General features: G+C 41.1%; 1 long non-coding RNA gene across 1 annotated transcript; it reads left to right on the top strand.

Annotated features, from left to right (window-relative positions):
* The first annotated feature begins 30,793 nt into the window (after positions 1-30,793).
* LOC117197610 (uncharacterized) lies at positions 30,794-73,311 on the top strand. The gene is made up of 6 exons (XR_007473238.1): positions 30,794-31,085; positions 31,295-31,363; positions 34,332-34,427; positions 64,373-65,707; positions 70,505-71,387; positions 72,965-73,311. It is a non-coding gene; the product is annotated as an uncharacterized LOC117197610 (long non-coding RNA).
* Positions 73,312-144,179: the final 70,868 nt, after the last annotated feature.

Here is a 144,179-nt window from a genome sequence, read left to right on the forward strand (position 1 = left end):
GTGCCTGGCCCATAGTGACTTGAAAGCCTGTCTTTTATACTACTGTTGAATGAATGAAGGACAAGGAATTAAGCCACCATCAGCTGTTGATATTTCAGCAGATATGTGTGGCCACTGTTGCATTAGAAATTCAAAGGCAGTGCTGGCAGAAGGGGATTCCAAGGAAAGCATCTGGTTGAGGGGAGAGGTTTGGTCTGAACTATGAGGTGCTCTCTGGGGAAAATGGGTTCCAAAGGGGAGCCCTGGGCTTTGGGCAAAAGGGGAAGCCAGGAGGGTACTGGACTTTCAGGAAGAAACTGAAAGGCTGGAGCCTGAACTGAAAATGGAGGTCAGGGAGCCCGAAAGGTGATGTTGGCCCAAATTGTCAGGGAAGCAGTTGTGCATAATAGTCCTGCTATGGTGAGGGTCTGGACAGCTTTCAAATCCGGGGTTGAATCTTGTCTTCCACAATTAGCTGTGTTACCGGAGTGTATTATTCAGTCTTCCTAAAGCTCAGATTCCTTTTATATAAAGTGGGAATAGTTACAGTAGCTAACAATAGGAGCTAACATTTATTGAGCATTTCCACAGGTTATTTCTTTTACTCGTCACGATCACTCTATGAAGTCGGTGCTCAGGTCTCCTGTTTCACAGCACAGAGACTCACCGGCTTGCCTAGAGTCAAGCGGGGAGGTGGAAGGCGGGGGTATGGACTTGAGCCTACCTGTCTGGCCCTGGTACCAGAGTTACTGCCGTGATGTTATACCACCTCTTTAGGGGTCTGTGAGATCATATATGGAAAGCACCCAGCAAAGGGACACAATAGTTTGAGGACCAAGCTGGTTTCAGGATGTGAGACAGAAATAATCCCAGAATGTGGGGAAGAATTTGGGGATAAACAGCAAATCCCTCCGTGTTTCTGTCTCAGTCCCTTGGCTCTGGCAAGTCTGTTCTCCTAAACTCTGCTATGTTTGCCCATTAACCTTTTCTCACCTGATATTAACCCTATCCTTATTTCCAAAAAGAAAACTGCTGTTTCAGAGTCCGTGGCCTTAATCCTTAATTATGAAAGGTGATGTTTCAAACAACACAGTATTAGCTTCTGGTGAAAAGCATGGGAACTTCCCTCTCTGAACACCTTAGAGAAAGCAAATGAGTGGAAAGGCATGGTGTCCAGGTCTTTTCTGTTTCTGAGAGTGGGATCTTCACCCTGTGGCTTCGATTCACAAGAATACCACCTGTCTAAAGAGTTTCTAGCAGTCTCCTGACATAAAGACGATGCAAAATCTCTGTGCTACCCCTAAATAACAGCCTCTATTTGGCGAGCAAGGGCAGGCACATCTCACCTGGAATGTTTTCTCTGAGCTGCACAGAATGAGTGATTCACAGGGCTGAGGAGGCTTTGCCCGATCTAGAGGTCTTGGAGAACACTACTGAATGGAAAGCCAGGGTACGTCTGTCTGCTGATTGCAGAAAGGGCAGCCCCTCCCAGCTGACTTTATTGGTGAGCTCCTTGCCCTACACCTTCTCCCCTGGAGCCTCAGGAAAGGAGACAGGAGCACCCATAGAAGCTGTTGTCAGGCTCAGTATCATCAGGTGACCTTGACATCCAAGGCCACAGGGTTGCCCTTCATTTCTTCAGGGTTGCCCTTCATTTCTTCACCTCTACTTTGGTTGACTTTCCACCTGGTGTTCAGTGAGTTTGTCAGGCAGCAGGGTTTGGCCTGTCCTGCCGTGGGCCTGGGAAAGTCATGTGTGTACCCGTCTTTGTACAGAGTGAGGAATGGGCCTGTTATTGATTGAATCGTGTTCCTCAAAAAAATACGTTGAAATACTCACCCCCAGTACTTGTAAATGTACGCTTAATTGGAAATAACGCCTTTGAAGATGTAATCAGCTTAAGATCAATTTAATATGACTGGTGTCCTTATAAGAAGAGGGAAATTTAGACACAGACAGACACAGAGAGGAGAACATCATGTAAAGACACAGAGACACACAGAGGGAAGGCAGCCATGTGAAGACGGAGGCTACTGCAAACCAAGGAACACCTGGGGCTCTGAGCTTTGGGAAGAGGCAAGAAAGATCCCCTAGAGGTTTTGAAGGAAGCATGGCCCTGCCAACACCTTAATCTTGGACTTTTAGGCTCCAGAACTGTGAGAGAGTAGATTTCTATTGTTTAAGACCACACAGTTTGTGGTCCTTTGTTATAAGGTGTGAGGGAACTAACTCAGGTCCCATTCTAGAAGGCACAGGAAACCGGGGCCTGAGCGCTCGGGGAGCGAAGGGTCCCCTTCATGAGCTTCAGCGCCTCTTTCTGATGTCAGGGTGATGACAGGGCAGGAGGCGCTCTTCTGGAGCTCTGGGCAGTGGTGACACCAAGGACAGTCTTTCCCCTTGTACAGGGGATGTAGGGGTTGTTCCTGCCGCCCTCCCCCCCCACACACCCCCATGATGCAGCGCAGCAGCTACAGCCCAGCCTGCGATCACCTTTCCAAGCCTGGGCTGCTAGCTGTTGTGCTTCAGGCTGCAGGCCACCCCTCTGCTCCTCACCTGGTTGGGAGAACCTGTCATCACCAACCACAGGATTCCAGAGAGGCAGCCTGGCCAGTTACCTTGACAACCTCATGATGTAATGCTCTAAACCACTTCCTGGCTTCAGGTCTAACGAGATTCTAGGCGCTGCTGGCTCCTCCCAGCCCAGGCGGCAGGCAGCTAGAGTGAGAGCAGGAAGTTCATTTTCAGTGATCCCTTTTGTGATACCAATAGGATGCATTTGCATGAGCAATCAGAGGGGAATCGAACTGTCTCCTAGCTGCATGGAGAGCCTTGCCCAGGGGACCTGAGATGATTGCCGGCAGGTCGGTTTTTGCTGTGGGCGCCCCCAGTCTGCTCTGCTGCTGTGAGGCTTTCCTCTTTCTCCTTGGATGCTTTAGTTCGAATCCCCTGCATCAGTTCAGCAGTAAAGAATGAACATGATCCTCAGTAAAATGGATTGCTGAGAACTTCCCTACCAGAACTAAATCCTGAGTATATCGGAGAATATACCAAGGGATTTCATAACAAAGCCGTTTCTCTTGGTCTCCAGCCATTCCCCCACCCACCCACCCACCCCAAAATGTTTAGTGTTTTGAAAGCATGTTTTTAAACAGCGAAGGTCCTGGAGCAAAGTCGACATCAGCACTTCGCATGCATGCTTTACAGCCCTTTCTAGTCCTTCTGAAAAGTAGCCCCCAAACCACATCCCGATTAGCCAGAAAGTGGGAGCGGGGGTGGGGTCCTTTCTCCTTCTGCAGCTGCGCTTTGACAGAGGCTTAAAGAGGGTGCGTGCCTGGCTCTGTGTGTGAGAGATTTTATTCGTTTGTCTCTTTCAATGAGTAAGTGGCCATTCACCTCCTAACGGCACGCAAGAGAGGTGGTGAGCAGGCGGACCCATGAGCTCTCTCTCTCCACGGCTGGTGTTGACGTCAGCTGCAACGAACCAGCAGGTGGCGCTGGGGAGCGAGTGTCAGAGATGCTTCTCCTGGTTCCTGTGGGGTGAGGGCCAAGGGGTCCTGACACACTCTTAGAACATAACAGGTTGTGGCTGATGATCCCGATGTCTGAGGTCAGAGGCTCCATCTAATCCTTGAAAGCCACACGCTCAGTGTCAATGCTAGGAAATCCTTTGTTAAGAAGCTTTTAGGCCCAGAGTGTATTTCCTGGATGGTCGAAGGCAGTGAAGTGCCAAGTGGTTCAGAATCTCCTCAAACATATGGATACTGTTTTCTGATACCGAGCCAACTTTACTGTGGCAACATGGTCATTGTGCCCCTTTAGTTATGCCTTTGAAACAATGACTTGTCATCTGGCTGGACCTGGGGGGCGGCAGGGGGGTGTCTCACAGTCTAGGCAGAATATGAGAAAGAGGGTGTCAGAACAGAAGCCCCTGGGTCTCAGCATGACCCCCATGCCTGCAGGACTAATGGAGACGTGCTGCTGATTGAGACACAGCTGTGATCTCTGGTGACACCTTTTAGCTCCTCTCTCTTGGGGTAACATCCTGGTATGTCTATAAATGAACACTGACACTGTTTCATTCGATTGGGCTTCTCAGCATAAACCAAAACCTCAGGAAACTGTTACATGCTGAGAAAACATTTGTATTAGTAGGTCACAAGTTGTGGTCACTTTTCAATTTCCGTGACTAGAATTAATTAATGTAAGCATGTTGTGTACCATCTAGAGATTCGCCTTCAAATTGAGCATTGCCACGCGACTTCAGTGACTGCTTTGCACTTTCACTTATGATCTTTTTTATGCCAAGTGAAGGCAAATGATATCATAGCATTCTGAAAAGGAAGATTTTACGGTGATTTAGATCAGAAATGGGATGGGGAAATGAATCATTTGGGGACCTACAGAATATAGGCATGCTGGAATCCAAAGAATTTGTGCTGTGGCAGTCAGTATCATATTTATGTTGGGAGCAAATGTATTATGCAGATTCCATTTTTGCACAGGCAAACTTGCAGCCATTCATCAGCGAAAAATGTAGCAGTAAGAAAGCAATGCAGAATTTTCTGTTGATTCTAGCATAAGTGGATTAGATATCTAATGCAGGTTTCAATAACACTGCAATGTGAAACTGATCTTCCAGTGAACAAACTAGATGGTTGTAGAGTTATCAAGGGATACCTTATTAAAATGTGTATCCCAGGATTGACAAAATTTTGGATTTTTATGAGGCCTGATTATTCTGAATGAGCAAACACAGCTTTAAAAAATAGTAGTGTATTTTTGTATTTTTGTACAACTTATTTATGCCATTTAGTTTCATGTTTTTGTAAGTTCAAGCACTTACTTTGCAAGTTCAAGTCACAGATAATTTATTGGAGGTGTGTTGAATTTGTTGTTCCTTTACAAGGACTCGTAGTAGGCAGCCTCCAAGATTCCCTCAGTAATCCCAGCCCCTGGTACTCAAGCCCTGTGTAATCACCTCCCACATTGTATTACTGTTGGTCTGTAGGACTGATAAAATACTGCAGAAATGATGGGACGTCATTTCTGAGGTTAAGTCATCAAACAGTGTGACTTCTGCCTCTTTCTCTCCGATCACTTTCTGGGGAGGCCAGCTGCCACATCACGAAGACTCTCTGGCTGTTCTGTGGAGACGCTCACGTGATGAGGAGCTAAGGCCTCCTGCCAACAGCCATGTGAGTGAGCGTCTTACAGGCAGAACCTCCAGCCCAACCTTTAGGTGACGGCAGACTGCACACCGACAGCTTAACTGGGAGGCCCTGAATCAGAGCCACCCAACTACCTCTGGGATCCCTGACCCTCAGAAACCGTAAGATAATAAGTGTTTTGTTATTTTAAGCTAGCAGTTTTGGATTGGTTAATCTGCAACAGATATCTGATGTAGGTGCCTGCACATAAATAATGACTGAGAAGCACTGTGAAATGTCACTTCCTGAATTCAGGCAGTAGATGTATTTGCTTAGTTGCTGACCATGACTTCAACACGAGCAGTATTTTTTAAGTGGTATCAGCCTCGCCTCTTAGGGTGAGCTCATTAATCACATTCATTCCACGTTCACATATTCTTTCAAAATATGCACGTAAGAACACTGTCAACCTCTAGCGCTGTCACTCCTCCCTACTGCCATGGATCACCCCATTCCCGGGTTCACCTTGATGAGGTACAAATTCCTGGTACATCTACGGCTTCATATCCTTTCCCACTTCTCATTTGGTTTGGCTATGGAGTAGGACGCAAATTTCACTCACGCTTTGGCTAGGATATGCAGAGAATGTGTGGCTCTTTTTTTTTTTTTTTTCCTGTAACTAATCTGGTTTTCTTGCCACTAGTTACCTGGGGACAAACAAACCAAAACAATTGACAACTATAATATCTTGGATTCTGATTTGCAATCTTAAAGCACTTTCAACTCAGTCTTTTAGGAAGAGAAACCCGACACTATTTATCTCTTAAGATTTGTGTCATCTGCTTAGCACCCAGTTTCATTTCAAGAAGTCGTCTGGGTACGTGGTAGGAATGGTGAGACTCACAAGATCTCATGGTAGAAGCAAAATCAAGGTCTTTAGCCACGGTGTCCTTTGGCTCCCTGGCTTCTGGAAGGAGTTCTCACATCCTGTGAACCTCTGTAGCTGCGTTCTGGCTGTTGTTTCTTCCTCTTTGTCTTGGTCAATGTCTGTCACACTCTGCAGGACACTTAGCCTCCAACTCCTCTCCCAGGGGTGCTAGGAAGCCTTCTGAGTTCTGAGGGTGACTCTAAATTGGCTCCTGTCTAGGCCGCATCCTCCAAAGCCCTCAGTGCAGGGCCACCTGGTCCCAGGGAAGGTGCTGCTCTTTGCCAAGGCCCCCAGCCAGACTCTCTGGTATCCCTGGGTCCTGTCTATGTTGTTTGGAACCAAGAGCGTTCCAGGGAAGCTAAATCTTAGGCGTGTCTCTGCCTAACTTTGCCGAACAACCAAGTTGATTTTGGTGTGGCTGTGTACAGGCTGGTATAGGACCTTTCTGCACTCCCAGGAGCTCCCAGCTGCCCTGGGCCTAAAGGTCCGTGGTCTGGTATCTGATATCCACACCCAGGCGAGGCTGAAGCTCAGAGAAGACAGACAGTGTTTGTTGTACAATGTACCGGTCACACAATGCAGTGGCCTTCCCCTCCTCCCTTTCTTTTTCTCTAGTCTCTCACCCCGTCTCCTGTGTAAGGTCTACATAGAACCATAGGCCTTATTGCCTTGCTCCCCTCGTCACAACATAGCCAGCAGGGTTATTTTCTTTATACTATGGAAGAAGAAATGTAAGAATAAAGGGATTTAGAGCGTTAGTAAAGTTCTACACTGCTAAACATTCCTGTGGTGTCAGAAGCCAGGTGTAACCTCAATCTTTCCCTGGTCATTCTGGAACAAATCTCAATTTCCCATGCAGGTGGTTGTCTCGGGCCGAGTTGGGTAAAGACCATGAACTCAGAGAGGCAAAGAAAAATTCACACTCATAAGTTTCAAAATCTAACCCCATTATGTCTGTCTCTATTATTATTTTTTGTTATTGGTTACCCTTCATGGATTGCAATCTGCAAAATGGAGGGAGTGACACTTGCTTTTCATTCGACACTATTCCATTTGCCTTCTAAGTGCCTTGGAAAAGGCCTTGTCAGTCTCCTCCTTGTGTCCCCCTCCAGACACACAGGCCATCCCATTTTCCATAGGTTGTAGGGTGTCAGTTTCTTATGTTCAGTTGAGCTGATGAGCAGTGAGGCTGGCTTTGTGTTCTTGGGCAGCTGCACAATGCATGCAGCGCCCTCAGGAGAACAGGATGGTGGATCCTGCCTCGGGACACTCAGCAAGTCTGTGAGGCCTGCTCTGGGCCTCTTCCACATTCCTGCTCACACCTCCCTACTCAATGGCAGGAGATGAAGTGGGTCCAGCCAAGCCAGTCAGTTCTACCTCGGAGGGTCCTTGCAGTGTCAGTAAATCGCTTTCCCTTCAGCCCCCCAGGAGCACAGAGCCACCCACCATTCAAGAGTTCCCCTTGTGTTTAACATGACTTTCGTATGCTTCTTAACTTAAACTTAGACCTGATTATACCTTCCAGATATAACCAGACCTCTTCCTATTGCTCTCACATTAAGTCAACTACATAAGATGGCATGGAACCAAACCTTTATCACATTCTTTAATGCCTTCCATATCAGCGACTCTAGCTGCAGTCCTGGCCCGGCTCCTGCAGGCTTCTATCAGAACCCTCAGCCCTCGGGAGACTCGCTGCCATGCCTGCAGCATCCATCTTTCCTCTTCGTAGGTGACAGTGCTTAGTGTCTGCTCCTACTTTCATTTAAAGATGACTTTTAGAGAACATGTTCTCAGAAGGAGACATTAACATTTGCATTAGTCAGTTCCAGGCTTGTCTGTGTTTAAGTCTATGGTGCTGGTAAATGGTCACCAACAGTTACTGACTGCCTACTGTACCTAAGGCAAACCATTCATAAGCATTATTCCATTTAGTCTTCACGGACAACTCTAGTTATTATTTTCTCTCCATTTTATAGATGAGAAAACTGAGGCTTGGATAGGATAGTTAAGCAAATTGCCCAAGGCCACAGTTACTAAATGGCAGTGCCAGGGTTCACACGCAAGACTGTCTGTCTCCAGAGCTTCTGCTCCTCCGTGGTCTGCTTAGTTCACATCAGGATCTCAAGGTTTTGTCAGATATGTGTCTTATAAAAATGACAAATAAAAAGGAGCAAGCTTCCCGGAGACCTCCAGTTAGATGTCTTCCAGGCACCATGGAATCAGGTGATTGCAGGTGAACCCATCCAGGTCTACCCTAAGCCTACTCAGAGCCTTGAAAATGAGCAGCAGTGCTGGCCTCTGGCTCTTTGAAAGCTGTTATCCCTGGGGCAAGAGTCATAGAAGCATCTGCCAGCAGCTGACTGGTGCACGCCTTGTCACAGTGGGTGCCTTGCCTTTCTGAGACTCATCCCAACAGGAATCAACTTTTTGAGGGCAATTTCTTCATACGACATCACAGCATAAACAGCAATGTAGAGACTGGGTGTGGCAGGCTGGGGGCCCTTCATCCCTTCTCCTGGATTGCCATTCCCATGCATGGCAGCTTTTCCCGGCTTGCTCATTTTGGCTGAAAGAGGTACTTGAGGATGGCAGTGAGGAGCGAGGGAGAGCTGGGTGTTGAACAGAAAGAGATGATGAGTGAGGAGATGAGGGCCGAGTGTTTCCATTCCTCAGATGGCCCAAGAGATGCGCTCTGACGCCTGAGAAGCTACAGGGACCATTTGACGAGAGGCATGCGATTGCTCATGGCATCTGCAGTGCTGCATGAAGGCCCAGGTGACACGATATTGCACAGAATTCAGGAGAAGAACATTCTCTGTTTCTGTGCCGAACACAGTGGCTGCAATCACAGGGCTCTGGAAGGTTTTCAGAGGGAGAGGTGCTGGCCATGCCCTCTGGAATTCACTTCTATAGGATAGAGCAGCAGTGGTGGAGGGGAGGTGACTACCTCACAAAATCTGTGGGCAGCAACTTAAATGATGAGGCCAGCAAGTAAGAGAGTGAGTGTCCTGGGTAAGTCCTAAAAACAGCTGAGGACACCATGAGGGACTGGGATGATATCACATTATGCTGATGGGGAATCTGAACTGGCTACATTGTAGTACAGTTGCTGCTGAAGCTGTAATCTGACCAGCAAACCAGAGTGGCAGGTGGACGTTCAAGTTTATACATCTTCACAACAATTACAAATACCACGTGGGTATGACAGCCATGCTAGCAGCCTCTTCTCAGTTGGATATTGATAGAACCCTGTGTTTCCAACAGCTTGACTAGCGTTTCCCACCGGATCCCTTTGTCCTTTTTTTTTTTCTGTTTTTTTGCGGTACGCGGGCCTCTCACTGTTGTGGCCTCTCACTCTTGTGGCCTCTCCCGTTGCGGAGCAGGCTCCAGACGCGCAGGCTCAGCGGCCATGGCTCACGGGCCCAGCCGCTCCGCGGCATGTGGGATCTTCCCAGACCGGGGCACGAACCCGTGTCCCGTGCATCGGCAGGCAGACTCTCAACCACTGCGCCACCAGGGAAGCCCCCCTTTGTCCTTTTGTAGCCCCAGGTTCTGCTGGATCATTTTTGCTTGCACGTTAATCCACATGCCATGATGAGCCATTCCATGTTGACTAATGTCAAAGCTTGGAGTTCACATACTCATGCAAAGAATTTTTTTCTGTGATGGCTAAACGTATTTCTTCCATATAAGAACTTTTTGTCTTGCAATAGATCATGCGCATCTCATCAACTACATTTTATTTGCACTGCTCCTGTTTCTAATGGCTAATTTCCAAGATTGACTACATGGTGGGAAAACGGGAGTGGCTCCCCTTCAACAGCTGGGCTGGTGCTTTCAGCACAAATACCTGTGAGTTGTTTTTACGGGATGTTGGGGAAAGATGGTCTTGCGTTCCCTACCTTTGACTGGGAAAAGATGAGCAGCCTGGTTATGAGTGAGCTGGAAATATCTGTTTTTCAGAAGCTGTATCATCTGTGGTTGGTTCTGTATCTCATAAACACCCTTTCCCCTCCTCCACACTCCCACGTTATATGAAATGTATATATTCCATTGAAAGGAAGAAGTACAACTTAATTATTTCATCCTACTTATATATAGTTTATGTTACAAGTGTTGATGGAAAACCAAGTACCAACTGCAGGTGGTAGTTAGTTTTACAACTGTCGTCTAAGGTGAGTTTCTCTAGTGCAGTTGCCTTGAAACAGAAACGGGCATCATTTATTTGCTAACTTGGTTTGCACGCGCTCTAGGTAAATCTGATAGAAAAGGAGTTTGGATTAAACAAGAACAGTAACAAATATTTCCCTACTTACCTTAATCATAGACATTTTGATTATAGAAATGGTTTATCAGCAAATGCAATTTGGTTATCATTTATTTTCCTGTCTTCAAAACTGGATCCCGTGAACCATGAAGGTCTCAGATTGCTTTTGCAGCTATTGGATTATTTTAAACAGAAAGGGAAACAGCCACCGAATAATTGAATCAGTCTTGTTATATAGACGTAGCTCCAAGCCAAAACCCTAGGCATTTATTTTATTCTATATTCTTGTTCTAGAAAGACTCCATGCCTTTTCTGAGCACTATTTCAGTTTTTTTCCCCTGTTTCCAAATTTGTTGTATATTCAAGATAGTCTACTTTATCTTTACGTTCTACATTCTGAGAATTCATGTTTAAGCAACATGCTGCCTTTAGAAAAAATCAGAATGCATTAAGCTTCACTATTTCCCTTTTACACAGATTCCTTTAAGCTTTGAGATTTTTAGGGAAGTCAAGTGGTAAATCTGTTCTCATCTGTGGTGTGTTCAGACTACTGGCAGGAACGCTTTAGGCTGACATGATTAAAAAGGAGCTCCAATCCCAGTCTATTTAGCTTTACTTTCCTTTGTTTTCAGTGACGTATGAAATTTCTTTTAGGATATTACAAATTTTCTTCCAAATTTTTCTTCCCTTTTCAGCTGAAGAAAGCTCCCTTATGTCACACTCTTGCTGCTGGGGCCAGATCATGACGTGAATCTTTAATTAACAAATACCCCAAAACATGGGTCTGACATCTGCCCTGGAAACCTGATGCAGCCAGCTTGAAACTTTCTCTCTGACAGAAGCAGGGCAGAAATAGAGCACGTTTTCTGTCACATTAATCTTAAATAATGTGGCTTTGTTAGAAAGAAAAAAAATCCTTCTAAAAATCTTGTGTGGAATTTATGTCACAACGATGAAGTTATCTATAACTCTGTAATTGCATTTTGAAAAGTAGTTCCATCAAAACACACTTGAGAAGGGCAATCCTTTACTTATAACTTCATTTTATGGGATTTGGGGGCCATTTTTCAAGAAAGACAGAACAAATTTAATTCTTCTTTTACTTTTGACATTTTATTAATGAAATACTCATTAATTAAGAGGCATTTGTGTAATTTGAAAAAGACACTGATCAAGATGCCCAAGAGTACTAAAAAGGACAATTATTCCGTTTCCACCAGGTTTTCTACATTTTATTTTTCTAAATCATTCACATAGAGTTTCACGGTTGGGAAATTCTGAAAGTACTTCTTGCTTCTTCTTTTTTGAAAAGGGAAAATGTTCTCACTTTTGTGAGAATGTCTTGATCTTGCTTTTGGAGAGAGGGCCATGACCAGAATAACAGAGTGTCTTTTAAGACCTAAAGCAGAGATCCTAATGCCAAATTGTCAAAACTAAAGCAGCCTACTTCCACATTTAGTAACTGCTTTCTGGCTGGTACTGAATTCACATTATGCTATTTATGTTTCCATTTGTTACTGTGACTTTTTTTGAGGTAAAGACTCTTAAGTTGTGGCTGTCAGAGAAAGCAGTCAGTGGACTACAGCACCAGGACTGGGGAGGTACCTTGGCCCTCATCCCAGGCTCCTGATCCAAATCCTGTCTAAGGCACTTGAACAGCTACAGATTTTGTACAAGAGAACTTGAAATCTCAGCTACTCACTTTCCATCCCAGCAACAATCAGACCACAGGCCTGGGCAGAAACTCTGGAAGAATGCATTAAATGTGGGGCTTCAATATAGACTAAAATTATGCAGGAAGAAAACAGTATTTAAGAAGTTTAGAAGTTCTAAGAATATTGTGGTTCGAAAAGAAAAGAGCCTGTGTTTTCAGTTACTGTATAGCAGGCAGAGATAACTCATTATATTGAGATTGTAGAAAGTGTGGTGGGAGAAATGAGGCAATTCTCTGAATAATACACATAAAAACAAAACTACTTATAATTCACTATGTGGTTGTTTCTAGGGGTAAGTTTTTGTAGAATATCTAGGTAGAATTATTCAGAATGGTGGCTTCAGTTCTTTACTTGACACCTTTAAAGTAAGTTTACTTGCATAACAAATGTACTTGCATAAAATGCATGTAAAAAAGAACTCACGTTCTGTGTCCACAACTAGATTAATTATCATAAAATGCACACACTTATGTGACCACCCCCTAGGTCAGAATGTAGAATATTCTAAGCACTCAAATGCCCTATTCATTCAGATCCCCTCCTAAAGCACCTGTTATAAGCCGTGGAGTTACTGGAGAGCCTCTAGCTGCTGCATCTTCCGGATCCACCATAGGGCTGACGCCAAGGCAACTGTCTCCCTGGGCTGCTCTCAGCCAAGGACCACACACGGCCAAAGCCTTGAACCAGACCCTTCCTGCCCAATGCAGGACTCCTCTAACAGCCTGTCTCTGCTCTCGGGCCCCTACAGGATTGGCCATGATCTTTTCAGAGCTACACTGCAGTCGACCAAATTCTCATTCTGTGTCGCTCTGTCTTTGTGGAAGCCAGGCTGGTATTGTGGTTTGAGGCTCGTGCACCTATGCCCGCTCCCTTTCCCCTTCACCCTCCACAGGCATTTCCCTAATAAATCTCTTACACTTCTTATTCTGAATGTCATGGTGTCTTCTTCCCAGAGGACGCTAACTGACACACTTGGTACTAGGAAAGCAGAAGGTAAGAAGGATTTGGGGGACCAGACCACTCCCCATTTGGCTTGTTAGAAAGAAGTTCAGTGGAAGTCCCACTGTAAGTTACATGTGGAGCACAGAGAGTTCCTGGCACACGGTGGTGGCCTAACTGCTAAACCTTTCACTAAGCCTGGGGAGACATCCTGGTGGAAGGGAACACCCTTACTCCTTCAATGATTCCCACATTTGAAAAACACTAGGGGGACAGTGCATAATGACAGCGGAGTTGGCTGGCTATGACTAAGTTGTACTGATGGCCTACAGAGGGATAATGAGGAGATGAAGGCGGTGACATGAACGCCAGGCTACTGGTTGAAAAAACTTGAGACCCTGAAGTATGGTTGAGGACATCTGGACAGATGTCCCTGAAGACTGTGTCTCTGTAGACTCCTCTGGACCTGCCACAGTTACAGAGATGGCCCTCATCCCTTCTAGGAGCTGGCACTGTGGAGGCTTCTCCACAAGGCAACAGATGCCTGCCCCCCCCCCCAGCCTCAAGAATTGTGCCACCACCTTTCTTGGATGCCAAGCCAATGAAGTAGGGCTAAATCCCAGTGTAACCTGCTGGACATGGGAGGGGCAGAAGGATATTACACCCTGAAGGAGTTGCAGGGATCAGCTAGCATGTACTGGCAGGATCTAGGGAATACCCTTGGGCCTAGATTTTAAGGATCTTGATCAAGAGGACTGGAGAGTAAAACTGTCAAAGCAAGAATTCATTGACCTGAAGGCATTCTTTAGAGATATAGGATTTAACACTCAGGCAGGGAGCCCAAAGGCTAGGAAAGACTCAATGCTAGGGTAGGTCTAGGAAGCCTGGAGAGACTGGTGACCTTTGCTGATAAAGATGAAATGCCTGAGTGCCATGGCAGATGACAGATAAGGGGATTAAAAAGCTCAGGGATCTTGGCACACTAGAATATATATACATTCAGGGGATGTTGTGAGGCTGAAAGACTTCCCAGAGGATTGTTTCTGTGAAAAGACCCAGAGGAGATAGCATTCACCAAGGTCATGAGGAACGTATGGACGAGAGGATTACCATGGGTCAGGGAGTGACCAGGACCTGTACCCTGTACGTGCATTACCTTGTGAATTAGGTACTAGGTTATCCCCATTTGGCAGAGTCTTTAGAAGCTAAATAGTAACTACTTAGTCAATAGGAACCGAAATTGTAGTCGATCTCATTTTTACTGTTATTATTTTAGATTTAACTATATGCCTCTCGCTTATGTATCTAATATTACTCAAGCTAAAAAAGACACAGAACTATTTCTATCTAAAATTGTGTTGCTTGCTGTTTCTTTCAAGCTTCCATCCCAAACACTAAATCAATTTAAGATACATTTTGAGACTATCTAATACTGCAACAAATTGGTTTATATTAAATAGCTCCTTCAAAAATAATTCTAGGAGAGAGATACTTGGAAAAATCAAATGCTTAAGCTGAAACCTGGGAGATCCTTTGCATGGTCAACAAGATGGTTTCAAATTTGTTGTAAAATATTCAAACTGTGTGGTCTATCATTTCACATGCCAAAAGCAAGACAATATTATATAACAAATGAATCGAAAGTGGAGAAAACACATTCTGATAGTTCAGGTCACTTGTAGCAATTTGGGTTATTGGGTAGTTGATTTGAAAATGTGATTATCATTTAAGATGTCAAAACACCTGTTAATCTGATGTCAAATATGGATGTAATAATAATTATTATTTGAAATCTAAAGTACAACACTAAGTTATTCCAGTTGAATTCAATTAACCTTTGAAGAGCTAAGTGCTGTGTGAGGACCAATTATCATTTTGTTTTAGCAGTTTGAATTTGGCTACATGTCTGGATACCAAAGCAAAGTAATTGTTTGTATTGAGTTTATAAATTAATAGCCTGAAATATATATTTTCAAAAAATATAGTAATTATACATTCAGTATGTGCCAGATACTCAGCCAAATTCTGGAGGTAGAAGAATAAGATAGGGCTTCCCTGGTGGCACAGTGGTTGAGAGTCCGCCTGCCGATGCAGGGGACGCGGGTTCGTACCCCAGTCCGGGAGGATCCCACGTGCCGCGGAGCGGCTGGGCCCGTGAGCCATGGCCGCTGAGCCTGCGCGTCCGGAGCCTGTGCTCCGCAATGGGAGAGGCCACAACAGTGAGAGGCCCGCGTACCGCAAAAAAAAAAAAGTAGAAGATATATCCCTTGCTCTCAAAGATCTCAGTCTAGTGAGATTTAATTTCAGACATGTAAGCGTAGATCTTAGTGATTAGTTACATTCCTTCTCAAAAAGTACTGACAGCCTAACTTATAAAAATAATGCTTGATTCTCGTGATAGTTAATTTTATGTGCCAACTTGACTGGATTTCGGGTCTGTCTGTGAGGGAGTTTCTGGAAGAGATCAGTATTTGAATGGGTAGACTGAGTAAAGTGGATTGCCCTCCCAGATGTGGACAGTCATCATGTGATTCATTGTGGGCATGAATAGAACCAAAGGGTGGTGGAAGGGAGGATTTGCTCTTTCTGCCTGACTACTGGAGATGCATCTCAATCTTCTGCCCTCAGTGCCCTTGTTTAAGGCCTTCAATCTTTGACTGGAAATTACACCCTTTACTCTCTGGTTCTTGGGCCTTTGAACTTACACCACTGGCTTTCTTGGGTCTTCATCTTATAGAGGGCAAATCATGGGACTTCTTAGCCTCCATAACCATGCGAGTCAAGACCTTACAATCAATCTCTCTCAACCAATATATCATATTGGTTCTGTTTCTCTGGCAAACCCTGACTAATACAATTCTTAAGCCCAATCTGAGACAATCAAGATTTCAATTGAAGATGAGCCTGATACTGGTTAGCATAGGATTTTAACTCATAAGAACTTAAAACCCAAAAAAAAAAAAAAAAAAATTTCATTAAACTACAAATTTTTCTTTTGAGTATTTATGGTCCCTGGTATAGAAATGAGATGAAGCAGGATTTGTCTACATATAGTGGACAAAAAAGTTAAAGAGGATGTAGACATATTGATATTTTTAATGTTTCATACTTAAAGTACATTAGGAAAAACATATTACCACATTGTGGCATCACAATAAAATATATATATGTAATATATATTTACAATAACATAAAATATACAAATACTATATATATCTGTGCGTACATATGTATGCATATTTGTGTATATATATGTGTGTGTGTGTATATATTGTATGTATGTATGTATGTATGTATGTGTGTATATATATATATATATTTTTTTTTTCTTTGTTTCTGGTTCCTGGCATAGAGTTTCAAAACCCCTTGAAATTTCCAAAGTCATAGGGGTGTTTTATTATTCATAAGGAACTCCTTTCAACCACACCTGAGTTTATGCTAATGAGAGGAGGCTCTAGGTAGCTTGAGGATGAAGACTGAGAAAAACTAACCATGGGATTAGAGGGTTGGAATTTTCAGCCTCATCCTCTGCCCCTCCCCCCAAATTCTGGTTTAATCTTAATGTTTGCATTATTAGCAGATGGTTCTTTCAGTACCACTTTATATGTAATGTTTGCTTTAATATAAAAATAAAATTTGTCCCAAATCTTCAAGTAATATGGACCCTGTGGGTTGATATTCCGTTTTATTCTATGGCTTTTGTCCCCTTGCCCCATACCACCACTTAACCCCCTGGGTATCTTCTCTGTACACCCCCCTGACCAATCTCTAAGCTACATGGGAGACACAGCTGGAGGAGGAAAACCCAATTCCAGAAAGTGGTTCTGAAACATCAATGTGGATAAGATTCATCCTAGGGAAGTTTTGTACAAACGCAGATTTCTGGATGCTAGCCTAGAAATTCTTATTAATAGGTATGGCAGTGGGTCTCAGGAATCTACATCTTATCCAGCACTCAAAGCATGCCTAATATTAATAATCATTGCACTAGACTTTGAGCAAAACCGTCTTAGGCTTTGCTCTCAGCTAAGTGTGTGACCTGAGTCAAGCAGTTGACCCCCCGGTCCTCTCTTCCTTATCATAAAACAAGAGGGCTGGTTAGATGTACTTGACCATTTCTTCCAGCTCCATAAAGTTCTAGCATTCTTTGATCTGTCATACTTGACTGCAAATAAATCATGAGAAAAGTTATAAGATAAAAAATAAAATCCTCCCTGATTATGGGATACAGATATTGAAATATAACCCTGCTTTATTCATAAATAATGCTCAGACTTCCTCAATAAAGTCATTTCCACCTTAAAAAACTGTACTTTGCCCACCAGTGCATTAAGTTTTCTACTTTGGTGTCTGTGAGTCACTTAAATTAAATCTAAGATACTGCAGGAGTGTAACAGTATAATTGGTCTCAGGTATTTCATTATTGTGACTGTCAGTACTGTATCCTATAATTTTCATCAGCATATTAATAAATGCCTTAAGGAAATATAACTTATATATTCATTGGCAGAGAAACCTATGAAAATATTTTTACAGTAATTATGTTTTGAAAATTCTCATTACAGCATTTATATGATTCTCAATGAATTATTTTATTCCTACCCCCCCCCAAAAAAAGAACCCCTAGACACTGCTATATCTAGGGTAATCACAAAGACACAGACTTTTACATTAAAACTTTGGCTGGGGAAGGGGGAGCATATGACAAATAGGGAGGGTCTGGTGCATAGTAGCCAGAGGATGAGGCATTGAAGTTCCAGATATGTACCTATTATTTTTTACTTTTAAATATGGGCATTAACAATAATATACAAAGCATGGAGAAAAAAGAAAACAGAAAATCTAGATCTAAATAATAGCTGACAGTAATAGTTTGTGTAGGAAAAAGAGTTGTATTATGCAAATGCATCAGTATCCCTGGTCTCCCCTATTTCTAGCACATTCAAATCTGGAACACAAGGATCAACCCTCCTTTTACCCCAAGAGACTGTTAAAGGATGTGAAAAAGAAAGAAACCAAAATGTGGAGGCAGACCCATTAGCAGACCCAGAACAGAATAGAGACCCCAGACAAAACCCCACACGTATCTGATCAAGTAATTTAGGGGTCAACTAATTTGCAGAGAAGAGTAAAAAGGAGTGTCATAAAGACTTCAGGAAATTTTGAAAAGCATGGGCTTCCAAAGGAATACTGTATAACTCCTGAGGAGTTGGGAGGAAAGTCCTTCCCTCTAGGTACACACATTCTAGAAGTTTATTTGCTCCCAAGGAACGGGGGCTTCAGGCGTGATGTCCTTCAACCAGTGTGTCCAGCTGCACCTTGTGATGACCCACATTGTGCTAAATCTCTCGTTTCCTTCTTCTCCTATGCACAAGCCCATCTGACAAGTTTGGGTTGGTTCATAAGAAAATTTGATAGTTAATGTCTTAAACTGAAGACAAATTACTGGGAGGATGCGTTTTCCGCGCATTCAGCGGCTGTGAAGAATTTGGTGGGAGGAAAGGGAACTTCAAAAGGCATTGTTTTCAGTTCACGGCCTTGCTTGCGCCATGCTCCTGAACATGGGGGCCGCGTGCTGTTCCCGCTTCCACGCCCATGTTCAGCCAGAGTTTTTGTCTCATTCTGTATGGGGTGTGTTGTTATCATTAGTAATATGATGTTAGAGTACTGATTACTGTATTGAGCAGGAAACAGATGGCTGGCTCAAAAGGGGTGATTGAAGAGGTTGAGTAAAGCGGCTGTTTACAAAGGTGCAGCACTGGTTAGGGAAACAGACACGTGATGCTCCTCACTCCAGAGCCGCAAACAGGGGTGGGTCAGGGGGCGCCATCAGCATCCCATGGCCTGAGAGGCAAGGGGAGAGAGCAGTTATCAAAACCAAAAGAGAGCTCAGCTGGAGGACAGGGCTGTCCGGCAGAAACTGGAGCAGAGAAAAGCAGTGGTGTTCCCCCAGGTCTGGCATAGAGGGGACCCAGGCAGACCTCTCTGTCTTGCTGCTCTCAGGAATCCTGCTGGTTCCCCTCTCCATACCCCTGCAAACCTTCCTGGTCAGACTCCCAGGGCAGAGAGCAGGGTGAGAAGGGCAGAGAGTTGTTTTAGAGGGCAAGCAGAGAATATCCTGCACAGCTGAAAGATATGTAAAACCAGACCTTTGCAAAAGAAAATCAAACAGACCTTCTTTCAGTGCAAACCTGGCATCTGCCCCATCACTTCCTCATCTGTGTGTAGAGATTGGCTGACCTCACCTTCTCCTTTGCTGCTTATGTGTGGCTCCTTTTTAGCTGTGAGGGAGAAGGGATACAATAAGTTCTGCGGGGGGGGGGGGGGGGGGGGAACATCAGCAGAAGGAAACTGCGAAAGCTCTGGGAAAGCGTTTGCTTTCCTGATAAAAGTTGCAGAGAAAGTAGTGATGTCTTTCCCTCTTATTCCTGCTTTTAACGGGTGTATAATGCCTGGAGTAGAAGTAGCCATTTTTTTAGCAATGAGGTAACAAGAATGAAGGATGCTGGTCCTGATGTTGTTAAGCCATTGATCCAATGCCAACAGCGCCTACCGCCAGATATTTTAAGTGAGAAAAATAACCTCTGATTGTTCTCTAAGTCTTCATAAATTGGGAACTTAGTGCTTGATCAGATGTAGGCTGAGTGGAGTGGGTGTGACAGCTAGACTGCTGCAGGAGCATTTGCAAGAAACTGTGTAACTGAAGCATTTTGGGGACAAAAACTCAAAAATTTTGATCCACCTAGGTTAGATTAGGGTATCTGTGAGATATCTATGAGGAAACCTAGAATGAGAAGTTGCATTTATGTGTCTAAATGAAAGGCTAACTTAGAAATAAAAATTTAGTAATATATGTTATAAATGACAATTCAAGTCTTAGAAGTAAAATGAGATCCTCTTCCTCTATTTTATATAAAGAGAAGTGTCAGGACCAAGTTCAGAAACTCCAACATTTAGAGCTTAGACAAAGATGGGATGCTCCCAATGGTAGATTTAGCAAAGAACCAGGTAGAGGTCAAGAGAAAAATGCATTTTAAGAAACAGACAGACAACAACTTTTGGTGAAATGGAGAAGTTAAGTAAATTAAGGAAGATGTTGGTCACTGATGATATTTAGAAGGAAAAACTCGTTCTTGGTGGCTGATCTGATGTTTCAAGAAACAGCATGCCTGTTATAAAGGGTTGCCATACCCAGCATAGCTTTCCTCTATGAGAACAGTGCTCAAACCTATTTGTTACTGGCACAATTTAAATATTAACTGCGAATAAAGATAAGGAATAATTCTCTTTTGCTCCTTGTTTCATCTGTAAATGTTGTTTTAAGGTCTGTTGGAACATCTGTTAACGAAAAAATTACAAGAAAGAGAGAGAGAGGAGGGGGGAAAGAGAAAGAAAGAACGAAAGGAAGAGAAAAAGGAAGGAAGGAAGGAAGGAAGAAAAGAAAGATATGTGAAGAAAAGAGAAAGAAATTAGGGAATAAAGGTCAATTTCTTATTACCAGATGTTATAACTGGATTAAAATAATGGTACTGAATATTAAGTTAGAAATGGAAAATTTTAATCAAATATGCAGATGCTGTCTCTATTCTTTGTCATTAGAATAACAGGCCCCAAACTGGAAAACACGCTGAAAGTAGGTGAGGAACACAACCTCTAATAGGATGTCACTAAGATGACTGAACCACATAGACAATGATTTGAAGGTTTATCTGCATCTTATTAAATAATTGCTTGGGGCAAGTTACTTAATCTCTCCGAGACTTGAATTTCTCATTCATAAGACAGGGACAAGAATGAGCACCTTGAAGATTACTTGTGAATATCAACCACAAAATGGGAGTGTTGAACTGATTTCTAAGACCCTCCCCAAACTGCTTTACCTGAGCTCATGGCCTTCAGTGCCGTTTCTCCTGTTACCCAGGAAGCACCTCGTGATTTGCTCCCCATTGTTCTGAACTGGCTGTGTTTCTTTTCACTTTCATGGCAAGTAAGACCTTGATTATCCTTGAATGGCCTTGCCTGGGTGAACTGAGATTTGGAACGGCTGAAGAAAATGTTTCCTCTAAAAGTATACACTTCCGGCATATATCCATCTTACCTGTGATGTCTTAGGGCTTAAAAGTTCAGCATCTGCTGACATCAATTCTAATATTCACTGTCAGCTGCTGCCTTTGTCAGTCTTACATGAGTCAGCAGTGATATTATTCTATTGTTGATTTAGTGCTATTTCTGCGTGGGCATTGCCAGACCACACTTCGGTATAGTTATCATTATATTTAAACTTATTCTTTTCCGTAAACCTTTTAGGGCATTACAAAAAAGAATCCTTTCCCTCAGTGAGATAGATTTTGATAACTGCTTGAAACTTCAGACTTTTTTTTCAGGGTTCAGTAAGAAGATGGTATGCTGGATAACTGTAACCCTGTGTCAGCATTTTCAAGACGTGACTCTCATTCCTCTTTGGGCTTTGCCTGCAGTGCCAAATTGAATCAAAATAAGTTGAAACTTTCTTATTTTCTTTAGAAGAAACATTTGAGGTCACGTGTATTTTAGGGGAATTATCAAGACACTGTCTCTATAATCCAGAACTAAGAAACACTATCCACTTGACATACTTAATTTTTGACTGTCTACTGTATTTATAGCATTGTGCTAAATACAATGAAGACACAGTAAACAGTCAACAGATTTTGCCCTTTATATGCTCATATTCTTTGGAATAGATAAGACCAGCAATGACATCACACCAACATAGCAAGTAACACGTAATCTGCAAGGGGATTTAGAAAGAGAAAGATTATTTCTAGTGGAAAAGATTGCATCTACAAGATAAGATTTAGATTCCTTGTCTTTTCTTCATACTCCTCACCTCCTTATTTCCCTGTGTACTTGTATATAAGTATTCCCCTGATATAGTCTCTATTCCCAAATAGCCATATGCTTTTGCATCTGTAAGTCCTTGCCCACACTATTCCCTCTCCTGAAATGCTCTTTTCCATCTGTTAGAAGCCATTCATTCTTTAAAAGCTGATTATTTTGTTGCTGCCCATGTGATGGTTTCATTGACATCTCTGTTAATCATTCTGACCTATGGGGCCCCAAAGCACCTTATCAATAACTGTTAACTAATATTTCACGATGAATCATTTTCCATGATGAATGATAAAGTTATCATTTTAATATGTGTATCTCTCCCCTCAAAAATGAGAGCTCTTATAAGGAAAGGACCTTGAAATATTTACCATTGTATTCCTAGCAACTAGCAACATTCCTTACAACTTAATAAACACACATAGTAAATAGTTGTGGAATAAGATAGCATTTATGTTAAGACAGCATAAGGGCCAGACCAAGCAGAGGGATTTCCAGTTACCCTACCCTCTCTGGAAAAATGCTTTTATACCTCATTCATACAAATCACCATGTGGTCTTTCTACCCTGGCCGTGGCTTACTGGATCAGGCAGAGAGTGAGCCCAAAGCCTTCATTTACCAAAGGATTATAGGTTGTTAAGTGTAGAGATCTGCCCTTTACTGGTTGGGTGAACCAATCAGATGCTCTCAAGAAGTTTGAGATCAAAACAGGAAGGGACAATGTCAGCACACTTTTCAGTAGAGGCAGAGACAGAGTTGCTGATTCATCATGTGATGAAGCAGAAATGTTGAAGCCACAAATTCCTGCTGTTGAGTAAGCAGTCAGTTACCCTGGTTGCTGGAAGTTCATGTGTCCAGAACCAAATTCAAGAATACATAGTTCTGAATAAACTGGTTGAGATAACACTGAACTGTTTTCTATATAAAGCCTAAACAGATAGAGAAGAGAAAGTATGTTATAATAGAATTTATTTTTATTGCTGTTATAGACTTAATGTTTGTGTCCACCCTACCCCCCAATTTATATACTGAAGCCCTTATCCCCAGTGTAACTATATTCGGAGATGGGGGCCCATAGGGAAGTAACTAAGGTTAAATGAGGTCAGAAGGGTCGGGCCCTGATCCAATAAAATTGCTGACCTTATAAGAATAGACACCAGAGAGCTCTGACCGCCCACACACACCCCTTTCCTTGGTACATGCACCAAGGAAAGACCATGTGGAGACATTAGGGAGAAGGCAGCCATCTGCAAGCCTGGAAGAGCTCTCACCAGAAACTGAACTCTGCCAGACCTTGATCTGGGAATTCCAGCCTCCAGTACTATAGGAAAATAAGTTTCTGTTAAGCTACCTTGTCTTTGGTATTTTGTTATAGCAGCCTGAACTGACTAAGAAAATTGCCTATAAAATAATACATATTGATTAAGGAAAATTTGAAAACTCTAGAAACACACAAAGAAGAAAAAAATTAACCATCTAAATAACCACAGGAAATAACACTATTTACATTTTTCATATATATCTCATAAATACTTAAAGGATAAATTCAAGTTTGGACTCTTTATTGTTTAGCTAGTGGGAAACGATTGAAGGTGACAGTCAAAATCGTGCTTCAAAAAGATAGGTCTTGCTGTTCTCTAGGTAGGATTGGAAAGTTTGGAGATACTGGGACAAGTTAGAAGTTACTTTATCAAACTAGGCTATGCCAAAAAGACCTCTAATAGGATATCGGAATATGAAAATATGTGACATATATGTAAAACATTTGAGAAATACAAATGCTATTGCTTAACGACATCTGGGTGTGAGAATAGGGATACTGAGAGAAGTCAAATATGATGAAGATTTGGGTAAAAAATATATATAAATACTAAAAAACACATGTAAATGAGAAAATATGGGACTTGCTAAAAAAATTAATGCTTTTTGGCTGTAACTGCATGATAACATATACATGTCACAAACTGGTATTGGAATACTACATGGTCTTCATTGTCTAATGGTTACTGTTTCCAAGCAATTTTGAAATCTAATAGAGAAAATTCCATTAGGTTTTCAAGGAATAATTTCCTGTGGCTTGAGGCTATTCTCTGGTCTACAGTTCTGTCCTCTGCACCCACAGCTCAGGCTCCACCTTTGCTTCTGCAGATCTAGCCTCTGTGCCCACAGCTCTGGCCTCTGCCTCTGCACCTGTGCCTCTGTTTTGAGTCATTTTCCCTTCTTCTTGAAGGGTAGCATATGTTTGTTGATGAATAGTTTTTTTCATTCTGTAGAATTTTTAGGAATTACCCACCCTTCTAACATTTTATTCTGTTTCTTTCCCTTTCTACTTCAAGATGGCAGTGTTTCTTCTGGTATATTCTCAAAAACCTTGTGGGTCTCCTGTGTATGTCACCTGGATTCACATTTTTAAACTGTGGTCTTCTGCAGATCTTTCCTGGGTAATCTTATCTCTATTTCTGGCTTCTGCTGTCTTCAGCACTAGCAAAAGGTTGTCCAGCAAAAGCCTGTCATATTACCTTCCTTTTATATGTGTTAAATCTTCCTCTGCTTCTCTCTCACAAGGACACTTACGACTTGATTTAAGGCTCACTCAGATAATCCAGGGTAATCTCCCCATCACAAGATACTTAATCACAGCTGTAAAGACCCTTTTTCCAAATAAGGTAATATTCACAGGTTCTGGAGATAAGGATGAGGATATATCTTTCGGAGCCGTTATCAGCTACACATCATTTATATTTATTGGAAATAATTTAGTCCCATTTTATAGCTAGAAGAAAGGAAGGCTGTGAAGTACAGTCTACCAGGGAGCCATGTGCCCAGCTAACACTCTACGGTTCCATTACTGAGGAAGGGTAGAACAGATATCATGGGGACAATTAGCTGTCTCTTCCCATCCATCTCCTATGTATATGAAGAGGAGTGTTCTTGATTCTCTGAGACATTAAAAAAATAAATCAATTCTTCCTCTGGGCAAGTTACCATCTTGGTACAAAGACAAGTATCTGCCAAGTTAAGTCAGTCTATTAGGCAGTATTGAATTAGGCTCCAAATGGTGACCCAAATGGTATGTAACACATTTTCAGAAAATGATATGGTCTCTGTGGGTTGAAGTGTTTTTACTGAAGTCTTTTTGGAATAAATGAGGCTTGAAATGAGTCTTAGAGGACAAGCAGAGTTTTAACCAGGTAGAAAGGGCATACTGACGGGGATGGTCAGGAGGTTTCCACTGGAAAATATAATCTTCTGTAGAAGCTCCTCTAAAACTGGGAATATCTAGACTTCACCTACTCTTCATCAGTCAGGAAGTGTTTCTTCTGGTTATATCAGAATATCGATGAAATACGAAAAATAGGTGCCAAAATGGGTGGAGAGTGTTTAGTGACTAGGAAAAGTTAATACTGCACTTGAATCAAGAGAATAGGAGCAATTACTGAAGACCATCAGGAGTTTCATGAGAAAATATCATCATCAGTTTTTTTTAATTAGTTATCTATTTTATACATATTAGTGTATATATGTCGATCCCAATCTCCCAGTTCATCCCACCACCACCGCCCCCGCCCCCGCCCCCGCTTTCCCCTCTTGGTGTCCATACATTTGTTCTCTACATCTGTGTCGCTATTTCTGCCTTGCAAACCAGTTCATCTGTACCGTTTTTCTAGATTCTACATATATGTGTTAATATATTTGTTTTTCTCTTTCATGATCAGTTTTTGAAAATAGGAAAGATGAGTTTTATATTTGATATTGATGAAAAAGCATTGACTGGTCCTCAGTAGCAGAATGTATTCCAAGTACATACTCACTTCTTCCTCACTTTACCAAACAATTGGGGTTGACATAGTTCAGAGAGACAGGAAACTTTCCCAGCATAAGATCTTGGACTGAAACTTAGAAAACTTATTTATCCCTTCTGGCTCAATTTTTTATTACTTGCAGATATAAGTGACTGAGCTGGGGGTGGAGAGGGACCCCAGAGCATTTTTCTTAATCTCCAGAAAGGCACCATTGCTGACTTGCTTCTGTATGTGCTCAAGCCTGTATCCTTATGTGTGATGGGGTTTGCTGTGCAGACAGGAATGAGCGGGGTCAAGCGTGGGGATACAAATTGCATGGAGGTTTGTATTCTTGACTTTCTCTTCCCCACACCTCAAAAAATCACACAGTAGCCAGCTGTCAACTTGCATAGTGATCAAAGTAATAAAGTAGTAACAGCTGCCAACTTATATTATTTGTAGTAAAGTAACATTCAGGATGCAAAATGAGGGCTGTATCTCTGCTGATGACATTTATTAATATTTTCAAACTCTACATTTAAAAAGTCATAATGCCTTTGTTGAGTTTGTTGTCAGAAGACTGAGAAATCTTTTAGTTTTGCATATTTTCAAGAAGAAGTAAGTCCTGAGTGTTTCTTTCCCCTCCCCTCCCCCAAGATGTGGAAGAAATCTTTAACTGTTCTTTACAGGACACTCAGAAGCCCTGAGATGGGCTGTGGGAGATTGGAGCTGGTAGAATTGTTCTACAGTCATTCAGGTGACATAGGACAAGCCCTAGCCTTTTGGAACAAGAATAGGATCACTATAAAGGAAACAGACACCTAGAAATCTACAGCCTCGGCTTGTAAAGCCAGCTTCCTATTTACCTTTAAGAGATGTGTGTTTCTGTGACATCCGTTGGGAAGAAAGAGCGTGTTTGTTAGCGTATGCAAGAAGCACAAACCAGCATTGTGTGTGAGCCCGAGCTTGTCACTAGAGGTGGATTCCCCTCTGAAGGACCATTAATAAAGGCTGTGGCAGGGCCTAGGATTTGTAAAAGGACAGAGAAAAGAACAGAGGTGCTGAAAGACTTCTGTGCATTCCTAATAGGAAGAAGACAATGTCCAGTTGATAAAAAGGGAATCCAAAGAAACTGCATCCACAATTTATTCACTATAAAAAAGTAGAATATATCAAAGATTAAGATAGGTAGACATATAGATGAGATAGGTAGACATATAGATGATAGATGGATATTTTATAGTTTCAGAATTAAAAACTTCAAATACCATAGTATTTATACAATATAAGATTTAATTATATTCATTCTCATTTTTAATAGAATGAAAACACTTCATCTGATTTTTAATGAAATGCCGGAGGAAAATTTAAGCATAGAACTACTTAAGTGGTATCTGCTGTCATACCATGGTTACTCCCAAACATATAAGGAAGTGGTGAAAAATGATACAAAAATGCTATTCTTGAGGTAATGTTAACACCTTCCAGCAGAAAACTCTAAGACTGGGTAAATAAAAGAACACAATGAATGAATAAATTATCTGGGAACAGGGTAAAAAAAGTAGCCCAATCCTTTAACATCCTGTGCTTCTGCTTTACCCAGCCCAGGTTCTTATTGCTTCTGTGGACTCAGTAAACAGGGTCCTAAGACCTGCAGTCTCTCCCACCACCAAGTGACCCTAATCACCACACCCTATTTCATTCTGAGCTCATGCTCACAGGAGCCCTGGGATGAAGGCGGGGCAGGGATTATCCCATTTTGAAGCTTAGAGTGATTGAAGCCCGGGTCATAAGAGTGTTAAGACCGAGGCCAGGACTCAAATATTCTAAATCATATTTTGGTCTTTGCTACTCCCTGCGCTTAAGTTATACTCCCACAGACATTCTTATTATGTTACTGTTCTTTTTAAAGACCTTCAATGATTCCCTACTTCATTTTGAGTCAAGTCAGTCCTTCTCAGCCTTCTGTATAAGGCTGTTTATACAGCGGCTTAATCTATCTATATCATCATTTCCCCCATGCCCTGCTGTCACTGAGGAGTCCAGACCCACCCTGGGCATCCCTGTTTCCATGTCCTTGTTCACATTCTTTCCTGTTCCCCAAACCTCTCTCTCGTCCACACATGCTTCTCATGTCCTCAAACAAGAGTCTTAGTATTCTGATTGCTTCCACTGCATTCAGCAATCGTTTTTTATTCTAGCACTCACCAGAGTCTCTCTTGAATTAGAAGTATTCATATACTGTGATTTTACCCTTCAGCAGACTGAGTTCTTGGCCACAGATTCTTCTATTTGAATTCTCTGTATTGGGTCCCAGAGTTCCTATAATGTATGCCTTGCAGATAGATGTTCACTAAATATTTCTTTGAATCTAACATCTGTTGGACTGTTGTTTTATTATTTAGCTTGTCACTCATCCATGCTTTTCCTACCCAACTAAATTACATGCCCTTTGAATACTGCTCTCCTACTTTGTAGGAACTTAAAAATACGATGACTGAAGGAATTCCCTGGTGGTCCAGTGGTTAGGACTTGGCGTTTTCACTGCAGGGGGCTTGGGTTCAATCCCTGGTCTGGGAACTAAGATCCCGCAAGCCATGCGGGAAGGCCAAAAAAAAATGATGATTGAAATGTGGTTGGTATAGTGAGAAATGATACATGCAAGGATGACTATTTTAAAGCCAATGTGTGTACCCAAACTCTGTGTATGTGGCTTATATAATCATAATTATGTTGCCCGTACCATGGCAGCATAATACAGAGAACGATTTCTTTTACTTATCTTCATTATGGTAATTCCAACAGGTAATAAATATTTTAAGCAAAGAGGTAACAAATATTTCACTTGACAGTGATTTTTGGATTTTGCCAAGCTTCTTATATTTTTTGGAAAATAGCATCTGGAATTTACTGAGAGAATACGAGATTCTCCATGCTACCAAAGTGTAGGATATTGTGACTTTTAGAGGGAACATTCTCTGAAGTTTGCACATACTAATCACTGACATATTTTGAGGGCTTATTATGTGTTAGGCACTCTTGTAAAGAGCTTTACATGTGTTATTTTATGTAATTCCCATAACAACTTAAGAAGCAGCCTGTTATTTTTCCCACTGTTTTACAGTTGAGGAAACTGAGATAGTGTTTATATAATCTGCTCCAAGTCACACAGTTGCTACATGGCAGAGCTGGGATCTGAGTCCAGCCAGCCTGACTCCAGAGGCTGAAGACTTATCCACAGGTGGTATTACAGGAGGGAGGGTTGTTTTCTGTCTGCATCTGTGGGCAAGGCCAGCCATCCACAAAGGTCACTGCTGCCCCAGGTCAGCAACTGCAGCGGTGTCAGGCAGCAAGGAGGCCCTGTGATGTGCCTACAGAGTTCTCTCCTACTTGCACGCTGTGTGTAGGGACTGGTATATGCAAATTATTGCTGGGAAGTCAAGCAGTTCTTAGAGAGCATAGGCATTTAATAGGAAAATGATTCAATCTTCAGGTGAGGTCCCGAATTGACTAGAGTTGATTCAGTTTAACGAGGTGTCAAGGTGTAAGTTAGGATATTAATCACACTTTGTCCCTCCAGCCATGACTCCTCCCCTTCATGGGAGCGGGAACCTGAGGGCAGGGGGAGGAGGGCTCGGTGCTCCCAAGAGCTGCTCTGCAGGGCTGCTTCCCTCGCTCTTCCCATTCCCACTGGTGCCTTGGCTCTGTCCCCAGTCTGCCAGCCTCTCTGCTGTGTTCAGCCCCAAATCGTGTACAAACTAGAGTCAAAACAGTGCTCAGGAAAATGCATTAAGGTGAAATTGTACAGCATCCGTTTCAAATCTAGTTAGCTGATGTTGAATATTTGCAGCGCATGTCATTTTTGTTATTGCTCATTCTTAAGGTTCACTTTGGTTATGCATTTGCATAATACAAAAATATATACGATGTAAACAAAAAAAGCATGTGGTGTGTCTATATAATATAGATGGCTTGTATAATGATATATAAATACATGATTGACACCTAGGCTGGATAACAGATATCAGATAGGTAGATAGATTGTCTTAACTAGTTACTCAAGTCCAATACACCAAGGTTAGAATCTCAGCTGTGCCATTTACTAGCTCACTGTTAACTTTTTAAAGAACTTCAAGCTCTAAAGTGAGTTTAATGCACCTACTTCCTAAGAGTATTCCATTTAGAATTTAGAATTTTTTTCTCCCCTGGATACTGAGTTTCCTGGCTTTTAGAAAATTTGGGTTGAGGAAATTCAGAATCTCTGACCTTGAAATCAAAATCCTGCTCTCCTAGGGAGAGGCCCAGATGTCAACAGTAGAGGTAACCATTCAGCAGCAATCCCCTCCTGCCTTCTATGATAAATTTCCTAAATTGATCTGGAATCTACATGACAAATTGTCGGAGCTAAAGGCCCACAAGCTTCATCTATGTGGAGTAAGGGTCTTTTGAAAAACAAGTAAATCCAGTTAAAGAAGAACACCCAGAAGGAGGAAGACAAAGGGTTTGGTTTGTTGTGTTCATTAGGCCAACCCAAGAATGCAAGAGTCAGAAAGTCTGTAACTTTCAGGTGAGTAAAAATACATACAGATAAGTCTCAAAGCTTTGCTCTTCATTTATTGGTCTCCAAGCCCAATTATATCCCACCCTTTCAAGTCAATGGATTCTTTTTTTTTTTTTTTTTTTTTTTAGCTCACAGAAACAGAATCCAAAATGGCAGGAGCATAATTCTAATTTATTTCCATCTCAGACTTTTATACCTGTAATTATGTTTGTGTTAAATTAGATGAAAATGTCACTCTACCAATTTGCTTCTTCCTTTATAACCTTTTGCATACCAAGTTTATCATTCTGACAAATAAAAGAGCTCTCCAACCTTGACACCGAAGAAGAAATGCAAATTATATTTTTCCACATTAGAAAACAACTATCAATCATGTCATTTAAAAATTAGGTGAGATATCCAATGAAGTTTGAAATCTTTAGCTGTTTGGAGTCTATGGGATAAAAATATGACTTAATATTAAAAGAGCAAAATTAGTAAGAGTAGATGTTATAATTGCTAATTCAAATAACCAAAATAATAATTGAGGGCCTGAATAAACTGCAGATTCCACTTTCGGAAAGGCATTTTGAAACTTTTGCTTGGTTTCTTAAGGGTGCAAATATCTCCTCAGAAACAGAACTCCAGTTTATTTCAATGAAATAGAAGCTAGCATTTTCCAAGATATCCTACCTTGTTTCCTCCCTTCCCAGAAACTATCCCATTTCTTATTGTTATGTAACATTTCATTTCACAAATTGCTACTTGAACACTGGCCTTTAAAATATGAACACTGGTTTTCCTGACTCTTAGCTGCCCAAGAAGAGTAAATCTTCGGAAGTTTCGAGTCTAGATAAAGCAAGTCCCAGGGGAAAGGAGCTCATTCCTCATCTCCTCCACCACCAAGATGAAGGTGGGTTGTGCGACCAGCCATTTTCTGTGACTCCTTTTCCATCACAAGTCATTCCTTTGCTCTCCCTGCTCTTGTTCTCAGACAAGGACTTTGGGAAAGAAAAGAAGACAGGTGTACAGACCATCCTGATTGGAATTAACACCAACATCTCCAAGATTACCACTTCCCTGAATTCTCTGTAGGCAGATACTATGTTTCCTATTTTACAGGTGCTAAAACTAAAATGCAGAGAATTTGAATGACTGAGCCAAGATCATCATGGAAAGTTGGAGGCAGAGGTGAGACGAGAAGCTACATGTTCAGGCTGAAACCACGGCCTTGAGTTTCCCGTTTTTCAAGGGCAGAACCAGTATTTGTTTCTGCTGCTTTGTACAGTTCCTTTAAAGCACTCCCCCACCACTACACACACAGGTAGGTTTTTCCTAAATGATGATGCTTTGCCTTGGTGTGAGTGATGGTGGATTTTAAGGGCCCTTCCCTGTCAGTCTAGCTCTCTTCCTGTCCCAAAATGTCTCTGGATTAAGTCTTGTCTTCACCATGTCTACATGCAAACGCAAATAAATTTCCCTGGAAGGATAACAAATTAGTCCCCTGTAAATGTAACATATGTCATTTAATCAGAGTGTCACAGAAAAAAGTCTAAATCATCTCTTCTTATCTTGAATTCATGGATCTAAAATGGGAGTGGCTGAGACAGACATGTGGGTATATTTAGCTCTGAAAACCCTACCTTGAAACTATATTCACAATTTTGAGTTTATCTGCATTTTTTGGAGGAGACAAAATATCATTTTCATAAGATTCTCAAAGAGGTGTGTGATCCTCCAAAATTTAAAACTTTAATCATACAGGTTATCTACGTGCACTGGATCTAAGACCACACCTCATCTAGGCCTTCTCGAAATCAGGGAATCCTTGAAACCCACCTTTCCCTCCTCCACAACACTCACCAGCACTATTTACCTTGAACCTACATAATAAGTAATCTTATTAGGCCATTTATCCCTGTGTATGTTGGCCCCCACAGGTCAACCATCATCTCCCACGGGGAGCCCCACAGGCTCTGTACATGCTTCATTCTGTTTCCTTCAAGCACTCCTCCTCAAGGCTTGGTCCCTTCCATTGTGCTCTCTGGAAACGAGGGTCCATTATTGGCAACGTGCTCTATCCCCCATCTATTTTCTGAACGTTTTTTCCACCCTCTGGTTAAAGGGCCAACTCTCTTAAGGACCCTGTTTACTGCAGCCCCTTAGTCGTGGCTCTTGCACCTTCCACAGCCTTTATGTCTCTGGCTTGGAGAAGGGATTGGCTAGACTTCCTCATTTCTCCTCATTGCTGACATTTGCCTATTTCCCCTTCCTTTTTCCTGAAAGCCTCTTTTTCTATTTCCATTTTGAAATTATATTACCCACTACCCTTCCTTGCTGCTGTCATCTATCCACTCCTGGGACACTCTTTTTCCAGGAATTTAAACGCCAATACTATTCTTATCTTAACCTTAATGAATTCAGTATACTCACAGATGATCCTATCAATATCCTGGTCTCTCTGCTCCTTGAACTTTTTTAATGATCTTGCTTTCTATTCTATTTCTATTCTATTGAAATATTTCTATTTTGGGAATTCCCTGGTGGCCCAGTGGTTAGGACTCCACACTTTCACTGCTGAGGGCATGGGTTCAATCCCTGGTTGGGGAATTAAGATCCTGCAAGCTGCATGGTGCAGAAGAAAAAAAAAAAATTCTATTTCAATTAGTCCCGTGGCCATACCCTCTAGTTTTTGTCCAAAGGGGCTCTTCGTCTGATCCATAGAATTCTTCAGATAATTGGAGTGAATATTTTCTCAGATCTCTCAAAGATGGTACATAACTAATGCCATTCTAAATTCATAGGAGTGAGGTTAATTCATTACATATTTTAGATACGTTGGGCATGAAAGCTGAATTCTCTCAAGGAACTCTGATTGAGAATGTCTGCACCAATGATTGCAATAATCCTAATTTCAGATATTTTATCTCTGACAATAGCATTCTACCTTCCCAGCATACGCCCACTAGTAGCTCATCTCTCTATCTCAATATCCTTGACTTAATAACAACTGCAAAGTCCTGTTAGCCATAGGAAGATAACACATTCACAGGTGCAGGGAATTATGCAGTGAACATCTTTGCGGGTCATTATTCTGTCTAGAACCTAGCCCAACTTCAACCATCACTATCAAGATTATAGATGGTTTATATTCTTTCATCCTGTTATATTTCCTTGGTTTCATTTTCTTCTTCAGGGATTTCTGTTGTTTGGATTTTCTTTGTTTATTGTCAATACTTGTCACTTTCTCTTGAACTCTTTTTATCTCTTCATTCCTTTTTTGATTTTTAAATATTTTCTTCTTTTCATCTTCTGTTTCTCTCAGGACATTATTTTCTCTTGTATTCCTTCCAGTAGTCTGGTATGACTTTTAGTCTAATAGTCTGAAATGGTTTTTTTCTTTTATTTCTAATTCGTTACTGAGTTCTATACTTCATTTCGTAATTTCTCTAATTTTGGTTTATGTTGTTCTTTCATGTCTTATGTCAGTTGTTAAAGGTCTTTTACCCTTGGTTTGAAATAGTAGGTACAGATTTTATCTGTTTGCTCAGCATGACTTTGAGATGTCCACATAGGGATTCTGCTCCTTATTACTGACCTCACCATGGCTTTGCCTGTTTTGTTTTGCTTGATTGTTTTCTGTTGCCTACTTTTGGGAAATTAATTTTTTGAACTTTTGGAAGGATTTGTGAAACAAAGGTTCACTTCATGGACTACCCTCTTCTATTTTGTTTTGTTATGCTTTTTTGTCATATAGTATTAAAAAGTAGGACAGCCTTCTTTCTGAGATTTCTTGGCTCTGTTCTCTCTTCTTACTTTTATTGGGAAATTCTCTTTCTTCATCTTTGTGTCCTTATTTTGCTCAATTACAATTTCAGTTCTAGCAGTTTTTCTTCATTAAGTGGCCTTGTCTTGGAGGAGCCCTGGTACGTCTGTGTAGGGAGTCTGGGCTGTTCATAAGGACGCTGACTGCCCCTGACCCTTCACACCTTCCTGAAGGGTTCTTGAACTCACCCGCTAGTAGGCTGGGCACAACCTCTCCCAGCTTCAGGTGCATTTCTCCCATTCTCTGGTCATGCCTTCCAGTGAATACTTGTTGACTATTTGGGGATTCTATCCTGAGATCTATCTGATATTCCCTCTGCTTCTCCCTGCACAGATTTTGGAACTGTACGCTTTGGTGGCTATTGGTGGCTCACCCACACCTGCTTGGCATTTTGACATTCATAGAGACACCACGCCAACCAGATTTGTGGTAAATTTTGTCATGGGTTTTCTATTTTACTATAAATCTATAGTATTTACTATTTTGCTTCATCTGTTTTTATGTGGTGAATTCAAGAGATCGAAAATTATACTGTCACCAGCATTTTTCTAGAATGCTAGAGTCTTCTCCTTAGATAGATAAATTTATTTATTAAAAAATATATGTACAATTGGTTATTAACGTTTAATTTTAATGTTGTTAAAATAAAAATTTACTCATTGAAATATTTTAAAATTTATTAAAGTGATATTATTTATTTATTAAAATTATATACATATATTTAATTTGTTAATAAACTTTTATTTTAAATAACTTTAGATTTACTGAAAAAAATACAAAAGTAGTACAGAGAGCTCCTGTATACCTCTCACCCAGTTTTAGTTTCCCCTAATGTTGTCATCTTATATTACCATGGTATATTTGCCAAAACTAAGAAACCACCATTGCACATTACATTTAACCAAATTCTAGACTTTATTTGGATTTCACTACTTTTCCCACTAATTACTTATTTTCTATTCCAAGATCCTATCCAGGGTCCTTATACCACATCACAGTCAGTTTTCATGTTTTCTTAGCCTCCTCTGGTCTGTGACAGTTTCTCAGGCTTTCCTTATTTTTCAAATCCTTTATAGTTTTGTGAGTACTGGTCGGATATTTTGTAGCATGTTCCTTATTTGTGTAGAATGTTCCTCGATTTTATCATCATCAGGTTTTTTCTTTGGTTTATTATTTTGGGGGGGGGCATGGTTTAAATAACACAGAGGTGAAGTGCCCCTCTCGTGACATCATATCTGGGAGTACGTGATATTAATATGACATTAATAGCTGTGTTCACTCTGATTACTTGGTTAAAGTTCCATACATTTTTGCTGAATTATTAACCAAAAGTATTTTCCTCCCAACCTCCTTCACACAGCTACAAACAGCATCCACTCAATAGTGTCCATGATCTCTTTTAAGATATTAGGCACTTCAACTTTCTTTTTCAGGGTCCAGGCACACGTACGTTAAATATTCAGAGTTTTAACTTTCTATCTAGAGAAAAATTGGCATCTCCATGGCTGACATGGTGTGGCTATGTGAGGAACATACCAAATGCTTTTCCAGGAAGACTTGGCTTTTTGATAACCTTCAAGTCACAGTAATAAAATCCATATGAGGTGTTTTCAGAGATTATAAATTGTAAAATTAAGAGAATGTATTGAGAAGTTTAAAGTAGATCATAGGTTCACCACAGAACTTGCTTAACTGACATATGCCAAGATCTGGTTTGATTCTAATGAAGCCCCAGCTCCCAATGCATCTCTCTCCAAAGGAAATTTCAATGACAGCAGAAAAATGAAGATCTTACTTTTTCCTGACCCATCAGATTCAATTTGGGCCTACATGATTTATAGCTAGCAATGTCTTTTATCCGCCTTTAAAATAAAAGGAAAATGGGACCTTTCAAATACATTACTGCTGTTAGTTCATCAAATTAAACAACACCTTAGAAAATGGAAAGGTAATATTAATCACATGTATCCACCGACATTAAAAACATTACAATATAAAGCAACAACTTTGCTAATCCAGTGGAAATTCATATACTGTTTGGGAAGACAGTGTTTGCAAAAAACCTGCTTGGTTTTGTGAGTTTAAAATGGCTAATCTATAATAATAAATGATGCAATTTTAGGGAACTCCAAAGAGTAAGGGATACTTTTACATTTGTTGCCTCATTTTATTCTCACATATCTCCTGTGAAGCATGGATTCTTATACCTGTTTTACAAATGAGGAGGCTAAGGCTCAGAAAACTTAATACCTAGAAACAAATGACAATGAAAACACGACGACCCAAAACCTATGGGATGCAACTAAAGCAGTTCTAAGAGGGAAGTTTATAGCTATACAATCCTACCTCAAGAAACAAGAAACATCTCAAATAAACAACCTAACCTTACACCTAAAGCAATTAGAGAAAGAAGAAGAAGAACAACAAAAAAACCCAAAGTTAGCAGAAGGAAGGAAATCATAAAGATCAGATCAGAAATAAATTTTAAAAAATGAAGGAAACAATAGCTAAGAGCAATAAAACTAAAAGGTGGTTCTTTGAGAAGATAAACAAAATTGATAAACCACTAGCCAGACTCATCAAGAAAAAAAGGGAGGAGACTCACATCAACAGGATTAGCAATGAAAAAGGAGAACCAACAACTGACACTGCAGAAATACAAAGGATCATAATAGATTACTACAAGCAACTATATGCAATAAAATGGACAACCTGGAAAAAACGGACAAATCCTTAGAAAAGCACAATCTTCTGAGACTGAACCAGGAAGAAATAGAAAATATAAACAGACCAATCACAAACACTGAAATTGAGACTGTGATTAAAAATCTTCCAACAAACAAAAGCCCAGTACCAGATGGCTTCACAGGCGAATTCTATCAAACATTTAGAGACGAGATAACACCTATCCTTCTCAAACTCTTCCAAAATATAGCAGAGGGAGGAACACTCCCAAACTCATTCTACGAGGCCACCATCCCCCTGATACCAAAACCAGAAAAAGATGTCACAAAGAAAGAAAACTACAGGCCAATATCACTAATGAACATAGATGCAAAAATCCTCAACAAAATACTAGCAAACAGAATCCAACAGCACATTAAAAGGATCATACACCATGATCAAGTGGGGTTTATTCCAGGAATGCAAGGATTCTTCAATATACGCAAATCTATCAATGTGATAAACCATATTAACAAATTGAAGGAGAAAAACCATATGATCATCTCAATAGATGCAGAAAAAGCTTTTGACAAAATTCAGCACTCATTTATGATAAAAACTTTCCAGAAAGTAGGCATAGAGGGAACTTACCTCAACATAATAAAGGCTATATATGACAAACCCACAGCCAACATTGTTCTCAATGGTGAAAAACTGAAACCATTTCCTCTAAGATCAGGAACAAGACAAGGTTGTCCACTCTCACCACTATTATTCAACATAGTTTTGGAAGTTTTAGCCACAGCAATCAGAGAAGAAAAAGAAATTTTAAAAAAATCAGAAAAGAAGAAGTAAAGCTGTCACTGTTTGCAGATGACATGATACTATACATAGAGAATCCTAAAGATGCTACCAGAAAACTACTAGAGCTAATCAGTGAATTTGGTAAAGTAGCAGGATACAAAATTAATACACAGAAATCTCTTGCATTCCTATACATCAATGATGAAAAATCTGAAAGAGAAATTAAGGCAACACTCCCATTTACCATTGCAACAAAAAGAATAAAATACCTAGGAATAAATCTACCTAAGGACACAAAAGACCTGTATGCAGAAAACTATAAGACACTGATGAAAGAAATTAAAGATGATACAAATAGATGGAGAGATATACCATGTTCTTGGATTGGAAGAATTAACACTGTGAAAATGACTATACCACCCAAAGCAATCTACAGATTCAATGCAATCCCTGTCAAACTACCACTGGCATTTTTCACAGAACTAGAACAAAAAATTTCACAATTTGTATGGAAACACAAAAGACCCCGAATAGCCAAAGCAATCTTGAGAAAGGAAAACGGAGCTGGAGGAATCAGGCTCTTGGTCTTCAGACTATACTACAAAGCTACAGTAATCGAGGCAGTATGGTGCTAGCACAAAAACAGAAATATAGATCAGTGGAACAAGATAGAAAGCCCAGAGATAAACCCACACACATATGGTCACCTTATTTTTGATAAAGGAGACAAGTATATACAATAGAGAAAAGACATCCTCTTCTATAAGTGATGCTGGGAAAACTGGACAGGTACATGTAAAAGAATGAAATTAGAACAGTCCCTAACACCATACACAAAAATAAACTCAAAATGGATTAAAGACCTAAATGTAAGCCAGACACTATAAAACTCTTAGAGGAAAACATAGGCAGAACACTCTATGACATAAATCACAGCAAGATCCTTTTTGACCCACCTCCTAGAGTAATGGAAATAAAAACAAAAAATAAACAAATGGGACCTAATGAAACTTAAAAGCTTTTGCACTGCAAAGGAAAACATAAATAAGACGAAAAGACAACCCTCAGAATGGGAGAAAATATTTGCAAATGAAGCAACTGACAAAGGATTAATCTCCAAAATTTACAAGCAGCTCATGGTCAATATCCAAAAATCAAACAACCCAATCCAAAAATGGGCAGAAGACCTAAATTGACATTTCTCCAAAGAAGACATACAGATTGCCAACAAACACATGCAAGGATGCTCAACATCACTAATCATTAGAAATGCAAATCAAAACTACAATGAGGTATCACCTCACACGTTTATTGGCCATCATCAAAAATCTACAAACAATAAATGCTGGAGAGGGTGTGGAGAAAAGGGAACCCTCTTGCACTGTTGGTGGGAATGTAAATTGATACAGCCACTATGAAGAACAGTATGGAGGTCCCTTAAAAAACTAAAAATAGAACTACCTTACGACCCAGCAATCCCACTACTGGGCGTATACCCTGAGAAAACCATAATTCAAAAACAGTCATGTACCACAATGTTCACTGCAGCTCTATTTGCAATAGCCAGGACATGGAAGCAACCTAAGTGTCCATCGACAGATGAATGGATAAAGAAGATGTGGCACATATATACAATGGAATATTACTCAGCCATAAAAAGGAAAGATATTGAGTTATTTGTAGTGAGGTGGATGGACCTAGAGTCTGTCATACAGAGTGAGGAAGTCAGAAAGAGAAAAACAAATACCATACGCTAACACATATATATGGAATCTAAAAAAAAGGAAAAGTTTCTGAAGAACCTAGGGGCAAGGTAGAAATAAAGACGCAGATGTAGAGAATGGACTTGAGGACACAGGGAGGGGGAAGGGTAAGCTGGGATGACATAAGAGAGTAGCATGGACATATATACCCTACCAAATGTAAAACAGATGGCTAGTGGGAAGCAGCCACATAGCACAGGGAGATCAGCTCAGTGCTTTTTGACCACCTAGAGGGGTGGGATAGGGAGGGTGGGAGGGAGATGCAAGAGGGAGGAGTTATGGGGATATATGTATATGTATAGCTGATTCACTTTGTTTGTTTTAAAGCAGAAACTAACACACCACTGTAAATCAATTATACTCCAATAAGCATGTTAAAAAAAAAAAAAACAGAATAGTACCAAGGTCCCATATCTTGCAACCAATGTCCATACAGATTCATTAAATTGCTCTTTCCTTCCACCTAAGCCTGATGCTGTGCTTTGCTTTCATCAGTATGACTCATTTCCCACTAATAAACTTAACTCACCAATTATAAGAAAAGGATCAAAATGAAGGGCAAACCTGAATAAGAGATTATATAGTATCTACTTTATTTAGCACTTACTGTGTGCCTCTGTAGTTAATTCTATAGTTAATTCTAACTGCTCTGTTAGATAATATTCTTTCCTTTTTTATTAGTGAGAAGTAATTGAATCTCAATTAATGTAAAGGATGCTAACTGCTGTAGCACATAAATCCCAATTTTAGTGTTTAAGACAATGAGGGTTAATGTCTTGCCCCTGCAGAATCCAGTACCGTTTCTGGCTGGTGAATGGCCTTCCGTGTGGTCAGTCAGGGTCCGGCCTCTACCACCCTTTGGGATACTGCAGGATACTCTGCATGTTCCTATTAGAAATACTGTTCATATAGTTAATAAAGGCTTTATTGGTAACCCCACATTAGATTTTATTCTGGCTCCTTCTGAGTTATATTAATTTCAGATTGATGTTCAAATTAATGCAAGCTTCCCAGGCACAAGAAGTTCTAATGGACAGGACCTGGAAGCGGGATGTTTTACTTCTGTCTACAGTGCATTTGTCAGAGCTCCCTCACATGTTCACTCTGGGCTGGCAGAGAGGGTGGGAGACATAGTCAAGGTGTGTACTCAGATGGCAGGGAACACAGGTTTCAGTGAACACACGGCCATCTGCCACACTGAGCAACTTGCCCAAAGTCATACAGGTAGTAATTGGCAGAGTCAGAGCTTGAATTTGGTTCTGATCCAAGGCATATGCTCTTTTCACTGTATTATACCCCTTCCAAATATTTTTTAAAATAAACTTAGTTTTATTATTTTCAGGGATAGATCAAATTTTCTGTGGCAATATTAATTACGGACATAAACAATGCCGCTTTAATTGTAATAAGCCATATTTGGATTTGGCTGAATCCTTAGTCCTCCCTCCTCTGCTCTCCCAAGCCCTTTTCTAGCCCCCATATGCCCCTTGTCCATGATTATATCTGGGACACCCAAATATATGAGTCCCGTGCACTGGGAACACATCCTGACTACCACCACCTTGTTCTTCCCTCCAGAACCACCAGTGATATGAAATCACCAGTGCCTCATGAAGAAAGACTTTCCTCCTTACCCTTCCCCCCATTTTCTCACCTAATGAGTCATCTAATGAGACAAAAGCCCAACATCTGATAGAGTCATTACTGCCAGTACCAGTAATGCAAATAGTAACTCCTTCACCTTCTATCATCCCCCCTCTCCTCAGTCTTCAGATAACATCCGAGAGGCTGCCAGAGAAACAAATTCTAAAAGACACAAGTCGCTGCCTTTCCCATCACCCACTGCTCCAGTGTGGATCCCTTCCAACGAAGAGTCCCAAAGAGTCAACCCAAGTAAATGAACTCCTGGTAGGCCCTCCCCATCAGCCTAGCTCACATGCCCACAGTTCCCTGTACAAGCAGTGGACTTAGGTTAGCCTTAAGCTGGGTTTCTGTGATATTGTGATGTATAATAAGAATATAAATTTATATTATATTAATGATATATAAATATATATAATATGTAATATATGTTATATATAATATATAATATATACATTTGGTCTTCATCCTATTTCTGATACAGAGCTCCTAAAACTCTTGGAATTTCCTGTGATAAGAGTGATAAAGTTCTTTTGTTAATGAGGTGACTTTTGGAAATCCCCTAAGCAAACCTAAGGATGGGCTGGTTGCCAGGAAACCCAACCTTGTAATTAGAGGGTTAGAACTTTTTGTCCCCGCCCCACTTTCCCCTCTACCTCCTGGGAGGGGAGAAATGCTGGAGGTTGAATCAGTCACCAACAGTCAATGAGTTAATCAATCATGAATATGTAATGAAGCCTCCATAAAAACCCAAAGGATGGGGTCTGGATTGGTGAACACGTGGAAATTTGGGAAGAGTGGTGCGCTTGGAGAGGGCACAGAAGCTTTCCCCACACCTGGCCCTCTGCATCTCTTCCATCTGGCTATTCCTGACTTAATCCTTTTATAATAAACCAGTAATCAGTAAGTAAAATGTTTCTTCGAGTTTTGTGAGTCGCTTTAGCAAATTAATTGAACCCAAGGAGGGGGATGTTGGAACCTCGAATCTATTGTCAGTCGATTAGAAGCACGGGTGACAACCTGCACTTGTGATTAGCATAGAATTGTATGTTAAATGGGGGAAAAAAACATGTTGGAATTGGATGCAGAACCCTTAGTTTCCCACTACCCAAGGACACATAGTACCAGAATACAGATAACCAAATGTGTTTAGTGTTCTTAGGAGACTTGTTTTGATAAATAGATAAGAATAGGTTATTTGGGGAAAAAAAGAAAAGAAAAGAAAATGCTTTGTAATTGGTATATCAATCATTTGAAATTGGAATCTTGAAGTTACTTAAAACTATTCTCCTCTCATAAGCATTTTACACATTCTCCCTGAAATGTTGCTTATACAATTAATAAAGTCTTCATAGGTAATCCAAAAATAGGTTTCACTGGGGCTCCTTCTGAGCCACAATTTTCAGATTGATGTTCAAATTAATGCAAGTGTCCTGGATATCCTACATTTCAGTTTTTATGTATATGAACACTGAAGTATATACACTCTCACATAAAAATACTCCCTGAGAGTCCCGAGGCACCACACAGTAGTAGATAAAAGTCTTAGGGTCCCCAAAGACTCACTGTCTCTGCCTATGCACATTAAATGAATAGCCCTTCCACTGGCTAATCTATTAATTCCAGCCATTTAATGATCAATGAAGATTGCTGAGTGAGTGATCTGAGATGGTGATCAATATGCCTCATGAAGATATCTGAAATGGACACCAGCCACATATTGATGTGGCCTAAATCAGAGAAGAGTGCACTCAGAACCCAGAACAAGCCTGGTCCTGGGCAGACTGCACGATAATATTTCTACCTTCCAGAAGACTGTCCTGGAGAGTCCCTTCTGAGGTATCCTGCAGTGCAAGGACTCAACCTGGACTTGTTCCAGGGAAGTCTCCTACTTCCCTTTCAGTGAAATACTCTTGCTCCAAAATCTTGGGGCCCAAATCTGATTTTTGGACTCTCTCGAGTATTGTGTCCATTGATTGTTTCATACCTATCTTGCCTTAATTCAAAAAGGATTTGATGCTTGCAGAAATATATCTCATTTAGAAGATAAAGTCTCGAATTGAAGGAGTGGGAATTTGCAGCATCTCAGGGGTATGGGAGATGATACCTTTGGACTGGTGGTCCCTATTGCTGCAGCCAAATCCGCACATTGTAGACCCCATTTATCAATGCAATCTACATAGAGACCTAACTCTGGTCCCAAGTTTCCAGGCTGTTTTTCACCCCAAGATGAGAAAACAAGAATTAGTGATACTTAGATATACATCTAGGGGAGACTACAGAAAATACCTTGGAAAATACTGAGTTTTTTGGAGGTGAAGAACTAGCTAAGAACCATTAATGTCTCACCTTGGCCCTGAGAGAGGGTCACTGTGGGTCTGGTCCTAACAGCCGACTCTACAGAAAATTCATGATTTCTCCTAATAAAAGGTTAAGAATTCAGGCGTGCCAGGGTCCCTGGATTAAGCCTCAACCCAAGCTGACATGGCAGTGATGGAAAGGCCAGATAGTTGTGAAACAAAGGAGACCTGAGTATTCATTCCTCTTTTCTTTTTCATAGAGCAAACAGGGTTTTGTCTCTCACTTCTGCAACCATCATCTTCTGACTAGCCATAGCATCTAGAGCAGAGCTGGAGAAAAATTAGAGGGGACCTGGAGGAAGAATGTCCAGCAGCAGAGCTGGGTTCAGAGGAGCTCAGGAAGAGAAGCACAGGAGGAGGTTTGTCTCATGGAAAGAAGCAGTGACCCTGGCAAATCCAACCAGCTAACGTCCCCGCAACCTGGAAGGGTGTGGACCCAGGCCCCTGGGTACTCCACTGAAGGGGCCCTTCCCCTCACCCTCGCTGGCCTCAGAGTCGCTCTCCTGGTAGAAAAGAGTTCTGAAAAGAAAAGGTCACTTGGGTTTTTCTGGCACTCGTAACGGAAGAACCTCTACAGTCAAATATGTTTTTAAACTAGTTGCCATGGAAACATGTTTTAAAGATAGCTAATACTACCAGGGAAATCTGACTGGCTGTGATGGCAAATCAGGCTTTGATCTAACCTCATAGTCTGTCGAGCAATTTCAGAACAAGTGTATGCGTGACACGGAGGTTTCACAGTCTTAGCCCCGTTTGCTTGAGTGTGGAGAAAGCACTGTGTGAGGAGTTTCTGTCAATCGCTGATTATTCAGGGTGCGATTTTGAAGCTGGAGGGTTTTCAGTGCCTTTGCTTCCCTTGCTTCTCCTCCTCCCCCTGTGCACTGTGCTCTAGTCATTTTCATCGCTAATTAGCGCTTCCACCAGAGAGTGGAGAGGATATGAAATTCCAATCAGCCTGTTAGCAGCTTTCAGGAGAGATCTGCCGAGGAAAAGAGCTAAACCCATTGGCTGAAATGAGGTTTGCAAATCATCTATGGATTTCATTTATGATTTCCGTGTGAGTAATTTGATCATTTGGCTTTGGCTGCCTGTGGCTCCATTGGAAACAGCAGCTTTGATGAAAACAGCCTTATAAATATGCACAAAGATTTCTGTCCACACTGGATTAAGTAAATAAACATCTAGAAACCCCAATTTTTTAAAAATAAATGTCGGCAGAAATGCCCAATGAGATATTTTTTATTCTTTTATTCTAAGTCTTTAAAATTCAGTGTGCATTTTATAGTTAGAGCACATCTCAATCGGAGCACTACATTTTTACCGCAAATACCTTGACCTGTATTTAGGTTTCACAACAGTTACAGTTGAAAGAATAGGCGATCATATCCAAGTTGGTCCAAACATACTGAAAATTTTTCCAATAACTGAATCAAGTTTAAATTTTTTAAAGTCAAATTTAAATAAATTAAAATAAAATTCTTCAGTCTCCCTAAGCCATGTTTCAAGTGCTCAAAAGCCATACATATGTGGCTAGTGGTACCATCTTGGAGAACACAGCTTTATTCTGTCCTTTGTGAGCAATTTAAGATTGCCCAGGATACCAAAACTTTACTGACAAGGTTTCAGACTCTACATTTGCAGCTAAATTTTAAGAAACCACTTGTTGAGTTTTGGTTCAGTGGACTGGATATCCATAGTTATCTGAAAAGGTATTAAAATATTCCCCCCTTTTCCAACCACATAACTGTGTGAGGCCTGTTTTCTTTTTCTTTTCATTTTTTTATCGTGGTTAAAGATACGTAACATAAAATTTACCGTGTCAACCATTTTTAGTGGTACAGTTCAGTGATATTAAAAGTGGTATTTAAAGTTGGTCCTCATTCAGCTTCTCACTGCCAAGGATCAGTGCATGGCTGCCTGGGGCTCTGTTGTTTTGCTGAGTGCTAAAGCAATGTCTTTTCATTTCTTGCTCTGGAGACCTCCTCTCCCCACAACACACACACACACAGTGTTTCTAAGGAGCCACAGAACACCAGCAGGGAGTGGTTCTGTTTATTGAGCTTCTCAAGGAAAGCAGTTCTATCAAGTCCAATTATAGAGGAGATCAGACTTCTAAAAGTTCTCTTGTGCATCTCTTCATTTAATATACCCCAAAGATATGGTGGTTTATCAAAATTCTTATGTTGTGCTCAGGTGAAGCGTACTCTTTGAATACATTTTATTGATAAATTCATTTATTCTAGGAAATATAAAATAAATATACAATTAAAATGTTGAAATGATGGAATGAACATTATTGAAAAAGTCCTTTTTCACTTAAGCATAGATCTATCCAAATGATAGCTACTTCAAGAAAAAGCATTAAGCTTTACTCATCTAGATTTTAAAGGATCTGTCAATTCATCTGTAAAGAACTGCATGAATAAGTGTTAATATAAAATGTTCAAATTACTGTACATGCCTGTTTAGGACATTTCTAATCCACATAACTGATGTACCTTCATCCTTTGGAAGAAGAGTAAATGAAGTTTATGCAGGAAGACAAGCAGGTTTTTACAGTTTGTACCTTTCCTTCCCCCAGTTTCCTCTCCTTTCCCGATCTTCCCTTTGTCTCCTTCCGTTAAATATTTTCAGAAGGCAGCAAATAGAAGGGTGGTGCTCAGCAAATAGTTAATGGAGAAAACCAAGTTGCAGACCCTCTGCATTAATCAGGTGAAATTCTTCCATCATAATTCAGGTTATGGCAATGACTTGCTGCCACTATAAATAAGCATATCCAAGCTGTGTTCTCTGTAATGCTTTAACACCGAGATCTGAAGGTGTTTGTACCCCAGAACAAGACCCTTCCCATATGCTTCTGCATTCTCCCCATTTCACAGATGGCAAATTGAGATGCAGGGAGGTGGGATTCCTTATTCACAGGCACACCACTGGTAAGCAAACCCAGATTTTTCTGGCTCAAAAGCCCATCTGCTGACCATCCTGACTCTCACCCGGCTGGTACAAGGAGGATTCTGGCCAATTATTATTTAGGGGGCCTGACATTTCCCCTTCCTCTATGCACCTGTCGGGAATGTTCACCCACAAAGTAAAGCACAGCCTATTCAGAGATTTCGCCACCCTCCAAACTACACCACAAGGTGTTTAGACACGTCTGTCCTTTCCCAGTCTTTACTAGCCTTGCTGTGAGCCCTTGGGTGGGGCCTGGCTTGTTGGGACAGGCTGTCGGGTGGTGCACCCTCGGGAGTCTGCCTGCTGCAGGTGACAAGGTCAGCAGGCACTGGAAACAGCGGTGAAAACATCAATTTTAAAAGTTTGGGGCAATCAAATAGGTCATTAATTAAATCTCCACAGTAGATAGGATAACTTTAATGCTCATGAGAATGAATCTTTGCTCTCTTTTAAGTTCATTAAACTATTTAAAATTTCAACAGACACTACTTTAGGAATCACATTTTCTACCTGTCTGCAACGACGGAACAGTTTCACTATTTTACTGACGCAAGTTTCAGCATTCAAAGGCACGCAACTCTTGATGATTCTGAGTTAATCAACAGGATGAATTCTATAGATTCACAGTCTTGTTTATGACTTAACAACTTCCTTGGGTTCTTTACAATCATACTGCGTATCTATTTCTGGAGGTCTGTGTACACACATATAGGTATGTACTCTTGATAAAGAAAAAATGCAAACTAAAATGTGTAACAGCAGGGAGAAAAAATGATCAGATTGTTTAAATTTAGTTCTGTTTACTACAGTTTGTGTGACTAGGTTAATTATTGTCTGTTTAAATAGGTCATATGTCTGACATTGAAGTCTCAGGCACATGGAAGTGTTAAGTAAGCTTGGTTTTCTGGTATTAAATGTAGTAATTTTAAAAGCCACATATATTTGCCAGAAAAAAATATATTTGCATTTATCACCAGACTATTCAAATAATTAGCTCTGGATAAAGACATTCAATCAGGAACAGACTGAATGTTTTTGCTAACTTTTTACACCTGTTGCAGACATAAGATGCATCTGGTCTTGACTTACTGGAGATATATTTTTATGTTTCATCCAATGTAATTTATTAAAATATTTATTGAGCACCTACCTTGTGCTCGGCAGAATGTTACATGGTAGTTAATTGAAGAGCTATTAATTCTTCTGTGAAGGAGCCAAAAACCCACATAAGAATACAACAGATTATGGTTAGTGTTGTTTGAAACTGAACCACTAAGGGAATGGGTAAATTCTAAGTGAATGACCCCCAAAACTGAAGTCACCATCACCCTCACCTCAAAAGGGTAACTCCTCTCCTTCTGTTTAGCAAATAATAATTCTTTGTTTTGTTGATGTCTGACCTGAGGTCTCTCCCTAAGATTTGGTTTTATAGATGAGAATCTTTGCTACATATGTGCCTTAAGTCTCTGTAACATCTGATTATGTTCCACCCCTGGCCAACCTATGGTCAATGGTTTCTGGATCCCCCTGGAATAAAGCTTTCAATCCTCCAGTTGGCATTCACAGTTCTCCATCTGACCCCAACCTTCTTTCCAGCCTCATCTGTCCCTAATTAGTTTTCTGTACTTTATGCTCTGGCCAGTTTGGGCTACTTGCTTTCCCTCCACGATCAGGTCCCCATCACTTGCGTACGTTATCTCCTCAACATTAGAACTCTCTGCCTCCTTCCTCATCCTTGTCTGTGAAAACCCTATCCATCCTCTAAGGAAGACCCAGATCTTGCTCCCCAGCCTGGTGCAACTACTCCCTGATCTGGGTTCTGACAGGGCTTGATTTGTCTACTTTTATGCAATCTGTTCCCTAGTCTGCGATGTTTTATTGTTTATTTGTGTTAGTTTTGGATTAAATTGTAAACTTTTAGGTGGGATAAATGCCTATATTTCATTCATCTCTGGATGCCCTGTTGAACTCCATACCAAGGAACTTGTAAATGCTCATCAAATGAGTAAGTGAATGTAGGCCTCACACCCCCTTCACCTTCAGCCCTGTGATTATGCAAATGAGAGACATAGTATATATTTAAGCCCCCCATTATGCCTTGCCTACCTACATCTGTGTAGAAGTGCCCCTGTACTGAGTCTTAGGCGAGCATTGAACTATCCAGTCTATTTCAGACAACAAATAGTAGTGGCCAATTGTATGTCTTCCTGACAGATCCCCATTTATGCCAACACCTCAGGGGATTGTGGCCACTAGGTGTCACAGATGAAGTGATAGGTCATCATTCATGAAACATGCCAGTGGAATGGCCAAGAGCAGAGCAGCCCTAGGAGAGAAGTAGATGTTTTCCCTCCTCAGACATGCACTGACCCCTGTAAACCTGCAGGGGAACCATGTGTATGGAATTCTGCTGCTCTTTATTCTCTCTGTGACAGAGAGAACTGGGCATTTACTGGGCCAGCCCTAGTCAAAAATAGGGAGGGAAGCAAAAGTATGTCTTCCATATCTCTTCTCTGTATCCCTCTGTCCCCTTTTAGCATTCTACTTCTTAGACTATGTCTAATTCATATACACTGTTAGGGGTAGAAATTAACTTAGTATAATTCTCAGCAGTATTTGCAGTATTTAAAAAGAAGGTATAGAAAGACAACAGTTCCTGGAAAGTAAAGTCTCTCTCAGTCAGGAATTTCAGTCTTAGGACTGAGCATGTCAGTATGGTTTAGTAATAACAACTGTGATTATGTATGACCTAGGAGAATATACACTAAGTTAGTTTCCTTATTTATAAAATGGTGGAAATAATAGTACCCTCCCAAAGTTGTTCAGAGGATTAAATGAGATATTACTTCTGTCAAAAATGGGGAAGAGTCTGAGATTCTACTCTGCTCACAATCTAATGAGTTATCCTGCCAAAGTTAAGTTTCATGGATGCTGGCAGAAGACATGAGACCCCTGGGTCAGAGACAAGGGACTTTCTGACTTGCAGCAAAAGTAGTAGCCAGAGTAGCACATTCTCTTGTGCCCCAGTTCCCACAGGGCGACACAAAGAGGGCCAGGTGACACCTGCATGCACACAGTGGCTGTGTTGCAGAACTCTGAGCTTAGGGAGCCTGAATCCTTCAGGATGGGCAGCAGCATGCTTGTCCTTTGCTTCAGAAAGGGACATAATGTTTATCATATTGGACAGTAAGTCTGCTCCTTGCTCTGGAGAGAAACACTTATCTATCTTCTTTATCTCCCAAAGCTGTTTTTCTAGATAGACATCTTGAAAAAGATCATCCGGGACAAAGGCAGTCAGTGTCTCTGCTGGCAGGACACACAGCAATGTGAGTGAGCCATGGAAAACTTGACTCTCAACTTGTAAAGCACTTATAATAGCACCTGGCACAGAGCAAGCCCTTGGTGACTGTGATTATTGCTGTTATTAGGTCAAAGAGACAATTCCACCTCATAAAAGATGACCTTGTTCAGTGACTGATGAAATAAAAAGAAAATGCAAACAAATCATCATGTATCCCATGTGTTCTAGAAATTGAAATAGCTGCTAGTTGTTCACAGTTACCCAAACCAAGTCAGAAAGCTCGAGGAGAGCTTTTACTCTTCCCTCCAGTGCCTTTGGTATTGGCCCTAACTCTGCACTTCCTGGACACTCAGTGGATACTGTGCGGCTCTTGGGAGAGACTCTGTAAGAGGGGGAGCTGCCCATTCATCAGCAAGTTCAGTCTTTCCACCCTTGAGGTACCGCTTTCTGCTTCAGGACGCAGAGCTGTGTCTTGCTTCTTTTTTGCAGTATGGATGTGTTGTGGTCCATTTCCTTCTAAAAATAAATATGCACCTGGACATTTTGTCTTCAAAATGCCATTGGGTTTTTCCATTAAGTTGAAATGACAAAGGATGGCTCTGAATGGAAATGGAAGCATCAACTCAAGGACTTGATGAGCTCCTAGAGGCAAGTTGGGTCACATGAAGACAGAACAGAAGGGTAGGCTTGTCTTAGGAGAGCTCTTTCTTCTGTCCCTTGAATAATTCTTCCTGCCAGAGAGAAGCCTGCTGTCCTCTGAATGCCCAGCTCTCTTGTCTCTGAGGAAAAGTAATTCATTTGCACTAAACTCGTTAACCCCTAGCATCCTGTGCCATGTGGGGCACATAACGCGAGCCCATTCAAAATTTCGTAATGTTTTGACTAAGAAGTAAGGGACCCATTCTCTTCCAGGCAGTGTTTGAATTTTAATAAAAATGGCACAGCTTAGACAAAAGATGAAGGTCTAAAAGGATGAACTGTGACATTTCAACATGAGTGAGAAAGAAATTTTGAGAAAGGCTTGGGGTGGGTTTCTATTCCTGGTCTCCTTCAAATCCTGTGACCGGGACTTGTCCTGTTTATTTCAGGAGATCGTCTGCAGTTGATGCTTCTCCAGCGTAACAAGCATATGAATCGCTTGGGATCCTGTAAAATGCACATTCTGGTTTAGTGGGTCTGGATGGGGTCTGAGCTCCTGTATTTCTTTCAAGCTCTCAGGTGATGCTGAGGCTGCTGATCCACTGAGGAGAGTTTGAGCATCACTGATTTAGAAAACTTTGCTAAAGAAGGCTTGAGGTGGAGGAAGGGGCAGGGGGCTCCGGGGCTGTCTGCCTCTCAGGGCACTCTGAAGGCACCCAGAGGTTCCAGTGGGGGTGTGAGCCCAGAGTTTCTCTGACACTCTGCACCCCTCCCAGCTGAGTCCAGAAAAGCGGGTCAGGATAAGTGGTGGTAGTGAGAGGGGGGATGGAAATAACCTAGACAGCGCTGCTCCTGTGACCTAGTGCAGGGTCCCAGCGCCCTGTGGCTGGCACAGCTCAGGGCTCTGAGAGCAGATGGCAGGGAGCAGCGTCACGTGGAAGAGCTCCAGGCCTGCTCACACCCCCTTCCCTCGGTTGCTCTCACACCTCCCTCCTCAGCTTCATCCCAAGATGAGTAGAGAATCACCTGACAAGCAGACTGTCTGCTGATTATTAGTCACATTCCCAAGTCCTGGTGTCCATGCCCAGACCCCAAGCTGGCAGCAAATGACCCTGCTTTAGAAAAACCTGCTCCAGCGCCAGAGAGAGCCAGCCGGTCCTGTGATGTCGGACTTCCAGATCTGGGGTGACATCTCTGGGCTTCAGAGCAGAAAGCAAAGAAACCAATATGTTCTCAGGCTGCATATAGCTTGTTTCCTAAAACATTACAAAACAAAACATAACTAAACTGAAGTAATTTCTGGTGTGGTGCCTGGAATTACGATGCAGGTCAGTTCAATCCAAGTCAATTCAGCAGATATCGGCGGCGGGGTTTCCGGTGCTTAGCCAGAGTCTGCCCGAGCTGGATGAGACCATTTTCTCCTTGGATTCGAGGGGAAAGGTGTTCCCAGGACCCTGGCAGCCTGCTGCCTCCTCTCACCCCTTTCCATGGCTTGCCTTACTCTGCCTCTCCCCAGCTTCTCTCGCTTCTCACCACCCTGCCATCCCAGTTCATTTCCTGAAGCAAACCTGGCAAGTGAATTTGCAACCAGGTTTTAGTGAGAAGCGCAGCCCAACATGTCCTCAGACATGCTTCACACAAATCATCCTGTGTTGATGTTTCACAAGAAGGGCAGGAGGCTGGGGGAGACTGGGTCAGGAGGGTCTGCTTCCAGGCCGCCTCCAAGCAGTCCAGAGAAGAGCTGCCTAATAGGTATAGTCACCCGGACAAATGGAAGGGGCTCTCTACGGGCCAGGAGAGGCAAAACCAGCCCGGGGCAGGGAGGGTGGTGGGCGTAGGAGCTGTGACCATGACATCTCTAACCTCAGGGGTCCTGGAAGGCAGCCCTGAGCTCAAAGATCTTTGGGGCCAGGGTGGCGTGAGCAGGTGCACATTCTTAGAATTCCTCAGATCACTTGGCACAGATGATTCTGCCCTGTTTCTATCAGTGGATAGTGCGCTTGGGCCAAAATGCGACTGAAATCAGTGATCCCCACCGAGAAGAGGTGTTATCAACTTCCTGGCCGCTCTCCTTCCCGCATCTTCCCCCTCCTCTGCCCTGTGTTCTGTCTCCTCAGGATTCCAAGGCACTCAGGCTCTTTCCTCTCCCTCAGGGTTGCATCATTCATAATCTTTCTATCATAAATGATAGAATTATTTTAAATGTTATTTTATTTTCTAACAAATCTGGTCATAGATAAATTTGAGTTCAATTCCTACTTCAATATTTTTTCCTGAGAAAGAGGCCAAAAGTAGTTTCAGTTTCCAGTGAAAAGGTTGATTTTCATAGAGGGCTACGACTTGGGGGTTATGGGGTGATCTTCACCCCTGTGATGCCCTAAGGCAATTGTCACTGCATCCCTGTGTCATAGGCAGAGGAGCACAGGGAGGGACAGGCAGAGGCACCGAGAAGTTCCACAGCTTGTAAGAGAGGTTGGCTCACAATTCAAATCCAAGACTCGGACTCCAGAGTTCTTAATTCAGGCTTTGTTTGTCTATCTATCTATCTATCTATCTATCTACCTAATCTATCATCTATCTCTCTATTATCTATCTATCCATCATCTGTCTCTCTCTCTATTTCTCTAAAATATATTCTACAATATATCCCAGCTCTGAATGCAGTGGTTTCAGGCAGAGACTACTTTACCTCAGGATTTAGAGGGATCTCAGGTTTATTGTCACCAATAGTGAGGGGAGAGTTAGGTAGATCCCCCCCTCATTAATTCTTCCATCTTCCAGCTGACACCATCCATTCACCCACCCAGCCATCCATCTGGCCATTCAGTCATCCAGCCATCCATCCATACTTCCATTTACTTGTTCCCCAACTACCATCACCACCAAGCATGTAGCAGTTCCTTTTAGTAACAGCTGCTTTTATGTCATCATGAGTCTCATCAAGGTGACTAATTTCAGAGGAAGTTTGAGGATCCAGACTTAGAGACTGGCATTGGGTGTCACTGAGCAAACAGCAGGCAGATGTTAGCAGGAGCTCTGCTGTTTAGGGTGGTATTTTCCTGGAAGTCTGTCAAGGAGTTTTCCAACTAAAATTAACTTAGTGGCATCTGAGCCAGAAACACAAGCTGTGCTTCATTCTCATCTTCCTATGTGAACTGTTGAGTGTGTGTGCCTGTGTGTGTGTGTGTGTGTGTGTGTGTTAGGGATGAGGCCAGACATAAAAAGTGCTTTGGAGAACAGTAAGAAAGGGCAGCGTTGTATTAACTGATGCATCTCTCATAAGAATGTACCCGGTGTGTAGCTCACTACAGGACACAAGTACACTTTCTGAATTGCATTGAATTGAAAGCAAAAGCCCACGCTTGTCAGGTTTACACCTAGGAATGCAGTCAGTCACCAGCAAGGGTGGTTATAACCCTGGTGATAATATACCTGTCCTTACTTATGTGGGAAATGACAGTGAAAGATGAGGCACTGAGGGCTCTTGGAAGTAGCAACCAGAAGCCTTGGCTTTCTCTGAGGCTGACTCTGTAGACCATGTTTTGTAGAGCCTCCCTTCCCAGAATTGCTCCCTGGAGGCGCCACTCTTTGGATTCCACTAATAGGCTTCCTTGCCGTCTGGCTTTCAGGTGGGTTTGGCCAGTGGTTGGGGAGGAGGGTCAGGACATAAGCAGGGGCCAGAGGGGGTGTGGGGAAGAGACGGGTTGGGTATTTATTACCCTGGGTTCTGCCACATAGGCTTGCTCTGGGCAGGCTGCATCCCTTGACTGAGTTCACCCTCCTGTCAGGGTCCTCTTAGGTCTTCTCTACCTGTACTTGCCCCTTCATGACTTGGGATGGTAAGAGCAATTGCCTTTCCCAGCCCCAGCCTCTTGTAGTACCCCCCAGGGATTTCCCTAATCCTTGCCCATGCCTTTGTAATAATTCCCTTTATTTAAAATTATCCCAGTTTCTGGCCAGGATTCCCTGATACACAGGTACACTGGAGTAGTGGAATCCTAAAGACATCTAACCTATTTATGTATGATTTTCCTCCATTGCAAGTTAGGTAATACCAGTCCTGCCTTCTCACTAGGAAGTTGTAAACGCACAATAAGAAGGTAGAAAAAGAGGCTCTGGAAGAGTTAAAAGAAAAAAGCAATTCAAAAGCAAGGTGCTAATACAACTTATGCCATGTCCTCTCTTTATCTTTCTAGCCATGATACTAGGCAAGGTAAACTGCTTAGTCACTAGCAATCCCGGGAAAATGTATCCTGTGCTTCTTTCTGGGGTGTTTTTCAAGAGGCAGCATTTTGCTTTCTACCAGCAATTCAGCCGAGCATGGAAAATGTTGCACACAAATTCCAAACTTCATCAGAACATGCCCACACTTGGCCGGATGCCCTCCATTTTGTGGACACAGATATCCAGTAGCTTAGACAAATGAATCACATTGGTAACCAGTGAGTGCAACGAAACCACGTTTGACTTTGTAGAGTACAGCTCACCTATGTTTCATGTTTCCCCACCCAATTCAAGGAGGAACCTTCCTAGGCCTTCCAGGGCACAGCCTGTTCTGCTGGGTAAAAACCATCCACGCTGCTCTAGGACACACACGCCTCCTGGGCCACTTCCTCACATCCCTCAGTCCTGGCCATGGGCTGCTCTCTGGCAATCTTGTCCGAGGAGGCACGGGGGCTCTAAAGGTCCCAGTGAGCACACACGGACACAAGGGTCAAGTTGTTCTGCTCTCATTTCTCAGGGGTTCCTTCCATACCCAGAGTTTCCAGGATTGCTATGTGGCTTGTCACACACACCCCTAAGTCTGATCTTTTAATAAAGGTCCAGGCCCCCAGATCTACCTCACTAGCTACAGACACTCAAAGGTTTGACTTGTGCAAGAGTGAAATGTGTAAGGTGTAGCAGGCAGAGGCTTCCTGGTTTAATGCTTTTCACTCCTTCAAGGAACAGAAAAATAATCTTCAGTTTAGGATTAGGGCTGGAGAGGAAAGAGGAAGAATAATATTGCATGTTCTTGGACCTTCCTGTTATGGTTTGGTAGTGACTTCTAGGTCTTTGCATGGCCGTGCAATCGAGAGTAGGAGAATATTTAACACAAGGGGGCCCGTGGCTTGTTGGTGTGTTCTGCAAAGTTTAGGGCCCTCCTTACAGAAGGTTCTAAGCCAGGCAGCTTGGTCTGTACATAAAAGCCTCCCCAACCTTACCCTTCTAACACTATACGTGGATACTCGACAGCCTCAATAAGGCTTCATAGCAATACCCCTGACACCATTTCAGATGTAGCTTCTGGAATAAGCTCCCCACATCACTCTGTCTTCCCCTTCTCCTTAGCCATAGCAGTAGGGACCCAGGGAGGAAGAATGCTGTGTGTTCCTGTGTGTTCCTTCAGGCTTCCTGGAAGAGTGTGGTCCCTCTCCTGATAGAGTTTCAGGTTTACCCTGATGGTCTGTGCGATGCAGTGAGGCGTGGTGGCACCTCGCTGGCATGGTCTGTCAGCTTGCCTAGAATAGAATCTACGGCAGGGCTGGTTGCCTCCTTCCGCCACTCCAACTGGCAGACAGGTTGTCTCTCCCCCGGCAGCTGGCTCCCGTCTGCCCCCTGTTGGTCTGCAAATGTGATCCTGTTTTAACTCGCATTTTCAGCAGAGACATGAACAGCTACAAATGCCATATGGATTTCAAACATTCACTTTTGAAAGTGACACTTTAGTTCAGTCATTTAAAGCCAGTATCTCCACCAGTTTCATTAAGACTCCCCATTTTGCTGATGCCAGATGATTTAAGTGGAGAAATTCCCTCAATTCTAGGAAGTTGGAGGTCAAAGCCACTAAGTTAAGTACATAATTCCCTTTAAGTTCTCTTACAACACCCCCGAAAAATGTCCAGAAACTGATTCAGGATACGTTCTCCTCTGAAACTGGTTACTCCACATCTTGGTGGCATGATACAACTCCATTCCAGAAAGGACTCTTCACAGAGATCATCCAGTTGAAACTGACATTAATACTGGTCACCTTCAGTGTGTCAGAGAAGAACTTTGTGAGTTCTTCCCACTGAAAACAGTGATTGCATGGCTTAAAATCCACCAGCCACATGCCGGAACTACTCTCCCTTCTTTAAGAAAACAATGCGACAGTACACGTGGAACAACTCCTACAGAACACCTACTGAACGCTGGCAGAAGACCTCAGACCTCCCAAAAGGCAAGAAACTCCCCACGTACCTGGGTACGGCAAAAAAGAAAAAAGAATAAACAGAGACAAAAGGATACAGACGGGACCTGTACCAGTGGGAGGGAGCTGTGAAGGAGGAAAGGTTTCCACACACTACGAAGCCCCTTTGCAGGCGGTGACTGCGGGTGGCTCAGGGGGAATGCTGCGGGGCCGTGGAGAAGAGCACAGTAACGGGTGCGGAGGGCAAAGCGGACAGATTTCCGCACAGAGGATCAGGGCCGACCGGCACTCATCAGCCCAAGAGGCTTGTCTGCTCAACTGCCGGGGCGGGCGGGGCTGGGAGTTGAGGCTCGGGCTTTGGTCAGAGCACCAGGAGAGGACTGGGGTTGGCACCGTGAACACAGCCTGCAGGGGGTTAGTGCACCACGGCTACCCGGGAGGGAGTCGGGGGAAAAGTCTCGACCTGATGAAGAGGCAAGAGGCTTTTCCTTCCCTCTTTGTTTCCTGGTGCGCAAGGAGAGGGGATTAAGAGCGCTGCTTAAAGGAGCTCCAGAGACTGTCGCAGGCCGTGGCTATCAGCGCGGACACCAGAGACTGGCATGAGACGCTAAGGCTGCTGCTGCCGCCACCAAGAAGCCTGTGTGTGAGCACAAGTTACTATCCACACCCCCCTTCCGGGGAGCCTGTGCAGCCCGCCACTGCCAGGGTCCCGGGATCCAGGGACAACTCCCCCGGGAGAAGGCACAGTGCGTCTCAGGCTGGTGCAACGTCACGCCGGCCTCTGCCGCCGCAGGCCCGCCCCGTACTCCGTGCCCCTCCCTCCCCCCCGGCCTGAGTGAGCCAGAGGCCCCAAATCAGCTGCTCCTTTAACCCCGTCCTGTCTGAGCAAAGAACAGACGCCCACAGGCGACCTACACGCAGCGCGGGGCCAAATCCAAAGCTGAACCTCGGGAGCTGTGCGAACAAAGAAGAGAAAGGGAAATCTCTCCCTGCAGCCTCAGGAGCAGCGGATTAAAGCTCCACAATCAACTTGATGTACTCTGCATCTGTGGAATACCTGAATAGACAACGAATCATCCCAAATTGAGGAGGTGGACTTTGAGAGCAAGATTTATGATTTTTCCCCTTTTCCTCTTTTTGTGAGTGTGTATGTGTATGCTTCTGTGTGAGATTTTGTCTGTATAGCTTTGCTTCCACCATTTGTCCTAGGGTTCTATCCTTCCTTTTTTTTTTTTAATTTTTTTTCTTAATAATAATTTTTTATTTTAAAAACTTTATTTTATTTTACTTTATCTTCTTTCTTTCTTTTTCTTTCTTCCTTCCTTCTTTCCTTCCTTTCTTTCTTTCTACTTCAACTAATTCTTTCTTTCTACTTTCTCTCCCTTTTATTCTGAGCCGAGTGGATGAAAGGCTCTTGGTGCTGCAGTCAGGAGTCAGTGCTGTGCCTCTGAGGTGGGAGAGCCAACTTCAGGACACTGGTCCACAAGAGATCTCCCAGCTCCACATAATATCAAACAGTGAAAATCTCCCAGAGATCTCCATCTCAACACCAGCACCCAGCTTCACTCAACGACCAGCAAGCTACAGTGCTGGACATCCTATGCCAAACAACTAGCAAGACAGGAACACAACCCCACACATTAGCAGAGAGGCTGCCTAAAATCATAATGAGGCCACAGACACTCCAAAACACACCACCAGACGTGGACCTGCCCACCAGAAAGACAAGATCCAGCCTCACCCACTAGAACACAGGCACTAGGCCCCTCCACCAGGAAGCCTACACAACCCACTGAACCAACCTTAGCCACTGGGGACAGACACCAAAAACAACGGGAACTACAAACCTGCAGCCTGCAAAAAGGAGACCCCAAACACAGTAAGCAAAATGAGCAGACAGAAAAACACACAGCAGATGAAGGAGCAAGATACAAACCCACCAGACCTAACAAATGAAGAGGAAATAGGCAGTCTACCTGAAAAAGAATTCAGAATAATGATAGGAAAGATCCAAAATCTTGGAAATAGAATAGAGAAAATGCAAGAAACATTTAACAAGGACCTAGAAGAACTGAAGAGGAAACAAGCAATGATGAACAATGCAATACATGAAATTAAAACTACTCTAGAAGGGATCAATAGCAGAATAACTGAGGCAGAAGAACGGATAAGTGACCTGGAAGATAAAATAGTGGAAATAACTACTGCAGAGCAGAATAAAGAAAAAAGAATGAAAAGAACTGAGGACAGTCTCAGAGACCTCTGGGACAACATTAAACGCACCAACATTTGAATTATAGGGGTTCCAGAAGAAGAGAAACAGAAAGGGACTGAGAAAATATTTGAAGAGTTTATAGTTGTAAACTTCCCTAATATGGGAAAGGAAATAGTTAATCAAGTCCAGTAAGCACAGAGAGTCCCATACAGGATAAATCCAAGAGAAATATGCCAAGACACATATTAATCAAACTGTCAAAAATTAAATACAAAGAAAACATATTAAAAGCAGCAAAGGAAAAACAACAAATAACACACAAGGGAAATCCCCATAAGGTTAACAGCTGATCTTTCAGCAGAAACTCTGCAAGCCAGAAGGGAGTGGCAGGACATATTTAAAGTGATGAAGGAGAAAAACCTGCAACCAAGATTACTCTACCCAGCAAGGATCTCATTCAGATTTGACAGAGAAATTAAAACCTTTACAGACAAGCAAAAGCTGAGAGAGTTCAGCACCACCAAACCACCTCTACAACAACCGCTAAAAGAACTTCTCTAGGCAAGAAACACAAGAGAAGGAAAGGACCTACAATAATGAACCCAAAACAATTAAGAAAATGGGAATAGGAACATACATATCGATAATTACCTTAAATGTCAACGGACTAAATGCTCCCACGAAAAAAAACAGATTGGCTGAATGGATACAAAAACAAGACCCATATATTTGCTGTCTACAAGAGACCCACTTCAGACCTAGAGACACATACAGACTGAAAGTAAGGGGATGGAAAAAGATATTTCATGCAAATGGAAACCAAAAGAAACCTGGAGTAGTAATTCTCATATCAGACAAAATAGACTTTAAAATAAAGACTATTACAAGAGACAAAGAAGGACACTACATAATGATCAAGGGATCGATCCAAGAAGAAGATGTAACAATTGTAAATATTTATGCACCCAACATAGGAGCACCTCAATACATAAGGCAAATACTAATGGCCATAAAAGGGGAAATCAACAGTAACACATTCATAGTAGGGGACTTTAACACCCCACTTACACCAATGGACAGATCATCCAAAATGAAAATAAATAAGGAAACACAAGGTTTAAATGATACATTAAACAAGATGGACTTAATTGATATTTATAGGACATTCCATCCAAAAACAACAGAATACACATTTTTCTCAAGTGCTCATGGAACATTCTCCAGGATAGATCATATCTTGGGTCACAAGTCAAGCCTTGGTAAATTTAAGAAAATTGAAATTGTTTCAAGTACCTTTTCCAAACACAATGCTATGAGACTAGATATCAATTACAGGAAAAGATCTGTAAAAAATACAAACACATGGAGGCTAAACAATACACTACTTAATAACAAAGTGATCACTGAAGAAATCAAAGAGGAAATAAAAAAATACCTAGAAACAAATGACAATGGAGACATGACGACCCAAAATCTATGGGATGCAGCAAAAGCAGTTCTAAGAGGGAAGTTTATAGCAATAAAATCCTACCTTAAGAAACAGGAAACATCTCGAATAAACAACCTAACCTTGCACCTAAAGCAAATAGAGAAAGAAGAACAAAAAAACCCCAAAGCTAGCAGAGGGAAAGAAATCATAAAGATCAGATCAGAAATAAATGAAAAAGAAATGAAGGAAACGATAGCAAAGATCAATAAAACTAAAAGCTGGTTCTTTGAGAAAATAAAATTCATAACCATTAGCCAGACTCATCAAGAAAAAAAGGGAGAAGACTCAAATCAATAGAATTAGAAATGAAAAAGGAGAAGTAACAACTAACACTGCAGAAATACAAAAGATCATGAGAGATTACTGCAAGCAACTCTATGTGAATAAAATGGACAACCTGGAAGAAATGGACAAATTCTTAGAAATGCACAACCTGCCGTGACTGAACCAGGAAGAAATAGAAAATTTGAACAGACCAATCACAAGCACTGAAATTGAAACTGTGGTTAAAAATCTTCCAACAAACAAAAGCCCAGGACCAGATGGCTTCACAGGCAAATTCTGTCCAACATTTAGAGAAGAGGTAACACCTATCCTTCTCAACCTCTTCCAAAATATAGCAGAGAGAGGAACACTCCCAAACTCATTCTATGAGGCCACCATCACCTTGATACCAAAACCAGACAAGGATGTCACAAAGAAAGAAAACTACAGGACAATATCACTGATGAACATAGATGCAAAAATCCTCAACAAAATACAAGCAAACAGAATCCAACAGCACATTAAAAGGATCATACACCATGATCAAGTGGGGTTTATTCCAGGAATGCAACGATTCTTCAATATACGCAAAACAATAAATGTGATAAACCATATTAACAAATTGAAGGAGAAAAACCATATGATCATCTCAATAGATGCAGAAAAAGCTTTCGACAAAATTCAACACCCATTTATGATAAAAACCTTGCAGAAAGCAGGCACAGAGGGAACTTTCCTCAACATAATAAAGGCCATATATGACAAACCCACAGCCAACATTGTCCTCAATGGTGAAAAACTGAAAGCATTTCCACTAAGATCAGAATTAAGACAAGGTTGCCCACTCTCACCACTCTTATTCAACATAGTTTTGGAAGTTTTAGCCACAGCAATCAGAGAAGAAAAGGAAATAAAAGGAATCCAAATCAGAAAAGAAGAAGTAAAGCTGTCACTGTTTGCAGATGACATGATACTATTAGAGAATCCTAAAGATTCTACCAGAAAACTACTAGAGCTAATCAATGAATTTGGTAAAGTAGCAGGATACAAAATTAATGCACAGAAATCTCTGGCATTCCTATACACTAATGATGAAAAATCTGAAAGTGAAATCAGGAAAACACTCCTATTTACCACTGCAACAAAAAGAATAAAATATCTAGGAATAAACCTACCTAAGGAGACAAAAGACCTGTATGCAGAAAATTATAAGACACTGATGAAAGAAATTAAAGATGACACAAATAGATGGAGAGATATACCATGTTCTTGGATTGGAAGAATCAACATTGTGAAAATGAATCTACTACCCAAAGCAATCTACAGATTCAATGCAATCCCTATCAAACTACCACTGGCATTTTTCACAGAAGTAGAACAAAAAATTTCACAATTTGTATGGAAACACAAAAGACCCCCAAATAGCCAAAGCAATCTTGAGAATGAAAAACGGAGCTGGAGGAATCAGGCTCCCTGACTTCAGACTATACTACAAAGCTACAGTAATCAAGACAGTATGGTACTGGCATAAAAACAGAAAGATCAATGGAACAGGATAGAAAGCCCAGAGATAAACCCACACACATATGGTCACCTTATCTTTGATAAGGAGGCAGGAATGTACAGTGGAGAAAGGACAGCCTCTTCAGTAAGTGGTGCTGGGAAAACTGGACAGGTACATGTAAAAGTATGAGATTACATCACTCCCTAACACCATACACAAAAATAAGCTCAAAATGGATTAAAGACCTAAATGTAAGGCCAGAAACTATCAAACTCTTGGAGGAAAACATAGGCAGAACACTCTATGACATAAATCACAGCAAGATCCTTTCTGACCCACCTCCCAGAGAAATGGAAATAAAAACAAAAATAAACAAATGGGACCTAATGAAACTTCAAAGCTTTTGCACAGCAAAGGAAACCATAAACAAGACCAAAAGACAACCCTCAGAGTGGGAGAAAATATTTGCAAATGAAGCAACTGACAAAGGATTAATCTCCAAAATTTATAAGCAGCTCATGCAGCTCAATAACAAGAAAACAAACAACCCTATCCAAAAATGGGCAGAAGACCTAAATAGACATTTCTCCAAAGAAGATATACAGACTGCCAACAAACACATGAAAGAATGCTCAACTTCATTAATCATTAGAGAAATGCAAATCAAAACTACAATGAGATATCATCTCACACCAGTCAGAATGGCCATCATCAAAAAATCTAGAAACAATAAATGCTGGAGAGAGTGTGGAGAAAAGGGAACCCTCTTGCACTGTTGGTGGGAATGTAAATTGATACAGCCACTGTGGAGAACAGGATGGAGGTTCCTTAAAAAACTACAAATGGAACTACCATACGACCCAGCAATCCCACTACTGGGCATATACCCTGAGAAAACCATAATTCAGAAAGAGTCATGTACTAAAATGTTTATTGCAGCTCTATTTACAATAGCCCGGAGATGGAAACAACCTAAGTGTCCATAATCAGATGAATGGATAAAGAAGATGTGGCACATATATACAATGGAATATTACTCAGCCATAAAAAGAAACGAAATTGAGCTATTTGTAATGAGGTGGATAGACCTGGAGTCTGTCATACAGAGTGAAGTAAGTCAGAAAGAGAAAGACAAATACCGTATGCTAACACATATATATGGAATTTAAGAAAAATGTCATGAAGAACCTAGGGGTAAGACAGGAATAAAGACACAGACCTACTAGAGAATGGACTTGAGGATATGGGGAGGGGGGAGGGTAAGCTGTGACAAAGCGAGAGAGAGGCATGGACATATATACACTACCAAACGTAAGGTAGATAGCTAGTGGGAAGCAGCCGCATAGCACAGGGAGATCAGCTCAGTGCTTTGTGACCGCCTGGAGGGGTGGGATAGGGAGGGTAGGAGGGAGGGAGACTTAAGAGGGAAGAGATATGGGAGCATATGTATATGTATAGCTGATTCACTTTGTTATAAAGCAGAAACTAACACACCATTGTAAAGCAATTATACTCCAATAAAGATGTAAAAAAAAAAGAAAACAATGCGACAGGTGAATGGATAAAGATGTGGCACATGTATACAATGGAATATTACTCAGCCATAAAAAGAAACGAAATTGAGTTATTTGTAGTGAAGTGGATGGACCTAGAGTCTGTCATACAGAGTGAAGTAAGTCAGAGAGAGAAATAGAAATACCGTCTGCTAACACATATATATGAAATCTAAAAAAAAAAAAAAAAAAAAAATTGTTCTGAAGAATTTAGGAGCAGGACAGGAATAGAGACGCAGACATAGAGAATGGACTTGAGGACACAGGGAGGGGGAAGTGTAAGCCAGGACGAAGTGAGAGAGTGGCATGGACATATATACAGTACCAAATGTGGGAAGTAGCCACATAGCAAAGGGAGATCAGCTCCGTGCTTTGTGACCACCTAGAGGGATGAGATAGGGAGGGTGGGAGGGAGATATGGGGATATGTGGGAGGAGATATGGAGATATATGTATATGTATAGCGGATTCACTTTGTTATAAAGCAGAAACTAACACACCATTGTAAAGCAGTTATACTCCAATAAAGATGTTAAAAAAAAAAAAAGAAAACAATGCAGGTGCATTCCACACCCTTCCTAAACGGAGACAGATGGACTGGAGGAATCTGTAAAGGTCCCTCTGGTTCTGGAACTGAGTGTGTCGGCTCTAGTTTGCTAATCCCTCTTCTACTAAGTGCGTGTGACAGGATCTGTGGGGTTCATAAAAAGCACAGAGTAAAGACATGGCAGAGAAACATGTGGCTTTGGTTATAAAACAACACACAGCGCCCTGTCACCTTGCATCCCTGGGCAATAGTGCTGGTGCACAGGGGCAGGGATGTCGGGTCCTGCCTCCCTATTCCCCTCGATAATAGGGTTAATATAGGACCCTCATTGGGCCATAGTTTACAGTGAGCAGAGCCCAGGAGGGTACAAATGCTCCCATAGGGGGCACACCCTTTGCCTCTGTTTACTTTGGCACTGGCTCTGTGGACTAAAAGATCTTTGATAAATTTGCAATATTCAATACCTGCGAGATTCTGAAATTATGTGATTTCCTTTCATGCATCCAGGTTCTGAATTGCAGCCTGAAGAGTGACCGTCATTGGCCAGGGAGATCTCGCTTTTGTTTGATTCCTGGTGCCACTTGCTGTCACAGATTCCACCTTGAAAAGGAGGACCTGGGATAAAGATTTGGAACTCTTAAGGAGAGTCGTGTTCACAAATCTTTGGGAGGGACCACGGCAGGAGGCCTATTTGGTCTTTTTCTTTCCTTTCTTAAAAGCGATATGAGCATCAAACTATTTACAGCCTTAAGTAAACCTGCAGTTCAGGACACTGAAGCATACATAATACACTCCTCTCAACTGAACAGTGCATAAGCAGGCACTCTGTAGATTTCTTCACACAGGATTCATGTGACTCTAATTAAGAGGATTGGCACAGTTGGCTCCCTGAAAAAAGGCTTAACTCAGGTTACCACCTTAATATGAATAACATTTTTCTAATTAAAAACAGAAAGAGGAACAATGATTTCTTAATGTACTTTCTGTGCTTACGGTCCACCTTGTCACACTGCACCTAACCTTACATCTTGGAGTCTGTTCTCATGTGCGTATTCAGATCATATATCAATATATTAAATATGCAAATCCCTGCCCCCTTATGGTCCTAGTGTTGCCGAGATGTGCAGAGCATTGTGGATGGATTGCAGCCTGTTTTCTTTTGCTGATGGCTACTTTGACACGCTCAATACTTGTGCTTTGGAGCTTTTAAGATTCGACTTATAGAACCTTGTACTTCGGATATGCATTATCCTCTGAAAAGGAAAACATATAACCTTTAGGGAAAAAATGTGGACTCTGGGAGTCCTCGTTTAAGCTTCCTGAAAAGACTACCTCATGGGCTGCCAATCATGTGCCTTCCACAGACCATTTCCTCTGCTGCTGAAAGAAAATGCGTAATTACCAGAGAAAATGTCACTTTGCATGATGTACAGGTGATGTGGGAAATGAGGCACAACCACAAAAAGCAACAAACATTCCCAAATACCTGCCTTATCTGTGCTTCCTTAAGAGCCAAATGCCCTTTTGGGGAACAGACCTGTCCCTAGTAGCATTTTCGATGACTCCCAGCCCTTCTTATATTTCCTTGTCAATTAAAAATGATAAATTAAGCTTCTTGCAGGGCAGACAATCAGCCAGCCAGTGTGAACCATATGAAGACCCAAGATTTTGGATGAATCAGAATCAGCCTGAAGAATTCATCTGGTGACTCCGGGAACTGACCGTCAGCCAGAGGAACATCTGAGATGTCGCATGCGGCACCCAGGCATTCTGACGAGCCACTGGCATTAAGAAAGTTGCAGTGACATTTCCCCGCAGCCTATGCTTCCTTCCTGGCTCCTGGTAAGAATGGCCAAGTACATCCACATCTGTCTACCCACCGCCCAGACAAATCCAGCACCACATTCAAGACATGTTTGTCCTTTGCAGCTTTTATTTTCAGAGGCACGTTGTGCGGAAGTAATGTCCGTTGGACTGGTTATCTATTTTGCTTTCTGCTTCAGGGATGTTAATAAAGAGTGCGGATCTAAATCATTGCTTCCCCTCAGCCAACTCACAGAAGGTGTCCTGGTGCATTTTATGTCCTGAGGGCAAATGAAAATTATGTGTTGTGTGTGGCAATTATTTTCTATATTGCTGCTCCCTTCCCGGCATATAGATGTGTCAAGAGGGTGACTGTTTATCAGCTGGCAGGGGGAGGGGCTGGTGTGAGGGCAGATGAGGACAGAGGCAGGAAATTCCCAGTTCTTCCATCTCTAATTCCTTTCAAACAGATACTCTGCTTTTATATGAAGTAAAGCTCTCTGCATAGTCAAATTGGTCTGCCTTTCTCAGATATTTTCCTAAGTAGAACTTCCACTAAGATGGGCTTAACTAATGATGGAAAGAATGTAATCCATCTGTGGAAAACCCTTAATCTTCATGAAAAAAAAAAAAAGAAAGAAAGAAATCAGACACAGAGGCGCTTTGTAAATTTCGTTTACCTCTGCTCCACTTCCTATCCATTCACAAAATAATGATTGCATGTGCAGAAGGGAGAGAAACCAACTGACATTTTCTGCAAAAGGCATCTTTCACTGTTGTTGCCTGTAAATGATGGATAGTGAGGTCATGGAAAAATGGGTCTGCCTTTTAGTAAGCTTTTTAGTTGACGGAGACAGTTATATGAATAGTAATGTTGACAATGAAAGTAACAATCAAAGCTTTTTTTTTTTTTTTTTTTTTTTGCCGTACGCGGGCCTCTCACTGCTGTGGCCTCTCCCGTTGCGGAGCACAGGCTCTGGACGCTCAGACTCAGCGGCCATGGCTCACGGGCCCAGCCGCTCTGCGGCATGTGGGATCTTCCCGGACCTGGGCACGAACCCCTGTCCCCTGTATCGGCAGGCAGACTCCCAACCACTGTGCCACCAGGAAAGCCCGAATCAAAGCTTTTTGAGTTCTTACCACATACAAGACTCATTGGTAAAGTGCTGTATATGCCTCTGGCCGTCCAGGTGGTCCAACAACCATACAAGGCACTTACTATTCCTGTCTTATCACATCTAAAACAGAACTCTGGATTCCACCTCCCCAGATCTACTCTTCACCAGGGCTTCCTCTTCTCAGTAAGTGGTATCAGCAGCTACTGAGCTGTTCTGGCCACAGACCTGGAAATGAGCCATCTTTGGTTAATCTCTTTCCCTTTGCCCTCCCACATCTAATTTGACAGCAGATTCTGCCAAACGTGACAGCACCGTTTCCTAACGTGGTGTCTTTGATAGGATCTCTGCTTACTGCTCAGACCTCACCCTCCCATCCCTCTTCTCCTGGCTCAGTTCCCAGGGACACTGGCCTTTCCATTCCTTAAATGCATCACACTTGTTGGAAATGTGCTTTTAATATCTCTCTTTAATAGATCTCTAGTCCTTCCATCTGTTTAAAGTCCATTGCCATAACCTCAGGCTAAACATCATCATCTTCAGCTGAGAATATGGAAACAGTCTTCTGACTGGTTCCATGCTTTCGCTCTCGCCCCCTTAGGAAGACTCAATAGTAAGAGTGAATTGGAAAACTAGTCAAGTCACCTCACTGCTTAAATCTCCCAGGGCTTTGTATTGCTCCTAGAAGAAATCCCCATATCTTAACTTGTCTGCTTGATCTACTGCTGCCCGCCTCTCCCACCCCGACGCCCTGTCACTGACTCCCTCACCCTCCAAATCCCACATATACTGGCCTGTTTTCTCTACCTTGAACAAGCCCGACTCATTTCTGCTTCAGAGCTTTGAACTTGCTGCTTCTTCCTCTGAGAAACACTTCCCCTATCTTCACATGATTGGCTCCACATCGTGGTCGTAATTTTACACTTGCAAGTGAAAAATAAATAATAATCAAAGGGGAATAATGTGTAGTCATATTTGCTTCAAAATTGGGAGAAGGTTGAGAGACAGATTTTGGAGGAGTTTGGGTGACAAAGCAGCAGATCTTAAAGAAGGGGACTTTGGGTTTTTCGTACAGGAGTTGGGCTGAGTCTGAGTGTACACACACCTCTTGAGAAGAGATGATGTGCATCTTTCTATGATTTGGTCATAACCATCATAAACAAGTCAAATACTTATGCATTCATTTTGCCTCACCTACTCTGACTGATGCCAACACTGCATGGATGAAAACTCTGGAGGGTGCAGAACGGGCAAGTTTGTAGAAGAAATGACTTACTCCTACAGTTAAGAAAAATTTGGCTTAGAAATGAATTAAGCCCTGCCTAAGGTTAAAATTAACTGGTAGAGTTAAACCCAGAACTGTCTACCTCTCCTCCAATAATGTGCTGGTCCATGGTGTTCTCACACATCATTCTTATTCTGTTGAATTTCATCTGAATCACATAATCTAACACAAGATTATATATACTCTTCCCTAATGTTTCACATGTATATATTTTGCCTTATCAACACATTTGTAAGTTCCTAGAATCTGAAGACCAGTCTTTCATAGTACTTGGTACATAGAAGTCTGTTCATATACGTTTGTTATTTAGATAACTATATTTCTTTTGTATCCCTAGAGATATTTGGCCATGTTGTTATTAAATCCTTGTTGAAGTTATCAGTAGCTACGCACCTATTCTGTATGCAAAAGAGATACTATATAAAATAGAATTCTTAGGTAATAAAGTTCAATGTAAACAGAATGAATTTTGAGTTTCTCTGAATGAACTTACATATATGCATACACACATACATTCATCCACTCTATTCTTAAATCCTTCACAAGGGGGTTTCTTAATGGAATCATGATAAGTCATCATTCATATTACCACAGTCTAAAAATATAATGGAATATCAGAATTACAGTGAGAGGAAGAAAAAGCAAATGTCATTCCTCAAACTCAATCAGTCTTCTTGGACTCAGGGCCCTAGGTTATCTCAGATAACTGCTTATCTCAAGTAATTCATGCTAAGAAGCTTTTACTAGTTATACCCAGTGTGTCTGAGACACCCCCTCTGTCACTGGGTGACTGGGCAATGGATTACACAATCAATGCATTACTTTAACCAGGTGGTCATTTACTCATTTGCTAACTAATCATTCAATATTTATGACAATCACATAGGCCTGGCCTGGCCTGACCATGAAAAGCCGATAAATGGACAAACATGAAAATTCTTAGGCCCTAATGTACAAGTGTAGACAAAGTTTGACCCAGTACTGTCACGGCAAGCATTTTGAGGCTAGGACCCTCGCTATTAAGCTAGATGTTACTTAGTTGAGCTGTAAAATTATTTGCTTATATAGTGGAAAAAGATATTTCTGGGTGCTGACATGGCTGTGGACATAAAAAAAATTACAGTTCTCCATTTCTCTGACATGACAGATGTCTTACTTTGTGTGGCCTTCCAGTACCACCAAAAATTGGGCATATCTTTGTAAGATACAAAGAGAAGCAATGGGAGCTACATTCACTCCCAGTGTCCTTGTCTTATTTATAACCTTTGCATTGTTCATTAGCTGCTTTGGGAGTAAAACAAAGAAAAAGTAACCTTGAACCAAATCCACATTATTATTCTCTCCCATCCTCTAATATGAAACAGTCATCTTAGTCTGACTTATTGCAACTATTCTATGTGCTGAGAATTCAAAGACAATTAAGCTGGAATCCCTTTCCTTGACAAATCTTCAGGTATAGACATATTAACACACACACAGAGGCAAATACATATAAGGTGCCGTGCGAGCGCTGGGGAGGGAACAACTTATTCTGTCAGGGTTGGGGGAAGTGGAGGTTGGAAAGAAGAAAGAAAGGACATTTGAGAATTCTCTTTGAACTGGGTCTTGAAGATTGATAAGCAATTCTCTTTAGACTCACCAAGAATGAATGACACCCCAGGCGAAGGAAACAGGATGTTGGAAAACAGAGCAGAACGGGCTAGAACATGTAGATGCAGTTGCAGCCTAGGATTGATGGAGTCCCTCAGAGAGGATGAAGACAGTGGTTAGAATTCATAGGAAAGAATTCTTGGAAACACTAACATTCAGGGAGATGAAAACCCTGAAAAAGACTGAAAAGGAGCCTTGAGCATGTATGTGGAGAACCAGGAGGAATGATATTGAAGGAGCCCAGGCAGGAGATGCTAAGTGGAAGATACCTCGTGGAGTTGGCAGGTAGGTGATGGCTGGTTTGCCTCATGGGATGGCAAGGCGTGGAGTTGTGAGGGCAGAAAGCAGCTGATGTTATTTCAAGAATAACTGGGAGCAGAGAAACTGGAGACGACGATGCCGGCTGCTCATATGGAAGGCTGCTCTTGTGGGAAGCCCGACATGTAGAGAGGGCGAGATGGTACCTAGGGGGATGCATTCAACAGATACGGTTTGCATTTAAAGAATGCCTGCAAAGAATGAGTAGGGAGATAGATGTGAATGACAAACTTAAGAAGTTGGTTGCTGGAGGAATTAAAGGGAAGTGCTTAACGCTGATGGAGGAATGAGGTTGGCTGAGACAGGAGCTAGTCTCCAAGATAGAACTGAAGGACGTAAACACAAGTGAGGATGGAAATGAAGAAAAATGAGGAAGCTGGCCTGCAGGCAACTATTTTATATGAGAAGTAGGAGGCAATGTTTATTGCTTCAAATTATATGATAAAAAGATTATCTTAAATATTCCAGGCATTGGAAACAAATGGAGAGAAAGACTTCTGGAAGAAGAGGACCACTGAAACAAGGCCGTAACTTTGGCCCTGGAGATGAACACGTTTGTCCCTGTAGGCGGAGGAGGGAGAACGACTAAACGGATCATCTCTCTCACCAAATGAACCTCTACTTTCCAGGGAAGAAAAGCAGGGGGCTGCTCTGACTTTGCCAAGTGAACGAATGTTTCTCCATGAACATGAGTACTTTTGGTGCCTTTATTCAGGAAGCTTTTACATTTGAATAATTCAAAATACTTCATAAAATACTTGTTTTTTACTATGGCGTCGCAGTAGTTATAATCAAAGAAAAATCTTATTTAAGACAGAGCCATGAATAAAAGTTATTTACAAACCTATTCAAAGAGGCAAAGTATAATGGAAAACATACAAAGGCTTGTTTTTACCTTTGAAGCAAAACTTTGGCAGATTGTATTTTGGATTCTACATATTTCACTTACGGTTACAACCGATATTCATGAAATGCACTGACAGGAGTCTAACACCAACTTTAAAAAGATGAAGTATCTCTTCCTTAATTAATGTCTACAAAGAGATTTAATGATGAAAAGTGCCATTAAGTGCCAAGTACTATTAATTATTTTCTGCTGCAAGAGGCATAGAGTCCTCATTATATACTGTTTTAAATATTATAAAATATTTACAAAATAAGTTTTAAAAAATTGCAAACAAGCCAAATAAAAAAGCATTTTCCTTTTGAGGTGAAACTTAAGATCAAAACCCAAAGAAAAACTCATTTGCATCCTACATGAGTAGGCTTCAATGAATGCTCCAAAGATACCTGGCACTTTGCTTATTCTTTTTCCATATTCCATGTACCTCTGCTGTCTGCATAAACTGAAGTAAGTTACTACTTGAAATTTTGGCACAAATGTTAATTTTTTAAAACTGCTTTTAAACTATTTTTATTGAGGTATAATTTACAATGTTTTGTTAGTTTCAGGTGTACAGCAAAGTGATTCAGTCATATATATATGACTTTATATATATATATTCTTTTTCAGATTCTTTTCCATTATAGGTTATTACAAGATATTGAATATAGTTCCCTGTGCCATACAGTAGGTCCTTATTTTTTATAATCTATTTTATATATAGTAGTGTGTATATGTTAATCCCAAACTCCTAATTTATGCCTCCCCCCCTTTCCTCTTTGGTAATGCTAAATTTGTTTTCTATGTCTGTGAGTCTATTTCTGTTTTGCAAATAAGCTCATTTGTATCATTTTTTTAGATTCCACATATAAGTGACATCATATATTTCTCTTTCTGTCTGACTTACTTCACTTAGCATGATAATCTCTAGGTCCATCCATGTTGCTGCAAATGGCATTATTTCATTCTTTTTTATGGCTGAGTAATATTCCATTGTGTGTGTGTGTGTGTGTGTGTGTGTGTGTGTGTGTGTGTGTGTGCCACATCTTTATTCATCTGTCGATGGACACTTAGGTTGCTTCCATGTCCTGGCTATTGTAAATAGTGCTGCTATGGACATTGGGGTGCATGTATCTTTTTGAATTTTCTCTGGATATATGCCTAGGAGTGGGATTGTAGGATCATATGGTAGCTCTAGTTTTAGTTTCTTAAGGAACCTCCATACTGTTCTCCATAGTGAACAAATGTTAATTTTATCTGATGGCAAACACATGGCGGGATCCCCCATTTGCCATCTCTGTCCAGCTGCCTACTTTGGGACTATCCCCTGAGGACTCAGACTCTGAAGCAGCTTCTAAAATTCCCTGGTTTAAGGGTAGGAAAAACTCGGAACTCTCTGTAATCTCTGGGTCTGGTCTCTGTAGGAGACAGTCCTCAGTCCAGACCCAAGTTGGCGCAAAACTAATAAGTAAATTCACTTATTAAATTGAACAGTAACTTGGTGTCACGCATTGTGCCAGTTCCTGTTCTCAAATTATGCATTGTCTACTAGAGAACTTTATCTCCCTAATCACGACTGTCTAAGTCTGTTCTGGCTGCTATAACAAAATACCACAGACTGGGTGATTGAAATAACAGACTTTTACTTCTCACAGTTCTGGAGGCTGGAAGGTCCAAATTCAAGGTGCCGGCAGGTACAGTGTCTGGTGAGCACCTGCTTCCTGGTTCTCATGTGTCTGTGTTCTTTCTCATCCAGAGGAAGAGGCAAAGGTGCTTTCTAGGGTCTCTTTTATAAGAGCACTAATCCCCATCATGAAGGCTCTGCTCCTATAACCTAATCACCCCCAAAGGCCCCACCTCCAAATATCATTACACTGGGGATTAGGTTTGAACACATGCATTTGGGGGGACACAAACAGTCTATAGCAACTATTTTATAATAGGCTCTGCCTTATATTTTTGAGAGAGAGAGAGAGCCAAAGTAGGGAAGGTTAGCTGGCAGGAGAAAATGTTAAACTTTTCATTTTTTTATGTTTTCTCTGAAGGCCCACCGCTCTCACCATTTACGGAACTGCCTTGGCTGCTCAAGGGACCAGATGTTCCCTGGGGTTGCAACCCACTGCTCCTGCATTTAGCCTCCTGGCTGGCTGGTTGCTTGCTTGGATTCAGCCCAGTACAGATGGCATCACCACTAAATCAGAGAAGGATGACACACGGTTTCCTGATCCTCCTTCAAGTTGCTACTTTGCTTGTAAGAGCTCATTTCCTGGGAATCCAAATAATTAAGTTTCACCTGTGCCATGTATTCCATAATTACATTATTTTGTTAATTATGCTTGATGACAAAGTTATCAAAATTCAACCTGATCAAAACCAAAATAAAATCTGGAAGCAAATATCTCTTGCTGTATCATCACAGTCAATTATAAATAGGACGCTTTGCACATTTCCTGGAGGGGAGACAACTCTCCTCACTCTACACTTATTCTTGCATATCCCATCACTTGAGGATGACCAAACCCACTAGGGAATTTTTTAATGTAGGAAATGGCAGTGTTTGCTTCAAATGATAAGTCCTAAGAATTGGCTTTACATACAAACAGCATGGGGAGTATGATTTGAACAATGTGATGTAAGAGGCATGGGGCACTACCCCATGTCTCACTGCTAATTCACCTTCCCCAGTGTCTGATATTCCACCATTGGACATTCTTCTTTGTGTCCCCTCTCGTCAGTGAAGTCTAGATGAAATTGCCTGTTCAAGTAATTATCACAAGGGTGATGGGAGTTCATTACCACTTTTTCCTCCAGATACTCCTAGGCCCCTAACTCCCAATGGAAGGTGTGATATTGAGGAGAAAAGAAATAACACCAATGTGAGTTAAGAGGTAAGTCACTCCTAACTTACAGAGGCTGACTTTACCTGCTTTATAGCTCAGAGGAGGGTTGGCTTTTAGCTGGGATGCTGTCTGGGTACCAGGGATCTTGCCCATTGGAGGGAGCCCCTTCTCAATGTCTGATTGCTATTTCTGTGCTTCTAGGTCGAGGTGTTCCTGGACTTGGAACACAGGGGTGTGGTCCCCTGCAAAATATTGCTGTTCTCAAGATGCCTGCATATGAGATTACATATTACGACGGGGAGGTTTTTGCTTATCATCTTTTAAGGCATCAAGCATTAAAGATGCTTACTCCATCAGAACAAGTGAGCCACTGAGTGTCTTACCCTGTGGCTCACTATGGGATCCAACCTGGATACTTCATTACCTTCTAAGCAGATATATTGAAGTGAGATGTTTATCACCCTAGGTTTCTCCCTGTTGTACATGTCCATGTTCACTCTCTGTGCTGGAACTGTCTTCCTAAAGATCATAAGGGGACAGTTTTTCTCTCTAACACTCACAAATTTGCGGGATTTCTAATCTACATGGTTTTTTGACACATATTTAGCTTAAAGGCAGGTAAAACAAATTTAAAACAACAACAACAAAAAAAACCTTGCACCACCAGAGAAGAAAGGAAAAGGAATTAAAATATAAGCAGATGATTTGCAGCATAGGAAGAAGAGTGGAATTTCTTTTGTTGCTGACGGACTATGTAATGCAGTATTTCTTTGAATGTCCTTTTCTATGGATCGAAGCAATTGCTCATTTGTACTGAGGAAAGGTGCTTCAGATTAATTTTGGAAACTTCAATACCTCACTATGCTAAATTTTAATTATTTCACTTCCTGCTTGGTATATTAATGTCGTGATTACCCTTCCAAGTGTATTACCGATGATGATTTATGCAAAACCCAGCCAGCTCCACAGCTCTGTTGGTTTCAATTAAAACCTGCCACAGAGGAAGTGGGCTGTCGCCGTGCGGGCTGTGGACTGTCATTACTCTCACGAGCAGGTACAATCAGTTTACTTAAAGCATTACCTTTGTTTATCCTTCTGGAACCATCTCTTCCATGGCACGACTAACCACTGAGAAAGGAAATTGTAGTGATTTGGTCTGCTGACCTTGGATCCAAACTGAAACTATCCAGGAAAATGTATTTTATCTCTGCCCTTCTCTGCTGATATAGGACACTTTGGGCCAATTCTTCCCTCTTTTGAACTGTTCAAGGGCTGAACTGGACAAAACTGCTATTGAGAAGTTACCGTTTTCTGATGTCCGGGAACAGGGTTTGGTCAGTCTCCAGGGAGTGTGGCCATCTGGAGTTAATCATGACGTATGGGTTCCTTCTCAAATGAAGCACTGTTTTCAGAGCTCATTTATCTCAATGACTTCGACTATTGAGAGGTCAGGAAGTTTTCCATGGTGCGTCCCCAGTACCCAGTCCTTCTAATTACTAATTTGGCTGCACAGTTATTGAAATCTCCTGTCTACCTGGCAGCCCTTCCTAAATCTATTCCAAACAATGTCACTGAGGTTACCTGCCAGGTCCGGAAGGCGCTCTGCCTTCTCAGTACCTGAGAGACAGGCGGCCAAGCCTGACTTCCATGGCAGTTTCATTTTAATCACATTTGGAAATTCCTGACTACAGGCTGTGCATTTATGAAGTCAAGGGAGCCTGTACCTGCCAAGTGAGAGCTCTACCGACAGCCTGCCAGGAGCAGAACCTGATCCCCCGCAAACAAGGGCAGTGCATACACCTTCTGAAACCCGGGGCCAGATGGCCTCGTAGAATCATGGTGCTGGGAGGCCTAGGGCTCTTCCAGGGCTCATGCGTGGCCTCCAATTGACCCTTCGTTCCAGCTTCATCTCCTGCCCTCTCCCTTCTTGCACTCGGTGCTCAGGTCATGAACTCGAAAGTACCAAGAACCTTCCCAAATCCATACTCTTGCCCTGACTGCTCTTTCCACCTGAAAAGCTGTGCTTGTGTATTTTGAACGGGCAGTTTCTGTGTGTGTATTTCTTTTAATCCTCTAAGTCTGTGCCCAAACATTTCTTCCCCGAGGGCTCTGACTACCATACTGTTCTCCATCCTATTTTGTTTATTTCCTTTATGGCACCTACTGTGACGTGAAAGTTTACTTCTATCTTGTCTAACCCTCCTGCTGCAGTGTGATAAGCTCCACGAGGGCTTTTTACCATGGTCTCCCTGGCACAAACCACAGAGTTGGGATGAAGAGTTCAGTGCCCTGTAACCAGGAAGGTGATGTTTCGGTCTAGCTACAATTCCCCTTCCCTCTTATTCAACAGGCGTTTATTTATTTATGACTATAGGAACCACTCACTAAAAGGTGTTTTGCAAGGCAGGTTCTTATGGATGCTATTTATGGAAGGCAAAGTCTTGCTGTGCTCAGTGGAGACTTTGAGTCGAGATCCACTGTTCCCTTTTTAGGAGCTGGCGTTTGTACTCAGGAGGAGAAATGCCATTAATTAGCGGGATAATGATTACAGCCTCCATCTGGCATTGCTTCCCTGGACGTGCTGTCTTGGCATATTCTAGTGACTGCCATCATCTGCCCAGGGGCAACTAGGCTAGAGAAAGAAGCCTCAGCAAGGAGAGTTGACAAATTAGCTTAATCTCACTCACTCTCCAAATGCTAACTGATACCATCCTTATATTTGTCTCTCCTAACTGCCTCTTTTGTGGAAATTGAATTGCAATAGGGACTATTTTTGTCCTCTTCTTCATCTATAAATATTACACAATTTCCTTCTGAGTTTACAGCCTAATCCTAAACACACACACTTTTTGTGACTTTTTGTGCCCTTAACCTTGACTTCTAGTCTCTCTCCCCACCCTGTCCTTCACTGTAGCGCTGTCAGACCCCTGCTAAATTCTCTGTTTCTGTACATGAAGCAGAAGCTATGTTGCAGGTATCTCTAGGGCTTCGTCCTCTGCCTCAGACTGGCCAGTAACCCCCTTCCTGTGGAGTATCTGCAGTGTCACCTATGCAAAGGGACAATGCCTGGGGACTACAAGGGCCCGAAGGACCCTGGTTTTGTCATCATACAGATGCTCCAGTCCCAGTGCTCCCGTTTCTTCTAGTTTTGTAATATGATGCAAGTCACAACTGTTCCGAGCTTTGATTTCCAGTAAAATTGAAATAATAAAACTTCATGATTATTATTGTGAGAATTAAATGGATAATGTACAATGGACTGGGCATAATTCTGGCACACAGAACGTACACAGACAATAAATCCAGCTGTTTCTTCAGAACAGTACTGGGAGGTTCTTCACACTCAAATAACCAAAACCTAAAAGCACACCATTAGTAATTTTCTTCTTTGGAAAAAAGTGTTCCATTTGCGGTCCTTGACAAAAATGAATAAAATCTGAGGGCACTGTATCCATCAGGGCTCTGATAGGACACAGATGGCATACTCAAAAAGTTTTAACTAAAGAGATTTTAGTAAAAGGTTATGAGCAGAATTGAAGGGACTCATAAAAGATGGGGAAGCACCCAAGGCCCAACAACAGCAAGGAGCTAATATCACCTTTAAAAACTAAGACAGTGGAGGAGCTTCAAGATGGCAGAGGAGTAAGACGCGGAGATCACCTTCCTCCCCACAAATATATCAGAAATACATCTACACGGTGAACAGCTCCTAGAGAACACCTACTGAATGCTGGCAGAAGACCTCAGACCTCCCAAAAGGCAAGAAACTCCCCATGTAACTGGTGGGGTGGATGATAGAGTCTTGGTGCTCCAGCCAGGTGTCAGGCCTGAGCTCTGAGGTGGGAGAGCCGAGTTCAGGACATTCATCTACCAGAGACCTCCCAGCCCCATGTAATATCAAACTGCGAAAGCTCTCTCAGAGATCTCCATCTCAATGCTAAGACCTAACTCCACTTAATGACCAGTAAGCTACAGTGCTGGACACCCTATGCCAAACAACTAGGAAGACAGGAACACAACCCCACCCATGAGACGAAGACACAAGAGGGAGGAGTTATGGGGGATATATGTATATGTATAGCTGATTCACTTCATTATACAGCAGAAACTAACATATCATTGTAAAGCAATTATACTCCAATAAAGATGTTAAAAAAAAGTGCAATTTCAATGACAGAGAATAAAATAGAAGAAAATTGTAGCTCATTTTTGAGCTCCTACCCTGTGTCAAGTCATGTGCTAGGCTGGCTGATGGGAGTTCAGGGTAGAGTACACATAAACTGTTAACCACAGTGGTACCCAAACTTCAGCTTGCATCAGAACCAGGTGTTGGAAAAAAAAAAAGAACCAGGTGTTGGACTTGATAAAACAGACTGCTGGGCCCCAGCCCCAGAGTCTCTGATTCAGAAGGTCTGGGGTGGGGGCTGAGGATTTGCATTTCCAACAAACTCTCCAGAGATGCTGATGCTGTGGGTCCAGGGCCACATTTTCAGAATCATTGAACTGTGACAGTTTAACAGGACACTGAATACAACTTTCCCTAGAGCTTAGGGGGCAGAGGCCCCAAATTCAGAGACCAATAGTTGACAGCCCACCTATGCAGAAGAAGCTGTGTGCAAAAAATAATTTTTGTAGCTACTCTGTCCTCAGAGTGGTAGACCATAACTCCCCACTCCCTCAATATGGGCTGCCCATAATGACTTCTTTCCAAAATGTACAGTGTTGAAAGGCGGGAAATGTAAAGACTAACTTTCCAGTGGAGAAACTGAACAAACACTCCGTCAGCCAACTGATCAAGGTCAGTACCAATAGTGAAGGTCATGTAGACAGTGTGTACTCTGGATATAATGTGATGAGAATGGCACTTTGTGTGTGGTCTTCTTCCTCAAAACCGGTAACTCCAGTGTAATCACGAATGTCCTCAATGAAGGACGTTCTACCAGATACCTGACCAATATGTCTCAAAATCAGCAGGTTCATCAAAACCAAGAGAAGGCTGAGAACCTCCCACAGCGAACGGGGGGCCTGCGGAAACATAAGGACTAAATTTAACGAGGGATCCTGAAACAGATAAAGGACATTAGGTGGGAAAAAAAAAGGAACTGAATAAAGTATAGACTTTAGTTAATAATAAAGTGTAAACATTGGTTCATTGGTTGTGTCAAACATACCACACTGATGTAAGAGGTTTACAATAAGGGCAACTAGATGTGAGGTACGTGGGAACTCTATTATCTTGGCAACTTTTCTATAACTCTAAAACTATTCTAAAATTAAAAGTTTATTTTGAAAAACCTTCTGTGGAGTTGATTATCTGTGAGGCAAGGTGACCAACAGAGATAGATCCTGCTGGGTGGATGGCCAGAAGCTGGGGTGAAGGGGTCATTCATGGCCAGCTGGGAGAAGCTTGGCCTGTTCAGGGAATGATAGTAAGATGGTCCAAGTGGCAGAGGACAAGCAGGGTGGTTTCTCTGAAGACCCCACCAAATCCCCACAAATGAAAGAGACAGCATGTGGTTGTTGGACATGAACAATTGGCCTTGACCCCAGGATACAACCACATTAGCCATGTGACACAGGAACTTTTTTCTGAACTCACTACTGCCACTCCCAGCCCCCTGTGCTTTCTGTTGAATGACAGAATCAATTATTGATAGATTTGTCTACACTTCTCGTTTCTGCAAGCCTACACAATTTGTTAATACCCGAGAATGCTGTAAAAGCTATAGGATCACTCCAAGATTACATAAGGGAATAAGGGGAAAAAAACATTCAAAAGAGCAAGTTTAAAAGGCAGTAATAAAAAAAATCAAGTTACTTTCTGCTTGTATCCTACTGTGTTCAGCTTGTTCAAATAACTCCTTACAATTCATTGTGCTGTGTTCCATTAAAGGTATGGGTAAGAGAGGTCAGAAAAATTATAGACACAGCAGTGGATTAGAATGATGGAAAGAGTTTTCCACATGAAAAGGCCACTCAGAGGGGTTGCATTAAAGCAAAAAGGAGGAATTTCCAGGCTGCAAGCCTATGTGCACACATGTGAACACACACACACACACACACACACACACTCTACAGCAGAACACAGGAACTAAGGTAGGGGCATGATCAATGCAGGACACCCAGTGGTGCAGCATGGCTTACCCAGGGCGTACCCAGAGGGGCATTCTATACAGCTGGAGGCCGAAAATATATGTTATCTTTTCCTTGTTAAGAAGTAACTTGCGGTAAAGAGTCTACGGTAACGAGTCCAAGAGAAGGTTGACGTGGGCTTCTCATGGAGAAGAAGATGAGGGGATGGGTCAAGTTGACATTTCTTGAGTAAAGTGGATTCATCCCACAGATCTTAGGATGTGAGGTATAAAGGAGACACAGAAATCAAAGTTGCCTCCAGGTTCAAGACCTGATGTTGTTGATTAATGATACCAAAAACCAATATGGGGAAATCAATTAGGAGAGCAGGTTGAGTGTGGGTCAGTGGGTGGTTCGGGGTAGTGAGCTCAGTTTGAGATTTTTGTGGGACATCCAGAAAAATGATTATATCACTCAGAGTGTGAATTACTTTATTAGTAAACTCCTATGCTTTCTTGCGAGCCTAGATAAAATGTATGTGTCTTCCTCTACAGCCTGCTCTGACACCTCTTTATCCTTATTCTTCCCTGGTCACTCATCTCCCTCCAAAGCATAATTGTTCACTCCTTTCTGTGAGTCATCAACACTGAACAAACCTCTAGCATTGCATTTAAGTCAGTGTTTTGTCAGTGGTTCCATGTCAACGTCTCCTCCTAAATAAAGAGCCCCTTGCAGTAAAGAGCTAACTTTGAGCCCTTCACTGAACCTGGCCCACATGAGGTGCTCAATAATGTTGTTGAATAAATGAATGGCTTGGCTTCCTCTGAGACAAGAAGGTCCTCTGTGGTGTGAGAGCATGAAGAGGGGTAGAGAAAGAGTGGATGAAGGGTACAGAGAGGATGACGATGAGGATGAAGGATGGGCCCGGTGGCTCCTGGGTCCGCTGTCAGCATCGCCCCGGAGCAGGTGGGAGAGTTGGTGTTCTAAAGCACTCTCAGTGCCACATAGTCTTGTTTGGTGTCACCGTTCCTTCATGGCTACTCTTGATGAAGACTGAGGTGGCTTTGGCCACAGGGCCAGCGTGACAGTGTATGGAGGGTTGGACACATGGTCTTTGTTCAGGGACCTTCAGTGAGACCTGGAGTATCATGTGGTATTTGAGCCACACTGTCTTTCTGCGTCTAGGGCAGGCCAGCTTTTTTTAAGCATGATTTTCTGTACGTCAGACAGAGCTCTGCTGCCCAGCACAATGTGAAGTGCCAGCTGAGCACAAGACTACACTCTACATGGAACCAATTTTCTTCTCACTCAAAGCTCCTCTGAGAAAGAAATAACATGACTTCATTGGCTAGGAATGTCTAGTTCTAAAAGAGCTATACATGAATAAAATGAAAGGGAACTGTGTTGACAGGAAGAAGGCACATGGATAGTCATAAGCTTTTAGGAATGCCAATTGTTCATTAATAGATTTACACTTAAGTGCCTGCGCTCTAAGTAAGAAGAAAATGGCCAAAAGGTACTACTTGCCTTCAACTGAAATCTCTCCAAATAGGCTGGAATTTTTTTGAATTAATAATATCTAACAAAGCAAATTTTACCTTGTAATTCACAGGCAACTGATTTCCTTTAACTCCAGTTCCTAATAGATTGATAGATTAAAGATATTCGAGACTGAGTGATATGGTCAACATACATTGCTTTGAATAGAGCATTTTGTGCTCTACTTAGAATTTGTATGATTAGTTATTCACTCCATCCAAAGAGTATCTACTGCTGGGCAAATGGACCAGAAAGAGTATATATTTCTTTTCTACCCAATGTGAAGTGCAACTTGAATCAATGTATTGTATTCCAAACTATGCTAAAGCAATCTAAAGAAAGTAATTGTGTGCTTGGCATTGATTGAAACTGCAGAGAGGGAGTAAGTGTGTGTCACAGTTTGGGACAAAGACTGATCTTCAGTCTCATGAACCAGCCAGGGGCTTGAAGCTTTAGGCTGGGGGCTCTTGATGCCTTAAAGAAGACTAGTTCTGGTTTTCCCTGGTGGCGCAGTGGTTGAGAGTCCGCCTGCCGATGCGGGGGACACGGGTTCGTGCCCTGGTCCGGGAAGATCCCACATGCCGCGGAGCAGCTGGGCCCGTGAGCCACGGCCGCTGAGCCTGCACGTCCAGAGCCTGTGCTCCGCAACGGGAGGGGCCACAAAGGTGAGAGGCCCGCGTACCACAAAAAAAAAAAAAAAAAAAAAAAAGACTAGTTCTGTCTCACAGGGAGATCAGCTCGGTGCTTTGTGACCACCTAGAGGGGAGGGATGGGGAGGGTGGAAGGGAGATGCAAGAGGGAGAGGATATGGGGATATATGTATATGTATAGCTGATTCACTTTGTTATAAAGCAGAAACTAGCACAACATTGTAAAGCAGTTATACTCCAATAAAGATGTTTAAAAAAAAAAAAGGAGACTGAATTCTGTCTGCAAAGAGAGACCGTGGGAAAGACGGTGTGCAAAATAAATAAAACAATAAGATATATGAAGACTCAGGATACTAACAACCTAAAGAAAAAATAATCTCATGCAGAATATGAGTCAATAATTCTATGAATTCCTTGTCCCTTATAACCTTTCTTCTCTTTGCTAGTAACAATTTCACCTTCTCTTGGACAATTAGCCAAGTGGGATTTTTCCCAATCACTGTCAAAGACCTATGGTCAAGCTAAACGTGAATATACATTGTCAGTGGGTAGAGAATCCAGTAAGAGTGGGACACTAGTTTCCCTGGCTCCATCTTTACAACCTGTAACCCAGCTAGAGAACTAACAGTGTTGAGATCCTGCTATGTACCAGGCACTGTGAAAGGCATTTTTTCCTCAAACTCTTTTGCCTCCAATTAGAACCTGTTTTTACAGGATGATCTAATATATCTAATTAATTACTAATTAAAAAGTAAAGAAATGAGAAGTCATGTGTTACGGTGGCCGCTTTAATAAGTCCATTTTAATAAGACTTGACCTTGAGCACTGTGGACAAGACTAGAGTCTCAGTGAAATGGCAACATTATCAAGTGTCTCAAAAGGGTGCATGACTTTTAAAATGTTGACGGATGCTGTCTTGGGCCAAAGACCTGATGTCCAATAATGTCATCGTGAACCTCAATTCACTGGGGAGAGACCACACCACACACAACTGTGTCCACTGGAAGCTCCTGAGCACACCTGCTCCTGGCCCTGGATCTTTAGAGCCAGCTGAGTGGTGGGATCCATCTCATCTCTGTTTTCACTTGTGGGCTGTTCACATTTACAAGTCCCCCTGGCTTTCCTTAAAACATGAAGGCTATACTGAGGCTTTATTCTAGAACTGTCATTCCCAGAAATACCTTCAGTGGGCACCCAGAAAAGGAATGGAAACTTCTGGGGGCTCCCGACTTGCCAGATCGATATTTTCATATGGTTGCAAGGCTGCTTGCGTTGTGCATGCAGGAATAAAAATATTATCCCACACAGTATCAATTATTTCTCTTATGCTTAGACGTAACAGTTAAGCTAGTAAGCTTCTGTAATATGCAATAGAATCTTACTTGAATGCAGCCCAATTTTCTCCTGAAATAAAACTCCATTTTAAGCACTAGAATTTGTATGCCAAATTTGGTCCTTTAAAAATAATGGAAGATATAAATTTTTACCACTGAGTTATAGGCTTTGGAAAAGTGAAGTTTAGTAATGAAAATTGTCATACAAACTGAATAACTAATGCCGATAACAGATGCCACCTCAATAACGCATCTTACACATGGCAGGACTAGCATTCGGGTCACAGCACAGCTCAGTTCTGACTAAGGTGGAAGCTTGCTCACTCAGTGCCTTGGTTTCAGACTCTATTATCTTGCTTACTTAGTAAATTTAATGCTGTGTAATTTATTTTTTATTGCCGCATTCAAAAGTCTCTCTTTCTTCAACCCAAGATGTCTTTAGGGGCTTAGACTGCCTTTTACACTCAGAGGCCCATTTTTATAAAAGAATCAGAACTCTTGTTAAAGAAGATGAGCAGCAAACCCTGCGATTTATTGGAGCCAAGAAAGAAGATGCCACATTGTGTTCCAAAATTACCAAGACAAGGATGGACTGAGGGCCCAGAGAATTGCTAAAGCTGTTAAGTGGTGAATACTGTCTTCAAGAAGACACCTATCAAATTAATAAAAGGAAATACATTCCCATCAACATCAGCATTTTTCTCTCTCATGAAAGATTAGAGTCTTTTAAAACTGATTTGCTCAGATACCCTTTCTCTATTTAGAATATGTATTTATATATACTTTTTCAGTTCACACACATCCTATTATTATTCCTCTCTTCCACCTTTCTAAACCTGGTCCATTCTACTGCAGTTACTGTGAGGTGAACCTGACCTTGTAAATCAGCAATGGATTGTACTGCTCACAAGAGGACAAATATGAAGGAACACATTCTGCAAATTCGCAAATCCAGAAGCCCGATATCAGGCTTCAGGAAAACAAAAATGGCAATAATTAGAAAATCCAGTTAAGTTTAAGGTCTAACCTATACAGACAAGAGTGTATAAACACTGAGTACTTGGTGAGATACCTTAGGCATCTTATCATTTTAAAAATTAAATCTGATAGCAAACCGGGATTTATAAAGAGCCTACTAGGTGTTCATATTTGGGAAGAGACATGAGATGACATTAAACATTTCTCAAAGGACTAGGACCAGGTCAGCATTCTCATGAATGAACCAAATATGGAGGGTAAATGAGCCAGATTCCCCTCGTCACAAGTATGTGCACTCCTGTCTCCACACTGTGCATCTCATAGAAACAGCTCGGTTTGCACCTGGTGTCCTGTCTCCCTATGACAATGAGGTCCTTGGAAGGCAGTGCAGAAGTTTCCAGGGTCATCTACAGTGTTGCTGCTGGTATCTTAGGAGAGAGTGACACGCATTGGTCATGAACATGGACTCTGGGGCCAGGTTACCTGAGTTTGCATCCAGGCTTCCTTGCTTACTCGCTGTGTGACTCTGGGAGAGTTACTTAACATTTCTGTACCTCATTTTCCTCGACTGAAAAATGCAGATAATAATAAAACAGAGCTGTTCTGAAGATAGCTGAATTCACGTAGGAAGTACTCAGAACACTGCCTGCCAAACAGGAAGCACTCAATAAAACAAGCTATGGTGATTTTTATTTTTTCCTTAAGGATGACAGAAAGATAAAAATGTCTGGCTTCTGATGGGAAACTTTACATCATCTGCTGCTATTTCTGGAAACGCGAAGGTTGCAGGTTGCGAGTGGTCCCCCAGGTTACAATGTCTTTAGAATCTAGAGCAGGGAAGTTTGCTGATGATGTAATGTCGCTGGTAGAGAGAGGGTACCCTTATTGTTTTAACATCCTTATTCTCTCTATGCTTTGATGGTCTTTATTTTTATTTGATCTAAATTCCTCACAACATCTTTCCCTCTCCGTATCGAATTGTGTTTTGATTTGTTTATTGTTAGGCCTGCCAACCCCTGAGGCAGCTGCATATTAACTGCCTCAGCGCAGCCTCTGCGTCTGTTTTACTGCTTCCTTCCAGCCTGAGGCACTGGCTCCTTTCTCCATCCTTCATTTCTTTTTAGCAGGCAGGCACTCTCCCCTGCTGCTCCAGAGTGATATTCTGCTCTGACAGCCAGTCTCACCATTTTCTCCAAATCCTTCATTTAAAAACTCACCTCATTCAAGAGACCTTTTCAGAATGAAAGTGGTCCCTTACAGAGAGCAAGTGACGGTCTGGTGCTTCAGACCTCCTCCCTTTCACGCTTTTCTCTATTCCATGGAGCTTCCCAGATCTTGCACATGTCTCTTTATCCTTTCCCATTTCTCTCACTAACCTTTCAGTTTCTCACTAACTGTTTCTCTACCTGTAATCATATAGATTCTATTTTTCAACTGCATTATATTTACCCTCATTTTCCATATGATGAAATTGAGTTTTGGGGTGCATTTTCTTGTTAAGAAAACTAAAAACACCAGACCAACTATATTGTTTTAATTAGTGTTTCTCATCGTGCACGTACTCACTCTGTGAATCTCTTATTTCTTTCAATCGATTAGCTATTTGTTGAATGCCTTGTTCTTGCTGCACTGCTGCTTTTAAGTTCATCTTAATCAGCTTAACTGAAAAGCAAAGGCACGGAGTAATAAATGATGACATTTTTGAGCAAGGAAGATGGCCAATTATGTAGCTTATTTTTTTTTGTTCCTTACAATCTAGAAGGTAGACTTTATCTAACATTGTGTGGATTATGTTTTATGACCAGATTTGCATGAAAAGATAAATCCCAAGCCAGGTTAAACTCCAGAAAGGTGAGCTCTGTTTTAGGATTTGCATTCTCTAACAGGCCATGGCTCCCCAGCTCTGTCTGTATCCCTACAGGAGGAGGATCCTTTAGGACTTAGTCGTACTCGGGAACAGTCAGAGATGGAAAATGAGCTTTATCATCATTTTCCAACTGTATAAAGCAGTTGTAAAAATCTGCAGAGCAGTGCTTTCTCAGAAACTAAATGACAGGGAAATCACAGAGGTCAACAGAAAATGGCATCTGCTATGATAAGCTGAATAACCATTTCAAAGGAGCTCTTTTTTCTTGGCAAATACTATTTTCCAGAGCCTTGCCAGTTTTCTGGAGCAGTATTATTTCCTGCTTTGAGCTTTGGGCGACTATTACATTATTGCATGGTACAGTATAAGGTGTTTGGGAGCCTCTTCTGCTCTACTTTTTCCTTAAATCATCATTCATCACTTGGTGTTTAGCTGTTCACAATGGTTAAGTCCATAATGACTTTTCATTTTGACAAATATATTTAATTTTGCATAAAGGTAAACATATGGGATATTTACATACTGTGCCTGGGCTGAGGATTCCCCTGGGATGGAAGTCCACAGCCCTGTTTTCAGAGGCCTATTTCCTCACCTCTCTGAGAATCCTCAAAGCCCACCCTCCTGGTGAGTAGCAGAAGATCCACTGCCTGGGGGAAGGGTGGGGACTCAGCTAGCGCTTTGAGGCCTGGACAGACCCAGATGAATGAACTGAAGGGAAGTGCCAACCCCCTCTCCCCACCCCATGAGACTTCAGGCATTTGTAGTCCTCTGGTCACGAGCAGTACAGTTTTCACTCAACTTTATCTCTAATATATCTTGTTGATTCTGCTCTCTGAAAAAAGATGAACTCAACAATTTCGAGAAATAAACACATCAGAGAGGAGCAGAAACCCTAGACTCACGGTGGATTAGGAGTGCATAAGTTTAAGGGCGTGTAAATTAGGGCAGCGGGTCACAGAGACACTGTGATCGGAGCATATTTCTTTCTTGAGTGCAATCTGCATTAATATTACATGCGCTATTTTCTCCTCTGTCTATTTCATTTACTTTCAGAAGTACCTTTGCGATGACCTAGTACCCTAGTTACCATGTTCTTCTGAAGACGTCCTCCAGAGACCGAGGCTGCCTTTTTTTCAGTGCTGGCTCAGTTAGTTATGAAGCATGTGCTGAACTCTTGGAAGTTAGGACATGCCTCCAGAAGGGAACCCAGGGCTCTCAGAGTTAGTGATCTGAAACACCCTGATAGTGCTTCCGTTAAGCTCTTGTGTTCATACTTAGATGAAGGAAAGCCCACTGTTCCATATTTAGATGTATTCCCTTATTTCAGTGGTGGGAGAGAGAGAGAAATGACGTAGGGAAATAGAGGCAGGTTTTCCCTTTTTGCCATCTTTTCACCCTCTACCCAGTCAATGATAGTTGTGGAAGAGTGAGTGTCACCTTCCTCAGGCCAACCTAGGAGTTTCTAAAAATTTTTTTCCCCTAAAACTCTGCTTCTTAAGGAGAGGGGGAATGAAGAATATATTGGAAGACTTTTCATGTAACATATGTGCACCCATTTATTAAAGTCCTCTGAGGGACTTCTGATACTGAGAACATTTAATACTTCCTAGAAAAATATATTTCAACAGATGAGGGGTCTAATAGGTCTTTTGGTTCTGGCAATGAAACCATTAGGTGAGAAATGTAGCAATCCGAAGTAGTTTTTGCAGGGCTTCCTCTTCCTGGTGATTAATGGATACATCTGTTTATGTGTAAAAGTAGCGGCGTTGAATGCACATGAAAAATAGCATAATGCAGTATAATTTAAAATGTTAAATATGAAATGAATGTCATGTGTTTGTATGGCTGGTTCAAAGGATGTACCTTATTGGTTGTATATATAAATACACTGATACTCAGGGAACTCATCTATTGCAAAGTCTTCCTCTGCCTTTAAAATATTTTTAAATTTAACTTGTCTGGCTTTTAGATTATGTAGAACATCTAAAGGAAAAAAACTGGTACCAAACACAAATAATCAACTACAGAGCAGTTCCCAAATAATCTTTTACATATTTTTATGATTACATGAGAAATCTTTCTCATTTCTTTGAAAGTGTCAGTAGCATCCTGCCCTAGCAGGTTCTCTCCTTTATTACAGAAGCTGAAGGTGTGGAAATTACATTTTTCAGACACTCTGGAATAATGTGTGCAAGTCCCAGGCACGTATTCTTTTGTGGAATGGCAGTGGTTTGATGTTGTCAGAACACAAAGGACTAGTCAGATTATGGGGTTTTGAAAGGAGTTATAATAATGGCAGCACCAGACACTGTTTTAAGTGCTTCACCTATACTAACTCATTTATTCCTCACAACAGTCCCCTTTTAACAGATAAGGAAACTCTGGCACAAAGAGATTAATTTGCTCAAGGTGCCTTGTAGAAGATAATAGACGAGTTTTGTTTTATGGTGTCAGAGTGAGAAAATGCCTTTAAAATGCCACAGAGTTTCCTCACTGAAGAATGTCTATAAAACTGTTGTAAAGAACATAAGAGAAGACCCAAATAAATACTGAGAATAACAGGTCTCTCTATGAAAAGTCCTGAGATTGTAAATGCTAATTCTCTCCAAATTAATCTATAAATTCAATTTATTTCCAAGCAAAACTTCTTCAGGATTTTAAATGATGTTTTACAAGGCAATTATTGTATTGAATTGGATTTATCTGGAAGGTAATTTTCATCTGGAAGATAAAATTCCCAAGTTTTGCTATGAAATTTTTGAAAGAAATTTGAATGGTGACTTTTACTATCAGATATTGAAAAATACTATAGTGATGAAAGCAATGTGGTATTAATAATGCAGGAGCAGACAAATGGTAAATGAAACAACCATGGAAGTCCAAAACTAGTGTGCACATATGAAGCGGGGCATTTAAGAGAGAAAAGGATGGATTTTTGAAAAATGATGTTGGGACACATTATTATCCATTTTGAGAAAAATGAAGTTAGACACATGCACACATACAAAAATCCATATGGAATAAAATGCTAATTTGTGTGTGTGTGTGTGTGTTACGCGGGCCTCTCACTGTTGTGGCCTCTCCCCATGTGGAGCACAGGCTCCAGATGCGCAGGCTCAGCGGCCATGGCTCACGGGCCCAGTCGCTCCGTGGCATGTGGGATCTTCCCAGACCGGGGCATGAACCCGTGTCCCCTGCATCGGCAGGCGGACTCTCAACCACTGCGCCACCAGGGAAGCCCTAAAATGCTAATTTTTATTATGAAACTATTAGAAGAAATAATGAAGAATTAAAAAAATAATTTAGAGTGGAAATAAAACCTTCTTGACAATATATAAATCCCAGAATTTATACAGGAAAAATTAGCAGATTTGAGCTGCCTACATAAAGAGAAAAAAAAATCTTACATATGATTAAAGACAAACAACATAAACAGTGTAGATGGACAAAAATGCATAACAATGGCTGAATTAAAAACACCATGCTGACGTTAACTTGACCACACATCTCCAAGGACCCCTCGGGGCCTCCTGGAGAGACTCACGCTGCTGCCACACTGTCCACGTTTAAGAGTTCATTCATTCTCCTTTCTTCACAAACCTCCAATATCTACTCTTTCCTCCACAACCTCAACTGATGACCTTATTTCACTGAGCAAAGGGAATCAGAACTGAACTTCCTTGTCCTCCTACTGAAACATCTACCAGCCTACCTGCTCTGCCCCTGGAGATTTGCTCTGTTGCTTTTTGTTACCAATGGATGAATGATCTGTGCTCCTCTCTACAGTCAGAATCTAAACTTGGGCATTGGATCAGATGCCTTCTTACCTACTCAGGGACTTTATTTCTACAATTGTCCTATCTCTCTCCTGCATCATTAATTTAGACTCTCTCTTGGCTCACTGCCATCACCAGAAATCATCCTAAAAAAGTAAGTACCTTACAAAAATAAAAACTTCCCCAGATTTTATATCTTCCTCTGGCTACTAATTCTCTGTTCCTCTTTAAAACAAAATTCCTCACCTAGTACATACCCTTCTCCTCTTGCTCTTCTCTCTAGAGAGCAATCCACTTAGAACTGGGTCTCCTTTCACTAAAACCTCTCTTCTCAAAGTCACTAATGACCCTCACATTGCCAAATGTGGTATTTCTTCTAAATTCTCAACTTGATCTACTTCTCCATCACTTAAGATCTGATCTTGGAATCTATCACAGTTCCTGCCATATTCTATTGGTCAAAGCTGTCATGGAATTCAGCCCTATTTGAGGTCAGAGCATGAGGGACTCCCTGGGAATCATAGGGCTTCATATAGAATTAACAACAGCGGCTAATTTTATGTAGCATTTACTATGCACTAGGCACTGTTCTAAGTGTTTCCCTTGGCTTCTGGGACCCCACATTCCCCTGGTTTTTGTCTCACCCCACTGGTCACTTCTTCTCAGGGCCCATGATGGATCCTCCCCCTGTTCTTTCCCCCAGTGGGTACTGGAGCACCTTAGGACTTGGTCTTGGACAGCCTCATTCTCCTGCCCCCACTGACTTCCACAGAGTTCCATGGCTTTTAATAGCATCCGTGCACTGCTGACTCATAGACTCATGCCACTTCCTCCAACCTCCTCCCCCTTGAACTCTAGACTCCACACCCAGGGCATAGGCAGCTGTGAGATATTGAATAGGCTTCTCAAACCTTAACATGTACGAGAGAGGTTCCTTTCTTTTCCCTCCAGTTTTCTCCATCTCAGCAAAGGGCTCCACCACTCACCCAGTGTTTAAGCCAAACACCTTGCACTTATCTTTTCTCTCTTTTTCCTCATATCCCACTTTCAAACCATCAGTTGCTCTTGTCAGCCTTACATTCAAAATACGTCCCTCATCTGGTGACTTCTTACTACTCCTATTGCCAAAACCCTGGTGCAATCATCTCTTGCCTAGGCTATCAGAATTACCTGCTATGTGCTATAGTAACCTACCACATGATTATTCTGCTCCCACTCTTCCCAGCAGCCCCTTAAACACACACACACACACACACACTCACTCACTCACTCACTCACTCACTCTCTCTCTCTCTCTCAGGCTATTCTCCACAGTAGCCCTTATGATCCTTTTCAACTGGAAGTCAGATTGCACCACTCCCCAATGCAAAATCCTTAATTGCTTCCCTTCTCCAATGAAATAAAAGCCATAGACTGTAATTTACAGGGCCTTAATTGCCTGGGCCTTGGTTGTCTCTCTAGTCTGTGTCATACCACCCTTCTCTTTATTTGCAGTCCTCCAGCCACACTGGTCTCCTTGCAGTTTCTGAAACACAGCCATCATGTTTCTGCCTCAGGGCCTTTGCACATGCTGTTTCCTCAGATTGGAATGTTTTTCATCCAGATATCAGCTCATGTCAGCCCTCAGATGAACTCCCTGACATCCCTAAAACAGCATGCTACATCATTTTATATCCATTACCCTACTCTATTTTTCTTTATAACATTTATATAACATTATCTTGCTATCTGTTTATTGTATATCTTCCACACTAAACTATTTACTCCAAGAGAGTGGGACTTTGTCTTTCTCACATCTCTAATTTCAGTATCTAGAGCACTGTTCAGCACTAAGTGCTCAATAAGTCTCTCTTTTTTTTTAATATTATTTGGCTGTGCGGGGTCTTAGTTGTGGCACGTGGGATCTTTAGTTGCAGCATGCGGGAATCTAGTTCCCTGACAAGGGATTGAACCTGGGCCCCTTGCAGTGGGAGCACGGAGTCAACCACTGGACCATCAGGGAAGTCTTAAATAAGTTAATGAATAAAGGACAAGCCACAGACTAAAAAAAAAAATATTTGCAATGTATATACAGTAATAGACGACAAATTAATATTCAGAATGAAAAAAGCTGCCACAAATCCATAAACACAAAAAGATAACAACTCAATAAAATAATTGTTTAAAAAGATTATAAACAGTAAATGCACTGAAGAAGAAATCCAAGTAGTAATAAACACAAGAAAAGATGCTATAAACTTCACAGGTAATCAGAAAAATATCAATTAAAACAATGAACTACCAGTTCTGATTCAGAGTGGTAAAATTTAAATGACTGACAGGCATCCATTGGCAGCACTGTTTGCAGAAATAGATACAATTGCAAAATACTGCTAACAATATAAATGGGTACAGGGGTTTTTTTTGTTTGTTTGTTTTTGAGTGCAATTTGATATTATGTATCACAGTTTTACTCCCATATTCTTTTGGCCAAGCAACTTGACTTCTATGAGTCTAAAATTTGCAGAGACTACTTAACACGTGGGCTATGTGCCAGTCTCTGTTCTTCAGATGTATGAATGCACTTAATCTTTGCAACAACCTTATGAGGTAAGTACAATGACTACATTCCAGATTTACAGACGAGGAGACTGCGGCGTACAGCAATGAAGTGAGGGCACAGAAAAACTAGGTAATTTCCCCCAACTCACCCAGCAGGTAAATCAGAGGTTGATCATAATTTGAACCCATTAAGCTAGTTCCAAAGTTTATGTTCTTAGTTTCTATCTGTAGAGTCTCTTATGTCTCATGTTTACTGTTATGATGGAAAGATTTGGGACAGAGAGAAAGACAACTAGATGTCAAAGGCTTCTGTATGTAAACAGTTGACAGTGTGAATTTAGTTCTTTCTTCTAATTTTCATGTTCCCGTATTTAAATAAATTGGAAAGGAGGGCATGTAAACGCCAGAGTCTTTTTGTTTCAACATCAGTTATTTTTCTCCCTCTCTCCCTCCCTCCCACCCCCTCTCTCTCTCTTCTGTCTTCACACCACTTGAATATGCTGCGTGAGTTTTCAATATTAAACTCCACAATGACTGCCATTTTGTCTCGTACCGTAAGCACAATCCGTTAGCAACTTTGGATATGAACACAGCCAATTTAATAAAGTAATCACGAAACTGGTAATTCTTAGCTTAAGAATGCCACCCTTTCCTTTCATCCTTAGGTGTTTCACTACCAGAGGGATTTGGATTTAGAAAAGTGAAGAAAACATTAAAATCCTCTGAGTTGTCAATGCCTCCTGTAAATAGCTTTCCATCTTCATATAATAAAGGAATCTTTTTTTTTCTTACATTTATCATTGTTCCCCTCTAATAAAAAAACAATTCCTGATTTTTTTTAGGTGTAAACAACAAAAATTGTCATAGAGATAATGAGAAGTGAAACTTCTGTAGTGAATAGGAGATGGCGTAAGCAAAGACAGCATGAGTGGAAATGCCAAGTGCGTGCAACGAGCTTGGTCTTTCAGTGTTCGGCTTATTCACCTGAAGTCCAGGTGTCACCGTCACCCACGGGTCTTTACACACATTCATAGTCTGGGTGAAACTGTCACATATGGACAAAGAGAAAAGAAGCAGCTTTACTGTTCGTATCAGGAAGTTGTACATTGCTCTCAATTAAGACAGACCATAAATTACTTTCAAATTCTGCTCCTTCACTGTCAACTGATGCAGGCTAACAGCCCTACCAGCTTCTGCCATATCAGCCGGTGCTGGTGCTGGAGGACTTTTTCAAACACCGACAGGGTCGGAGTAACTAAGCGGGAAGATTTGGGCTAAAACTTTTCCCTCGGGATAACTAAACAAAATTAGAGGAGAGTGAAGCTGAACTAGTATCATCGTGGAGAGCAACTGTAACGCCTTCTATCACTTGTTGCCAAAATATTCCCATTATGTAAAGAAATGTGTGGCTTGCTCCCATCAGTAGTTGCTTAATTGTTTCAGCTTAATTGTTTCTCCAAATAGATTTTACATTTTGTAAGGCAAGGATTGCAGCTTGTATTATATTTCTTTTCTAGACACAATGCTACTCCCTTCGACCTGCTCTACCTGCCAGCAAGGATATGAATTCTCTAATCCCCACTTCCTCTCCTTAGCCCCTAAACATGAGGACAGGTAGACCCCATCAAGAATAGACAGATAATTACTCTCTGGGCATTGTTTAGTGAACAGATTATCAGAATTGTCCTCCTGGTATTTTAGTGCACTTTTGTCATATCTCTAACTAGAGAAGTTAAAACCAAAATGTGACTCTCCAGAACCTAGCATGTGGCATGCACACGTGAATGCACACACGCACACACACACACATACACACGCACACACGGGAGATAACAAAGTCTTAAAATAATTCAACTCAATTTAGAAGTTTATTAAAACTTTAGTGCATAATAGATATTGTGCTAGGAGTTGCAGATAACACAGAATTGAGAAGACTGGCCCGTGAGAATCTACTCTCTGGTAAATGAGATAGACAGGAACATAAATAACTCTAAGAGGAAACAGTCTGTAATAAACATGACCCCGGAAGAAAAAATAAAACACTAAGCATGTCAATTATATCCATGATTACAGAGGTATTAAACCACTAGGGCTGCAGGTTAAGCTACATAACTAGTTTCAATTAGACCATCCCTCTTTCTACACACAGCCTTCAGCACAGCTCTGTGTATTGGGTGACCTCTATTTCAAAATTATCTCTTTGTAATATGGTTTTCTAAGTTGATTTCAAATGTCTTTTGGTCTCTCTTCCTAAATTAGCATCTCTCTTTGCTAATATCTTTTTCTTTATTGTTAATTATTTGTTCTCCATACCCCAGCACTCTCTCTCCTTTTATAGTCTTTTACCTATCTTCCTGTTCATTTTATTGTTCTATTCCCTCCTTGTCACCTTCTCCCATATATGCAATATTTTCCCAGACACAATGCTTTCTTTTCTTGTATTATTATCCAAATGGTGGAAGAAGCAATTTTCTTTTGAAGGGAAAATACTGTCAGGAGGACAAGAATCCCCCTCAAAATAATCCTTTTAATTCTGGCTCGTGCTGGGTCTTGGAATAAGTGAGTGTCTTTCTTTCTAACTGTCCATGGCTCTATTAACAAAACTACTGGTCTTTCTGAAGAATGAGCAGTTGACAGAGGTAAGAGCAGAGACATGAACTAACCCTTTCATCCACCACAGTGTTGGGTTGTGCTAAGAGATCAGTATGTCCTCACTGATGGGTAGTTTAACCTCTTCTGGTGGGATAAACATAGTGAATGTATGTAAGACCCACTATTTCAGATGACAGTCTCTTGTATTTGCCTAACACCTTATACACATGCAATGTCTCATTGGACCCAAGTCCCAGGGCTGTGAGACAGTGTGGTCCTGGATCATCGCCTTTTCACAAAGAAAGAGGCTAAAGTCCAGTAACATCAAGTGATACTCTGGGTATCCCTGAGCAACTGGTACAGGAACCCTGGTTTTTGGACTCCAAATCCAGTGCTCTACTTCAAAGCTAGTATCCAACCCCCAATACTCACATGTAGCACTTGGGCAACATGTTGTAGCTGGTTGAAATTCATTTGATAATAACTTGATTTTACACTCTAAAATGCTCATCATTTTAAAGAACCATTTAGGAATTAAATATAACTTTTTTTTCTTGTTTCCTCCTTCAAAATATGCTTTGCTGATTTCGATTAGTACAAAAATATTGTAACTTTGGTTTGGCTTGTAGTAGTGATGCTTCACCAACCAAGCGTGAGATGGAAGTTCAAGAAACATCAGTGGAGAAAAGGGAGCTCTCCTCATTAATAAAAGCAATTAGTGTGTCCCCCAGCTGAGCAGCCAGCTAGCCCAGGGGTGTTCTGGTACACTGCAGGCATCTGAGTGCAGGCTGTTAACTGGGCAAGCTACTCTTGGCAGGAAGCTAAATGGTGTAATTGATTTTAATTGTTCTCTCCACTTTACAACTCCCAATTCACAGCCTAACGTGTTTAAGGAGAGTTTGTTCTCTGGAGAGAACTTCCATTGTGTCTAGCCCTCTGAGACAGCAAAAGTAGTCTGCATTTGGAAAAATCAAAGTGGGACAAATAATTTCTCTAAACATCAGAGCAAAAATCTTCCAAGCCCAGGGACTTATTTTGAGTGAATCATGCCTGCTGAGGCGTCACAGGTGGACACAGTAGTCAAACCATTGATTCTTCTGTCACATCTCTTAAAATACAAAGTCCCAGAACAGAAAGCCCAGTGTAGGCGGGAAAGATTTGGAGGTTCTGTGTGAGATTATGGATGGAATTCCCCAGTCACTGGGACCAAGGAATCTACACAGCTTGGAGAACTTCCAGCATTTCTGGCCCTGGCATAACTTCCTCATTATTTAGCAGACCAGGGTTTGGTCTGTTGTTTCAGATATGAAGAACAGACACACGCGGTTTCTTTGTTTAATGATGAGTTCATTGTAAATGCATATGGGAATAAAAAGGGAGAGAAAATTATCGTGTCTACCGTAAATCCAGTCCTCGTGAGCAATTGGAACGTGAGTCATTGCCGTCCAGAACACAGCAGTATCTCTAGTTAGCCGGCTAGAGTGCTGGTGACTGAATGGCCACCCTAGTTGCTCAGAACTCAGCTCTCCTCTCCCTGGTGTGTATTTTGTCGCTGCTAATGAATAAATAACCTTTATTCTTCTTTTTCTAATTCTTGAACTCAGATTCTATTTTATTTTTGCTTTTTACTGCTGCCATCTCCATAGGTCTCAACTCTTCCATGCAGCTCTAGAGGATTTTTGTCATTTTCTGACTGTCCAGCCTCTCACCACTGCCCTCCTTCCTATTCACACCAAATCCCCCTCATAAGAAACCCTCAATCATGTGCCATCTCAGTAGAGACAATGCCTCACTTCCACGGCAAAAATTTAGGGTCCCTGAAGTTCCTCTCCCTTCCTTCTAGGACTTGTGGTGAGAACTATCTTAGATTTTGCCAATATGATTATTTCTTCTAGAACTTCAACTCTTGAGCACATGATGCAAGAATCTGAAAATGGTGAGAGGACTTATTCATCTCAGCAACAGTAGCATGTACAGTACATGTTGTTTCTGTGCATGACCTTGGCTATTTATTTTGCTGACTCTCTGCATTTCCTATATATCTCTCATACAGGCATCCCTCAGAGATATTGCAGATTCAGGTCCAGATCACCACAATATAGTGAATATCGCAATAAAGCAAGTCGCATGATTTTTTTTTTGTTTCCTAGCGCATAAAAAGTTATGTTTATACTGCAGTACAGTCTGTTAAGTGTTCAATGGCATTATGTCTATAAAAACAATGTGCATACCTTAATTTAAAAAGTAGTACTGTTGGGAAAATGCTTGATGCAGGGCTACCACACACCTGCAATTTGTTAAAAAAAAAAAAAAACAACCAAAAAAAGCTGCAGAGTGCAATAAAGTGAAGGGCAATAAAATGAGGTATGCTTGTATTTTTTTCTGTGTTTCTTAGAGATTTCTTTCCAGTAAATTTCCTTTTCTTGTAAAACATTAGAACGCAAGTACCACAAGGACTAGGCCACTTTCCTGCTTGTTCACTATAAGTGTTTAGTGCATCAAGCATTGCCTGATGTGGCATGCAGAGCCCAGTGGTCTTTCTGAATTAAGACAGAGTTTGGAACTCAAGGAAGCTGATGTTCTAGAATTTATGGGATAGAATATTGAAGAGAAGAAAGCTGGACACAGGGAAGACTACAAAGATCTGTAGGGGATGTCCCCGAATCTTTTAGCAAAAGTTTATCTATGCGAGCATGGGATGAATATATATAAGGTTGAAAAAAGAAGCTCCACAAGTTACAGGTTGAATAATTCCCCCAGTTCACACAGACTTTTCCCCCCTGTAGCCAGACTGGAGAGACCTCAGTACACGGGGAACTTGGTAGAACCCTCAGAAAGTTCTCACCTTAGTAGTTGGGCTCAATTATACCTAGCGCAAAGGCTGCTCTGGGCCCACCCTAAGAAAGCTTGAAAGAAAACCTTGAAATTATTACATTGACTTGCAAGCAACTTTACTGCCTGTCAGAAATTCAACATTGCTTAAAGGAGTACAATAAAATTCACCACAAAACAACATAAATTTCACAATGTCTAGCATTAAAAAACTATCAGGCATGAAAGAAAGCAGGAAAATATGACCTATAAGCAGGTGAAAAAATCATATAAGAAAATGAGGGAAATGGTATGGTAATTTGTAATTAACGCCAATTACAAATACTATCAATATGCTCAATAATGTAAAGGAGAACATAACATGATGATAAGAAAAACTGAAGATTTTCAAAAGGCCCACATGGAACTTCTAAAGATTTAGCTGAAATATATAAAATGAAAAACACACTAGAAGAGCAGATTAGATACTGCAAAGGAGTGTCCGATGAAGCAGTAACAATTATCCAAAGTGAAGCAGCACAGTGGAAAAAATGAAGACTCACTGAACCGTGAGACGCTGTCAGTCTAACAAATACGCACGTGGATGAGAGAGAGAGAAAGAGGAAGAGACTGAAAAGTTGAGACAGAAAACACTTGAAGAAATAACAGGTAAAAACGTGTAAAATTTGGTGTAAATTATAAACCTACCTTACGGAAAGCTTTATAAATTCCCCCAAAAAAAGAAATATTAAGAAAATCACACCAAGGCACATTACTATCAAACTTTTGAAAAGCACTGATAAAGAGAAAATATTTAAAGTAACCAGAAAAACATGACACTATATACAGCAAAACAAAAGATTTACAGCAGATTTTCATCAGAAATTATGTTATCCAGAGACTATAATGTCTTTTGAGTTGAAATACATTATTAACTGACAATTCTATATCTAATAAAAATGACTTTGAAATATGTGCTAAATCACGTCCATTCTAGACAAACAAAAGATGAGATAATTTATTACCAGCAGCCTTGATTTATAAGAAATGTTAAGCAAAAATGTTAAGTAAAGTTCTTCAGGCTGAAACAAAATGTTACTAGGTAGAACTCTGAATTGACATGATAAAATGAAGAGCATCAGAAATAAAAAAAATAAAAAATAAAAAATAAACCCTGACCTTTACCTCATATCATTACAAAAGTTAACTCAAAATGGCTCATAGTCCTAAATGTAACAATTACAACTATCAAACATTTAGAACAAAACATAGATTCTTTGTTACCTTTCTTAGATAGGAAATTAAAAGTATAAACTATAAAACAAATAATGGATAAATTGGTCTTCATCAAAATGGAATTCTTTGCTTTTTTAAAGAGACTGTTAATAAAAAGCGGATATTAGGGGAAATATTTGCAAAATTTATATCTGATAAAGGACTTGTATCCTAGATACATAAATATATCTTAGAATTCAATAGTAATAAAAAAGCAACTGGATAAAAATGGGCAAACCCATTTTACAAAGATATAGCACTGGCAAAAGGGCACATGAAAAGATATTCAACACCACCAGTCATTAGGGCAAGGCAAGTTAAAACCACAATGTGATAAAACTACACATGCATTAGAATAGTTAGAATTTTTTTTAAGTGGCAACGTCAAGTGCTGATGAAGAGCAACTGGAACTCTCATACATTGCTGATAGAAATTCAAAATGGTACAACCACTTTGGAAATCAGTTTGACAATTTCCTATAAAGTTAATCATACCTTTACTCTATGACCCAGCAATTTCACTCCAGATATCTACCCAAGAGAAATCTTATGCCGACACAAGATTTGTTCACAAATGTTCATAGTTGCTTTATTTATAACAATTCAAAATTGGAAACCACCTAAATGTCTATCAAGAATTGAATGTATAGATAATTTGTGGTATATCCCTCTACTCAGCAATAAAAAAGGGACAATCTATTGCTACGCCAAAATATACAAATGAATATCAAAATTATTATGTTGAGTAAAAGAAATCGAACACCAGACTGTCTGTATAACACCTAATTCTTCAACTCAACATAAAGATATATGTAATTATCATATATACGACGTATATGAAATATATATATATATAGTATATATATATATGGTGGTAGTTTGTTATGGCAGCCCTAAGAAACTAATACACATGACTATATGTGTTTGTCAAAACTCGTGAAACTATACACTTAAAATAGGTGATGATTATTCTATGTAAATTGTATCTCAATAGACATGATTAAAAACAAGGCCATTAGAGGATAAGAATGCTGGAGTGAATCTACCGTAAACCCCTAACTATATCCTCAAGAAGTCCAAGACATGCTCCTTTTTCCAAAAGCTTGAGTGTGAGAAGTGTTCCCTGTTGGCTAAGTGAAATACGATTCCTGACTGCAGAGGGGAGAAGGAAGATGGTGGGAGGATTTGGAGAAGCAGAGGTTATGTCATCACCTTTCACTTTCCCCATAATTGGCAGCAGAGCTGAGGGGACAATTTGAGTCTTCTGACCTGAGAAGAGTTTTGGTGGTGGTTACTTGTTCGTAGGATCCCTGGGGCATAGAGAGATGGCTAGCCCTCTAAGGCTTTCCCTGATTTGTCAAATAAAAGTAACAAAAATACACTCTTGAATTAAGCCAGCTTAACAGAGATTTACAACCTCTCAATATACAAATTCAATCTTTAAACTGAAGGGGAGGCTGGGTACCCCTGAGCATGGACTTTGTGATAACCCTGCGAGGTACTCTGATCTGTTCACCATCTTACTCTGTTTTGTTTTTTTTTTTTTTGGTGGGGGGGGTAGAATTTGAGGGGAAATTCTAGATTTTCTCAAAAGAGACCTATGTTCATTGTCCAGGGAATATGTATATTGGGGAATATGATAAACCCTAAAACTGTATGGAACTTTGGACATTTTTTCTGAATAAACACTAATTTCAAGGGATTCAGAACATAACATCACTGTTTGCCACCTAAGTGGAGTTTACGGGGCAGGTGATAAAGTTTGACTAAAGTCTGCTTCTTGAAAAACACAGCTGGGATTTCAAACCCATTCAGTGATTATTCCTCAACTTAGCATATAGTTGAAATATTTACCTTCCATAATTGGAGCAAAAAGAATATTATTCATTTTTTAGTTACAGGTGGGAGATATAACTCATTCATTTAAAGTATAGAAGTCAATGGTTTTACATAGTTGTGCATCCCTCACCGCAAAACATTTTGGAACATTTCATCACCCTGCAAAAAGAAGCCTGTACACTTCATCTATCACCCCCAAATCCCACCACCATCCCTAGCCCTAGGAGACAGAAAGTAGACACTAATCTACTTTCTGTCTACGGATTTGTATGTTCTGGATATTTTATGTAAGTGGAGTCATATAGCTGGTGTTTTGTGTCTGGCTTCTTTATGGTAAGAGCATAGTATTTTCAAGAGTCATGTTGTAGCATATACTAGTACCTCATCCCTTTTTATGTCCAAGTACTATGCCACTGTATGTATATACCACATTTGATTATCCATCATCAGTTGATGGTCATATAGTTTGTTTCCACCTTTTGGCTATTATGAATGATACTGCCATGAACATTTGTTAGGCAGCAGAAAGCAGTGAGGGCGGTCCTCATTTGACAGAACCGATGTTCCAATCTTCTCTTCTAAATGGCACCGTGACCTCCCTTTTTTTTTTTTTTTTTTTTTTTTTTTTTTGCGGTACGCGGGCCTCTCACTGCAGTGGCCTCTCCCATTGCGGAGCACAGGCTCCGGACGCGCAGGCTCAGTGGCCATGGCTCACGGGCCCAGCCGCTCCGCGGCATGTGGGATCCTCCCGGACCGGGGCACGAACCCGTGTCCCCTGCATTGGCAGGCGGACTCTCAACCACTGCGCCACCAGGGAAGCCCGTGACCTCCCCTTTGAAGTAAGCTTCCATTGTGTATGATCACTGAGGGAGGCAGCAGCCAATTCCTGCTGCAAAGGCTACTGGGGCCAGCCTGTCCAGTTTCCTACCTGGGCAGCCAGGGAGTGAGCATTTGATGTAGAGTCAGCCCTGAGGTTCTTGAATCTTGGAGCAAGCCGTTCAGTGATGTACAAGATGACTGGAGGTCATTTCATGGCTGCTATAGTACAACACCTCAGAGAGACACTTTTCCTGATGCATGCCTCTTCTGTGGTTCCCGCTGTCCGGTTTTCCAGAGATCCTTGGGTCTTGCCTGGTCAACAGTCTCCAGTCAATCCTGGAGCCCCAGTATCCTTCCAATAAATCCTTTCTGCTTAGGAGATCCAGTTATTTTTTGTTTATTAAAGCTATGTATGTATATTACTTTGTACAATACTCTGCTCTGGGTCATTTTCTTTATGGTCTGCATTCAAACTCCCTAACAGAGAGGATATGACTGAGTTGGCCAGCCATCACCCTGGGATCGTCCAAGGAAGACTCAGGATCCTTCATTGGGGTGCCTGGAATTTCTCAGAAAGGGGTAATTTAACTGGCATGGCTCTTGTGTGGCTTCATTAGTGTGATACAGAAAGCTCCGAGGATTTAACTTGCTATGCCAGTAAATTCCAGCTGCTATAAGACCCTCACATGGTGGCCCTTGAGAGCTTTTGCAGATACACCCAGTGGGGAATCTCAGCTAAAGTTCAGTCCTCTCTCTCCGTCTCTCTCTAACCACTATGACTTATCTGCAGTTTAAAAGCTCCAGTTCCCAGCCAGGGGCTGTAGGTCAACTGCTCCCTGATTTTGTAGGGCACTGCATAAAGGTACAAATTGTTTTCTCTGGCCTGAAAAGAAATTCAGCGTTTTTGAGAGGACAGCAAACGAGGTCTTTGCGAACTGGGAGAACTTAGGTGTTGGGAAAAACAGGCTCACGGAATGTTAATTGCTGCTGGTGATTATGACAATGTGTTGCGTATTTTGCTCTTTTCCCAAAGTGAAGGCTCAATGTGTGATGACCAGTATTGGTGATGCTCTTTTACTTAATTGTGATTCTGGAGTCTAGACTCCCTTGCCTACTGCTAGCTGCATTCACCCTCACTACAGGTTTTGTAAATTAGACAGTCACTCTGTGGGTGTCTAGTATAGGTGCACGAAGCAAATACTGCTTGGGAAGGAATATATTATTAAACCTACAGAGTAAGCTGTTACAGATACTGTGCCTCTAACCTGCAGTCTTCATCTCCTATGCCTCCTGTGATGAATGCAGGCTCCTCCAAACATTAAAAACAGAGAAACTAAAATCCAATATTCATATCTCAGCCTAACAGGAATAATAGGCTCATAGGCAATTTGTCAGTGTTTATTAACTGTGACCTAGAAAAATGTAACCGTGGCAGTGTCTTCTCATACATGTGTGACAGGATGGGATTTTTTTCCCCCACCCTCTTCTTTTCTAATCCCACCCCTGTCTGTCATTGGTAAAAACAGAGCAAAAGAGACCCTGCCAGCATAGTGACACCCAGGAAGTGGTCAGTGTCCATTGGGGGAAAAAATCCTCTTTGCTATGTTTCCTTGGGAGAAACTAAAGGTTTCCCCCAACAAGTTCTGAGCCCCGAGGAGACCAACCCAACAGACACCTGTAGGAAACTCGGAAGAACTGGTTAGCAGATATTGAGGGCCCTGTGAGCAGGAGAATGGCTTAAAAGACTGAGAGCACTGCCAAGGGAGAAGAAAGAGGGACAGCAGACAGAGAAGATACTCACAGGGTGAGTACCTTCTGAGGGTGACTGCATGGCTGCCAGGTGACCCCACCCAAAATCGACAACAAAACAAAATAACCACCCACGAGATAATTCTACCCCTTTCTGTACTTTGTACTTATCCTTGAGGGTTTCCTTTCAGTAAAGGAGGGTATCTGCATACCCTTCACGACATTATGGGAATAACTAAAGGGTGGCCTGCATTATGGTCATGTTTTGTCAGTTTCCTATTAGGGAATCTGAATACAATTTATATTGTAATAGAGCCCTGGGAGGACAGCATACTAGCCGTGTTCTTGGTGGTTCTTTCATGTTGCAAAGAACATAGGCAAGGCACCATCAGGTTACCTCTCGGTGAGTGGAGACACAGTCTACAGGGACACCATGAATTAAGGAGGAAAGGATGCACCCTCAGAAGCGGCCCAGCCAACCAGCCCAGAGAATTGGAGCACTGTTTACCATCATCCAGGATACAATGGGAGCTCAAGAAGTCAGACGGTCATTCTGTGTCCCCCAATGCAATTCCAGTAGTTGTTTCCTCAGAAGGGAGCTTGGTTGTTTTTTTTCTAGAGTCATGTGGAGATCTCACTCCTCTTATTTTTCATTTCCATGGCTTATGTTGCCCTTGAGTTTGGTGGAGTAAGTGGAATGGTGCGAAGATCAGATTCAGAATATATTCCAATATAAAGATCCAATAAAAGCTGATGAATGAACTTATATGGAGATTGAGGGAAAGAGGATCCAGCAGATACGTCTCTTTCCTGGTCCCCGACCCGCCTGGTCTGGCCTCTCTCCTGCTGCTTCCCCACGGAGTGTGTAGCCCTCTCCTCGGCCTCGCTTGGTATTGCAAACGGAACCCATTCCTAAACCCAATACCAAAGCCAGGGTCGCATTTGTCATTTTTCTAACAAAGCCACGCCCACTAGGGAAGCTTTGAGCCATTTCATTTAACTCTCACAAAACTCAATTAGTTAGATATAATTGTGATTCCCACTTCACAGATTAGGAAAACGAAACTGAACAGATTAAATAATCTGCCCAAGATTATAGGCCAGAGTTGCAGAACTGAGATTCAAAGTCAACTCTATCTGATATGCTGATAGACCTTAAGTAACTCACACATTGAACAATTCAGCCTAATAATCTACTTCTGATGACAGCAGCAATGATTTTTTTTTTTTCGAGTAGCAGCAGCGTCACGGCCCTCATCTGTCATGCCTCACCCGCACCTCCCAACACGCATGACATTGGCCTTCTTGGTTAAGAATGCCTTTCCTATATTTCTGAACTCATACTCACAATCCAATAGCTATTGATCATCTATCCCTTCACTTAAGAAAAGTTTCTTAAATCTATTGAGAAATTCAATTGATATATTTCACAAAATACTAAAAAAAAAAAAAAAAAAGGTATGGTCATATTTGAAACCAAGAAAGCACTGAAATAAACTACAACATCCCTACGAAATACAACTTTCCCCTCCACATGACCTGATTTGCCACCTTTTGGTCAAATAAAATCCTTTCTTTTGGTTCAGGAGTCTTTCCTCTTCTTTTGAGTCTAGCATCAACTGACAAGCCAAGGTAAACTCAGTAAAGAGTTCACCATTTGTTTTTTTTACATCATTGAACAAATATCCTCTCAACTGAAAAAAGAAAAAATATCAGATGTTTACTAACATGCTCAAGGAATAAACTGTAAAGGAAAATTTGATGGACATAATTGGAATTACCACTTTAATTTTGGAACAAGATGTTTGCATTGTTTTTCAGACATTTGATGTTAAATATGTTATCTTAAAGGACATTCAAGTCTTGAATTACAGATGCATCTATTTTAACTCATTACAATTCAACAAATATCTGTTGGATGCCTATACTATGCTGAGTACTGTGATAGGTAATTTACCTCTATTGTACTATTTAATATAAAAAAGCTAAATTGAGGGTAAACATATCATTTCTTAAAAACTTCACAACACCTTACAGTTTATTAGCTCATCTAAAATAATTCAATGTACTATCAACTTATTAAGAAACATAATATATGACATATATAAAGGATCCATGTTATATATAAAGAATATAGGTATATAGGATATATATACATATATACACATAAAGGAGATATGATATATAGGAAAGATATATATTATGTATAAAGGATATTATAAAGTGTGTGTGTGTGTGTGTCTGTGTGTGTGTAATTTTAGCCTGTGTCTACATTGCATGAAGCAAACATAAATTTTTCCACAATTATTTGTAGGTTTCTTAGTTTAGTGAAAAGGATCAAACATGTCACAATATAGACCTAGAGACTCAAACATGAGAAGATCAGATTTTTTCATCTTTTATGTAAGCATACATGGAGCATCTAACATGGCCCACTGTGCTGGGCTCAGAGGATGAAAGCATGAAGCGTATGTAGTTCTTGCCCTCAAGCATCATCCAGCAAAAAGACAGGTGGGTCTGGGACTCATCTTTCACTTCTCGGGGCAGTGGTCAAGAGCCCTGCATTGAGCTGGCTACCGTAGCTGAACTCATGGCTAATTTCTTCAGGACTCAGCACTTTATAGCCATCCTGAGCCCCATTCTTTGCACTGTTGTGCCCCTTGGGGATACAGTGCAGAAAGAGCTGTTTAGAGACATGTTCCTTGAGCCAATTTATCCAAGAAGCCAGGACTAAGAGGGGAGCCCAGCTCAGAACCTGAGAAGCAGTGGCATTAATTCAGGGAGAAGGAGGGGAAAGAGAACCTAGGAATGTGTTTGTGGTTTGTCTGTTCACACGTAGGGATAATAACAGAATAGGACAAGGCTTAAAGTAAAATTTGTCTCTAAATATCTGGTTGCATCGTCACACGTAAGTTTAACATAAAAGCCATGTATGTGACTCTCCTGTTTTCATTTAAACAATTTAGAATTTTAAAGACAAAAATACCAATTTCTCTAAATAGAAAGGAGTGGAAAGATCTGACATATGCCTGTCTTCAACATTATTCAAATAAAAATGGAAGTCAGAATTCTCAACCATAAATAGGTGACAGGTCAGAGTGGTAAATATGCTTTAAGAATCCAAGTGCCCCACTTAAAACAATCTTGGGCTTTGATATCAGAGAACTGGCTTCCAAAATTGGGCTTTTTAACTCTGGTAGGGTATTCATAGCTCAAAAGCCATTTCTATCCTGCAGGGCTGTTGTGAGGATTAAAGGTAGTTTTCACAATCACCTACCACACAGTAATGCTCAATAAATGATATTGATCATGATTTTAGTATTATATTAAAAGCCCGTCAAATTTAGGGGTTCTGGAAACTCCCATGAGCCTCCCACTTTAACCTTCACAGTTTCAACTATTTAAGTTATTTAGCTTAATCCCCCAAAAGCAATGCCAGTACAAATACTTTTCTCTCATATTCACTGGAGATGAAATTTAGCACATTGACCATTCATCTCTTTATGAATGAGAACTTCGGCTTCAGCTTTTGTTTTCAAATCCAAATCATTCTCATGTAGAATGCTGGAAAAGACATACTTAGGTCTTTTGGATTCCCTATACCTAGTGTGATTTATAGCTTTTTCTTTAAAACTCTGAAATGTTTAAATGACAAAAGGAAAGTCGTGTGTGCAAGTTTTAAGTCAAGTGTTTGTCAGGCTCCTACAGAGAAGAATAAAGGGTATGAGTTCCTGGGAATTTCTAGTTGGATTTCACAGGGAATCATATCCCAGTCCTGTTGTTTCTACAAAGTTGCTTACTTGCCACCTGGTCCTGTATCTCTGCTGAAATAAGTAACAGAGGCCATTAGAAATTCATGGAAAAACTGTGCCATAAATGTGTTCCCCTGTGAATTTAATGTTAGAAATTAATGAGCTTTGCTGATACATTTTCCTAGTAAGGTAACGAAAAATTATGTAATTCTGTTTAGCTAGGTCAGGGATTCTGAGCTCCGACCTAATAAGGCATCTGTGCTCACCTGGCATGCGCTCCCAGGGTACTGGAGGCCAGCCTCCGTGTTCCTTTGGGAGCTTCTCAGTATAACAGGCCACCTAAATGTGAGCTGGGGGTTGGTGAGGGGGATGAGTTTCTCACTGGGAGAGTGGGAGTTAGGGAACAAGGGTCAAATGGGGAATAGTGCCACCCTGCTGTGCGGTAGGTGTAGTAAGGGGGCTGGGAGGTCCTGTTTTTGTTTGCTTGTTTCTGAGGAAATGAGTCAATGTGAAAGATTCTCAGGCAATTAATTAATAAGAATTATTCTGAAGTCCGGAAACAGTGGAAATTCCTGTAAGAAAGACCCTGCTCCTAGGGGAACTGAATGCCCCACTTAATTGTATCTTTTTTTTTTTTTTTTTTTAGTGCAGAGGAGTCGTGGGTCTGCTGAATGAGTGGGAGTCATTTTCCAGAAGATTCCTAAGGCCCTTCTGCTAACATGGAGGCTGTTGGTATAGCTGTTTGTGTTTGGAGGCTGAGGACACCAGGGGCTAGCAGCCGGGCTACTGCACAGCATAACTTAGACCCCCAACTCTGAAGACCTGCGTGTAACTCCTCTGTTCATGTGTTGAGCACCTACACCACCTGGCTGTGTTGTATCATTTAATCTGCATGACAATCCTGTGGGCTATTATCGTCTTGCAGGGTAATGTATCCGAGATCAGATGTCCAGTGTGTGGGGGACCTAGAACCTGACTCTAGTATGTCTACTAAAAAGAAAAACTGATCTGGGATCATATCTATTTGGGAGTAAACATAGTTGTTTGTTTTTTTTAAACTACCCCACACCAAAGATAACCAACTGTAAAATCCATAAATGAACTGACAATTTCTTGAGGCTCAAGATTAGATGAACATAACAGCGACCCAGTACTAAGTGTTAAAAAGTGGGGTGGGAAATATTATTCAAAGTCCAAGCTGACTAGAGATGTTTCCACTTTCCAAGGGAAGGATGGCATAATTCATATCAGAAGAGAAATAAATCTTTATACTACTCTCTTCCCCTCTAGTGTCGATGGTCTATTGTTAGCAGAGCACATTGTGAGAGTTAAATATTCAAAAGACAAAAGACTACTTTGCTAGTAGGATGTGAGAAATTCATATCTGTCAGATTAATATGTGGCAGAGTAGTCTCTATCTTTTTAGGGTTAGGATATAAGGGGAGAGAAGAAGAAGAAAAAGAGGAAGAAGGAAGAGGGGGGAGGGGAGGAGAGGAAGAGGGGGAGGGGAGAGACGTCCACAGCCTAGAGCTCATTTTGTGTAAAGGACCAAGAAATATTTTTAAAATGGGAAGACTATAATCAATTCTATTTTTTTGCATTTCTGTAGCACAAACCACATTTGTATCCTAAATCTCTAGTAAAATCTGCTATACTCAAAATATCTTGGGTGACTAATTTTTTGGTGGAGATAAGGAAAGGGCTGATTTCCGTGTCTGCATTGGCATAAAGAAGAGAAAGGGAAAGGCTGCACAAGGCCAGGTGTGAGTGAGTCCCAGTGGCCTGCGGGATGAGAGGTCACAGACAGTGGGTGCCATTGGGAGGGGCTGCAGGCCCTCCTGGGTTTAAGGGCAGCATCATGGTAAAGGGAAAGGATGGTAGAGTTTTGGTTGCCACTCTGTCCCCTCCCATTTGCTTAGTCAAACTTATTCAAACATTTCTGAGACTGAGATGAGCCTGTACATAGAATAAGGCAGTAAATAATTCTGTTGGGCGGGGTCTTTTTTCAGATAGTTGAAAGAAGGCCTAAAGGACAGTTGGTCTTTTTTTTTTTTTAACACTGTATTCTTTAATTCAAAAAAAAAGTTTAAAAATTAAGTTTTGGTTAAAAATTAAGTCATTGGTTATATGTAACATAGAATTACTGAATATTATAGTAAAGTGTCCCACGAAATTTTAACTCTACACTGAAGTGTGAGCCAAGCTCTAAGACCTCCAGCTGCCTCCAGATGGTTTTGTTATAAACCATCTTTATAACAAAAGCCAGGGTGGCCAAGGTTTTCTCAGTGTCTATGAAATACCCTCTTTAGAAGGAAATTGGAGAGAATAAATAGGAAGGAGAATAGAAAAGATGACATCACATTCCATGTCTTCCACATCTGTCCACCCATCCGGACCATAAAAAAAGTGCTCAAGTTACTTCCCTATGAGCTTCTATCCCTAGGAAAATTTCTAAATATCTAGAGAATAGTAAACTCCTGGTGAAAGAAACAGCAGTCAGTCTACCTGACAAGGAAGAGAATGTTGCCAGTCCAGCTGCTATTCAGCTGCTAGGTCACTTCTGATCAAATGTAGCCTGGGACAGAGTGGCATGCATCTGAGTGACAGTAAACCCAGAGGATTCTGCCTTCCTGGACCCCTGGACGGGGCGAAAGGGCATGAATCTCCCAAAAGGGTTTTGGCACAGGTTCGGATACCTCTGTTAGTCCACCCTAGTATGTACTGGACCAGAGGCTTTGAAATTGTTAAGCCTTTGAAAAGGTAGACTCTTTTACCCATATTTTTGTCTCTAGAACCTCTTTTAGTGATGGCATGTGAGAGCCCTCAACAATAGTTTGTTTTGTAATAATAACAGGCATTTATTATGATAGTTTATTCTGTGGTGTTATGTGCTTTATGTAGAAGGACGTCATTTAAATCTCACAAAAATGTTGTGAAGTAGATTGTCTAAATCTCATTTAGATAATAAAAAAAAAAGAGGCTCAAATAAATTAAGAAAATTTCCCCAAGGTCACAGAACTTTTAAATACTGAAGAAGTTGGGATGGGAACTCAGGCACTCTGACTTCTAACTGCTGAATTTAATTGACTAGGATAGACATGATATAAACCAAGAGATGAGGTGGGATAAATCTATATGCCTGGCATCTCCTACTTCTTGAAGATCTGGATTTTCTTCCCCCCACTGCTCTCTACCAACCTGCTCTATACCACTTTCCCTTCCCAAGTCTACCTGACCTTGAGTATTTATCAAGTAAGATAGTGTTCAGTTCATTGCATTCTCTTTTATGTTGCACATTTGATGTAGTGACTAGCAACTTGATCTTTAAAATGCTAGGTACAGGCTGTTAAAATGGAGATCTAGTACAATTAAAGCAGAGATCAAAGCTGGAAATAGCTTACATTTATTTGGATTTCACCAGGGGAACATTAGCTCTTTATGACATTTGAAAGATGATGCTTTTATGATCTTTATATAATAGGTTTACCAAAGCACTCTGTCTTATTTAAATTCCAGTGATCCTAAAAAGAAAATTTGATTCATGCATCCTTAGTTATCCTGTAGTGGATAGACTTGAATCATTCATGACTTAAACAATTTTCCTGTACAAATGAAATATAGTTCAACTATGTAAGAAAAATCTGGAAGTTTGTCCTGTAGGTCACTATTTAAATGGCAGTGTACAATAACTGTCTATGTATTTCACATATGCAAATGCTCTTCCCCTACCATAGTGGGAGTGATTTGATTATTTTTTCAATTATGCTCGGATACCCCTACATAATTAACAATAATCACAAGCAGCCTAAATTAAGTACTTTACTTTTTTTTTTTTTTTTTGCGGTACGCGGGCCTCTCACTGTTGTGGCCTCTCCCGTTGCGGAGCGCAGGCTCTGGACGCACAGGCTCAGCGGCCATGGCTCATGGGCCCAGCCTCTCCGCGGCATGTGGGATCTTCCCGGACCGGGGCACGAACCCATGTCCCCTGCATCGGCAGGCGGACTCTCAACCACTGCGCCACCAGCGAAGCTCGTTTACTTTTTGAAGTAGTTCATTCTTTGAATTATTTCAATGGAATTAAAATAAAAAACGTTGACTACTCAAAAGTATAAACTGCCTGTGCTTGCCCCACATAGTACAAAATAGGAATGAATGGACAAAAGGCAGAGGTAAAAGAAGCCTTCTCAAGATGAGAGGTCCAAGAGGAACACTTATCCTCTCAGCACTTAATCAAAGCTCTCACTCTCATTAAACTCACCTAAGAGGCATTCGTTATTCTCATTAATGATCTAATGTTAATTCAAGTGTGCACAGCCTTCCAGCGAAGGTACAGATCAGTGAAGCTTTAGACAAATAACAGAGCAGACGCATGGTTTGTGGCGCTTTGAAATTTTAGGACATAAAGGGGAAAGTTTGAAATCTGTGTCAGAGCTGACACACTGTTTACTCTGCTGAGTCAGAGATACACATCTTCATGTCAGAATGACAGGGCAGGACCACATGAAGCAATTGCCATTGGCCACACCCAGGCCAATGGTTTTCAAACTGTGTTCCACAGAGCCCTGGGTCTTGTTCTGAGGGCTGTTTATTGACACGAGTCAATAACTCATCCCTAAGAATATCTAAGGTCTCCTTGGGGATGGAGGATGGTTAAGAGAGAGGATGAGTTAGCAGAGCCACAACACTAGCTAGCTTCTATCAGAGCAGTCCATTTTACTTACTTTTGAGTGATATTCCACTAACAATTTCATTTTTTAAAAAAAGCATTCTACTACTAAAATTTATTGGAATAGTGTGGCTGGCTCTTTTTTTAAAAAAATCCTTTGGGTATCAGCTTTATTATCCCCTTTTCAGAGAGGCTTTTTCTGACCCTCTACCTGCCCAAGATGTTCTTTACCTTAGAACCCTATTTATTTCCTTCCTATCCTTTATTACAAGTATTTGGGGCTGTTTATCTGCACACTTTTTAATTGTCTGTCTCCTCACAGAATGGCAGCTCTGCTAGGGCAGGTGCTTTATCCTCTTTGACATTAGCTATATCCTTGTACCTTCCATGATGCCTGACACATAGTAAGTGCTCAATAAATATGCCATGAATAATTGAATGAAACACTAAATGCATGATGAAAAGTGATTAATAACTGTGTCACTGTAGGACTCAGGCATGCTTGATTATGTCTGGAGGACCAGAAACGGGAGTTCTCCTCTCCCCACTGACCTATCTGCACAGAGGGATCAGGGAGCATTCTGAGTAAGACTCAGTGTAGAGAGAAAATGAAGTCTAAGTACTGAGGTTTGGTTCAATTTTTGCCCCGTTCACACACTTGCTCCTCAACTTCTAGGTCTTCTTTCCACAAGATGCTAGGATGTGGGTACACACGTCTGCCACTTGGAACTCAACTTTGAAGACAGCCAAACCAACATATGTTATTCAGAGTATCAGTACAGTCTGAGGTCAAACTATTAAAAAACACTGAGGAATAAGGAGGACAAATCCCGGAGACTTTGAAGTTGGCTGCCGGGTTGCGGGAGTACCAGCTGTGGTTTTATGTCGAATCAGGTAAAGGTGAGATAAAGGAAGCAAGATTCTTCCTCCCCAGCCTCGCAGACCCCTCATGTCACCTCCTGTGAGCACACGGGGACTCTGGCCTCAGAAAGGAAAGAGACCCCAAAAGGTCTCTGGGTCCTGGTGATTCTCTGTGGAAGCTTATGATCTTATCTTAGAGGTACTGACTGTGGACTTGACTGAAAAATAGGGGTGCGTGGATGCTAATTTACGAACTTACACGTCTCTACCTGAGAGACAACCCTGACAGTTCGGGCTTTGCTACTTTTAAATATTTTACTCTGATAGTTGTTCTTTTTTCTTTAATTAAAAAATTAAAAAAGGACTTTTTTAACCAAAAATGTATGACTGTGCCCTTTTTTTTCTGCAGGAATTGTTCCTCAACTACCGTTATTATCTCCAATTCACCCAGTCTTTTTAGGTCTTTGAACAGCTTCAAGTAATCAAATAATCTATCCCATCAGCAAAGATAAGTGGAAACCGACCTTGAAGTTTGATTAATTTCCAAACTAACCATGAAGGATTTTAAGACTCAAGGACCTAAATTAACCTATGGGAAACCAAACGGTGCTTCTCATATCCATCAATGAATGAGAGGTATGAATTACTGATCACCTATATGGCTAATTATTCCCAAGTGAATGGTGTCTAACAGCAGAATTTACATAAAGCAACCAATTGGAGTGTATAACTTTGGGGGCTGGCGGTGGCTAATAACAGCTTGTCAAAGGCAAATAAAGCTCTCATCCCTCCCACATTATGTGGCCACTTACTGGCATCAAACTGCCAAGTACTAAGAGCTAGGCTTCAATTTGTTAAAACAAAACAAAACAAAAGGTAAACCACCACCACCAATGAACCAAGAGGCCAAGTATTAAATACATTTAGAAATATTAAGAAATGGAAGTTAGCATAGGGTGCTAAATTAAATTTTTACATAAAAAAGGAAAATACATCTAGTAATATGAGTAACCTGTGAAATGCCCTGTGAGAAATATTTCCTGTGTATATTTTTCCTTGCCAGCTAGTACTTTTCACAGTAAAGAATATTATCTTAATACAAAAAAAAAAAAATTGCACATCATCTGAAAAATGAGAATAAAAAAACTATGAAGATTATAAAACACAATCTGCATTATGATGGCACTGAAAAGCTGGATAATTATCCAGGCAGGACCTCTGATATCTAAACCCCTTCCCATGATTTCTGGGAATTCCCAGAGCTCACTTCCTCACGGTCTTTCCACCTCCAGATCCTATACCTACATACTGTGTTCCTCTTATATCTTTTATATCTCTATTGTTATTGTTAAGGGGCTCTTTTCTCCATGATGTTTTCTAACAGGGTGCTTGCTATAGAAAATTTATTCATATATAATTAGAGCTCTTTTAACTTCTGATTATATTTGGTTGAAGCTATTTGTCCAGGAAGATAATCCTATCGCTTCCTGATTGTCTATCATAATTTAACATTTCCATGACTCAGTTTCTCCTAATCTCTAAAGATGGATAAAGTGCCCACCTGACAGGTGTGCTGTGATGATTGAGGGATTTAATATCTATAAAACTCTTACCCCTGTGCCTAGCACAGAGCAAACACCATAGAAGTGTTCCTTGTGGTGGTAGTTGTTGATGTTGTTCCTATTATATTTCCTGGTGGGTTTCAGCATCCAGTGCATTTCTCAGTCTTCTTTTTTAGGATCAAAATGTGCCAGTTCATATTCATTCTCTTCTCCAGCTCGTTTTGTTCCAATCAAAAATTGTTAGGATGGTCTGGCTAAGATTCCCTTCACTTTGCCCAGGTAGTCATCTCCCTTGCGAGCATGAAACTGCCAGCTTATTGCTCCCTCTCCCGTGTCTATCTTTCTTGCACCACATACTAAATAAACTCCTCGGCATCTCTGCGCATGGGCTGCACTCCTCCACTGTTGCCAGGCTCCACTGGCACTTCTCCCCTGTTCTGTTATTTTGGTCACTTCAGTCAGCAAGCAAGGTTGTTAAATCACAGGTTCAGAATCTCATCCTGGACCAGAAACGACCTCTCTTCTCTTTTTACATCCTAATTACCGTTTTGATTTGTTCTTCCTCCTAATTATCTGTAACATCTTCTCCTACACTTCTGCATTTGTCTATGGATCCCCTCTTTCCCCCTTTCCCCCCTTCATGCATAATAAGTAAGGGTGCTGTCAACCTTAACCAGAGCAAAGAACAGTTTCATTTAAGCAAAAAAAAAAAAAAAAAAAAAGTTTATTCAAAATAGCAGAGGAACTGCAATTCAGGACAAACAATTGGGATGAACCACAGACAAGTCCAGAGAGCAAAGATGGGAACATTCTTTTATAGAGGAAAGGAGGAAGTTGGGAGGGGTTGTTCTGAGCAAAAATTCACTGGAGAAAAATGAGAGTTCCGATTCTAATTTTGAGTTAGGTTTCCTTAACACATTTTCACAGTGCTTAAAAATTTTCAGATGTTTTCTATTAGGAAAGATACAGGGTTATATGCAAACACTATCAGAAGCATAGTCAAGGTAAAGATCCTAATTAATACCCAAGCAGAAATCTCTTACATGTCTAGTTCTGTGCCAAGAGAATCAATCAGTGGTTAGAGCAGGAAATTAAAAAATCAGCCTGAAACTAAACTTTGTCATCTCCTCCAGTTTTAATAACTCCTTGTCTCAATCTGTAAATTGTGCTTTGCTAAAATTAAATTTTGGTAGCTACAAGCAATAAGTATTTAATTCATACCTATAAAAGCAAAAGAGAGCAATTTATTATCAATAAAATGTATTTTCCGGGCTTCCCTGGTGGCGCAGTGGTTGAGAGCCCGCCTGCCGATGCAGGGGACACGGGTTCGTGCCCCGGTCCGGGAAGATCCCACATGCTGCAGAGCGGCTGGGCCCGTGAGCCATGGCCGCTGAGCCTGAGCGTCCGGAGCCTGTGCTCTGCAACGGGAGAGGCCACAACAGTGAGAGGCCTGCGAACCGCAAAAAAAAAAAAATGTATTTTCCTCTTAATCCTTCTCTGGCATTGCTAATAAATTATGTTGGACTAATTTTTTTTTTTAATTAAATTCCTTTCAAAGAATTACCTTCAGTGTAGAATGGAGCACTTCCTACACTAAAGAACTCAGTGGAAGAATTATTTGAGACCCCTAACATGAAGTCACTGGGGAGGGAATTTTACACATGATTCAGTTCCTCAAGGATCCCAATCCGAAGGGCAAATCTGTGCAGGGATCAAATCAAAAGTCACACAAAGGCCTTCATTTGATTGACTAGATAAGGAAACCACATGGTTTCCAAAAATCTAAATCTCTTGGCCCCCAAAGAATGGAAAATTTGGATTGTTCCAAGGTTTAAAATTCCTTAGCACTGAGTTAAAATCTGCTTGGAATAGACTTCTAAACATGTGTTTGGTCTAGACATGCTATTTCAAAGAGTGACATTTTGCTTATAAAGTATGCCAAGGTCAAAGGACCTCTTTAAAAGGACTTATATTTTTTTCTCTTTCTTTTTTTCTTTTTCTCCTTCTTTCCTTGCTATGGTACACTCTAAAAAAATTCCTTCTCGCCTGCTAAGTAGATATCCATGTTTCATCATTTAGGACCTGTATGTCACCTTGGAGTAGGGGAGTGTATTTTACCAGAAATGCTTTTCCTCTGCATATATTATATTCATATCTACATCTATATATTTTATTGTATACCTTAAATGCTTTGGAATTGGCTTGAGAGGGAGCAAGCAGCAGCCAGCCACAGATTCCAGACCAAATTCAACCTCTGTTCAGAATTTCCTGGATGATGGAATTGACCTAGATTCTGAGCTACATTTGTGGTATCTTTTTAGGAACTAACTAGACCAATATTCCAGGATTTGTAAAAATTCTGAAGGGTCTTCCGCTGACAGTGAAAGCCTCGGGAAGGTAGGTGGGAGAGTAACTGAAATCCCTGCGTCTCAACCTGGCTCAGGATGAAAGGGAATCACAGGTTTACCGTTCACTGAAGAGAAACAAATGCCCCATTACACAGAAGGGATTAGGACCCGGAGGGGTGTTTATACATTCGAAACAGACTTTGCCTCAGAGTGCAGGGCTGAGAGTCATAGACTGCATGAAAAATGGACGCCTGTCTGTGAACTGGAATCACAAAATGAACGCTACCCAGGGTGAATCATCCTTTAGAACCTCCGAGTCATATGGAAATGAGAACCTAGATCCCATAAAGGATTTGCAGATTTTTGTCTCAGAGTTAATCTGGTAATATATTCTTATCACACAACAGGAAAGTCCCCTCCTGAATTTTACATAACCACCCTTCAGTGGCCTCAGATGATAGCACAGAAGAAAGGAAAAGTATAACTTCTCTGATGACCTGGGTGAGCAGTTATGCTTTTCCTGAAAGGCAGGACTGATGTGGAGCTTGGAATATCCCGTGTCTGCAAACCGTGGGTTTAGTGTGTGTGTTTGTGTGTGTGTGGATGTGCTATGTGAATTTCCACCTGCTGACTCTATTTCACAAATAAATATTAACACAGATGTTTGGAAATGAAGGAAAGAAAGCCAAGATCATTTTCAAATTTTCTAACTTCATAGGGTGTGTGTATGTGTGTGTGTGTGTGTGTGTGTGAGAGAGAGAGAGAGAGAGAGAGAGAGAGAATGTGTGTATATGTTGACACGACATAATTTGAAATAAATGGAAAGAAAATGCATAATCTTTCTATTTGCTATGCCCCACAATCTAAACCACCTTTAGAGGATGACTTTAAAGTTGGCTGCTAAAAAAATCATGAAGCAAATAAAGCAAATGAAATTAAAATTGACATGTGAGTAGAGTTCTCAAATATAATGTATACAGTCAATCAATAAGTATATTTTGAGCACATATACGTGAAGGGGGTTTGCAAGACACTATGTAGATGATAAAGATGAATCACGCTTGGATTCTGTTCAGGGTACTTGTTCTTGTAGGGTACACGATGCTATAAAAAAATGATATCTCATATATGCAAATAGTAATGCATATAAAGAAACAATATTTTAAAAAAGCATCATGCAAAGTAGACTGCTATAAATGCCATGACAGAGATGTAAATAATTCCTCCTGGGATTTTCAGAAGAAATATTGTTTCTATTGAGCTAGGGGGAGATGATTGTAGAGGGGCTTTCTTCTGGGCCCCGAGGGATGGATGGCCTTTGGACGTCTCCAGGTCGGAAACATAAGAGGATAGAATTCAATGGGTTTTTGCCCGACACTGTACCATCTAAGGTCATCCTCAGGCATTACTGTAAAATGGATGGAATTAGCTTTGTGTGTTTCTTTAGCTTCACTTTCATTATCCTAACTAAATGGGCTGACTTGATAGTTTGACAAACTAACCCATGCAAATGCATTAATGGCTAATAAGGGTGAAATTCTACTTTTCCCAGCTACTTATATTTTAACTCTTATTACTGTAAAACAGCTATTCCTTATATAAATGACTATTCAGATATAACTTGGGCTGAAATCTGTGGAGATATATTTGTCTTTTTTTTGGGGGGGGGGGGCGGTACGCGGGCCTCTCACTGTTGCGGCCTCTCCCGTTGCAGAGCACAGGCTCCGGACGCACAGGCTCAGCGGCCATGGCTCACAGGCCCAGCCGCTCCGCGGCATGTGGGATCTTCCGGGACCGGGGCATGAACCCGCGTCCCCTGCATTGGCAGGCGGACTTTCAACCACTGCACCACCAGGGAAGCCCCTATTTGTGTTTTTTTATTTTGCCTTCTAGTCACCTTTTTATTTTGTAATCTAGGGCAGGGCAGCCTAGATAGCCCCATACTTGTCAGCACTTCTTCCTTAGAGCAAAGCCGGATCTAGATTAGGATCAAACATTTGGAGGATGTCCAGGGGCCAACTTCAGTGAAACTGTGGGTTGGCATCTTTTAAGCTGGGTGAAACAAAGGAGACAACTTTGATGCCCACTATTATTTTAAAACCATGGGTCAATATCAAGAAATGCTGTTGTTAGGAAAAAAAACTAAAATTGAGGGGTGAAATCTGGGAGGGGAGAATGCAGCAGAGGTGACATAAAGCACAGAGGTGATGCTTCTGTGATTCTGTGAGAAAAGAGCCAAATAGAGTAATGAGTGCCATGGCCTTTCAAGTCCTGTCCTTTGTGTGGGAGGAGCTAATGTGGGTCATGGGCTGGAACTGGCCCGGTCACAGTGTTCTGTTAGGGTTCCCTATGCCCACCATGGAGTTAGCCCCAGCAAAGTTAAGGTTACACAACCCTAGGTGCTGCAAATACGGGTGAGACATGGTTTTAGGAACATATAGAAATTGTTCTCATTAGTTAGGCAGAATAAAGAATGCTAATGAAAGATAAACAAATGCTTTTCCTCTCAGAAGTCCAGGTTGCCCTGGCAACCTCGGGGAGTACATCTGTTACTTTGGAAAGGCCCTTGTATATATCTTTATGTTCATAATATCTCCTGCTTGAACTGGAGTATTTGTCCACGTTCCAGCATGTCTGGGCTTTGTCTTTTTTTTTTTTCTCAGCACACAGAGTCTCCTAGCTTTATGCCGTCTGTGGTAGGCACTGTTGGGTGTCTGTCCAACACTCACCAACTTTTCCTCACAAATTGAAGCCTGTTCCTGTTTGGACAGCAGTGTGCCCAGGCCCAGAAGTAACTGTGATTTGTCTAACTCAGCCAGTCACGACCATCCCTTTTCCCCTCAGCAGAACGTGGTCCGGGGGTTGGCATTTGACTCAGACCTGGGCAACGAGATAGTGAGGAAAAGCTGCTGAGGCATCTAGGAAAGATTCTTCTCCCTGATAAGTGGTATGGATGGCATAAGGAAAAAAATTTTCTCCATTCTTTGCTCCTTGAGGATGTGATTCTTGGAGGTGCAGGAGCCTCTTTTTTTTTTTTTTTGAGCCTGAGAAGAAGCATAGTTGACACATTGAGGATGGAAGAGCAAAAGACAAAATGTCTTTTTTTTTTTTTGTGGACAAAATGTCTTTGATAGCACTATTGAGCCATAAACTCTGGATTTCTCGCTTAGTAAAAAATTTGTTTGTTTATGGTTTAATTCATTCTTATTTGGACATTCTTTTACTTGCAATTCACATTCTAAAGGACATACCCATTGAGCTTTCAGCTGAGGAGCTGGGGAAAGCTATAATTAATAAGGGAGCTTAAATGAATAGCCACCAAAATGGTAGCAAAGTTTGGATGGCATTTGTTTCTGAAAATAGATCGCTGCCTTTTGCCATCTTTTCCAGTGCAGGACACAATTTTCGGGTCTCAATTTTCCGAAATGGCCAGGCTTTGTCTAGTAACGGGGCCATAGGGACTTGCTTCTATTTTCTGCCTTTCTGACTTCTACATCTCAAGCACCGTGCTTCCTCCCTCACTCACAGGATGGCTCTTCTTATCTTGAGCCTCTTCTCTCCATCCCCTTTCCTTAACAGTGTCACCTGCTGCCCAAACATTAACTCTCTTTTCTTAAAAAACAACTCTTCAACGTGAACTGCCCCTTTCCTTTGCACTCCAGACATGAAGTTTCAATGGCCTAAGGCCCATTCATTTCTGGGTGTTCCACTAGTAACACAAACATGTGTTGAACCAAAAGAAACATCTCCCCCGAAAATCCTGACATCTCCATTTCTGATAATATCTGTATCACACCCTGGGCTCTCAAGTCCTTTGTCTCTTCCTTCTCCCATATACCACATCTAAACCACCCACTGCTGTCAATTCTGAATCCCCTCCCTCCCTTTTCCCCTCCTCTCCATTCCCCCTGCCTCCGGTCTAGCGCAGCACGGATTCCTTCCTGAACCTCTGTAATAGACTCAAATCGAGACCTTCTTAAGAAACTTCTACCCTCCAGTCCATCTTCCCCACAGTTGCCATAGCGTGCCTCCTTAATCAGAAGACTTCAAAAGCAGCCTCCCCTTCTGAATGAAGTACAAACTCCTCACGGTGCTATTCTAGGCCCTCTGGAACACACCTAACTTATCATTTTAGCTTTATCTCTTGTTATTTATCTGCTCCTTTTCTGTGCTCCTAGTTAAACATGACTAATGCCACTATAACATTACTCTTCCCACCAGCAACCACAGCTACTATTACTTATCTCTGTTACCGTAACTATCATAATACTACTGTCTCTCTTAATGGTGAACATTTGCTGAATATTTTTTATTAATTTTTCTTGGCATATGGTTACTTTACAATGTTGTGTTAGCCTCCACTGCACAACAAAATGAATCAGCCGTACATATACAGATATTCCCTCCCTTTTGGACTTCCCTCCCATTTAGGTTACCACAGTGCATTAGGTAGAGTTCCCTGTGCTACACAGTATGTTCCCATCAGCTGTCTATTTTATACATAGTCAATCCCAGTCTCCCAATTCCTTCCACCCCACCCCTTTCCCCCTTGGTATTCATACATTTGTTCTCTACGTCTGTGTCCCTATAGAAGGTTGCTTTGCAACCTTTGCTGAATTCTTAATATGTGCCAAGCACTGTGCTTAAGCACTTCCGTGCAGTCACCGATCACTGACCACCCACAATGTGCTCGGCAGGTGTTGAAGGTACAATGAAACAGAGCTTATAGCTTCAAACCCCTTCTCTATTTTAATTCTTGCCATGATCTTCTGCAGGTAGGTATTGCTGCAATCAACATCATTTTAAAGATGAGTAAACCGAGGCTTAGAGAGTTTAAGTAACCCAAGCAAGGACTTAGAGATAAGAAGTGCAAGCTTCCAGATCTCTCCTGGCCCAGACCCCCATGTCATCTACTCCATCTGTTTCTTCCTCCTTCCCCGCATGCCCACTCATTGACCCCAGCTCCTTGAGGGGAGGGATGGTGTCGTATTTTTCTCTCTAGCTCCTACACCGCTCAGCACACTGAGTAGCATCTTTACAGCTCAATACGTTTTTGGAGGTTAAATGAAATAAAAGTAAAAGCCTCATGACATCACTCCTGAAGGGTGAAATCTCCCAGTCAGGCTCTCGTAATGCTGAGTAAGGGCCTCTCCCAGAGTGATCAGTGTCTCCTAACTCTGAAATAGAAGATGACATGCCTCACCCACAGCTTCTAATACAAGATTTCACCGGTTTATCTGTCCCTGTGTTTAGTAAGCAAGATTAATAACCACTTTAAATTCAATTGATAAGATGGTGTTGCCTAATCCCATGTCCATTCCTCTTTCCAGTATGCACTACTGCACTCTGTTAACGTCATGTTCTGCTACAATGCGTTAAGGGCAAGATTGGTGACATTCATTTGGAATCAGACACTTGTTATTAATTTGGACAGCAGCTTATACATCCTGCTTCAAAATGTCCAGGGGGCCAATGGAGATGAATGAGGTGTAGTTAACGTCCCCACCACTTTGCTCAGCTCCTCTTTACATAGAAAACCATAGAGAAATGCTCCGCTCAATATAGTCTTAACACAATCATCGTGGAAAGAATCATCTTTAGCACAAATGACCACAGGCTTTTACTCATCTAGCTTCTTTCATCACCACCTCTCACAGGACTCGAGTGACACTTCCTTTCCTTTTATCAGCTTTGACACCACAGAAATTCCAGTCTCTCCAGTGAAGAGACGGAGAACCTGTAGGCGAGTTCTAACAGTATCAAATGACATGCAAAAGTCAGTGATAAGAGCAGAGCATTCCAAGAATGCAAACATTTAGGGCAAAATGTAGATCAACCATTCAACAAATATGTATTGAGTATCTACTGTCCAGAGACCATCTTCTGTGCTGGGGAGATCAAAATGAACCAGATAGATTGCCTGCCTTTAGGGGAGCAGCCAGACCAGCAGTCACGTTCCAATGTGCTGTGATAACTCTTTTGATAAGATGCACCCAAAAGCTATGAAGGCACCCAGCAGGGGCAATTTCATTTGGAAGCTCAAGAGAATTCTCCACAAGAGTTGGTAGATAGGCTGCAGGAGTGGGGATGGTATATATAATAAACCAGAGGTAAAAGAGCCTGGAACTTGAGGAGAAATAAGGGTCAGAGATAAATGATAGAGCCAGTATGTGGAGAAGTTGTATGGAGACTAAGAAAAATATATATTTAGAATCCAGAATTACTGGCCATTGGTGCAATTTAATATATCACTCTTTTGTCGGAGATGCCAAAACAAACCATCCTCATCCAAAATTTAAAATGTAACCTGCACTGTGGGAGACTAAATTTGGCCATGCAGTATTTGACACGCTTCTGTGGAGAAGTGTAGTCTATGCCCCATCCCGAGTCTGGGCCGGTTCTGTGACTGCTTTAGCCAATAAAATACAATGGGTAATGACCCTATGACAACTTCCAGGCCTATGCCTCGAGAGACTGGTAGCTTCCACTTTCTGTCTCTTAAACTCTTACTTTTGGAATCAAGCGCTTCCAAAAGGAAGCCCAAGCCAACCACCCATAAAGAGATCAACTGGAGGATGAACTGAGGCCCTTGGCCAAGAGCCCCAGCTGAGCTCCCATCTGACAGCCAGAATCTACTTGCCAGCCACGTGAGAGAGTCATTCGGGAAGTGGATCATCCATCACCAGCCAAGCCACCCCAGAGCACGGAGTGGATACAAACCACACCTTCCAAGCTCTTCACAAATTGCAGATTAACGATTTAAGCCACTAAGCTTTGGGATGATTTGTTACACAGCAATAGATAACTGGAACCAGTACCTACTTTAAGGAATGGCTCCTGGTGCCTGGCATACAATGAGAAGACTGCATTGAGGAGCCCATAGGGACATTAGAGCTGGTGCTTCTTCTGGTGCAGACCTCCCTCTATCTTGGTGGGTCATGTACTAAATGAAAGCATTTATGAAGGAAGATGGGACTGAGAGGTGATGTCAGAAAATAACTCTGCCAGATGCTGTCTTTCAGACTCTCCATTGTGATCAGCCAGACAATAACCCCAGCTGAAACGAACACATGTTCTCAATTAGAACCTATTGATAATAATTGGGAACACAGTACACGCCAAGCCTGATCTCTACTAATTGCTACTGAGAGTCTGAAAATCTTACTGAGAATGTGAGAGAATTTTTTTAAAAACCATCGTCTGTATATTTCGCTTTTCAAACCACTGCCACTCACCTCACAAAACTTTCAGGAGGATTAATGAGATAGTGCTTACAAAGTCTTTGAAATCCAACAGGACAAAAATCACAAACCAATAGAAAATGTTGTTAGTTTCTATTGACAGTACTGAAAGCTATTTTTAAGGAAAGAAAAACCAATATAAAAATTTAATAAGCAAACAAACACATATTGCTAATAATTTGGCATATTTCTGTGACAACAATCCTTCCAGTCACCCAGGCTTGATATCTGGGTCTCACTTTTAATAACAGTTTCAAAAATTTTATATTCTGTCTCCACATTATCTTCACCTCTGCTTTCTTCTCTCCTTTATCACTGTCACTTACCTACTGCAGTATCTCCATACCCGTGCTGTTGTCAGCATCCCTAATTGGTCTCCCTGACTCCAGTTTATCTCCTTCCCAGATCAACAAGAGTTTCCAGACTCATTTTTGTTTATGTCAGTCTCCTCCTTAAAAACCCATTGTTTCCCATTGCTTTAGAATAAAGTTGAACTCAGAACTTGCTGTCATGCCTTCTAGGGAACATCTAGAAATAGGAGTTCCAACCCAAAGCTCAGTGAAAGGTGGAAACCGTAGCAGGAGGCACAGTGTGCTCCTGGGGACAGGAGAGCACACTGCAGACTCCGTGCTGCCCCGGGTAACTTTCCACTTCATGTTGTGATGATCTGATCTAGTGAGAAGAAGAGACTGGCCCCTCCCTAGACAGAGACTGAGGAGGACTGTAGCATCCTGCCCAATAATGGCATCAGGCACCGGCAGGTGGTAAGTCCACTGCTTCTGCTAGGGTCTTGGTAGCTGAAGGAGCAACCATAATAGGTATATAGCTAGAAATGGGTCCCTGCCCTATTACTGAGCACCCAAGTGGGTGCACTGTAAACAAAGAGAATTAAAGGAAGAAACATATTGCTCTGGAAGATAATGCTGGAAGCCAGGTTCACACCACCAGCAGCTCCCTGCTGTCGAGACCACTACTTGCTCCTTTTTTGTTCAATGATAGAAGCCTGACGTGTCACTAATGCTATCTGATACTACGTGGGGCTATCAAGACCAGCTAGGGAAGGTTTCTTTCCTTCAGTGCTTACTAAAGAAGTTTTGAGCCTCCTCAAACTGGAGGCTCCTGGGTGGTCTTTAAACTTGATCCAACCCAGTAGGTCTGTTTTATGCAATGTTTACACTTTTTAATTCTGTGCCAACATTTTGAAACTCTGGACTTGTCCTCTAAAAAAAGACTAATTTCTAGCTTCCTTTATATATATAAAAAATCAGGAGGGTGAACATTAGTCCATGTGATCAAAATCAACCAGAGTGCATGCTGGCTGTCTCGTTAGGACAGCGCAGTTTGCCACACTCCCCATCTAACCCTCTTCACTCATCTGTGTATTTCTTTCAAGAAGCACTAGAGTTCGTGAGCCCTGTTTTAGGCTGTTTAGTCTCTGAGAATTCAGTTTTTCCCTTGGAAGAGATGTGTGTGTGTGTGTGTGTGTGTGTGTGTGTGTGTGTGTGTGTGTGTGTGTGCGCGCGCGTGCGTGCACGCGCGCGAGAGAGAGAGAGAGAGAGAGAGAGAAAGAGAGAGAATGAACCGGTGGACCTCAGGGGATTCAGTGTGTCACAACACCGCCAAGATGTGCTAAAGTCCACTCCAGTTCCCGTTGTTGAGAGACCCCCATCTACACCCTCCATTGCTCAGACACGGGGCGATGAGTTTCTTGGGTTAGAGTATCTATTGCATTTTCTGTTGGGGGGGGAGAGTGACAAGCCCAGAGGACAATGAGATGGCCAGATCACCTCCTGTGGAGAAAAAGTGAACCTTCCTCCAAAAGTCTGGAGGAGATTTGCTTGGTAGAGGCTGGTGGGGGAGATGCTGCCATGGAGTGAGGAAGACCCCAGAGATGGTAGAACAAGGTTAGCAGATAGAAGGCAACTGGGAAGAGCTTAAAATCTTGGGTTATTTTATATTGGGCTTTAAGGAAAGTCAGATTTAGCAGGCAGTTTTATACACTGTCCTATGCTGTCTTTTCTAAAGCTTCAGGGAAGTCTGGCAGAACACACTGTGCTGGTGGGTTGGGGAGGAATGTAAGGGAAGGGGCATCCCAGTGGGACGGGTCGAGGCCAGGTTCACACCACCATCAACTCCCTGTTGTAGAGACTGCTACTTGCTCCTCTCTTGTTCAATGGTAGAAGCCTTGATCTTGAGTTGGGCACATGGTGTCTATATTTTTTGGCCTCACGTGCATCTTGAATATGTCTATGGGATTAAATTATGATCAGAGATATGTGAGCACAAGGACTTAAATGGAGAAAAAGTGTGTCTTTTCTTTCCTTTCTCCTCCATCCTGCTGCTTAAAATGTAGACATAATTTAATCTCTAAGCAATGCTGGAAAGTCAACACAGAGGGATCCTGGTTCTCTAGATGACTCATGGGTAGAACTGTCATTTCAACTCTTGGTTGCCTAAACCCAACCACTGCATGAAAGAGAAATAAGGTTCTGACTTGCTTACACCTGAACCAAAGTGTATTAGTCAGCTCAGGCTGCCATAACAAGATATAACCGCCTGGGTGACTTACATAACAAGAATTAATTTTTTCACAATTCTGGAGGTTGGGAAATCCAAGATCAAGGTGTTGGTAGGGTTGGTTTCTGTAAGACCTCTCTCCTTGTTGTACAGACAGCTATCTTCTTGCTGTGTTCTCATATGGTCTTTTCTCTGTGTATGCACACTCCTGGCATCCATTTTTTTTCTTACAAGGACACCAGTCCTATTGGATCAGGGTCCCACCCATATGGCCCCAATTAACCTTAATTGCCTTCTAAAGGCCCTATTAGGGCTTCAATATATGAATTGATATGGGATGGGAGGCAATAATGGGGCAGAGGGAGACACAATTCAGTCCCTAACACAGTACTTGGTTAAATAAAGATAAAATGTTGTCTTCTAAATTTTCATGGACAAGGCTAGATGAGAATAATAAACCACAGTGATATGAAGAAATGAGAGATTTCACCGTGTTTCAAAGTCTTGACTTTGAAATTATAAAATATTTCCAAAACCTCTGCAAGTAAGTGTAGGTTTTCCTTAAAGCTTACTCTGTGTACATCGTTTAAATTTCTGATGTCTAAATTACCTTAAGGTGAATAAAATTTAAAAAAAATTATGTGAAAAGAACTATTGATCCTGAAAGAAATTTAACATCTGAAAACTGCTCACTAAACTCATTTCCCAGCAAACACATTTTAGACTGATTCACAACTGATACATACAAAGAAGTAATTTCCAAGGCTCCTCAATTAAAATATTCCAGCAAAAGTATTTTTATCATATGAAATTTGCATTTTATTTCAATAGAAGGTATTTTTTAATGTTAGGATGGAAAGTAAAAAGCTCACTTTAAACTTTTTACTTTAACATATTTTTTAAGTTTAAAAAGAAGTCTATTTACAAGGGTGGGCCCTACAATCTCATCAGAGACAGAAAGATCTTTCATGAGACCAAAAGGGGTTACAAATTTCTAAGCACAGAAACTTGACCTCGTAAGTCTTCCCTTCTGTTGCTAGTAGCTTTCTGCACCCCCCCCCCAACACACACACACTTAACTGGTACGGTATTTCTTTGCAGAGTTTTCTGAGATTTTGTCCCTAATTTCTCTGAATTAGAAAAGAAAGAAGGGTCAATGTGTTTTATTATACTGGGATGAAAATTTATAAAACAACAAAACCCAATATTATATTACCAGATTCTCTGCTATACTGAGAATCAAAAACATAGCCTTACCTCTTTAACCACTGTGGAAAGTATTAGAGTAACATTTCCATGGGATTTAGTATATGGGAAACATGGTTCTAAGTATTTTACATAAATTAACTCTAATCCTCACAGTAGTTTTATGAGGTAAGTATTATAACGTCTATGTTATCGAGGAGGAAATGAAGGCAAAATTATATAACTAGTAAGTTCCAGAGCCAGGATTCAAACTTGGGTAGATTGCCTCCAAAGCCTGTGCTTTCAAATGGTAGTTTCTAAATTTACACTAAACACACACACACACACACACACACACCCATACACTCAGACTCACACATAAAAAAGAAGAAATTTTGAAGCATGGCAAGTTTGACAAAACTTTTTAAGCTTAAAGGGACATCATTTTGATTGAGACTTCTGCCTTCAAAAGCAGTGAATACTCAAAGGGCCATGGCTATTAAATGCTATAAGATCATTTTTATCCTCAATATAAGAAGAGAAATGAAAGTTAAAGCTGTGAATTTTTTTCTTGTTAGGTTAGCAAGGAATCAAAAGGTTGCGGAAAAATGTTTTGTTATAGGCTCAAGGACACAGGCTCTCTTATTGTTGGTGGAAATGTAAATATAGAGGGCAGAGTGAAGGCAGGTAACAGCAGAGCTTTAAAAATGCCCACTCCTGATCATCAAAAAGACAACAGATAACAAGTGCTGGCAAGGACATGGAGAAAAGTGAGCCTTGTACACTGTTGGTAGGAAGGTAAAATGGCACTTTGATAAACAGTATGGAGGCTCCTCAAAATATTAAAAATTGAATTACCAGATAATCTGGCAATCCCAATTCTGGATATATATCTAGAAGAATTCAAAGCAGAATACTAAAGAGAGAGATTGGTTCAAGATGGCCGAGTAGAAGGATATGCGCTCACTCCCTTTTGCGAGAGCACTGGAATCACAACTAACTGCTAACAATCCTCGACAAGAAGACACTGGAACTCACCAAAAAGGATACCCCACATCCAAAGACAAAGGAGAAGCCACAATGAGACGGCAGGAGGGGTGCAATCACAATAAAATCAAATCCCATAACCACTGGGTGGGTGACTCACAAACTGGAGAACACTTATACCACAGAAGTCCACCCACTGGAGTGAAGGTTCTGAGCCCCATGTCAGGCTTCTCAACCTGGGGGTCTGGCAACGGGAGGTGGAATTCCTAGAGAATCAGACTTTGAAGGCTAGTGGGATTTGATTGCAGGACTTCGACAGGACTGGGGGAAACAGAGACCCCACTCTTGGAGGACACACACAAAGTAGAGTGCACATCAGGACCCAGGGGAAGAAGCAGTGACCCCATAGGAGATTGAACCAGACATACCTGCTAGTGTTGGAGGGTCACCTGCAGAGGCAGGTGGTGGCTGTGGCTCACCACGGGGACAGGGACACTGGCAGCAGAAGTTCTGGGAAGTGCTCCTTGGTGTGAGCCCCCCTAGAGTCCGCCATTAGCCCCACCAAAGAGCCTGCAGCGTCGAGTGCTGGGTTGCCTCAGGCCAAACAACCACAGGGAGGGAACTCAGCCCCACTCATCAGCAGACAAGTGGATTAAAGTTTTACTGAGATCTTCCCAGCAGAACAACACCCAGCTCTAGCAAACACCAGTCCCTCCCATCAGGAAGTGTGCACAAGCCTCTTAGATAGCCTCATCCACCAGAGGGCAGACAGCAGAAGCAAGAAGAACTACAATCCTGCAGCCTGTGGAACAAAAGCCACATTCACAGAAAGACAGACAAAATGAAAAGGCTGAGGCCCATGTACCAGATGAAGGAACAAGATAAAACCCCAGAAAAACAACTAAATGAAGTGGACACAGGCAACCTTCCAGAAAAAGAATTCAGAATAATGATAGTGAAGATGATCCAGGAAAGAGAATGGAGGCAAAGACCGAGAAGATTCAAGAAATGTTTAACAAAGACCTAGAAGAATTAAAGAACAAACAAACAGAGATGAACAACACAAAAACTGAAATGAAAACTACACTAGAAGGAATCAATAGCAAATAACTGAGGCAGAAGACGGATAAGTGACCTGGAAGACAGAATGGTGGAATTCACTGCCGTGGACAGAATAAAGAAAAAAGAATGAAAAGAAATGAAGACAGCCTAAGAGACCTCTGAGACAACATTAAACTCACCAACATTCGTATTATAGAGGTCTCAGAAGGAAAAGAGAGAAAGGACCTGGGAAAATATTTGAAGAGATTATAGGCAAAAACTTCCCTAATATGGGAAAGGAAATAGCCACCCAAGTCCAGGAAGCACAGAGTCCCAGGCAGGATAAACCCAAGGAGAAACATGCCAAGACACATAGTAATCAAACTGACAAAAATTAAAGACAAAGAAAAATTATTAAAAGCAACAAGAGAAATAACACAAAGAACATACAAGGGAACTCCCGTAAGGTTAACAGCTGATTTCTCAGCAGAAACTCTATAAGCCAGAAGGGAGTGGCACCATATATTTAAAGTGATGAAAGGGAAGAATCTACAGCCAAGATTCCTCTACCTGGCAAGGATCTCATTCAGATTCAATGAAAAAATCAAAAGCTTTACAGGCAAGCAAAAGCTAAGAGAATTCAGCACCACCAAATCAGCTCTACAGCAAATGCTATAGGAACTTCTCTAAGTGGGAAACACAAGAGAAGAAAAGGACCTACAAAAACAAACCAAGAACAATTAAGAAAATGGTAATAGGAATATACATATCGATAATTACCTTAAATGTGAAGAGATTAAATGCTCCAACCAAAAGACACAAGCTGGCTGAATGGATACAAAAACAAGACCCATATATATGCTGTCTACAAGAGACCCACTTCAGACCTAGGGACACATACAGACTGAAAGTGAGGGGATGGAAAAAGATGTTCCATGCAAATGGAAACCAAAAGAAAGCTGGAGTAGCAATACTTGTATCAGATAAAATAGACTTTAAAATAAAGAATGTTACAAGAGATAAAAGAAGGACACTACATAATGATCAAGGGATCAATCCAAGAAGAAGATATAACAATTATAAATATATATGCACCCAACATAGGAGAACCTCGATACATAAGGCAAATGCTAACAGCTATACAAGAGGAAGTCAACAGGAACACAATAATAGTGGGGGATTTTAACACCTCACTTTCACCAATGGACACATCATACAGACAAAAAATAAACTAGGAAACACAAGCTTTAAATAACACAAAAGATCAGATTGATTTAACTGATATTTATAGGACATTCCATCCGAAAACAGCAGATTACACTTTCTTCTCAAGTGCACAGAGAACATCCTCCAGGATAGATCACATCTTGGGTCACACATCAAGCCTTGGTAAATTTAAGATAATTGAAGTCTTATCAAGCATCTTGTCCGACCACAATGCTATGAGATTAGAAATCAATTACAGGGAAAAAAACGTAAAAAACACAAACACATGGAGATTAAACAATACGCTACTAAATAACCAAGAGATCACTGAAGAAATCAAAGAGGAAATCAAAAACTACCTAGAGACAAATGACAATGAAAACATGATGATCCAAAAGCTACGGGATGCAGCAAAAGCAGTTCTAAGAGTGAAGTTGATAGTAATACAATTCTACCTCAGGAAACAAGAAAAATCTCAAATAAACAATCTAACTTTACACCTAAAGGAACTAGAGAAAGAAGAACAAACAAAACCCAAAGTTAGTAGAAGGAAAGAAATCATAAAGATCAGAGAAGAAACAAATGAAATAGAAACAAAGGAAACAACAGCAAAGATCAATAAAACTAAAAGCTGGTTCTTTGAGAAGATGAACAAAATTGATAAACCACTGGCCAGACTCAGCAAGAAAAAGAGGGAGAGGACTCAAATAAATAAAATTAGAAATGAAAAAGGAGAAGTTACAATGGACACCACAGTTACAACAGACAAAGCATCATAAGAGACTACTACAAGAAACTCTATGCCAATAAAATGGACAACCTGGAAGAAATGGACAAATTCTTAGAAAGGTATAACCTTCCAAGACTGAAACAGGAAGAAACAGAAAATATGAACAGACCAATCACAAGTAACGAAATTAAAACTGTGATTAAAAATCTTCCAATAAACAAAAGTCCAGGATCAGATGGCTTCACAGGTGAATTCTATCAAACATTTAGAGAAGAGCTAACACCCATCCTTCTCAAACTCTTCCAAAAAATTGCAGACAAAGGAACACTCCCAAACTCATTCTACGAAGCCACCATCACCCCGATACCAAAACCCAACAGAGATACTACAGAAAAAGAAAATTACAGACCAATATCACTGATGAATATAGATGCAAAAATCCTCAACAAAATACAAGCAAACAGAATCCAACAATACATTAAAAGGATCGTACACTATGATCAAGTGGGATTTATCCCAGGGATGCAAGGATTCTTCAATATATGCAAATCAATCAATGTAATACACCATATTAACAACTGAATAAAAACCATATGATCATCTCATTAGATGCAGAAAGAGCTTTTGACAAAATTCAACACCCATTTTTGATAAAAAATTCTCCATAGAGGGAACCTACCTCAACATAATGAAGGCCATATAAACAACCCCACAGCAAACATCATTCTCAATGGTGAAAAACTGAAAGCATTTCCTCTAAGATCAGGAACAAGACAAGGATGTCCGCTCTTGCCACTATTACTAAACATAGTTTTGAGTTTTGGAAGTTCTAGCCATGGCAACCAGAGAAGAAAGAAATAAAAGGAACACTAATTGGAAAAGAAGAAGTAAAACTGTCACTGTTTGCTGATGACATGATACTATACATAGAGAATCCTAAAGATGCCATCAGAAAACTACTAGAGCTAATCAGTGAATTTGGTAAAGTTGCAGGATACAAAATTAATGCACAGAAATCTCTTGCATTCCTATACATTAACAATTAAAGAGCAGAAAGAGAAATTAAGGAAACAATCACATTCACCACTGCAATAAAAAGAATAAAGTACCTAGGAATAAACTTACCTAAGGAGGTAAAAGACCTGTACTCAGAAAACTATAAGACACTGATGAAAGAAATCAAAGATGACAAAAACAGATGGAGAGATATACTATGTTCTTGGATTGGAAAAATAAATATTGTGAAAATGACTATACTACCCAAAGTAATCTACAGATTCAGTGCAATCCTTATCAAATTACCAATGGCAATTTTTACAGAACTAGAACAAAAAAATCTTAAAAGCTGTATAGAGACACAAAAGACCCCGAATAGCCAAAGCAATCTTGAGGGGAAAAAATGGAGCTGGAGGAATCAGACTCCCTGACTTCAGACTATACCACAAAGCTACAGTAATCAAGGCATACGGTACCGGCACAAAAGCAGAAATATAGGTCAATGGAACAGGATAGAAAGCCCAGAGATAAACTCACGCACCTATGGTCAACTAATCTAAGACAAAGGAGGCAAGGATATACAATGGAGCAAAGACAGTCTCTTCAATAAATGGTGCTGGGAAAACTGGAAAGCTACATGTAAAAGAATGAAATTAGAACACTCCCTAACACCATACACAAAAATAAACTCCAAATGGATTAAAGACAATGTAAGACCAGACACTATAAAATTCTTAGAGGAAAACATAGGAAGAACACTCTTTGACATAAATCACAGCAAGATCTTTGTTGACCTACCTCCTAGAGTAATGGAAATAAAAACAAAAATAAACAAATGAGACATAATGAAACTTAAAAGCTTTTGCACAGCAAAGGAAACTATAAACAAGACGAAAAGAAAACCCTCAGAATGGGAGGAAGTATTTGCAAATGAATCAATGGAGAAAGGATTAATCTCCAAAAATATATAATCAGCTCATAGAGCTCAATATTAAAAAAACAAACAATCCAATCAAAAAATGGGCAGAAGACCTAAATAGACATCTCTCCAAAGAAGACATACAGATGGCCAAGAGGCACATGAAAAGTTGCTCAACATCACTAATTATTAGAGAAATGCAAATCAAAACTGCAATAAGGTATCACCTCACACCGGTTAGAATGGGCATCATCAGAATATCTACAAACAAGAAATGCTGGAGAGGGTGTGGAGAAAATGGAACCCTCTTGCACTGTTGTTGGGAATGTAAATTGATACAGCCACTATGGAGAACAGTATGGAGGTTCCTTAAAAAACTAAAAATAGAATTACCGTATGACCCAGCAATCCCACTACTGGGCATATACCCAGAGAAAACCATAATTCAAAAAGACACATGCACCCCAATATTCATTGCAGCACTATTTACAATAGCCAGGTCATGGAAGCAACCTAAATGCCCATCGACAGACAGATGGATAAAGAAGTTGTGGTACATATATACAATGGAATTTACTCAGCCATAAAAAGGAACGAAATTGGGTCACTTGTAGAGATGTGGATGGACCTAGAGACTGTCATCCAGAATGAAGTAAGTCAGATAGAGAAAAACAAATATTGTATATTAACGCATATATGTGGAATCTTGAGAAATGGTACAAATGAACCAGTTTGCAAGGCAGAAAGAGAGACACAGATGTAGAGGACAAACATATGGACACCAAGGGGGGAAACTGGGGTGGTGGGATGAATTGGGAGATTGGGATTGACATATATACACTAATATGTATAAAATAGATAACAAATAAGAAAAAAAAATGCCCACTCCTTTTTTCCCAATTACAGAAACTTTCCAAATTAGATTAGCATATAATATCCAGAAGATATATGCCCAAGTACGTTTATACCTGGGTTTTTAGAAGTTATAAAAAACCTAAAGCAACCTAAGTATCTATCAGCTTGGAATTAGTTAAATAAATGATGGCACATCCCCAAAGTGGAAGCACATAGCCATACAAATTATGAGATTAATCTGTGCTTATGCTGAGGAAATATGTCAATGACATACAGTAGAGTGAAACATACTGTATAGTCTGTATGACGAGCCAATTTATGTAATTTGGTGCACATAGATCTATACATATGAATATGCATATAGCTATAACTATAAGGCTGTCCACGGATAGGGGAAGAGAAAATATTTCTGGGTAGTGAGATTTTGAGTGATTTAACCTTACTTTAATTTTTTTCTATTGTATTTGAATGTTTTTAAATGAGAGGTATTGATTACTGTAGTTTTGTTGTATAGTCTGAGGTCAGAGAGTGGGGTTCTTCCAGCTCTGTTCTTTCTCAAGATTGTGTTGGTTATTTGAGGTATTTTATGTTTCCATACAAATTTTAAAATTATGTATTCTAGTTCTATGAAAAATGCCATTGGTATTTTGATAGGGATCACACTGAATCTGTTAATTGCCTTGAGTAGTATGGTCATTTTAACAATACTGATTTTTCCAATCCAAGAACACGGTATATCTTTCCATCTGTTTGTGTCATCTTCAATTTCTTTCATCAATGTCTTATAGTTTTACGAATATAGGTCTTTTGCCTCCTTTGGTAGGTTTATTCCTAGGTATTTTATTCCTTTTTTATGCAATAGTAAATGGGATTGTTTCCTTAATTTCTCTTTCTGATAGTTAATTGTTAGTGTACAGAAATGCAACAGACTTCTGTATATTAATTTTGTATCCTGCAACTGTAAAAGACAGACATTTGTATCAACGGAACAGGACAGAGAGCCTAGAAATAAACCCATGAACTTATGGTCAATTAATCTACAACAACGGAGGCAAGAATATACAATGGAGAAAAGACAGTCTCTTCAGTAAGATGTGCTGGGAAAACTGGGCAGCTACATGTAAAAGAATGAAATTAGAACATTCTCTAACACTTTATACAAAAGTAAACTCGTAATGGATTAAAGACCTAAATGTAAGACGAGATACTAAAAATCTCCTAGAGGAAAACATAGGCAGAACACTCTGATGTAAATTGCAGCAATATTTTTTTGGAAACCTATCCTAAAGTAAAGGGAATAAAAGCAAAAATAAACAAATGGGACCTGATTAAACTTAAAAGTTTTTGCACAACAAAGGAAACCATCAACAAAACAAAAAGACAACCTACTGAATAGGAGAAAGTATTTGCAAAAGATATGACTGATAAGGGATTAATGTCCAACATATATAAACAGCTCATACAACTCAACATCAAAAAAAACAACCCGGGCTTCCCTGGTGGCGCAGTGGTTGAGAGTCCGCCTGCCAATGCAGGGGACACGGGTTCGTGCCCCGGTCTGGGAGGATCCCGCATGCCGCGGAGCGGCTGGGCCCGTGAGCCATGGCCGCTGAACCTGCGCGTCCGGAGCCTGTGCTCCGCAACGGGAGAGGCCACAGCAGTGAGAGGCCCGCGTACCGCAAAAAAAAAAAAAAAAAAAAAAAAAAAAAACCCAATTAAAAAATGGGCAGGAACTGAATACATCTTTTTTCAAAGAGGAAATTCAGATAGCCAACAGGCACATGAAAAGATGCTCAACATCACTAATTATCAGGGAAATGCAAATCAAAACCACAGTGAGATATCACCTCACACCTGTCAGAATGGCTCTTATCAAAAAGAATGCAAATAACAAATGTTGATGAGGATGTGGAGAAAAGGGAACCCTCATACACTGTTGGTGAGAATGTAAATTGGTGCAGCCACTGTGGAAAACAATATGGAGGTTTCTCAAAAAAACTAAAAATGGAGCTACCATAAGACCCAGCCATTCCACTCCACTTTGGGTATATATCCAAAATAACCAAAAACACTAATTCGAAAAGATACATGCACCCCAATGTTCATAGCAGCATTATTTACAATAGCCAAGATATGGAAACAACCTAAATGTCCATTGACAGAGGAATGGATATATACGTACACACACACACACACACACACACACACACACAATGGAATTCTACTCTGCCATGAGAAGAATGAAATTTTGCCATTTGCAGCAACATGGATGGACTTGTAGGGCACTATGCTAAGTGAAATACATCAGACAAAGGAAGACAAACACTGTATGATATCATTTATTTGTGGAATCTAAAAAATACAACAAACTAGTGAATATAACAAAAAAGAAGCAGACTCACAGATATAGGGAACAAACTAGTGGTTCCCAGTGGTGGGGCGGGGGTAAATAGAGGTGGGGGAGTACAAACTACTGGGTGTAAGACAGGCTACAGGGATGTATTGTACAACATGGAGAATAGAGCCAGTATTTTGTAATAAATGTAAATGGAGTGTAACCTTAAAAAACTGTATAAAAATTTTAATAAATAAATATAACATGAACCTCTACTAAAAAAAATAACAAAAGAATAAAAAACCAAAAAATGTACATTTGCAAAAATATCTTTACATCTGAAAACAATTTGTAGGTTAGATTTTTCTCACTTATCCTGGGTATGCATAATGATTGCTAAGAAATCAAAATCATTCATGAATTTAATGTGTAACCCAGGCCAAATAATGAAAGCAAAATGAATAAACGTCCTTAAAATTTTTAAAAAAACATAAAAATAAATAAAATAAAATGAAAGGTAGTATTTTACAACACTGTTTTCAAGAATAAAATCACAACAGAAAGAATGAAAGAGTGAAAGGGAGGAAAGAAGGAAGAAAGAAAGGAAGGAGGAAGGAAGGGATGGAGGGAGGGAGGGATGGAGAGAGAAATCAGTAAGGAGTGTCGGGGATACTGGGTCTGCTGACCTCTGCTCTGATCACTGAGACTGGCTCACTGCCCTCCTTTTTGCTCTGCCTCCCTACTCACTGCTATCAGATCCATCCAGGCTGGCCTTCCCTCAGTCCCACTCCTTAGTCCATCACAATTAGCTGGTTAACCTTGTAGTTGCCATTCCACAGTTGGGTCTGAGACAATCTCTGGCCCCCCAGACCCAGCTTCCTCCCCAGGCCTCAGACCCCAGTGAGACCCCCCAACTTTACTTCCCAAGAACTAATAGGACATGTACCAGGTGCCTGAGAAGTGTGAGTTGAGGAGAGGGCAGAAGGACTTGCAGTTCCCTTAAAAACAGGCGAATTGATGAAAGTACAGAACTTCTGTGACGTGCCTGGAACCATGTCCACAGGGAGATGCCTAACTGGAACACACCGTGTGTCACCTGAGCTTGTGTCACCTGAGCTTGTATCACCTGGGCTGGCCTCTCCTTGATGAACTGCTTCTTCCAATTTTCACTGACACCTATATTTTATCCATCTCTCACATGGTCTCTACTATGTTCCAGGGTCAGGAACTTTTTAAAAATTTCAGACTTACAGGAAAGTTGCAAGAATAGTACAAAGAGTTCCTGCATATCCCACACCCAGATTTCCCAAATGTTACTATTTTATTATATTTGTTTTATTCTCTTTGTCTCTCCTTCTCAGCAGACAGAATGCTTCTTTATCCCTAACTTTTTTTTTTTTTTTTTTGCGGTACACGGGCCTCTCACTGTTGTGGCCTCTCCCGTTGCGGAGCACAGGCTCCGGACGCGCAGGCTCAGCGGCCATGGCTCACGGGCCCAGCTGCTCCGCAGCATGTGGGATCTTCCCGGACCGGGGCACAAACCCTGTCCCCTGCATCAGCAGGCGGACTCTCAACCACTGCGCCACCAGGGAAGCCCTATCCCTAACTATTTTCATGAATATTTCCTAAAAAGAAGATATTCACTTACAAAATCACAGTACAATTCTCAAAATCAGGAAATGAATATTATTACAATATTTTTATCCAGTGTACAGACCTTATTTAGTTATTACCAATTATCACAATAATGCCTTTCATAGCAAAAGAAAACCAAGAACATCAATTGCATTCAATTGTTATGTCTCTTTAGTTTTCTTTAAGCTAGAATATTTTCCAAATCTTCCTTTTTTATTTCATGCCATAACCTTTATGAAGAGTCCACACCAGGTATTTTGTAGGATTTCTCTGATATTTTCTCATGATTAGATTCAGGCTATGCACTTTTGTGCCAGATACATTTAATTCTCATTTTATTTACTCCTCATAATAACTATTGTTATCATTTTACAGATGAGGAAACTGAGGAACAGAACGGCAGATTACCTAAGCTCACACAACTTGTAAGAGGCAGAACCAAGATTCACACCGTGGGCATCAGCCCCAGAGTCTGGGTCTTGACCCTTTATCCTTGACCCTTTATCCTTGACCCTTTATCCCTTTATGCTTGGGAAGGACAATGGAATTAATGTGTAATTATGTGCCAGAATCTCTCTGTGTGCCTTTCACATTTGGTGTATTATCTAACCTGAAGACAACCTCACAAGAAAGGTATTATCCATTATATTTACGAAAAAGGAGATTAAGATTTAGAGCAACTGCATAACTCACCCAAGGTCGGGCATCTAGCTTCTTTGACTCTTTAATCCACTACGGGCTGTAGGATAGACTCACCTAAAGATTTTAAAAACACACTCATGGCCAAGCTCCACCTCAGGCCAATTAAATAAAAATCCCTGAGGATGACTCCTAGTATTTGAATCCCACTTGTCCTTTTAAGCACCAAGGTAAGTCTAATATGTATCAAGGTTATGAATCACAGTAATAAAATTTTAAACTTTCTGTGGTTCCAAGTAACTAGAGGGACTTCTTAGGAAGTTGGCCCAAGAAATGGATTATTACTGTCGTCTTCCCTTTCAGAAAATGACCATCTAGGATGGCGTTTTAAATCTGCCCCTCCAGGTCACAGCAGTAAAATTCCATTTCTAAATGCAACCTACACTCAAACCAAACGCCCAGCATCACCCAGCCCTTCTTTCACTCCCAGAATTTCCTGGGCACAGATTTTTTTCCACTTCTAGATTGTGAGCCTCTGTGAGGTCAGACACCATATCTTATTCATCTCTAAATGCCCCCAAATCATCAATCACAGTACTTCGTACACAGTAGGCAGTCAATAATAAATGTTTGCTAAATATTGGGTTGGCAAAAAAAATTGTTTGGGTTTTTCCATAAGATGTTATGGAAAAACCCGAATAAACTTTCTGGCCAACCCAATAATTTTGTTTCCTCTTTGCCCACTCAAAGCCTTGAGAGATTTTGTTGTACATTACCTTGAATTCAGCATTTCAGCCTGAATTACTAGTATCAAATGTAAGGCTGAAGACTTAGTTGTGCGCTTTCTTTCCTTATCATTTAGAGCCTTAGAAAACGTGATCTGTCTTGCATGAATCCCTAGGGTGCCCCTCTATCAATGAATCTGCCTCATAAGAAATGTTTATTTCTCATCTTTGTTTTATTTCTAAACCAGCTCTTTCTTATACTTTTAAAGAGCAAACTTAAGGACCTTTTGGTGTACAGCCTAGTAAAAGGATTTTAATGGAATTTAAAAATTTCTGTCAGGTCCTTTTGTCCACATATTAATCTACCTCTCCATCTCCATAACACTCTAAGGGTTTGACCAGTCATCATTCCTACTTAAATCATTTTGTCTCTTTTCCTCCCCATCTTAGACAGGCTATTGCCTCGCTAGTGTAGAACATATCTTGTGATGAAACTCACGCCTAGCTAATCCCCCACCCTGCAATGCAGAGAGAGGTGTACACATTTGCTTGTGGACCACACTTTTCCCTGGAGTGCCTTCCAGTTCATGAGAGGCAGCTACCGCCCTGGTGATTTATTTATACCTCGTGTGTCAATCAGGTCTAGAGTATCCTGTTTCTTTGCCATTTTTTGATCTGATTACTTCTGACTTCTCTATTTTGAAAGACAACTTTGTAATAGGAATCTCCCCAAAGTTCCAGAGTAGAAAGCAAATAATGCATTAACCTCCCTCATCCCTTTTCTCCCTGGAATTTACTTCTTTAACAGCAAGCATCAAGAGGTGGCCTTGACTCTTGACTCTAATAAAGGAAGTGCCTTTATTAGGAAGAGAAAGGAAAAGGAATCCAGGAGTGTGGGGGTAAAGACAGAAATGGGAGGGAAGAAAGATAAAGGATGCTGTGTTCTGGGTAAAAAACAAATCCTCAGTAAAGTTTACAGAATCCCAAGATGCTTCATGAGATTCGATGTCTTGTGAAAAGTGGTAAATGGGTCAATTTCTGTGTCTTGGTTGATCTTGGGGGGTTTGGTGAACGAAAGACAGCACACATACCTGCAGGGGTGTGGAGCTACAGGGTCCCTGAGACTGCACGGCCACAGGAGTTCCCCAAAATCTTGGGAGGACATTGGCTATGCTTAGGTCATGGGGCTTAAAGTGGACAACAGGGTGCCAGAGAAATTTCAACTAGACTAGGGAGCAGGCTGAGTGTCCAGCCTACATCTGAGTGAAGCGCGTGAAGTTCTTAGTCCAGCGTCAGCCACAAATGCTCACTGTTAGAGGCTTCGCTGTCACAACGCAGCCCGTTTGCATATAGCCCTGCAGCAGACACCATGGCCAGTCCACTCTTCAGCATCGCATCCAACAGATTTCCCTTCCCAGGGAGCTCCGAAGTCACTTTAACAGGAAGGAGTCCTATGTGAAACCCATTTATGTAAAGCCCACCTGATGTACCTTCACATCCCCCTTGGATGATTGAAAGCCCTGTTATCACTAACAGACAAAGCTGGCATTTTTGAAAAGTAATGAACTTCATTCCACTGTCATGAAGCCTTGAGGAGAAGGTCCTGGGAGATGAAACTCTCTGGAACCTGGACAGGTTATGAGCAGTTTCTGCTTCTGTGGCTGCAGCCTGGCTCTAATGATGGGAGAGCAGCTGTGGAGTCGCTTAATGGCCACGTCAGGCTGGGCCTGCCCAGAGTGCTCTCTGAGCCTCCCTCCATCTATAATGAACAGCGCTGCGGGCAGGCAGTGATTCATTGGGCTCCTGCCTCATTAGAATGTCAAGCAAGGTTCAGCTGCCTCAAATCCTTTGTGCAAACAAGGCAGGTTGAAATTATAAATAAATACAATAGCAAAAGGTTAGTGTATATGAAGGAACTCTTCTCCTTTCTCTGAATTGACTTGGCTTTACTCTTTCTGGTATATGTCATTTAGTACCAAGTTCAAGTGTACAGGAAACTAACCTAATCAACTTATAACAGAAGTTAATTTGTATTTCAAGCCTACATTCTTTCAAGGTCCCCCACTAACATTTCTCTCTGGATCGGCATCTAGAGGATTCTGTACCTGTAACAGTGAGACATGGAAGGAGTGTCTGATTATCAGGTGTTGTCACCACTCCACCCTGACAACCTCTGAGGGGTCTTCATTCATGTCTAGTCTTCAGGGATCAACCTATGCAGGTCCTTGTCTCAATAGCAAGGCCCCTCAGGTGTGCCAGTGATCTGTGCTGTGAATGTCTGGCTTCATAAAATATTCTACTGCTCCCCAAACACTCATGCTAGGAATCTCAGGCTGTTTCAGGCCCATCTGCCTTGGCCTCTCATGCTGCAGGCATCCTTCGGCCTGCCCAAAATAGTTTGTGTTATAGATAAAATAATAGAAACTGATTCTGTCTATTTAAACAGAAAAAGGAATGTATCAGAAGTTTAACAGGTGGCTCACAGAATTAACGGTAAACTTGGAGAATTACACACAGGAAAATTAGCCAAAACCAGCAAAGACAAGGCAGCAGGAACCACAATGATGGACCCTCCCTGTGGAAGGACCCAATTGGCCAAGGCTGGGTCATGTGCTCTTGTACTGGCTGCAGTACTTACTTTCATCTTCCGTAAAAGAATATACACACAGTGGAGGAGTTCCCTAAAATCAGAAGAGGGTTTAGATGCTAGACTGGTAAGATATGGTAAATTCAATAAATAATGTCCTTTCAATAGACCATGCTAGTCAGATAGTTCAGGGGCTCATATGATACTACTCAAGTGTTAAACCCTGGGCTCTGGGCTCTTGGACTAGACGTAAGGGCAGCAGAAGAAACATCTGTGTGCTGAGCTTGGGCCATAATCCCGAGATGGCCTTGAAGACCCTACACAAACCCTTATGTGATGTGAGGGGCATCATGATTGGTATAACCAAGAACTGTGTGGATATGCCAGAGAGCTGGTGGCCATCTGGAGGCCTTCAGTGGGACAAGGAGGCACTACTAGTGTCTGTACAGATGGACTGGGAGAAATGGATAAGAATGCAGACATCATGCCACAAGCCAGTAATGATATGGGACACTGACCAGAGGCTTTCCCTACCCTGGCACTTCAGAACCACTGAAGTCCCATCCTGGGTACCTAGAAGCAACACCAAGTAAAAGAGAGAGACCCTAGAATGCCTGAGATATTTCTGCTCCCTATTGGAATAGGACACCAAAATACAAAATAAAAATGGTCTAGTTACAAAAAAGGAGAAGAAAAAAATTTGAACTATTTTGCCTACCAGAATTTATGAACAGGTCATAATTATTTTATATCAAATGATTAACTACTTGTAAGAATTTGAAAGGCAACTGCCCAAAGGAAAATGAATTCTTGAAATGAAAAGCAACAATTCTATCTACTATTGACTAGGAAAGGAGAGAACGTAAGCTATGGGGTATAATTGCTGGTTAAACTCTGTGGGAAAACAGATCTAGGAGAGGAAAGGTGGATTTTCACTCTATGACAGCGGGAGGCCAGCTCTGAGCAGGGAAGAGGTTTTAACCGACACGGATGTGTTAAAATGCAGATGATATAGGCCTAGCACTTCATCAAATCCAGAGCTGTGAATTAACCTTTACAAAATGAATGGCTTTTTCAGTGCTGAATAAAAGTCCCAGTGAAACAGAGGAGGAAAATGCTGGAACCATGCTCTAAATCTGAGTAAGATGGTGACCTTTGCATTCTAATTGCTTGCAGCTATCTTAATATGACGTTTGGCATTTTTAACCTTGCACATGATAAAATAACAAATTTTAGGAAAAAATCCTGAGGTTAATAAGCTTCTCCCCAACAAAACCAGATTCCCTCTAGCTGGATATATAACAATAAAGACTGCATTTTGACTACTTGACTTTTACCATGGTGTAGATATTTAATTGGTGAATGGTCCCACACTATGAAAAATGGTTTATTGAAAGGGCATCTTTTGCCATTGCTTTGTTGAAGAGACCAGAGTTTTGTGGTAAGTTAATTTACCAGCTTTTTGTCATCATTTGAAGGTTTAAACAAGAGACTATGAGAAGCAGCGAGATGTATGAGAAGAAGCACTTGACTTTGGCTCAGAGCTCCCAGAGTCCTGGGCTGAATATGCTATTTAGTATCAGTGTGGCCTTAACCTCTCCTTCTCTAAAATACAATAATAATACTTGTCCAAATTAACTCACAGGATTGTTTCTGCAGATCCATTGGACAGTGCTTATTAAATGCTTGTGGCATTAGCTACGCATAAGGGATTAAACTTAGAATAACTTGAATTCATGGTTTAGCAAGAAAAGCAAAGATTTAAGTCCCAGCTCTGCATCTTACTGGCTG

This window comes from Orcinus orca, chromosome 18 (assembly GCF_937001465.1).
Source record: "Orcinus orca chromosome 18, mOrcOrc1.1, whole genome shotgun sequence".
Taxonomy (NCBI): domain Eukaryota; kingdom Metazoa; phylum Chordata; class Mammalia; order Artiodactyla; family Delphinidae; genus Orcinus; species Orcinus orca.